General features: G+C 38.7%; 2 protein-coding genes and 2 long non-coding RNA genes across 9 annotated transcripts; 2 read left to right on the forward strand and 2 right to left on the reverse strand.

The window, feature by feature from the left end:
* The first annotated feature begins 8012 nt into the window (after positions 1 to 8012).
* ern2 (endoplasmic reticulum to nucleus signaling 2) lies at positions 8013 to 39871 on the forward strand. 5 transcript variants are annotated; one of them, XR_004339301.1, is made up of 25 exons: positions 8014 to 8324; positions 9546 to 9663; positions 9752 to 9785; positions 11245 to 11317; positions 11400 to 11472; positions 13397 to 13519; positions 13613 to 13714; positions 14094 to 14153; positions 14243 to 14459; positions 16845 to 16923; positions 17080 to 17230; positions 17554 to 17696; positions 25145 to 25333; positions 26797 to 26950; positions 27123 to 27227; positions 27371 to 27461; positions 28412 to 28601; positions 28676 to 28772; positions 29860 to 30059; positions 32537 to 32684; positions 34376 to 34503; positions 34604 to 34727; positions 35935 to 36002; positions 36098 to 39252; positions 39298 to 39871. XR_004339301.1 is itself a non-coding variant. In XM_032563017.1 (24 exons), the coding sequence occupies exons 1-24, from the start codon at positions 8235 to 8237 to the stop codon at positions 36278 to 36280; spliced, it is 2940 nt and encodes a 979-aa protein (XP_032418908.1). In that variant the 5' UTR covers positions 8014 to 8234; the 3' UTR covers positions 36281 to 39871. The 5 variants fall into 5 exon arrangements, 4 of the variants coding, with proteins under 4 accessions (XP_032418912.1, XP_032418908.1, XP_032418909.1 ...); XM_032563017.1 differs by having other exon boundaries at positions 36098 to 39871; XM_032563018.1 differs by having other exon boundaries at positions 27374 to 27461; positions 36098 to 39871.
* Positions 39872 to 43408: 3537 nt separating this feature from the next.
* LOC116720027 (uncharacterized) lies at positions 43409 to 44493 on the reverse strand. The gene is made up of 2 exons (XR_004339303.1): positions 43974 to 44493; positions 43409 to 43545 (listed from the first exon to the last, which is right to left on the reverse strand). It is a non-coding gene; the product is annotated as an uncharacterized LOC116720027 (long non-coding RNA).
* A 7-nt stretch (positions 44494 to 44500) lies between these two features.
* Positions 44501 to 45708, forward strand: LOC116720026 (uncharacterized). The gene is made up of 2 exons (XR_004339302.1): positions 44501 to 45144; positions 45364 to 45708. It is a non-coding gene; the product is annotated as an uncharacterized LOC116720026 (long non-coding RNA).
* An 11972-nt stretch (positions 45709 to 57680) lies between these two features.
* gna12a (guanine nucleotide binding protein (G protein) alpha 12a) lies at positions 57681 to 111641 on the reverse strand. 2 transcript variants are annotated; one of them, XM_032563443.1, is made up of 6 exons: positions 110862 to 111641; positions 85370 to 85588; positions 68623 to 68673; positions 68357 to 68557; positions 65773 to 65979; positions 57681 to 61137 (listed from the first exon to the last, which is right to left on the reverse strand). In XM_032563443.1, the coding sequence occupies exons 1-6, from the start codon at positions 111177 to 111179 to the stop codon at positions 60976 to 60978; spliced, it is 1158 nt and encodes a 385-aa protein (XP_032419334.1). In that variant the 5' UTR covers positions 111180 to 111641; the 3' UTR covers positions 57681 to 60975. The 2 variants fall into 2 exon arrangements, with proteins under 2 accessions (XP_032419334.1, XP_032419335.1); XM_032563444.1 differs by lacking the exon at positions 85370 to 85588.
* Positions 111642 to 143066: the final 31425 nt, after the last annotated feature.

A 143066-nucleotide genomic window follows, 5' to 3' on the forward strand; every position in this document is an offset into this window, starting at 1 on the left:
TAAAAAGTGAAGCTCTCAATTTACCTGTTGTTACAACCCCGCCCCAACACAATGAAGGATAAATTCAAGCACTCGGTGTAGCACAAAAACTATAATCACTAAGCACTTAATGTCAGTAGCTTCAGGGTATCCAAAGCCAAAATAACAAACAAACCACTCCCTTTTAACTGTAAAATAAAATATCACTTTCTAGAAGTGTGTGTGCAGATAAAAGACATAGAGGAAAGACACAGAATCCATAACAGTAGAGTCGGAATTTGGCGTCAACAACATGAAACCATGGATCCATCCTGCCTTGTTCAGGCTGGTGGTGGTGGTGCAGTGGTGTGGGGGATATTTTCCTGGCACACTTTGGGCCCATTAGTACCAACTGAGCCTCAGCTTACCTGAGTATTGTTGCTGACCATACTTTATGCCATAAACCGTGAATCATCTCAGACTGTTATTTTGAACACAACAACGAGTTCACTGTACTCGAATGGCTTCCACAGTCACCAGATTTCAATTCAATAGAACACCTTTGGGATCTCGTGGAACTGGAGATTCACATCATGAATGTGCAGCCGACAAATCTACAGTAACTGAGTGATGCTATCATGTTAGTATGGACCAGACTCTCTGAGGAATATTTCCAGTACCTATGCCACAAAGGATTAAGGCAGTTCTGAAGGCAAAAGGGAGTCCAACCCGGACTCCCTTTTACCAAGGTGTACCTAATAAAGAGGCCAGTGTGTGCTGGCAGTAATTCTTCCCAGCCAGCAGGTGCTGGTGTTTTCATGTTAAGTTTGTTATTGAACAGTAGAATGAGTTCAGAAACACATGTATAATGGCTGACAGAGGCAGTTTATCAGTCTTCATTTAATCATTCTTCATCCTGTTTTGTTGTTTAGAGAAAGCACTGCTTGTAAGTATTTTGTGTTATTTTATTACATCTGAGACAACATTGAGCTATATTTGTGGGTATTTATGTTGTAAAAGGATGATGTTTGTAAGGCTGATTGTGACATGTTATTTACACAGTATTAAGCATTTGTGCCCTTACTATTTGTATGAGTTGACTACTGTGGTATTCTAACTCATGTTTTTCATCTTTATTTGTAGTTTCACTCTTTTGGCATTGAAAGCAACGTCAATTAAAGTGACATACGCCTGTCAATTGTCTGAGAGTTTATCTGTTACAACTGTTACTTGGAAACACAGTGCGGGCAGAACAGTGAAAAAGCACAGATTTACACAACAAGCAGTGAATGTTTACGTCGAAGATCTACTATATAATATTAAGGAGGAAATTTATTAGGTTAGCTTAAATTTTGGAAAAAGCATGTCTCTCTTTTCCTCCTGTTAGCCCGGGTCCCGAGCGGATGTCGTCACGGCTGGCAAGAAGACGGCGAGGCACAATGACGTCACAGAGATACAGAGTTTAATTCATTCAAAGCAACGCATGAATCAGTTAACAAAGCTGCAGAGGTACAGAGATATACATTTTATCACAAAATAAGACACACAAGGGAAGACAAACGAACACAAAGACAGACAAAGGCGCCCACGTGGAGAAAAGATGGAAAAAACTCTCTCTCTCGGCGTGCTGACCTGGAATTTTTAAACTAAAGAGGTGTTTCCCTATTTAATATATGCAAAGAAGGCGTTCTGTTGTTCGACCACTCAGAGACCTGTTCGGCCCCCCAAAGAAACTTGGAAACTCCCCTCCTTACAGCTCAGCTTCGAAGGTGCTCTGTTCTCTATCAAGCCAAACCGGAGGGAAACCCCTTACTCCTGTGCGTACCACGCACGAATGTCCCCAGGACCGAAGTCCTGCTATAAATCTCGCCGACTCCCCTGGAGTTTCTTCCTCCCACATTCCAGCTGCCGTTTCCATGGAGATGCTAATTTTATGGCTTTTGTATGCTCTTAAACAGACAGTGGAAGGCGTCTGCTTGTCTCCTTCGGGCCTCTCTCGAAGGGTCACACAAAGCCTGTTTTTCAAATAAAAGTGCTTAATATAGTTTTACACATGTTGTAAGATTAAGTATATTTTTAGCACTAAAATAATCATTTTCCTTAACAATAAACTAAAGATGTCTCAAGAAGCTGGAAAGGCTCCGTCAACTCGCTCCAGCAAGACACACCTGTCAAATTCAAGTAAGTCGTCTGCAAGCATGGCTGCTGTAAATTCAAGGGCGAAAGCTGAAGCAGCTCGCACTAGAGCAGAATTTGCTAAAAAGGAAATTGCAATGAAAGTTAAGAAAGCAGAACTGGAAGCTGCTAAGGAAAATGCTTATTTTAGTGCTAAAAATACACTTAATTTTACGACATGTGTAAAGGGATAGCCAACACTTTATTTGGAACAGTTTTCTGTGGAGCATGGGGGAGCTCACAATAGCAAACATTCAAACAAAACAGGGCCCTTTTCCTCCCCCGCTGAAGACAGAGCAATAAATTTACATTCCGATAGGGGGAACAGACTTTTTGGCGCCTCTGCCCGTAACAGAAAGAGATGACCACGAAGTGGTCCGTCTTTTTACTTAGATAAAAACCAGACATCTGGGCTGTAGTGAGGGGGTTTCCGGGTTTCTTTGGGGGCCGGGCAGGTCTCTAATTGGTCAAAGAACGGAACGCCTTCGTTGCATATATTAAATAGGGAAACGCCTCTTACATTTAAAAATACAGGTCAGCAAGCCAGCAAGAGAGGTTTTTTCATCTTTTCCTCCACGTGGGCGCCTTTGTCTGTCTTATGTGTTTCGTGTTGTCTGTTTCGTGTTGTCTGTATAAAATGTATATCTCTGTACCTCTGCAGCTCTGTTAACGGATTCATGCGGTGCTTTGTATGAATTAAACTATGTGATCTGTGACGTCATTGTGCCTCGCCTTGTCTTGCAGCCGTGACGACATCCGCTCGAGACCCGGCTAACAGGAGGAAAGGAGAGCCATGCTTTTTCCAAAAGTTTAAGCTAACATAATAACTTTCTTCCTTAACAAAGCCACATTACTGGTTCTTCAACACCAGTGTGATGCAGAGGCAGCTCATGCTGAGGCAAACGTTTATGAGGCAGCTGCTAATGAAGAAGAACATATGTCTCGACCAGAGCAGCAAAATGATGATTCTTTAGAACGCACTGGCAATTATGTGAAAGAACAACTTGTCTTAAAAGGTAGTGTAACTCCATTTGATATTCTAGAGTACAATGAACTACCTGCAGCCATGACATTTTGTCAACCCAAACAAGAACCTGACCGTTCCATGACTATGTTCTTCCATCAAACATGTCAATCAATCATGAAGCTGTTCCTCAACTATCCCAGTGTAAACCTGTACTTAAAACGTCACCAAGCTTCAAATATGATGTCCAATCAAAAGACCAAGTTAACATGTCTGAACTAACGAGGTTCCTGGCTAGAAGTGAGCTACTCACTGGAGGACTAAGGAAGTTTAGTGACAAACCAGGAGACTACTGGTCTTGGAAATCCTCTTTCGAGAATGCAATCCGTAACTTACATTTGTTTGCCAGTGAAGAACTGGACTTATTGATCAAATTAATTTCCCTGCTGGGATGAATAAAGTACTTCTATTCTAAATGGCTTGGCCCAGAGTCTGTGAAGTACGCAGAGCGTCTAAGAGCAGTGCATGTCAATAATCCTGAACAAGGGTTGCTTAAAGTTTGGGACAGACTACAAGAATGTTATGGCTCTCCTGAAGCCTTAGAAAGGGCACTGTTAGATCGGATGCTACAGTTTCCTAAGATCTCAAACAAAGATCCACATCTCCTGAGAGAACTTGCAGACCTTCTACTGGAGATCGACTCAGCAAAGAGTGAAGGTTATATACCAGGTCTACTCTACCTCGACACAGCAAGGGGAATCCACCCTGTAGTCGATAAATTACCTTTTGGAGTACAAGAAAAGTGGATGAACCATGGGACTAAATACAAAGAAAAACATTCTATGTCATTTCCACCATTTTCTGTATTTGCCAACTTTGTTTCCAGTGAAGCAAAAATGCGCAATGATCCCAGTTTTAGACATTAAGTCCAGCAACCACCAGCACCTCTCAAGATGTTTAAATATCAGGAAAGACACAGCAGGAAAGAACCCATCTCAGTAAGTCAGACAGAAGTTGTAAACTCTCAACTAAAACCTATGGCTGAGACAAAGATTGTGGATGTAGATAAAGAATGTCCCATCCACAGAAAACCCCATGCACTAAAAAGATGTAGAGCATTCAGAGAAATGCCCTTTGAGGAACGAAAGATCTACCTTAAAAAGAACTCAATATGCTTCAGATGTTGCACCTCTACCAATCACCAGGCTAAGAATTGTAGTACAGAGATAAGCTGTGCAGAATGTGGCATCAACAGTCATGTTTCAGCCCTTCATCCTGGTCCAGCAGTTTGGGCAACAAAACCACCACTAGCTGTAAGGCAGCCAGTGGACGTTCACGGCTGGGAGCAAGATCAACCATCACCTACTGCTATCTCTACCTGTACACAAGTGTGTGGAAGTGAAATTGAAAGTCATTCTTGTGCCAAAATCTGTCCTGTGTTCATCTATCCAAAGGGGTCTCCTGAGAAGAAGCTGAAAACATATGCAATCTTAGATGACCAAAGTAACAGGTCCTTTGCTAGATCTTCAGTCTTTGATGCCTTCAGTATTACAAGGAAATCTTATCCTTACATGCTAAAGACTTGTGCAGGAACTGAAGAAGTAATGGGGAGAAGAGCTCACAACTTCATTGTGGAATCAGTGGATTGCCAGTCACATCTGTTGCTAGAGACGCTTATCGAGTGTGATATGCTTCCAGACAATCGGAATGAAATTCCAACGCCTGAAGCTGCTCAACACCATTCCCACCTACAGGACATAGCTACAGACATTCCCAAGCTGGATCCAGACGTTAGCATCTCGCTTCTCATAGGGAGAGATGTTGTCCAAGCACATAAGGTTATTGACCAATGTAATGAACCTCTAAATGCCCCATTCGCTCAGAAGCTGGCTCTTGGATGGGTCATAGATGTTTGTCTTGGCGGGGCACACAAACCTGACTATGCAAATGTCTTCAAAACCAATTTTCTGGATAATGGTCAGCCCAGTCACTTTCTACCGTGCAAGAATGCTATTCAGGTGGCAGAAGGCTTTGATTCCCCAGTTCCTCAAAAGGTCAGTTTCTGCACATCTACAAAGATAAAATGGTCCGACATCACATACATAGGAGAAACAATCTTTCAACAGACAAGTTCAGATGAGAAACCTGGCTTCTCACAAGAAGAAAGAGCTTTTCTCCAGATAATGAACAAGGCAGTCTTTCAAGATAGTTCAAATAGTTGGGTCGCTCCACTACCCTTTCATTCCCCTAGGCCGTGCCTTCCCAACAATAGGCAGCAGGCTACACAGCGCCTTACTTCTGTTCGCCATATTCTGAATAAACGTCCTAAAATGAAAGAACACTTCCTACAATTTATGCAAACTATACTCGATAACGGCCATGCAGAATTAGCACCCCCTCTCAAAGAACAGGAGGAGTGCTGGTATCTCCCTTTCTTTGGAGTTTATCACCCTCACAAGTTAGACCAAATTCGGATTGTGTTTGACTCCAGTGCACGTCATGATGGATTGTCACTCAATGACGTTCTTCTTACAGGCCCTAATCTTAACAACAGTCTATTAGGTGTTCTAATGCGTCTCAGAGAAGAACGAGTAGCAGTGGCTGCTGATATTAAGCAGATGTTCCATTGCTTTGTCGTCAGAGAGGACCATCGGAACTTCTTACGATTTCTTTGGCATGAAAACAATGACATGGAACAACTAATTGTGGAGTATCGCATGACTGTTCACGTTTTTGGCAACAGTCCGTCGCCTGCAGTTGCAACCTATGGGCTTCGTCGTGCATCAGAAGACCAGGAGAAACAAGACAACACAACAAGACATCTTGTAGAACGTCACTTCTACGTTGATGATGGCCTTGCCTCCTTTTCATCGAGTGATGAGGCAATCTCCGTTGTCAAAAATGCTCAACAAACTTTGGCTGCATCCAATTTAAAGTTGCACAAGATTGCATCTAATGACATTGACGTGATGAAAGCATTTCCCAAGGAGGACCTGGCAAAGGACCTTAAAGACCTCAACCTTGGAACAGACCCTCCACCAATGCAAAGCAGCCTTGGAATAAGTTGGGACATCAACACAGACGAGTTTACCTTTCAAGTCTCAAATGAAGAGAAACCTTATACACGTAGAGGAGTGCTGTCAACTGTAAACAGTTTGTACGATCCGCTTGGATTCGCAGCTCCAGTGAGTATTCAAGGTAGAGCCCTTCTAAGAGAGCTTTCAACTGAAACCATCAACTGGGATGACCCACTTCCAGAGAGGAAACTACAGGAATGGAGTGCATGGAGGAACTCTCTAAAACATCTTGAACAAGTGAGGATCCCTAGAGGTGTACTACACCTCCCTTTCATTTCATAATGCAACAAACAGAGAATTGTGCATGTTCTGTGATGCCTCTACTAAGGCAATTGCTGCCGTGGCTTATGTCAAGATTTCAGATGTGGAAGGCAAAAGTGAACTTGGTTTCATGTTTGGCAAAGCAAAACTTGCTCTACAAAAAGAAGTTACCATCCCGAGGTTATAACTTTGTGCTGCTGTCCTTGCCATTGAGATTGCTGACATGATATCTGAGGAGATTGATGTTCCCTTCCACTCAACAAAGTTCTTTACCGACAGCAAGGTAGTTCTCGGCTACATTCAGAATGAGTCCAGGAGATTCTACCTTTACGTCTGTAACCGGGTGCAAAGAATAAGGAAGTCATCTAATCCAGACCAATGGAACTATATTCCTACAGAGTTGAATCCAGCTGATATAGCTTCAAGATCCATCCCAGCTCAAACCTTGGAGAACAGCAAGTGGCTCACAGGACCAGATTTCCTACTGAGGCAAAACAGGCACACTGAACAAACTGAAACCTCATTCAACCTAGTTGACCCTGAATCCGACCCAGAGATTCATCCTACAGTGACCTGTTGTCTAACAGTACTAGCAGACTCTTTCGTAGACCCAAGTCATTTCGAGTCATTTTCATCATGGAAGTCACTGTTGAGGGCCATCGCTAGACTGGTTCACATAATCAGACTGTACAAGAAGGAGAATCAAACGAGCAAATGTCAAGGTTGGCATATGTGCAAGGGTCTGAGCCCAGCTGATTTTCTAACGGCAAAGCGTGTCATTTTGAGCAGCCTTCAACGCAAGAACTACCCTGAATTATTTGCATGTATTAGAGATCAGAAGGAGATCTCTAAACATAGTTATCTCAGGAAACTGTCACCCTACAAAAGAATTTCCTGTTTATTCCTTTCAAACAAACTGAATGAAAAGCTAAAATTGCTATTGTCAAACCATTTTCAACATGATAGTTGTGCATTTTCAAATATCTTTTTTTGTTTTTTCTTTTTGTATAACCCCTTTTGCAAAAAAATAAAAAATTAAATAAAATTAAAATGAAAAAATGTCTGTCATATTTCAACTGGAAAATGTAGTCTGGGCTTTGTCATTGTATTCAGATCTTGTATTCCATTATGGTTTTATGGAACACTGGAGTATTACCTAAACCTCAGGGTATGAAAAATAAGTGATTGGGAGAATAGGAAAAAACACTGTGACGAAATAAAATAAAAACTTATGACAGGTAGATGAAGAAGAAAATTTATACATTCTGAAATTAAATTTAAAAAAGTTTCATTAAAAGACCACACAACCCTTCATAATGCAGAAACCCTTCCTATCACTAGTGTGTGTGTGTGTGTGTGTGTGGATATATTGGATGTGAAGAAAAGAGAACAATTAATCCCTCCACCTCTTTCTATTGCACAAAAAGGCTTTCTTGTTGCGTTTACACTTGTCCTGTTTGTTTCCACGTGTTCCAGTTCTTTCCATAGCCCCGCCCATCATGTTCTCAACGCCGTTTCTGATTGGTCGAGCCACCCATCAGTTAATTTCAGGACAGCGGCTCCACCTACCTCTCCTTTCCTCCTGACGGTTTGCTCCTAACTCTACAAGGTCCGTCCCAACACGGAAATGTGGAAAAGTGCCGCTTTTATGGATGTAAAGCGACACTTTAATTGTCACCACCACATGTTGGACGTTCGCTACGCGGCAGACGGACACTGGAAATGAATATAGAGTTCGACCTCTGTCGCTAGTTTAGCAGCTTTAATTGAGTCCTCTTGTTTATTTGTGTCGGACCACAATGAAGTCGAGGGTTTTAGGGGTTATGGGGAGTCTGGAACACATTCTGCTGTCTCTTCTCCTGCTGTCCTGGGAGAACAAACTTCTTCAGGTAAACTTCACAGCTTTAAACTGTATGTTTCTGTTGCTCTCAATACGGTTCGTGTTCCGTCATTTATGTGCACAGAGGAGACTGGCGCAACTGGATTCTGCGGCTATTTCAGGCTCCAGTAAGGCTCCAGTTAGTAGCTGGTTGGCCAGGGGGGAGAAAACTCTATTAAGACAGTAATAAAGAGTATGTACGTGCGTTTTTACGGCTGTTCGCGCTCATGAGTCTCCCAATGCACGGTTTGGTTCTGAGTTTGCCGGGTTCTGTTGTTCACCTGGACACCGGCGCAGTTAAAAGGCTGTCTTCACTGGGTCAACATGGGAGCGGTATACACACACACACACGCACCGACGCACACACGGATACAGCGCTTGTCACCTGACAGGACATCCTTTGTCCCATTGTCTCATCTCAACAAAGTTTAATATAATTTACATAAAATTTAATCTTATTGTTGACATAAATCTAGCCTAATCCAAGCCCTTGCTTAAATATTTACGGTTTTTTTATTACTTTTTTTTATTTAGTGATTTGATTATTTATTTTACTGTTATTCAATAAAATAATAGAAAAATACACATAGACATACAAAACAGCTTTGATATGTTGTGTCACTTGAGGCATATGCAAAAGAAGTTGAATTTTGGGTGGTTATATACTATTTGATCAAATAACGATATAGAAAAAAATCAAGACAAATTGCTTTTAGGTGACAGTATATCTAAAGTAAGTTTTATTATGTTTTACTATAGAAAAGGTTCTGCTAGTTCCTTTAAATGGGAGTTGATCTTTGGTTTTTCAGACTTTCTGAATGTCTTTCAGTGTTTTTCTTTGGCTACATCTAAGCTCTTTTTCTTTAGTTCTTGTGCCTGCCAAAACATTGCAATTTTATGTTTATGTTTAAATATTCAGAGAGATGGAAAAGAAGACCTTAAGTGATGAAGGGACTTTCCCATACTATAAAAATAGTATGGCAAATGAAATTTTTCATCAGTGAAATTGCAACATGAAACACCCTTATGAAAACTCTCACCACTGTGTGTTTTGTTAGTGATGGGTGTAGGGAGAATCAGCATATGCTGCTAAATAAGGAACACAACACAGTTATTACAGCCCCTCCCATTCACACTCACCCATCAAGTACTCAAAGTTTGGTGAAATCTTTTGATATGACATCCTTCTCTGACAACTGACAAAGCTTTTCTTTCCTTTTTAATCCTTCAGGTTGGAGGAGTCAGATCAGTCACACTCCCAGAGTCCCTCCTGTTTGTCTCCACTCTGGACGGCAGTCTGCATGCCATCTCCAAGCAGACAGGACACATCAAGTGGACTTTAAGAGAAGGTTTACATGCATGTGTTAATGGTATTCATTCTGTCTCTCATTGTTAATGTGGGATTTTTTATAAAAATATTTTTTAAATATGTTTCAGACCCTGTTATTCAAGTACCTAACTACTTTGAGGAGTAAGTAACACTTCAGGACATACACATTTAGCTGGATTCTTTTCTACTGGAGATTTATGTGCATTAATAACCCAGTTTGCTGAACCAACTTCCTTCTGTTTGCATTTTATGTTTACTTGTTAGAATTCAGAGTTGCATGGTGATCACATATGTATCTAAGATTCTACTTATTCTTGCCATTAACATGTCTTGGATTATCCAGTCCCAAGTAGATACACTTGGATGTAACGTAGTCCCAGTATAAATCCAACAAAATCCACTTGAACTAATTGCCTTCATCATTTACTAGTTGCCTTCATAACTAGTAAATGTAGTAATTTATTCTCAGGACACATATAGCTGTTCTTCGAAGGCCTCTGATACTTGTTAGAGAACATTAGAAAACAAATGATGTGATGAAGGCCAGAGAACACAGCAGACGGGTCGAGCAGAAAACAATATCCTTAGCGTTGAAATCTCAACAAGCTCCTATTGATCCATCCTCTGAAAATGTAAACAACATGGCAAAACTGCAGCTTGGAGTAGAAGAACATTAACCAGATAATCAGCCAGGAGTGCCGTGGTATCACTGGAGTTGTTGCCGAGATCCACCCCCAGATCCATCCAAGTGGGAGAATCTGTAAAACAAAAGTATTAGTAATGCACTGCACACAACTGGTCTTGAGAAGCCCATACCCCAGGGAAATGATGTACGACATGGAAGAAGAAGCTAAAATGAACCAGCTTTTCTTTCATACAAAACACCAGTGGATGGCAACATTTAGCATTCTACATCCCTGCAGTTAAACAGAGTGTAGGCCAGCAGCACCATGCTTTTCTTCAGCAAGACAGAGGGAACTCGTCACCCCTGCAGGTCACTCCTGGAACAAAACCTGTTGGAGGATTCAGAAATCTTTCGGCTGGGCAAATATTTACCTCCTTGCAGGACAAACATCCAGCCAGAGCTGCAATGAAATGGTTTCATGTTAAAGTATTTTCATGTATTAGAACGGGCCGATCGAAGTTCAGAATTAAAGCCAATGGAGAGTCTGGGACCAGGCTTGAAAATGAACTTGAGCTTGAAATATTTTTCAAAGAACATTGGCAACAATTTCCATCTTTTGAAGGGCAAAGTCAGTTGAGCCATACATTAAAGGCACTACTATGTGTTGATTTATCGCATTATCACCTGATATACATGAATATATAAAGGTTTGTGGTTGTGACAAAATGGGAAAACCTTAAAGATGTCTGAATACTTTTGCATGGCACTGTGATTTTGTGCCATTGACAAGCTTTACCAACCTATTCCTTACATTATGTTTGACTGATCTTCTGTTTAAGTGCCATATTTGTATGGAACTTTTTTGTGATTTGTAATTGACTATCATTCACTGTAATTATTAATAAAGCAATAATGTTAGAAATTATAAAGATTTTTGACAGGTTTAACTGTTTTGTTTCTGTTTCTAAAATGTAGGCCTGGTTTTCTCCCAGATCCTAATGATGGCAGTTTGTACGTCCTTGGTGGAAAACATAAGGAGGGCTTGATGGTAAGATTGTTTATATTGTGTCACATTTTCTTTTGTGTTGTTTTTTTGACAAAACAAGCATGACGGTTTTCTGTTTCCACAGAAACTGCCTTTTACCATCCCAGAGCTGGTTCAATCCGCCCCCTGCAGAAGCTCTGATGGCATGCTCTTCACAGGTCTGATCTTAAACATGTCCTATCAATTTCTGATTTTTCTTTGATTGTAAATTGTCCTAAAAGAAGACAAATACTTTGCAAAAGTCTATGGTCATTCCTCATATCATTTTATACACTGCCTGGCCAAAAAAAAAGTCGCCACCTGGATTTAACTAAGCAAATAGGTACAAGCCTCCTATTGGATAAGTACTGCATAGGCGATTATTTTTCAGCTGGCAACAAGTTATTTAACCCCAGCTGATGCAATGAGTAACTCCTCATTTCTTAAACAACCATGGCAAAAGACACATCCTGTGGTCGTGGAAAAGACGTTAGTCTGTTTAAGAAGGGTCAAATCATTGGCATGCATCAAGCAGAGAAAACATCTAAGGAGATTGCAGAAACTACTAGAATTGGGTTAAGAACTGTCCAACGCGTCATTAAAAACTGGAAGGATGGTGGGGAACCATCGTCTTCCAGGAAGAAATGTGGTCGGAAAAAAATCCTGAATGATCGTGATCGGTGATTACTTAAACGTTTGGTCAAATCAAATCGAAGAAAAACAACAGTAGAACTCAGGAGTATGTTTAATTGTGAACGCAAAAGCATTTCCACACGCACAATGCGAAGGGAACTCAAGGGGTTGGGATTGAACAGCTGTGTAGCCGTAAGAAAACCTCTAATCAGTAAGGCTAACCAGAAAAAAAGGCTTCAGTTTGCTAGGGAGCATAAAGATTGGACTCTGGAGGAATGGAAGAGGGTCATGTGGTCTGATGAGTCCAGATTTACCCTGTTCCAGAGTGATGGGCGCATCAGGGTAAGAAGAGAGGCAGGTGAAGTGATGCACCCATCATGCCTAGTGCCTACTGTACAAGCCTGTGGGGGCAGTGCTATGATCTGGGGTTGCTGCAGTTGGTCAGGTCTAGGTTCAGCAACATTGTGGCCCAAAGAATGAGGTCAGCTGACTACCTGAATATACTGAATGACCAGGTTATTCCATCAATGGATTTTGTCTTCCCAAATGGAACGGGCATATTCCAAGATGACAATGCCAGGATTCATCGGGCTCACATTGTGAAAGAGTGGTTCAGGGAGCATGAGACATCTTTTTCACACATGGATTGGCCACCACAGAGTCCAGACCTTAACCCCATTGAGAATCTCTGGGATGTGCTGGAGAAGGCTTTGTGCAGTGGTCAGACTCTCCCATCATCAATACAAGATCTTGGTGAAAGATTAATGCAACACTGGATGGAAATAAATCTTGTGACACTGCAGAAGCTTATTGAAACAATGCCACAGCGAATGCGGGCTGTAATCAAAGCTAAAGGTGGTCCAACAAAATATTAGAGAGTGTGACCATTTTTTGGTGGCGACTTTTTTTTGGCCAGGCAGTGTATTTCTCCCATGGAGACTGATCATATTTGATCATGTTAGGTGATCTCGATGACCAAACTTTCTTAAGTTCTTAATAGTTTTTGCCTGGACGTTGGCTGTTTTTTTGCTCACTTTCTGCTAGGGCAACAAGTAACGATTATGTTATTAATCAATTATTCTTTAATCAGATAAAAAAATTGGCATATCCTACAGATTTTTCATTCAACCTCTTTAGCCTATTTTCTTCAATATTAGAATATATATTCTTTTTTAAAAATATTCTTTTTTAAAAATAAGAATATTCTTTTTTAAAAAAACAAACATGTTATTGCGTAACTGTAATAACAGCATTCCTTTATTGAATTTGGACCAGGTAGAGCTAAAACTGCCTCTTGATGAGAGAGTGACACAGAGAGAGTGTGTGTGATACAGTTAGAGAAAAGTCTGGCTCTTAGGAAGCAAACTAGAGTTTTACTTTTACAGTATAGAGCTGTATAAACACATAACTCACCTGTCTGCTGTTTGTAGATAACCTTCCTTCTTCATGTGTGTGTGTGTGTGTACACAGGGAAAAAACATGACGTGTGGTTCGTAGTGGATCCTGAAACTGGCGAAAAGCAAACAAGTTTAACCACCTCCTCCTCTGAGTCCATCTGTCCCAACACTCCTTTGCTCTACATTGGACGCACTGGTCTGTCGCACACACACCGCACCTCAGGAGCCAGGCTCATGTGAGCCTGGCTCAATTAGTCTGGAGTTAATGAGTGTTTCCCTTTGTTTCCAGAGTATATGGTTACCATGTTTGATAGTAAGATACAAGAGCTTCGATGGAACGCTACGTACAACGATTACTCTGCTCATCCTTATGATGAGAAGCAAAACTACAGTACGTCTCTGCGCACAGATTCACAAAGTTAAACAAGTAGTTTGTTCAACAACAACCTCAAAGACTTAAGCACTGTCTTAATATACATTTATCTGCAAAAAGTATTTATATCTGTTGAACATTTTTAAACTTTATCAAATTACAACCATGAAATTCAGTGTATGTTCTTAGGATTTTATGTTTTTGACCATCACAAAGGATATATTTAAACAATAAGTTTCTTGGTGCTGTTGCATAAAGGCCTGGTCTGTGGAATTTATAACTTTGTTGACTTCACAATATATTTGGTTGCAGTTGTTTCAAGGCATCATAATTAAGAGGGCAGTACACAATGTTATACTGCCAGTCCTAGAACTAACTTTAAGTAATTTTCCTCCAGAAATGGCTCATCTGGTGTCTAGTGGTGATGGTCTGGTGGTGACTGTTGACCGGGAATCAGGTAGGAGGACCTGTATGGATTATACATTTCCTGACTCTTATCTCAGCCGTCTAGCAGGGATTTGAAGTGTTTGTTATCTTGCTTTTCAGGCGATGTCCTGTGGACTCAAAACTACGGTTCACCTGTTGTGGGGGTATACCTCTACTATGAAGAGTCACTGAGACACGCCCCTCACCTCTCGCTAGCCATGGAGACGCTGCGCTTTCTCACCTTCTCCTCTGCTAAAGACCAGGCAGAAGCTCACTCTACGTTAAAATGGAGCTACCAGTTTGTGACGGAGCAAGCCAGAGCACAAACCCAACTAATGTAAGAACATTTCCATTGCTCCCATTAAAATGAAGATTGTGTCTGGTAGGAGCAAGTCTTCATGAAGATATGTGCAAATAGTTGGATCTGCAAAAAAGCTTTGTAGCAGGGCCAAACGTTAATGGCATAAAACTCAACTTCATGTTTGTTATGAAATCTATAAAGAAAGATTGTGAAGCTATCACTCTACACTAAAACATACAAGGGAAAAATTCTTTGTGGAAATCATAAACAAAAACATTAACAAAGCTCAAGCTTTATTTGCAACAGCTGACAGGCTCACAAACCCTCCTGTGATTGTACCACCTGAACTCCAATCAAACATGGCCTACAATAAATTTTCTAACTTCTATTAAGAGAAAATTAAAAAAATTAGAGGATCAATCTGCACATAAATCTAAATCTAGTTCCAATGCTATGTACAAACATAACAAAACATAAATAATGACTCAGTTTCAACTACTTAACTATAAAAATTTAGGATAAATTATAAATAAATAAAACTCCTCTTAATGATGTCTTGATAAAATGCCCATAACTTAAGAAAGTTCTGTCTGTCATTCCATCTGATCTGATTCAAACAGTAAACTCATCCTTCTCTCAAGTTTTCCCCCACGGTTTAAAATAGCAGTTATCAAACCACTGATACAAAAGTACAATTTGGATAAATCACTACTGCAGAATTACAGGCTGATCTCCAATCTTCCATTCATCAGCAAAATTACTGAAAAAATTGTTTTAATAGTTAAAAAGTTTCTTAACAATTACCAATCTCTTTGACGTCTTTCAGTCTGGTTTCCGTGCTCACCACAGCATTGCGACTGGCCTATTCAAAGTGTTCAATGACAGCAGGGTTTCCCACAGTGTATTATAAGCCTGGCGGCCCGCCATGCTTTACCACTTATAGTGGCGCTTTCAGAGGTACGCATTGAGAGAGTGGTAATAATGATTTATCTTTGTGAATAGAGAATTATGTGCGGCATTTACATCTCAACACGCTGCCCAGCGCCTGGCTCTGTTTTCCCTGTAAACTTTATGATCTCGTTTGGCCGGTGCGTTAGTAGTTAACGAACCAGCGCTAACCTCATCATGCAGGTTAATCCCAGTGAGGAGCTTTCGCGCTCGCCTCGTAGTCACGCCTCACACTGGTTTTATATTATTTTATTATTATTTTTAGTATTATTTTTCCGGTTACACGATGCTTCAAACCATACCAATTGCTTTGCCCACTTAGTCAGCCAGAATTAAGGCGCGCAGCTGTGCAGAGATTTGCGCGTGGCCACGCCTGAGCAGAATTGAGTTATTAAAACTCAACAGACACGAAATAGAAGAGCTACTAAAGCCACATTACCAGCATTAAATTAAATTTCCCATTAGTTGCGCATCTCTGTGTGCAGGGAAGTGGGTTTAACTCATCCACTGGGCCAGTCAAAGGCTGTATGAGGCCTTGGAACAGAATTTGACTTGCTGCTACAAACATCAGCACCTCTAACAGCTTCTGTGTTAGATTTAGTGAAATCTGGGAGATGGGGAGTAGTTTAATTGGTCAACCTAAAAAGCAATAAGTTATAATTGCAGTTTACTAATTTGTATTTTTGAACAAACAGAGCTCAAACCCAAAGATTAAACCCAGAGCATCAGATTGTAGCTGTGGTAACAAAACAATCTAACTATGAATATTGTTCTTTGAATTTTTACAAAGTAAACTTGCCAGCTCCTTAAAATCTTACATTTAAATGTTAAACGATTTAGAATTTGAATTTTTGTGTGATGAAACCATTAAATCAAATTCAGCAGGATTGATATTCTCAATAATGTTCTCAAATATTACATTTATGTTTAGATAGCATTTCACTGGCGATGTTTTCCTGTAACATAAACTATTCAGTAATATTTTTACGTATCCTGTCTACTTAACATCTTTAAATACAAAAACACAGTGGACCGCCGGTGGACCGCCTAGAGCTCTCCGACCAAAAGTGTTGTGTTATTTTATAACATAAACCTGCTTTAAATCTGTCCAGAATTACAGTATATTCCCGGGCTGTTTGCTGTTTTCCTTGTTTTTCAAGATACTAGTTGCTCTGAACAATGATTGAGTGCAAATGTGCCAATATTCTGGTTTTCATTTGTAAACCATTATTGAAAATCATGGATCTTAATCTCTACATGTCACAATTATATGAACTCCCAATGAAATATAATTAGGCTTGTGGTCATTGGGTTTAAAAAGTACAGGTATATGAATACTTTACAGGCATTTTGTGTCTGGTCTGATTTTCAACTTGTTGTTTAAGGAAAAGTAAAGAAGGCACAGAATGCAGTTTAGGCACTCAGATGGAATGGAATTGAGGACAAGTGAAAATGTTTTTTTCTTTTCTCCAGACCCACTCTCTATGTTGGAAAACTTGACTCCCACCTTTATGCTTCAGCTTCACTCGTCCATCGTGGAGTGTCATTAGTGGTGAGTGCAGCACATAATGCTACACTTTCTGCTAACAAAAGTCCCTACTAACACTATATTACGATTAAAGAGCAGATCAGATCAGGTACGAGACGGTGAGCAACTGATAAGGCTAGAGATAGGGCGATTATTTTATGCTTTCTGTTACCATGGCAGCCTCGGGGACTGACGCTGGCTCGGATCGAGGGTCCACTGACCGCGGAGGTCACGGTCAGTCAGAGAGGGGAATGTGAGATCACTCCTTCCACTAATGTCCAATATCCACCAGGGAGCACAAACAGCCAGAAAAACCACTGGCTGCTAATAGGTAAGGGCAGCTTATCAATCTTCACATTAGGTTAGGTTAGGTTAAACTTTATTAATCCCAAAGGGAAATTAAGGATATCTGTTGCTCACACATTAATTCGCATCCACACAACATTAAAATTGTACATCTGGAGACATCCATAAAAGATACAAGAATATAATAAATAAATACATTCCCATTAAGCTTACTATGTTGATGAAAGTGAATTATTTTGTATTTAAAACCTTTTTAATGCCTTTACTGCTTAAGCCTGAATCTTTAGATTAAAAATAACAGATCACTCAAGACTTTTGCACACGACTGTATGATCTTTAACACTACAGGCCACCATGAGGTTCCTCCATTAGCCCACACCACCATGCTGAGGGATTTTCCTGCCAATCTGCAGCATTCTGGTGAGCCAGTCATCCCACCTCAAACCTCTGCCTCTCCCTTCTCCTCTGCTTCCTTCTACCACCAGCACTATGTAAGTCCACACACAGTACAGCTACATCTGAAACCGCCTATTTACACACACTAAATAAAAATACACAAACACATTTTTTCCTCGCTGTCAGAAGTTAAAACAGACCAAGCTTTTTTTGTTTTAACTATGCCTCTTTTCCACTGGCTCTACTTAAGCAGCCCGGCTCGGCTCTACTTCAGAGTGAATGCGTTTCGGCTCTGTAGCAGGGTAACACATCCTGGCGGTGGGGGTATTGTTTGCCTCAGTTCTTCTCCATGAAGCTCTGCCATCTCAGTGCTAATAGCTGCTTCTTCTGAAGGAGATCCAGTTGCTATTCTGACGGTTCCTCTCATCGTTCACCATTGTGAACGCTATGTTCGTCTTCTTCTGTTTCCTGGGAAAAGTAATCAGATGTTATAGCTTATAGTAGATAAATGACACAGAGTTACTAATGTGAAAGTTTGTCATAGAAAAAAAATATTTCCAAGCACTGTTCAGGTGAAATCACTCAATCAGGTTTATTCATATATTGTGTACAATACAGAGAGCTTGTAGGACAATCAGTAATGAAGCAGGTCTGGATGAAAAGCTCTGCCAGGCAGAGACAACACATGAGTTTTATACAAAGGAATAAGGGATCCAAAGCATGGGAAACAGATTGGTTCCCATGCAGCTGTGAAAAGCAACGTCCAACCTTGTGCATATAACACAAATAGTTTTAACTTGGTGGGAACATACAGGAACTTAGAATAAACATATAGCAATACAACTAGCAGGTGTAACCTAATTATAATTTTTCCACATCATTTTCCCCCTTTTGATTATAAGTAAATATGTAATATTTAATATTAATCATCATTTTCCTCCTGAGTCAAAAGATATAACATAACACTATCCTGGAAGATGTAACAAAAAAACAACAAAAAAAACCATATATACGCAAGATACGAAAAACCTACCGGCATTCACTTATTCAACCTTGTAACAATACAGTATGACTGTGTTAGGTAGGAAAAGTTATCCTGCGACCCCTCCTTGCTAAGGAGACGGTTCTGTATATGTCTGTCCAGGAAAATTGTGGTATATATCACACCAATGATTGAAGACATGAAAAAAAAATCAAGAACAATAATAATAATAATAAAAAAAAATTAATACAAAAGCTAAAACCAAAAGTTAAGAAAAAAACAAGAAATAATCAAAGCAAGTAGTAGAAAAAAAACAAGTCAGTGTCGAACAAAAATTCAAGCTTAATAGAAAACACCCCCTCTAAGTAGCTAGAAAAACAATTTGTACTGAACTGCATTTTTCAATTTAAAACCAATGTCACAACAACAATTCTTAACAATGAAATACCCTACTCCAACTAAATTTAAAAAGGAAGAAAACCTAAAATGGAAAAAAAACGTAACACATTTCAAGATCAAATGAAAAATAAAATCAAAATATAAAATGCATATTTAGAACATGCAGAAAGGATAGGCATTTGTTTTTGTGAAACATAAACATTTCTATTTTAAGTAAAGCATGGTATTAGGAAAGTCATCCTAGTTACAATTATACAACAATGCATAAATTCATAAAGCTTTCATTGGTCATTTAATTTCTTCAAGTTGTAGTTCAGCATTAAAAGTTAGAAAATTGAGTTTTAACCTTTATGGAGTTTACTCAGGGTTCTTTTCAAATCAGATGTTTATGCTACTTTAGTAAAAATCTCAACATGCATTACATGCCTTAATGTGGTAACAGAGAACATAAATTTGTGTATTTCCGGTGCTTTACTTATAATTAACTAAGGCTAAACTTTTAAACTTATCAGCTAAATTTTAATTTTACACACATTTGAGTTATTTTAAGTTATGCCTAGAAGAATGAATGTCTAAATTCTTAACTCTTTTGAAGTGAAACAACTAAGAATCATCATAATTAATTTACTAAATTTCATGTGTTTCTAGGAAACCCCTCAAAAAAAAAAAATCAAATAAAAAAAAGAAAAGATTACATTAGTGCAGTGAAGGTGTCCGTTCAAAACCCAACAAGAAAGCGCAGATTTCCCATCTGGAAAGTAGGTAAAGTGTTGTAGAAAGCAGGGACACTGAGAGTGTATCTGCTCAGGAGGATTTATTGCCTCCTGTCAGAAAAGTGTTGGTACAAATCTTCACTCTCTGCTTCGACCACTCGCCAGTGGACCAGCAATAGTTCTTTGAGTGGAGAACCCTTCAGAAACTTTTAAACTAGCTGTTGCTCTGGACGTTGTCCTCTTTGGTGTCAGAAATTGAAGTACTTGATACTTGGTAGAATGAAGTTTTGCTACTCACTCTGTTATTGTTTCAGATTTAGAGTTGTGATCTAGATGGATATTACAAACAGGTAGTCCTTCACAGTGGTTGGTGTGGATTCAGGTTGTTCCTTCCTGGACTTTAGCAGGTGTGCTGGTAACGAGTTACACCTGGAATAGCCTCTGGAACGGCCTCTGCCAGCGTTTGGAGTTCCAGTCCTTCCTCTGAAAATCCTTCATCACGACCCGTCACCTGGTCTGATGGCTGCAGCAGCACTTTGGCAGGAAATGGCAGGAAGGTTTTCACTGTCTGTGAGGCTTGACAAAGCATAGTGGACAGGTTTTAGCAATAAGACAACAAAGGAATCTTTTATTACTTTTTTCATTTTCAAAATTTTTATTATTATTATTATTATTTTTTAAACTTTAGTTGGTGAGAGTTGAGCAAAATCCAATATTTAATGGTTAAAAGGGGTGTTAGGTGGAGAATGTTTTAAAGGATTGTACCATCTCAACGTCAGCAAGTGTGAAAGAAGGGGCAGGTTACTGCCGAAGGTGCATCGGCTCTTTCATTGCCAGTGGCAACAAAGTCATCATAAGTATCAGAACCATATGCTTGAATTCAATGGGTTGTTTCACGTGAGTTGAGAGGTGTAGGCCTCACTTTCACACAGAGATGGCAGTGGCTGACAAAACAACATCCAAAAAAAGGTCTAAAACCTAAAAGGAGTAAGGAATGGTCTCACCACCAATCCTGAGCAAAATGTCTTGGCTTTCACAGAACTTCAAAAGCACAAACAACTTGGAATCAGTGAGAATAATAGCACACAAACAACTAGTTTTCACGCTTCAGTTAGTGCTACTAGCGCAGATGTTTTAGCAGGAAAATGTTTGAACATAGAGCCAAAGATAGGTGTTTTACATAGGTGTTTTATGCAAAAAGCAAACAAGGTTAGAGCAATAGCATGGTCAATAGCATGGTTAAATAGTAATTATCAAATTTACTGAAGCTTCAAAATTTCCTCAATTGTCTTTTAACAACATATGTTAATGGGCGGAAACACTAATTCTACACTATTGAACAGGATCCTTTTTTAAGCTATGTGTACACATACAAAAGAGATTTCAATATAATTTAGGATTACAGCAACCAATTGATCATATTTCTGCTGAAGCGCTTCATTAATTAAAAAAAAATTATTAGAACTAGTAGTTCATTCTGAAAAGACCTTACAGAGGTCTTTTAACCTCTCTAAGTTCAACTTTATCACAGCTGTATTTTATAGGAATTTTCTTCTGTTCAATTGAAATGCAACCAAATATTATATGGTATACCCAAAATGTAATCTGCACTGCAGTATTAATGATATTTAATTCTTAACACTAAAAAAAATATTTTGTTTATTTTGTATTATTTATGTAACTCAGCGTAGATTTTCAAAAAGGGAGAGGGAAAAAAATCTTTAAAAATGTTTAGAGTCAAGGGACACCGGTATTTTATGTAGGACACTTAATAATTCCCATTGAGAACTTTATATTTACTGTCTGTGTCTACAATGGTTCAGCTTTTTAATTATTTATTTATTTTAAAACTTTTATTTCAAAACCATTTTTCCTTAGAATGTTCTCTACCTGTTTTACTTGTTAATGGCATAATTTGTTAGTTTATTGCAGAACTAAAGTGATTGCAGCTTCTCTTCACAGTGTCTATATCTATGGCTCATGGACCCTTAAAGGATCTTTAGTATTGGTCCTTCTGTTCAGGACTCAGAGTTAACAGTCATTCTTCTTTAAGTCATTCTTTTCTCGCTAAAGAATTTCTAAATGTGAACAGGGTTAGTAGCAGGCAGTCTTCGTTACAGTGGCTGTGTGTGTGTGTATAGCTTATCTTAAATGTCTCTTTTCACTCCTCTCCCCCTCCTCTTGCGGCGTCGCTGCAGCAAAATCCTCTCCCATCTCTCTCCTCTGATTCCTGTCAGTCCAACTGGTTCTGGCATTGGATCTTTGGTTGTCCAGATCGTCCCTCAGTCAATGTCCATGTTGTTCACAGATGAAACAATCGTCCAACAGTTCAGAGTCTTCTTCTCTCACAGCCCCGAAGCTTTGTTTAATTTTTCTTTCTCTACGCTGATACTGGACAGCAGACCTGCGGAGGTCAGCTCAGTCGCACACAGTTTTCAGTCTGAATGTCCAACAGGAGACCGGCAGTTGTCCCCTGGAGGTGATGGTGGTCGTCTTTATCTTCTTGATTCTCTGGATCTTCTCTGTCACTTTCATCGGCTGGTTTTGTAGGAGGGACAGCATCTGGTCCATGGGAGGACAGGTTTGAGGAGTTGAGGTCAGGGGTCAGATGCACTGCAGTGAGGCTCAGACAGAGGGAAAGAGAAGAAGCAAGTAGAAATCGATTAAGGAATGTTGTTTTCCTTGTTTTTTCTATACGTATGTAGGCCTGTCATGATAGCAAATTTTGCTGAGCGATTAATTGTCTCAAAAAATTATTGCGATAAACGATAATATTGTCTGAAGACCTTTTTACACTGATTTAATGGAAATGACGTAATAATGCATGCGATTTCCTGTCAAAGATAGATACACTTTATTTTCAAAAGAATATTTAACACTGGAGCTGATAAACTAAATAAACAAAACAACCAAAAACAAAATGGATTCTCAGTCTCCATTAACAAAAAATGTACTTGATAAAAACTAAACAACATAAAGCCAAAGTGGAAATAAATACTGCATTCAACCCAAAGAGTGCAGATTATGAAGTCTGTATACTATGTTGCCCTTCAGTAATAATTAGATTTAAATAGAGAAGATGGGCACATCGACTACCTGATGCAATAGTTCACACTACATGATTTTTTGCTCCTATTTTTCCCCATACAACAATCTTAGACCTTTGGTCTTTCTAAGATTGTGTGGTGTGTTACGGTAGATCCTCGTTGCCGCTCCGATCTAAATCAGGGGTTTTCCCCCGACTGGGATCTTAACGCAGCCTGTTGAAAGTGACAGGTAGCCAATCAGAAAGAGTGGATTCTCCTCCGTGTTTTCTGAGGGGAAATTACGTCGGGGAATCCCAAACAGCTGACACGGCGCAACCCGAAGTCCAGCCGACGTGGAAACAACATTAATGTTTATTCAACATGCAAAGAATATAGAAATGACAAGGGGAGGAGTTGGAGCGAAATTGCTACCGCAGTTGATAAACCCGGTAACTTTTCAGCTGTTCTTCGTTAACGTGACGTAAATATGTTCTAATGATTTTCATTCAGTCAGGACTTTACGCTGACACTAGCCACATGCATTGCAGGTAGATTGTAGTAAAGCATTGATTAATGCCTGGTTTTAAAATTAGTTCACTGGACTTGTAGCCATTATTTTGTGCCCATTGTTGGACACCACACGGCAGGAACGAACCCGATCGAACCGTTATATCTAGGATTTCTGTCGGCTCATGTGTGGTCTGTCAGGTTTTGAAAATGGGCCGACAATCGGCCGACAGCTCTAAGATCGTGTAGTGTGCGCTGGGCTTTACACTAAGGAAATGAGGAAGGGAGGATCAGTGGAGAGCATCGGAGTTGAGCCTTTTTTCATTCGGTGTCATCAACAGAAAGAGAAAAAGGTCGGGAGAGACGATAATGCCGATAATTGAAATGACGTCGATAGTTTTAATTTATCGTACGATTAATCGATTTATCGTTTATCGCGACAGGCCTATACGTATGTATTTATGAATCTTATTTTAACCTTTTGCATGATCATCAGTGAAACCTGAGGGCTAATTGTTTGTACAGCTCTTTGAGCTGCTTATAGTAAGAAAAGGTCTCTTATAAATAAAATTGATTGATTGATCCTTTTAAGGAATAAAATCATTTTGTTTTTTAAATACACAAAAAAACAAACAAAATTTTTTAAAACATATTAAGGCCTGTAATTTATCCACAAAAGATTTATGTTCAGCATTTTTATTCTTTCTTCGTTTCCCCTGCTTTTCTTTTCAATATTTCATTATCATAAAGTCAAACAATTCACCCTGAGGAGGAGATTGTGTTCTGGAACCACATAGACCCATTCTTTCTTGAATTGGGTGGGATATCCTCTTTAGACTGCAAACGTCAAAATTTATAATTTGTTAGGTGTAGCCTAACTAGCAGGCTAGTTATAATTATAATTTTTCCACATCAAAGTTACATACACAGAAGGAATTATTTAAAACACACATTTTACTTTAAACACTTTTTTTTACTATCCAGACATAAACAATTATAAAAAACTGGAATAGTTGTGTAAATTAAAGACAAAACATAATTACTTGCAAGTTTTAGACCTATGCAGACATACAGCCATGGATAAAATACCACTTGTTTTCTTCAGGTTTATTGATCATTTTTATGTCCTGTACAATTAATAGTTCATAACCGTTTAATTAGAGAACTGACATCCGTCCGTTTTACAATAATAGAATATCATATAACATGTTTTATTATCTCACAATGGGGGAAACTCTGGTGCAACAGCAAAATGAGAAACAATTGAAGCACGTAGATTCATTCAAAGTTGAAATATTACAAAAACAAATGAATGCTACACGCTTTACAATATTGACAGTTATAAACAGCGCACTCCGATCCCAAGGAATGTGCAATTGAGTATCTTCAGAAAATGTGCATGTTGTGTTTGAGCAGTAAAAATACAGCAGACTTTGTGTTTCAAATGTCTTCCATGACTGTATGTAGGCAACCTTAAATATAGTAAAAACCAGACAGATATATCTAGAAACTGCTCACCTGGCTGGAGAGCAGCAGCGGCGTTAGCATGCATTAGTTAGAGTTACCTTAGTGAGAACATCTTTTAGAGATTAAAAGATTTGACCGAAGTCAGACAGTTTGACTGACTTGATCAGTTACTGACCAAAGGTATCCAAACTTTTGAATTTGAGAAAAGTTACAAAGAAATTTCTAAAAAAAAAGAAAAGAAATAATTTAGGTAATTCTAACTAAATTAAAACAAGAAAGGTTTGGTCAGATTTAACTTCAGACAGTGAGGAAAAAAATATTTTTGTGTCTTTTATTTGGTGTATGTAAAAATCTGGTTTTATCTGCATATGTGCTTTGGAGAAGTCCTATTACTTTAAAAAAAGATTCAAATCTATTCTCATCATGTATCTGTTGTCTTTGTGTTTTAGTTTCAAGCTGTCTCTGGCAGCCACAGTGACCATAACACCAAGAAGGAAGGGGTCAGTGAGGAGACCACTGGGCAGACCCAGAGACCTGCCACTATGTTGCCCATCTACCTGACCCAGGACCGTCTGATGCTGGTAGTTCTGACCATTCTGGTTGGAGGATGGCTCTCCTTTGTGGTCACTTTTCCTCTTGTGAGTTCATCTGTGAAGGTCTGCATTTGTTTACAAGTCTTGAAAGATGCATGTTTGTTGGTTACATGCTACTCTGGTGAGAAATTAATGCAAAGAGAACAGTTTTCTGTGTTTTTCCATAAGAGACGAAATATTCTGCTTGCTTTTGTATATCTAGGGTTTTTAATCTAACATAACTTGATTAACTGAGTCCTGCTTTAAGAGGATCATTTAAAATTGCAGTTCCACTCAGAAGTTTAAGTACACTCATTATCGATTCCACTATTGTATTTGGGCTTTCATCAATCAAGCCAGTTTATTTTTATAGTACTTTTCAGCAATAAGGCAGTTCAGAGTGCTTTACGTCAATAATAATAAAATAAAATACAAAGTTATAGAACATAATTGTCAAGTGCCATTGTTAAACATCAGAATGTTGATTATAATGTTTCATTTATAATGATTCAAAAACATCTTGTTGGGTTTTAGTCTAGATTTAAAGGCACTCAGTGTTTCGGCTGTTTTTGCTTTTATTTAGCATCTTGGTTACTAAGATTCAGTGCAGGTATGAACATGAAGGCCTGTGCATATTCTGCAAGAACAGACATGGTTTTTTTCTCTATTTTTTTTTTTTTTACCCCAAAAGACAAAAACAGTGTTTCCTTTGGCCAGGAGAATTGATATTTCACAAGAAACTCAGATGTAGAACTGCTGGACAGGAGTCATAGGGCCCTCTCACTGCATCATATATTAGTTTAGTAACCAGGCTCTCGCCCACCTAGTATTTGTTGCACACCATACAAGAAAAAAATTTTGTCCAGATTTTGTGTAAAGGAAAAACTGAAAAAGTACAATCAAATCCATTTTTTTCTTACAATTCTGGGGGAGAGATTTTTATGTTTGCTCTTACTGAGTACATAGACATTTAAACACAAGAAAAGACCCTCCAACTGGCTCAATATATTATTTCCAAGTAGAGCCTGAATGCATGGCATATAAAATATAAAAGCCAGTCCAACACTGCATCCATGGCGTGCTTTGGAATAGCAAGTGCATTTTCCTCTCTAGTGCTGAGGGTTTTGATCACATCTTTTGCCAAGTTCCTCATACCCACAATGGATGAGCATAAACAGGATTACAATATGCAATCTTCTCAACACCAGCAAAGCTTCTTTCCATTGTTCATTGTAAACACCTAATCCTACGGCACAGAACAGTGAGCCAAAAAACAAACAATCCTCAAAACGAGGTACAGCCCAGCATGCGTCTCCAAGCCCTCTGCTTTATGTGCGTCAGTACCTGGTCTCCTGTACACTTCGTCAGCAGTTAACCATGAAACTTAACACAAACAGTGCAGTAACTCTTTGAACATTTCAGAATCATTCTCTGCAGCTAAAATATATAAATTGCTGTACAGAGGTACATGTTGGTGTCTGGGTTTGAATTCTGCTCTGACGTGAACGGTTTCCATGGCTGTTCTGCAGCGTAAAGCCCAACAGCTGAAAGCTCAAAGGCAGCTGGAGGAGGTCTTACAGTCTCGCCTTCAGGAAATGCAGACCAGCATGCAGACAAATCTTCAACTAGTCACTTTGGTTTCCGCAGATAGGGGTATGTCCACTGAGCCAACCATCACAAGTGGTAAGGCACTTTCAAGGTTTTCTGTGCTTGTCTTTACTAGTGATGTTTTTTTCTTTTATTTTAAAAATAAGAGCCAGCTCAATTCTGTAACAAAATGAGTGAACAGTATTTTGGAGTAATTTTTGTTTTCCTAAATTAATCTTATTTTGATATTTTTGATCTTCTCTGTTAGATTTTCTGGCTGCATCAAATGATAATTCATCTAATATTCAGCATCACAACAGAAGAACATCAGAGTCAGATAAAAATGACTCGGTTGATCAAAAACCTTCAACTGGTGAGGCATGAAACAGTCTCATTGTTTTCTTCATTATAACATACATAAATAAAACCTCTTTTAAGGGGAATCAATGCTTTAATGAGTGATAAATTATTGTTATTTGAATATCCAGTCATTTTTTTCTTCTGGACCTCTTTCAGCAGAAATTGATAATGAAGTGCTGGTAGGAAAAATCTCCTTTACACCAAGTGATGTACTTGGACATGGAACAGCTGGGACCTTTGTCTTCAGGTAAAATACATCAAGAATCCTTTCTGGTTATTGAACAAATCTTTGAACTTTAAGTGCTTACTATTACTAGAGAATATAGGACGACTTGTAAATATATTCATATTTCTTGATCTTCTCTCATTTGTCAGATTAGAGCTATAATCTTCAATATATTTAAGTGGGATTTTATGTGCTAGACCAGCACAAAGTAGAGCCTTGTGAAATCTGAAAAGTATGGCATGGTATTCAACCCTTTCAACCCCTTTTTTATTGTGATACCCTGAAACAAAGTCCACTGCCTTGTGCAGTCACACAATTAATAAATATGATAATTTAGTCTCAGTACACATGTAGCTCTTCTTTGAAGGTCATAAAGGTTTGTTAGAGAACATTAGAAAACAAAGAGCCTCATGAAGACCAATAAACAAAGCAGACAAGTCAGGGACGAAATGGGGGGGGAAAAGAGGACATAAAGTGTCACTAACGCATCAAGGACTGACACATCCATAAGTGGGTCTATTCCCTGCGCCAATGCTGCGCCCCTGTGATTTTCTTTAGCTGGGACAAAGTAGATGGTCAGAATTGATTGAAATATGGATGGATCAAAATAAACAGTAACTCTTTAAGAAAATATGTCAGAGGCCTGAAAAAAACTTGAGTGTGGAGTGGAGGTTCACCTGCCAGCAGGAAAATCACCAGAAACAGAATGATTAGAATGAGTAGACCTGGTCAAAGTTCAAAGGAAAATCCCATTGAGGATCTGTGGCAAAGCTTGTAATATGATATTCAGTCTTTGAAGTTTGTAATGTGATTCAATGTTGAGTCACATTACAAATGGGGAATGAATACTTTTCCAAGACACTATATAACTTTAGGATCAAATAACATAAAATGATAGATCTGAATCTTTATTCATATTGTGTGTTAATTTACTCTACATTGTTTCAGATAAATATTGTCTTGAATTTTAGGGGTAGGTTTGACGGACGTCACATTGCCGTGAAGAGAATTCTGCCTGAGTGTTTTGAGGTAGCCGAACGAGAAGTACAGCTTCTCCGAGAATCGGACACACACCCCAACGTCATCCGATACTTCTGCACAGAGAGAGACCGTCTCTTCACCTACATTGCCATCGAGCTATGTGCTGTGACTCTGCAGCAGGTCAGCACTGCCCAACAGAATGCTTCATGCATCCCTATACCAAGAATTCATGTATCTGACTGTGTTCTCTGCAGTATGTGGAGGATTCCTCTTGCTTTCCTGAGCTGGATAATATAACTCTTCTGGAGCAAACCATGTGTGGCCTTTCTCATCTGCATTCACTCAATATAGGTCTGAAATTGATTAATTTTGTGCTCATATTAGCATTTCATCAAAGTGTAATATTTCTAATCCACATCTTATAGCTGCAGTATATAACTTTTGTAAATATTTATTGAAACTGTCACCATGTGGTGACAGTATGGTATTAGACTGAACATGGGAGAAAAAAATATATATAGCTCCTCTGCCTTCTCCCAGTATTAATTAGAAACAATCAGAGCCAGGAGGCAGATCTTAGCACTGTCAATCACAATCTCATGTGGCACTGCTCCTGCCCCTTTTTGTCCCCCACTAGCTCTCTGCAGCTTCTTCCTGACAGCAGAAGAATGTTCACATAGTTAACATAGCCACCAATGACCATTTTCTTGTAGCAATAAGTTGTTTCTCCAGCATGAACACATTGAGCAATGTAAGGACATTTTGTGGGGACCCGGAAATTCAACCACTCTCAGGAGTACTCAAAGGAAAAAACAAGTTTAATTTTAGTTTCAAATTCTGGTTGCTCCTCAGGCCGAGGTAATTAAACACAGCTCTGAGAAGAGAGGGGAGAAAACTGGTGATACACAGTTAAAGGTGGGGTAGAGCTTGGGTCAGGGTGCAGAAATCCAAAACAGAAGGGATCCGTGAAGGGCTTGGCAAGGGGTAAATCCGTGGGCAGAAAAGGGTCTTAGAGACACTGAAGACTTGGAAGAAAACGCTTGATCTCTACTAGCTCGTGGCTGTCGATAATCTGGCAAGGAGGCAGAGGCTGAGAGGTGTTTGAGTAGGGCGGGACCCAGGTGGAACAAGTAAGCATTCAGGCGTGGCAGGTGAGCTGAACACAGTGACTAAACACAGCATGGACATGACATAGAACATGAATCATGACAGCAGTGCATTCACAAGGTTGATTAACAGTGCTAAGATGACAATAGTAGGTCAGGCAGGAGGTCAGTCTATTCACAGATGATCTACTGTACCTCATATACTGTCACAACATGGTAACAGCTTTTACAAATATTTAAAAAACATTTTTTATAAAAGTTACATACTGCAGCATTAAGAAATATTTTGTTGTTGTTGCAAATTAAAGTTCCTTCGTCTTTTCCTTATGAAGTCCATCGTGACCTCAAGCCCAGAAACATTCTCCTCTCTGGGCCAAATTCTCTGGGTCAAGTCCGAGCACTCATCTCAGACTTTGGACTGTGTAAGAAGATCCCAGATGGTCGGAGCAGCTTTTCACTGCGCTCTGGAATACCAGGAACTGAAGGCTGGATAGCTCCGGAAGTTCTGCGAGAGACTCCTGGAAACAAGCCTGTAGGAAAAACTGAACCTGAACTCGCTAAACTTATATTCCCTGTCTTTGTTGTTTTGGGTTTGTTTTAAGAACTTTAATTTGAATAATTTTTTACAGAGCAATTACACAGCCATACACCAGCAACAGTTAACAGGAGTGTTGACAGTGTCTAAGTTTTTTCGCAGCTTAGACATCTCAGCATAACATTTCAAAATTTCAGCATCACATTTGTGGTTTCAGCATCACCATACAGTCCTAAAATAAGGATGCACTTTTAATGGGACAGCTTGGCACCACACACCAAAAGCCAAATTTGTTGGACTTATTTACATAAATAAAGCTCCTGCTGCCCCCCCTCTTAGACTAAAAGTAGCTTTTTGAAGTCTTAATAAGTATACACTGAACCCTTGTTTTTTTTGGGGGGGGTGCGTTCCGAAAAGAACCCATGATAGGCGAAATCCGTAAAGTAGTTACCTTTATTTTTAACAGTTATTATACAGCATAATTAAATACTCTACATTGAAACCAAAGAACAAAACCTGTTTTCAGGCCTGAGCATTTTTTTTTAACAAATAGAACGCTTTCCTACAAATAACTACAGTAAAATAATCATTTTAATCATCAATACAAAGTATTCTTTTTTCTTCTGGGCAAAAATATTTGCCAAAATTTACCAAGCTGTATATGTATATTTAAATACCATAACGTTATTGGCACACAGATAGAGAAGAAGCGTGGAGACTGTTTAGCCAATCAGGATGCAGAACACAATGCATTTGAAAAAAAAATGCACAAAAAACTCTGCGAAGCAGCGAGGCCATGAAAGGTGAACCGTGCTAAAGCGAGGTTTCACTGTATTATCTTTTCCATTTGGTACAATTTCCTTACTTTTTGAACAAATAATAATAATAATAATAATTTTCCATTTATATTTTCACCATGCATTTGAGTTTGTAACTCGATGTTCCTCAGTCCAAACTCCTTCCTATGTTTCATCAGAAATGATTTTGGCCGTCTCTGCCTCCTATCTTTGTTTTGTCCAAGTGGGTTCGTTAAGGTTCATTGACAGAAACACCCTATAAACCTTTATCAGTTTCTTACCCGCTTCCCCTTTTTGGAAATTAATTAGAAAGTTCTCTATTGGTGTGGGATTTTGTACTCTTTCCCACAAGAGTGTGTAGACAAAAAATAACGCAACTGTAAATATCTAAAGAAATCACATCAGATGAAAATGCCCACTCAACTCCTCAAATGACATAAGGTTGTTCCTGTCGAATAACTGATGTAGAAATGTAAGTCCCTGTTCAGCCCATTTTGAAAAAGTTTTGTCTAAGAAATTGGGAGTGAACCTCTTGACAACTTAAAAGCAACTAGTACTTTGTTCCAAATGTTAATTGTGGTTCTAACGGCAGTTCCTTTATTGGAATATCTAAAAATGGCAATACCTTTAACGGTGCAGAGCAATAGCTCAATGCTCAGCCATCTTGTTTGAGAATCCTGTTGAATCCACAAAATTAAAGGTTTTAACTGTGCTGCCCAAAAATAGTATTTTAAAACAGGGAGATTGAGATCCCCTTCTGTCTTGCTTCTCTGTAGCGTTTTATATTTTATGTGAGGGCGCTTGCTCTGCCATATGAATTTTGATATAATTTTATTCAAATTAGTGAATGTGAATTTTGGTATTCCAAACGGTAACATCTGGAACAAATACAATAAAATCTGGGTAACAGATTCATGGGAATGGTTTCAATGTGACCGAGGAAGGACAAAGGCAACGTTGACCATCACCATAGGTCCTTACAGCGTTTTACTGTAGTTGGCGTGATACAAATCATTTAATGAAAGAGGAATACTGATGCCTAGGCATTTGACGCCCTCTTCAGGCCACATAAAACCGCTTTGTTGTTTAACCCCTAGTGGAATATTGCTATTGACATCTATTGTCTGTCTTATCAATATTTATTTTATAGCCAGAAAAATATGCATAAACAGAAATCATTCCTTTCAAGTGCGGCATTGATGTTGTAGGATCGGACAAATACAGAAGAACATCATCTGCGTAAAGAGATATTTTATGTTCCTCTGTGCCAATCAAAACCCCTTTAATTTCATCATTGTCCCTAATGAGTTGGGCCAATGGCTATCTAGATTTCACATTATGCAATTAAAATCTCCCACCATAATCAGTAGGCCAGAGCTGTACTCTGCAATCACATTGAAAACTCACTTAATAAACCCTGGTCATCCTCATTTGGAGCATATACATTTATAAATGACACTGCTGTTCCATCAATTATCCCGTTTACCAATATAAATCTACCCTTCCTGTGTTTATGTACCAACATTTCAGTAAATTTAATTTGCCCCTTTTCCTAGGCATGCGATGAATAGTAAACTTTAACAGCAAAAGACTTACTTAGTTTTGTATCTTTCACATCTGACAGGTGTGCTTTTTTTGTTTTTTGAGATTCACTTGATCCTCCTACCATTTTTCCAGACATCAGCGGTGGATGTGTTCTCAGCAGGCTGTGTGTTCTACTATGTAGTCAGCAGAGGGCAGCATCCTTTTGGCGAGGCTCTGAGACGACAGGTCAACATCCTTTCAGGAGAGTACTCACTCTCACACTTCATGGATGACATTCATGGTGAGGGCAGCTTTTCACTTGTATCCTTAAGTTATTTAAAATGAGATAAATACAACCTCACGTTCAATCTTTCGGCTCATTGTTTTTTTTTTCATTTACTATGATGTGGTTTATATCATAGTAAATGATATGTTGCATAACTAATGCTGAACAGTTTTTTACTTGATTTTCTTTTATTTATTTAGTAATGGAAGAACATCATGGTTGGCTTAAAAAATGTAAGATGCATAGTCATGGCTACAAAACAAGCCCATATTATCATCCCTTCACCACTGTGCTTGGCAGCTGCTTTCTCCAAATATGACCCACTCCAATAACATCACCTTCCTAAAATAATGGTCTAGACATTTTCTGCCGAAAGATGATTTAAGCAATAAAAGACTTGGCCATTGTTTTAGGGAGGTAACAATATAACAGATCATCTCCCCTTTTGTTTGGCCAGTCCAGGGAAAAAATGTGTAAGCAGAAAAAACTCAAAAAGTAAAAACACCGTGAAAAAAATCTGACTGTACTTAGAAACTCTGTTTTTTCTAAAAGTGATGAACAAAAATTCTCCACCCTGTGAATTGGTAGACGCCCCATCTCTGACATGTATGAAGGACTTCTTGGATCAGAAAAGCAACATGTTTTATTTTTGCTTTGTTAATAGAGTTGGACCAAGCAGAGTTTGGTCCAACAGTTGCAGTATCATGCAAAAGTCTTCATACACCTGGAATATTACCCATAAATGTCCATGTATTTTTTTGGGATTTGCTGACCTAATGTTTTGAATTGTCCTCAAACCAGGAGTGTCAGATGCTTCCCAGCTGTTACTCCTCTGCTGTGGAATCAGCTGTCTCTGTATATTAGGCAGACTGCATCTCTACTACTTCAATACACCAGTTGTATTTAGTACAGTTGTACCATGTTGAATGTGCTGAGTTTGCACTTTTAGCAGGATGTATTCCAGGAGTTACTCTTTCTCACGACTGTTAGCTTCACTGTGAGTTTAAACTTCGACTGAACTCAGTTCTTATTGCAGAGAAATTGCATGATTTAGTGTTTTTATTAGTAAGTACTTCCTAATTGTTTCAACGATTTCTGATGATTCATAAACTGTAACCTTTAAAATGTAGAATATGGCCTCTAATAATTGTATTCTTCATTCATGAAAAATCTGTGCTTGGATTCATTTTAAATTGTGGGAAATACAGATTTTTTACATTCCACAGCAATAATTACCTACTCTAAGATTGTTGTTAATATCTTTTTCCTCTAATTTAATAGCAACAACCTGTGATTTGACTGGTCCTCACAGAGGCTGATGATCAGCTAGTCAGGACTGTTGGATTTAAAACAACTCAATCTCCTTATTCCTGTGGCAGATGTCAGGATACGTTTCCTGTTTAACACACTGCTTTTACACTTTGGCTTACTTTTTGTAAAACAAGTTGTACTTAAATTAGCACAGTTAGGTAATGCTCAAGCAACTTGTATTATGTTCTCATACTGAAAATCTTGAGTTGACTTTATTTTTAACATGCATCTACTCTAAAAGCTAGAAGCTCAGGTGATTTCTTGGGCACAATTTCTTCCTGCATAACAATGATCAATGGTGACTTTAAAATCAGTCAGTCCCTCAGTTCTAGTGAACTCATATTTAACCAAAGATTTAAAAACCTGGATATCACCCTTGTGTCTCGCTCTCTTAGATGATGTCATAGCAAAGGACTTGATTGAGCAAATGATCAGCGCTGACGCAGAGTCCCGGCCCTCCACCGCCTGTGTGCTCAAACATCCATTCTTCTGGAGCCCTGAGAAGCAGCTGCTCTTTTTCCAGGTAATTTACAACTTTTCCATCAATCACAAAGCAGCTTTGTTATCAATAGAGGTGTCTGCTTCCTTTACGCTCAGGTTTGTCCTGTGTTTGCTGTTGAAAGGACGTCAGCGACCGCATAGAGAAGGAGCCAGCAGAGAGTCCGATTGTGGTCAGACTGGAGACTGCAGGCAGAGCAGTGGTCCGAACCAACTGGAGGATGCACATCTCTGTCCCTCTGCAGACAGGTGCAGTACCATACAAAAGTCTTCATACACCTGGAATATTACCCATAAACGTCCATGTATTTTTTGGGATTTGCTGATGCTTCCCAGCTCTCAGATGCTTCCCAGCTGTTACTCCTCAACTGTGGAATCAGCTGCTTCTGTATATTATTCAGACTGCATCTCTGCTACTTCAGTGCACCAGTTGTATTTAGTACAGTTGTACCACTAGAGAATGCACTCATTAAACCTAATTATATTTTATTGATATTGATTGATATTGATTGTACTCCATGCTTTCAGGATTTCTTTATTGTCCTCATGTGTTCACACATAAGATCTTTTTAGTAAACTCTGCATCTCAAGAGGCACATACAGTATGTGACAAATAAACAAACTATAAAACACCAAGGTTAATGTACTATACTAGTATGTGCAGGTGTGTAGCTTAAATATGTACAGAAAGTCATGGTGTGTGTGGCTGATGGGGGAATCCTTCTGTGTTTGGTATTAACAGCTCTGGGGAAGGAGCAGTCTAACTGTCTGGTGCTGTGTGTTTTTATGTCCCAGTACCACTGTCTAGGAGGAGGCAGTAGAAACGGTGGGAGGGTTGGAGGTCTGGTGGGGGGTGGGATCCACAGAGATACTTCTAGCCTACTTATACTGAAGTCCCTTGTGGGAGTGGAGTTCCCACAATCCCCTGTGCTGTTTTCAAAACCCAGGCCAGGTTCTTTCTGAAAATCATTTACAATTTTATGCTACTTTGTGTTTGTCTGTCACGTAAAATCCGTTGAAGCTTGTGGTTATAATCTAACAAAATTGGGGGAAAGTTTTTTAAAGTGGCAGTATTATGTAAAATTGATTTGTTTTTAGCTTTACGTAATGTTACAATGTTATTTCCTCATCAACATACCTGGAGTGTTGCCTTGATTCTTTTAGGCATGTTTAAGAAATCCTTTAATCTCCATGGCAGCCATTCAGCAGTGCAACAGGCCTGGTGGACGAAGTGCTACCTTCAAGGTGCAGCTGCTCTTCAGAAAAAGCAGGAGTTTTTAAAGAGACAGAGGTCCAATTTCAAGCCATTAAATTACAAAATCTAATTTATGTAAAGTCATATTTGATATATGTAGCATTTGTGAATATTCATGCAAAGCGCTGTGTGCTAAAATGAAAACTGCTCCCTTTAGCAGAAAAAAAGAGGTATGAGTTGTTGCTCTAATTTTTGCTCCAGATTTGAGGCGGTTCAGGACGTACAAAGGAAACTCGGTGAGAGATCTGCTCAGAGCCATGAGGAACAAGGTCTGCCTGGTCCCCACATGTTGCCTGTTTACAGAGGACAGTTACACATCCTCACTCTCATAGTAGGACCATGTTTTGTTTTCAAAATATCACAGAAGCATCACTACCATGAGCTGCCACCAGAGGTCCAGGACACCCTTGGGGAACTTCCAGAAGGCTTTGTCGGCTACTTCACCTCCCGGTTTCCACGGTTACTGATGCACACACATGCCGCCCTGCAAATCTGCACCCATGAGAGGCTCTTTCACCCTTACTATCTGCCACCCAAAGCCAAATAGCTTTCACATGACTCAGCCCTCCTTGTTTTATGCACAGAAAGAAAAAGAGCCTTTTACAGTTTCCTATTATTGCTTTTGTAAAGCCTACACTGTTTCAGGGGGAGGTTACAGTGCTGTGAAGAAGTTTTTATATGCCTTTGGAAATTTTATAAAGTATTTTTAATGGGTTTTATTAGACCTTTTCTTTACAAAGGCTTTAAATGATTTAATAAACACCTTTTAAATAGAGGAAAAGTGCTTCTGAGAACTAAAACACTAAACTAAATGAATAGGAATAACATTATTATCAAGCCCTGGTAATGGTGTGTAAAAAGCTCTAAAAGTCCACTATTATTCCAAATTCACTTTTTGCTTGTTTCTCTTCTATGGGGGATTTTTTCTGCCATAATCCAAGAGCACAAACGTTAAGTCTGAAAGAAGGATTTCATGTCTTTTGTTCTCAAAACTTTTAACATTTTTGCTTACATTTATATTTTGAAAGCATCTATCGATCTAGGTAAATAGGTAGATCCTCTATGTATGTTAATGTTATTTGTTTGAAATAAAGTAAAGAAAAGTATGTTTGACGGGGACAATGATGTATCAGAAACTCGCTAAATACTAAACAGATTTTGTCATGAGGGGCGGTGTGGATGAGTGGTGAGGCAGACGCGATGGAACCAGGTTAGATGAATAATGATGATTTAATGAAGAAAAAGCCAACATAAAGTGCAAAACCAGGCAGCACTGCAGAGCGGAGACCAGGGCTCAACACAGGTAGCACTAGCTATACGAATGGACATGAAGACAGAGACAGCACTCACAAACGACTAGGACCCGACAAGGACGCAGACACACAGGTGGCATTAAATCCACAGAGGGTAATCACAGAAACGAGACACACCTGGGAATGATCAAGAGGAGACAGGACAGCACAGAGACTCAGGGACACAGAAAACTCAAAATAAACACAGATAAAAACACATATCCTGACAGATTTTCAAGATTTTTTTACTGTAAACCTTATTCAAACAGCTTTCATAGCTACAGGAAATGTATTTTTTAAGTGTTTTTGAATTGGATTGATACATGGTTCAGCAAATTTAAATATTCTTATTGGGGTAAACATAATAGATTCGGAATAGAATATTTTGATATTGATGTATGATGAGCATTTTACATAGCACACTACCAGTCATATATTAGCCTTCATTGTGGGGGCTGAATTCCGGTATTACACCAAGCACTAGAGCCAATATTAGCTGGCATTTTGTTGATGGACATAAATACAGTATAGTAATATTCTATTCGTAAGATATAAATGGTAATATATCCATCTTACTTGTGAAACGTAAATTGTTGCATCACAATTTCTTACCTGGCAACCAAAGGCCAAGTCTAGCACCCTCACCTGGCATCACAAGTGGAGCTCCACCCACTTCATTACAAGATGTTACACATATGCTGCGTGTAACAAGCAGTGCACTAACCGGGTAACGGCGCTTCGGTTTTACCAAGTTACCGCTGCAGTGGCTACTGGAAAAGGAAAATGTTTTGCTGTCGACTGCAATACAGAGCATGCGTTCATGCATTTTCTCCCAGTCACATAGAACAAAGCTACATGGCTTCATTTTTATTTTTGCTTGCAATGTCTCTGTGATGTTGCGAAAGACAACAGTAATTTATACAGATCAGTTTAGTTAGGAATCCTTTGAAAACTATCAACAGAACATGACAGAATTGACCAAAGACTGGGAATGAAGGAGGGTTCTGCTCCTACTCTTAAACACAAACCTGCAAATGATGGCGATGTAAGTAAATAATGGTATCTTGTGTGTTTTGTAGTGTTGTTTGGTATCAACATCATTTGTCAGTTAGTACAATTCCAGTAAACTGGGATTGTAACTGAAAGTCTACCTTGAGAAGATGCAGTTTTTGTGTAAACATTTCAGATTCTTGGACATTACTGACATTGCATGAATAGTTTTTTACATCTTGGAAGAAATGCTTGTCCGCTAACCTTGCAAATATATATTTTAGCATTTGTCTGCTAATGCATTTGCGGACAAAAAAACGATCTTTGTGCTGAATTAGTGTGCATCAGCAAATGACATCAGTCATTTGCTCAACTTCACATCATAGCACATTGCCCCAAAGCACAGCAGAATCTTCAGAATTTGAATTAATGATGTAAATGTGCGTCAGATCCGCCATGTTTAATCCTTCAGTGGTTGTGGCTTGCTGGTTGTTCAGGATGCTTCACTTCTGCTTCTGGGTCTGACTCAGAGTCAAAAATGTATGGTCTGCTGTATGGTCCATTTTCGTATGTCTGCTAATGTAAACAGTGAGTTGAGAGAACTTGGCCAGCTTATTTGCATAAGCATGATGTAACCCTAAAACAGTGCATTCCTAAATGAGCTCAAAACAGTGAACTGATGGGGTGAAATTTTAATATCTGAGAATGATTTTGTATATTAAATGTAATGAACATGTTGTGTATAGTCCATAGACTTATCCTAGCCTGAATCTATCCAAGCATAATAGTGGACCTTTAAAATGAATAAATCTTTTACTAAATCTTTTTTAGGAAAATTACATTTTTTGTTTGTTTGACTGCAGATTCAATCACAATTTGTGTTTTCAAATATGCTCTTGTAGCAATTTTCAGACTTGTGAAGATTAACATACCTGCCTTACATGAATGACCAGGTTCTCTTGTCTTTGTCATTTTGAAGAGTGGATAATAAAAATAGGCCTCTGTTCAGCAGTTTCACTTTTGTATTAAACTCATTGTACGTCGCAAGAAAACCTGCTCAGGGTGTCCAAAAATTATTTTAAGAATATTTTTAGAGCCTAAAGTAGATTTGAATGAAATTCAGAAACTGTCACCAGACAAACTTTGTTTGAGCACTGTGGGTTCTTGAAAGTAACGGACTGTAAGTAACAGTCCGTTACTTACAGACACGGACTGTGGGTTTGTGTCAGTATGTAAGGTGAACTTACCTTAAGTTAGGTAAGTTCACCTTACCTAACTTAAGGTGAACTTACCTTAAGTTAGGTAAGTTCACCTTACCTAACTTACTGAAAACAACATAAAAAGGAAAATATTTGCATATCAGGAAACAGATACTTCTTTTGAGCAGGTAAACATTGCACTCTTGTTGCTGCTGAATGTCTCCGCTGTTGGTTGTTTTTTAGTTTGTGTTTGTGTGTCTGACTACACTTTTTGTTGATGGTAGCTACACTGACTCCCTTCCTAAAGCAGAACTTGGAGCATCACGGTTTCAGACTGCATCACGGATGTAATTCAGACGAGGATGAGAAGTTCTGGTCATTTAGCCTTTAATGACTGTAGAAACATAAAGCTACACGCCTGAGTGGATGGTTTTGGATCTGCTGTTTCAATGGATCACCACTTCTAAGTAAACATCTGCACTTAAACATGCCAGAAAAATGCTTTTTTGTTGTTTTGTTTTGTTCTTATAACTGCTGGAAGCAAGCTTGTTGTTTTTGTTTCTTTACCAGCACAAATGATGACAAATAAAACTTTTGTACTTTTTTTCAATTGAGCAAATTAAAGCAATGCTTTGGGTGTGCCAAAGGATAAATGAACAAGTTTCATTTTCATTATGTTTTCTGTTTTTAAATCAAGGAATATTAGAGAGAACAAATCATCAGACAGAAAATGACATACTATTCTGCGTAAAAGTTTTAGACCAATGCTAATTTTCCAGACAGACTGCCTTGTATTCTTGACCAACAACAGACTTTTTGGAGGTCTTTCAAAGCCTTTCTTTGGACTTCTTTCCCCTCATTTCTGCCCACTTGTTTCACCTTACGGTGACAGCATTCTGTGAAGCCTGCTTAACCAACACTGCAAGTACCAGAGAAAGGCCATTTTGTATTTCTACCTTTGGAGTCCAGAGATGGGCCAACTGACCTGAAGGATTTTATCTAGCAGGTGCTTTTGTTCTATAAATAAGGCCATTACCTTATAAGTACCCTGGTAATGGCCTCAACGCATGTCACAGTTGCACAATTGTTCCTTAGACTTAGACTTACACTGACTTTGTTGTCATTTTGCATGCACAGGGTGTATACAGAACAAAATTTCGTTGCATACGGCTCAGGACAATGTTTGAGGTTCCAATGTTGTGAGTAAAATAAAATACAGTATAAAATATGAATATAAATATAAATATAAAATATAAAGTGCAGGACTGACAGTAAAATAGAAGTTATTTAGCTATGTACATGTGCAAGGTATAAAGTGGAGACCAGTTTTTGAGTGCAGTGCAGTTAAGAGTTCAGCAGTCTGATGGCAAGTGGGAAAAAGCTGTTTCAGAACCTGGTGGACCTGCACCGGATGCTGCGGAACCTCTTTCCAGAGGGCAGCAGGGAGAACAGTCCATGGTGGGGGTGTGAGGGGTCACTGATGATGTTTCGGCCTCAGGACACGCATCCTGCATCGATGGTTGACCTGACACTTCGCCCTTTTGCCTGAGCTGGGTGTGGAAGGTTGTTGCCGAAGCAGTTTCTCCTTGTGTGCCTTCTTCTCACTCACATGAGAGTTACCCAACTCTTTTGCAAGCTCAACCAGGAAGTCCACCCGTCTCTCCTGCACCCCAATGCATGCCTGATAAAGCACATGTGCACTCAGTGCTGCCATGTCAATCATGTTTGCCAGGTTTGCTGACCAGCTGTCACATAGTGATGGAACCTTGGTCACCCCCCGCAAGATTATGACTGAAATAAATGCCATTAGTTCTTGTGAACTAAATAGGTGAAGCAGTCACCTATTTATCCTCCACAGCACAAAAGGCTGCATGCAAATTTGCATGTGCAAAGTCTCCCAGATTTCTTTTGCTTACACTTTTTGCATGATTTTTTTGAGGTGGATCAACACAATTAATTTGGTTAGTTTATTTCTAAACTGTCATTTTAAACCCACTTAGCTATATTTAAAAGAAAAACATTACTAATTTCTTTTAGAAAAACCTTTGCATATTTCTTGAAACAGATTGTATGTTTTGCAAACTCTATGTACATTTGGCAAAATGACCTGGATAATGCAGCACAACATCATGGATCAGCTGCAAAAGGTCACATCTCTCCAAAAAACACTTCATGTATGCTTCAAAACTAGACAGGAGATCTGATCTCCTGTTGGTATCATAGATACCCACCCCCAACATGGACTATTCACACTCCTACCTTCTGGCCTGACGGTCAACGGCCACATTTACAATTGAAGAAGGGATGCTAATTTGAGCCATCAGAGTCGTCAGTTTGGACTCAGGTCTTTTGGGACTCTTTCGGGACTTCAGGGGAGAGGTCGAAACCCTGGTACTCCCAGAAATTAACCAAAGAGAACATTAGACTAGTGGAGGACAAAAGAGATCAGATCTTATCTAAAAAGGACTTCTACAAAGACTTCTACAGCACCCCAGCCTAATGCAAGGCCAATACAGCCATGTGTTTTTTGACCAGTAAATAAAATCTAATGTACCTAAAACACAACACAGTAACTGAGAGATGCATCATTTTCAAGGTTCATGCATCAACCTAAAATCCAATATTTTGTCTTAAAACTTTTTGTGTTGTCATTGGGACTGGATAGAGCTGAAAAAAAGGCAGAACACTGTAACCCTGTCACAGACGGATCCCATTTAAAGGGGCAGTAATATGTAAAATTGACTTTTCTGCATTATGTTATATTATTCCCTCATCAAAAGCATACCTGAAGTGTTGCCTTGATTTTTTCATGCATTTTGAGAACTATTTTAATCTCCATGGCTATTCAGCTATTCACATCCCCCCCCACACACACACACACTCTCCCCTTCTCCTGCTTTTACTAAGTCTATTATGGAGATTCTTCGTGAGCAGCGGGGAAAAGTTTGTTGCACAAAGTCGGGTCTGACTTTTTTTTTCTAAACACAGGCTGATGCTGATGATCTCTGGATAGTTACTATAGGAGTCAAATTATCACACTGACTACATGGTGCTTTTGGAACATCACAAGCCAAACTTGTTATGAACGGATCCCGTTTGGTTACAGCTGAATTCAACGAAACCACCTGCTTCTCCTCCGCCCGATGCGCGGCAGGAAGCTCTGCTGACTCAGCAGATTGAACGATTTAAGATATTTTCTAGTCAACGTCAACATGATAAAAGTCGAGTCGATGTCGAGTTGACTAGTTGTTGTGACGTCATAGCAACGCAAGACGCAAAGCTTTGGAGTAACGTACAGGCTTTATTACCCGTTTTCACGGAAAAATGTCACGCCATTTTGTAGCCAGTGTTCTGTCAGATCTGCTGTCAGAGTGTCATACACTTCTGACAGCTGATCTGATGCAGTGTTGGGTAAGTTACTTTAAAAATGTAATCCGTTACAGTTACAAGTTACCTTGTTTAAAATGTAATTGTAGTGTAACTTTTTCGATTACTTTTAAAAAGTAATGTAACTAATTACTTTAGATTACTTTTGGATTACTTTGAGGTTTTAATGAGTATTGACCCATGTTCAACATTTAATTTTTGAGAACTGAGTGGGAACCTTAAAAGAGCACTAAGCTGAGAGGGAATTGCTGACAGGCAATCACAGGAGGTCCACAAGAAGAGATGCCAGCACCAGGCATGTAAGATTTTCTCAGACTCCTCTCATCGGGCCATACTCTTTTCTGCTCCTCCCCCAGGCTCTACCATTTACGCAGTTTGCAGACTAACACAAGCAGGTTCAGAAACCACGTCTTTCCTACAGCGGTCACCTTATTGAACTCTTCCCAAAGACCAGTCTTTCCTTCCCCTCTATCCATACCTTACTGTACCATCCCAACATTTGTACAGTGTTCCTCTTCAATTCGCACCTGTATAGCCCTATCTACAGTGGCTCTGCACATACATGCATTTCCCTAGGGGTAATTTATTTATTCTGCTGCACATATCTATCAACCATCTTTCCTTACCCTAGCTGTGAATAACTGCATTTTATCTCTAAATACTGCATGCTGTACAATCTGCACACGTTGCACTTGATTAGATGCCAAACTGCATTTCATTACTTCATACATGTGCAATGACAATGAAGTGCTCTAGTTTAGTAATAAATAAGCAAAGTAAGACTTTTACATCACATTTTATTTTTCGTGATTTTTTCTTTGCACACCCTTGCTTGTAAAATTAAACACGGCACACTACAGTGCATCAAGAATTAAGATGGACGATGGGTCCCGAGTATCAGATGGACTAAACGTGCCTTTCAGAAGAACGCCTGGATGCTTCCTCTGAAAAGAGAGAGAGAAAAAAAGATAGAAGAAAAATATACTATAATTAATAATTATATGTTCAAAGTAGCATTAATTGGGGCCTGCCCATAGCAATGCATAAGGAGAGTAGTGACTGACTGACTTGCGAAGCAAGTTATAAAATTCCACAAGCTAATGACTACTATTTAGCTAAGCTTAGCATTGATGCTAATTTTTAGCATCAGAACGCTGGGTCCAAACCGACGGGCACACTTTGGCAGGCCCCAGTTAAATTTCTTCAGGAATTTTCTAGTTTACTTTATGTTCATCATGAAAACCATAACACTGGCACATTGCATACAATGTCTCATGGGAAAGAATAGATTCCAACGTTTGTCATGCATCAACACCAAACAGTCAAATATTCGTAAAACAATACGCTTCGTCTATCAGTGAGTTGCACTTACCTCTAAATGTTTCCTCAGGTTTGACATAGATTGCTTCGACGTGGACAAGTTCTTGATAGCCGGCAAACACTTCTTGCACTGCACGGTTAAATTTGAGCCATTTTCACATATGTAAATGAAATGCTCCTTATATTTCCAGTGCTGGAAGGCTGTCATTTTTGATGCGCTGCTTGAGCTGAAATGGAACCGTCCGCTCGCTTGCTGTTCCTCCAGGAGGCTCCACCAGCACAGGACGGATCATCAGAGTGGCATTGCGGCTGGCAAATATGATAGAGACAAGGAGCCGTAGCGGGAAACGGCGATATAGGGCGCAAAGCAATAAAAATATCATTACATATTTCGCAAAGGTTTTAGTTCATATTTTTTTTTAAATGTAACTAAATTTGTAATTCTTAATATTTTCGGAAGTAACTGTAACTGAATTACATATTTTCTCATTGTAACTGTAACGAATTACAGTTACTCTTTTTTTGTAATTAAATTACGTAACGTCGTTACATGTAATCCGTTACTACCCAACACTGATCTGATGACACTTCTAAGCACGAAGTGTCATTCTTAGCACGAACTCACGGCTATATATATGTCAGACAAGTATACACTGTCATTACCAACTACAGGCTTTTATTTAATCAGCAGCTGTCATTACCACAGATCTTTATTTAATCAGCAACATAACATCATAATGTATTAGTTAGATCGTCGTGACAAAGACACTCGCGAGCCGGCTAAGTGACATCCTTAGCGGGAAGGGGGCGAGTTTTAGACGGCTCGTGTTTTGTAGTGGACTGCAGCTGCAACTCCATCTCCTTTTAAAAACACTGTAAAACCACAAATATGCATCCATCTACATATCATTTAAACTAATGTATTAACTTATTTTTCTTGTGTCTTGTGACGTATACTGTGCTGTCAGATCAGCACAGGCTGTCACCACCGGCAATCACATGACTGCGACTAGTCGACATGAAATGTAAAAACTCGGGAGACGTCCTAGAGTCGACTAGTCGACTAATTGGTTCAACCCCTAACAGGTAGGCTTCTGGTCTGTTCCCAAAGCGGTTTTCAGATATCTATTGTATATCCTTCAATCGTGTACCTCTGTTAACTTGCAGACGGGTGATTAATCAACCGAACGTTGTAAAGATCACGGTTGGTCAAGAGGGAACTGGTGAGTGTTTGCTCGGGAGCTAGCATGCTAGCACTAGTCTCCCCAGCCTGTTGTAATTATACACCGATCTAAAGCACATTCAAATTGAAATGCTTACCGAAACCATTGTTGCGTAAAAATACTGTTTTGCATAAGTTGCATTTAATTATTATGTAAACTCCTGCAATTATAAGAAAATACATGTACATGTAAATTGATTATTTAGGCCTGTTTACACAGGCCAGGTGTATTGCAGATCCCCCGCTCAAGGAGTGGCTGAAGGGTCTAGAATACAGCAAGGATTGTCTGGCTTCATGCTGACCAGACTGGCGAGCTAACCGTTTAAGCGGATCCGGAAATACAACACCTATTATCTGAGGAAACTCTTCCGAACTGGTTGGAGATTCAGCCCAACAAGTCTTCACTGAAGGAACTGGATTATTATTATTATTTTGTTTTTTCCCTTTCATCATCAACAAAGTCTGGTTGACTTCCTTGGTATAAGGAACTCTTTTGGACTTTAAATTGTGGACTAACTTGTATATATTGTAAATATTAATACAACTCACCAATTTTTGCACCATCTAGCTGTCTCTGTGTTTTTTACAAATTGCCACCTCCTCCAGCAGACGAACCTAGTTTTTAAGGGATCACTTGGATTGATTTTAATTTGGATTATTTCAAATCCTACTAATCCTAGAATGCAACACGGGTTACACAATGTAATCATTCAATTCACAATTGAAGTTTTATTATTGGGATTCTTCAAATTAAATATTTCATAGTATATTTCAATGATTCCTTTCATACAGTCTAAGCTCCCTGAAAAGGAGAAATTACCTTTCAGAGAAATATAATTTTGATTGGTTTGAGTATGATGATATTTTACTTAATCTGACTGATATGATCTTCTTTAATGCATAGTGATGCATTCACCTCTACTTTCTGAGGCGGCTGAGGTCATTCAACATCTCCCGGACTTTGCTCAGAATATTTTATGACTCTGTGGTTGCCAGTGCCATCCTGTATGCTGTAGTGTGCTGGGGCAGTAGGCTGAAGGTGGAGGACAACAACAGACTAAAGGCCAGTAGCGTCGTTGGAGTGAAGCTGGAATCTCTGACAGTGGTATCAGAAAGAAGGATCCTACCCAAGATGCAGGCCATCTTGGACAACGAGTCTCATCCACTTCATGACGTGCTGGCCGGATACAGGAGCACCTTCAGCCAGAGACTCATTTTGCCAAAGTAAACCACGGAGCGCCACAAAAAGTCATTTTTGCCTGTTGTCATCAAGCTTTACAATGCCCAAGTCTGTGCTAATTGATTCAATTTTTTTTGTGTTCATTTATAGGTTATTTGATTAATATATTGTATGTGATTGCTTGTTATTTATTTTTGTTTATATCTAGTCATTTTCAACTTATCACGCTTCGGCAGTGTTGTATAAAGTACTGAAATCTCAGAGTCAAGTAAAAGTATAGGTACCTCTCCAAAATACGACTTTGGTAAAAGTCCAAGTCACTGACTGAAATGTTACTTGAGTTAAAGTCTTAAAGTATCTGAAACTTCTTGTACTTAAGAATGGAAATTACTGTAAAAATGGATGTACTCAAGTAATGTAATGAAAAGTACAAGTAAAAAGTAAAACAAGGCAAATGCAGTTTGAATGACTTTTTTTATATTTTGGTAAACTTGTCAAATACACTTAAAATAATGTACACAACCAAGTGCAGGCAAAATTAAACCTGCTAATAAATTGTTCCAGTTTTAAAGAGTAGCACATGTTAATGGTTTGTGGTTTTGAACTTGCATGCCTTTCCTATATTCGTTAAATTTAGTCTAAATTGCTATCGCTATGGCTTCTGTCCCCCCTTGAACAGAGGAGTCTAGGTAGCCTGCTACAGTCAACATTAGGCCTAAGCTAAATACACCACGTGTGGAACTGAAACAATGCCAAACAAAGTTCATTTATACAGGTAACGTTATGCTCAAGATTTCACAATAGTGCCTAGTGACCAAGCTATAGTTACTGAAACAGGAGGATTATAACCATTTCATAAGAAGTTACCTCGATGTGTTTCTTCAAGTTGGACGGGGAGTTTTTGTAAGATAGAATTTCCACATCTTCGGGCAGGAATAACATACACTGCATGTGGTACGACGAATCTTTAACACCCACGAAAGAGTGTATTGTGTTTAAATAAGGCCATGGGCTCTCATCACCAGCTGGTGGTTCCCCTGGAGCCGTGTCCGACGTAGTTGCAGTCGTTGTGGTCTCCGTCTCCTCCTCCATGTGGCTGCTGCTGATTGCGAGACTTGCTTTGTGTTTAATGGGAGAAGCGAAACAGGTGTATCCTATTGGTGGTGATGAACAAGCCCAGGCAAGCAGGCTACCGACTTTGTTGCAGTCAATCAGTAGGTGGGGTCAAAACACTTGCGTTTCTCTATCTCGCTTTTTTGTAACGAGTAACTAAACCACACATTGAAAATGTATCGGAGTAAAAGTACGCAATTAAGTTCGGAAATATAGTGAAGTAAAAGTGAAAGTCATCAAAAATTTTCATACTCGAGGAAAGTATGAAGTACTCCAAAATATACTTAAGTAAAGTAGTGAAGTATTTTTACTTCGTTGCTATACAATACTGCGCTTCGGTATATATATTTGACAAACTTTGTATTTATTACCTAAGATGGAGTAGCTTTCAACAAATAAGCAATTTCCCCTTGGGGATCAATAAAGTATATTCTATTCTATTCTAAAATATGAGAAGTCATTTTATCAAGAAAAATCTTGGCTCAAGCTGACGAAACCACCTCAGTCCATATGGTTCTGACACATTCGTCAGTGGTTAAGAGGATGTACTCTGCCACCTCAATTGGCCAGGTAAGCATTGATGTAAGAATAAAAAATAGAGCTACTGATGTAAAATTTTCTATGTTAAAGAAAAGCAAAACACGTTAATGACAGGAGAGAGAAAATGTTGCGTTGTTAGCAACATTAGCTCAGCCGATGTCTCCCTCCAGGAAGCTACCATGGGGAAAATGACCTCCGGTCCAGCTCCAACTATAATGAAGATGAAAAAAAGAGAAATAACAGAAAGTTAAAATAACAAGAAATGAAACAAGTTTGATCATTTGGTTCTAATGTGTTCCAGATTCAAAAAAGCTCAGATTTAAGCCTGATTTCTTCTGTCACGATGTTGGTGATAATTTTAGAATTTTTATTACAATGTATGCATTAGTTTTAAAACCAATAAAGAACTGGAACAAAGAATTAGAACAGCAATTTTATTTCATAACATAAGACAGCAAAAGGCATATTACATATAATTCAAAATAAAACTCTTTACAAGGCACACACACCAATTAACACTAAAAAAAGACAGAAATTATGTGAATTTCCTACTTCGGCCTGTGATCTACCAGCTTGGTTTTTCATTTTGCATCTGGAATAAAATATATGTTTAAGAGTTACATCGCTTCCCCTCATCCACACCACTGATTATGTACTTGGTAAATAAATAATGTGTTGTTAATCATGTTAATCACCTGGCGAGGGGGGAGGGGGGATTAACGTGAACCTAATGACACACTGGTGCAGCGGTCAGGTGTGCTTTCCCACTTTAGCTCCATCCAGCTCCATCCACCCACCCACCCACCTCTTCCGCTTGTCTGGGGCCGGGTCGCGGGGGTAGCAGCCTAAGAAGGGAGCCCCAGACTTCCCTTTCCGCAGCCACTTGTTCCAGCTCCTCTGGGGGAATCCCAAGGCTTTCCCAGGCCAGCCAAGAAACATGGTCCTTTCAGCGTGTCCTGGGGCTTCCCCAGGGCCTCCTCCCGGTGGGACGTTCCCGGAACACCTCAGGGAGGCGTCCCGGAGGCATCCTAAACAGATGCACAAGCCACCTCAACTGGCTCCTCTCGACAGGAAGGATCAGCGACTCTTCTCTGAGTCCCTCCCGAACTTCTCACCCTATCTCTAAGGGAGAGCCCAGACACCCTGCAGAGTAAACCCATTTCAACCGCTTGTATCTGCGACTTCGTTCTTTGGGTCATGACTCAAAGCTCATGACCATCAATGAGGGTAGGAATGTAGATCGACCTGTAAATAGAGAACTTCGCTTTTTGACTCAGATCTCTCTTCACCACAACGGACCGGTACAGTGCCCTTTTTTACTATAGACGTCACGCCAATCCTTCTGTCGATTTACCCCTCCCTTCTACCCTCATTCTTGAACAAGATCCCAAGATACTTAAACTCCTCCACTTGGGACAGGATACCCCCTTTCCTGCCCCCCCCCCCCCCCCCCCCCCCCCCCCCCGATCCGGAGAAGGCACTCTACCTTTTTCCGGCTCAAGACGATGGCCTTGGATTTGGAGGCACTGATACTCATCCCGGCCGCTTCACACTCGGCTGCGAACAGCTCCAGCAAGAGCTGCAGATAATGACCTGATGAAGCCAACAGGACCACATCATCCATAAATAGCAGAGATGCGATTCTAAAGCCACCAAAACGGATCCCCTCAGCACCTTGGCTGCATCTAGAAATTCTGTCCATGAAAGTAATGAACAGAATTGGTGACAAAGGGAAGCCCTGGCAGAGTTCAACCCTCAAAAGAAACAAACCCGATTTACTGCCGGAAATGCGGACCAGGCTCCGGGTGAATCTCATCCACCCCCGACCCAGAGTCATCAGGTTCAGCTTCCTCAAAGGAAGGCATGTTGGGCAGAGTACTTTGAAGACCTCCTCAATCCCACCACCGGCCCACAACGTCCCGAGTCGAGGTCCGCATCCCACTATCCCCACTATAAACGGTGTTGGTGCTGAACTGCTTCCCCCTCCTGAGGCGCCTGATGGTGGACCAGAATTACCTTGAAGCCGTGCGGAAGTCTTTCTCCATGTCCTCTCCAAATTTCTTCCACGCCCAAGTTTTTGCCTCAGCAACCACCCGAGCTGGATGCCGCTTGGACTGCCGATACCCATCAGCTGCTTCCGGGATGCCACAGGCCAAAAAGGCCTGATAGGACTCCTTCTTCAGCCTGACAACATCCCTCCACCAACAGGCACAGACAACCTTGCGGCCACAGTTCCGATAAGCTCCAGGGTGGGGCCCCAGTGACCCATGTCTGGGTGAGGGAATACCAAAGCAAACGTTATTTCTCATCATAAGGGGTCTTCAGGCTGCGCTTTGTCTGGTTTCTCACCTAGAACCTGTCTGCCTTGGGTGACCCTACAAGGGGCATAAAGCCCCAGACAGCATAGATCCTAGGATCACTGGGTCACTCAAACCCCTCCACCACAATAAGGTGGCAGCTTTATCTCTCTCCATGGAGAGGCTGCCACCTCTCCAGGGGCTTTAGGTTCAATGCACCATCTAATACGCAGACTGAGGGAGGCATTACATAACAGCTTTTAACACATATTTCCTCTAGATACATTTGGTATTTTGCAACGCTTAATGCAACTCAATAAAAGTGTGCTGGTTAAAGAATTCAACATAAACACAAGCGAATATTACACAAGCCTAGTTCATACACTTTACCTAATGCTAACATTAGCTAGCACTAGAGATGCGACATCTGAATCCAGGCTTCGAGGCATGTATCGAGTAAAAAGGGGTCAGTCAGTCAGTAGCTGGGGTGACCACCATTTGCCTCATGCAGTGCAACACCTCTAGAGTTTATCAGATTGTCAATTGTGGCCTGTGGAATGTTGTCCACTCCTCTTCAATGGCTGTTCAAAGTTGCTGGATATTAGTGGGAACTGGTACACGCTTTCGTATACGCCGATCAAGCACATCCCAAACATGCTCCATGGGTGACATGTCCGGTGAGTATGCTGGCCATGCAAGAACTGGGACATTTTCAGCTTCCAAGAATTGTTTACAGATCCTTGCAACATGGGGCCGTGCATTATCTTGCTGAAACATGAGGTGATGTTCATGGATGTATGGCACAACAATGGGCCTCAGGATCTCATCACGGTATCTCTGTGCATTCAAAATGCCATCAATAAAATGCACCTGTGTTCTTCGTCCATAACAGATGCCTGCCCATACCATAACCCCACCACCACCATGGGCCACTCGATCCACAACACTGGCATCAGCAAAGCGCTCACCCACACGACGCCACACACGCTGTCTGCCATCTGCCCTGAACAATGTAAACCGAGATTCATCCGTGAAGAGAACACCTCTCCAACGTGCCAGACGCCATCGAATGTGAGCATTTGCCCACTCAAGTCTGTTACGGTGACGATCTGGAGTCAGGTTAAGACCCCGATGAGGACGACGAGCATGCAGTTGAGCTTCCCTGAGACGGTTTCTGAGAGTTTGTGCAGAAATTCTTTGGTTATGCAAACCAATTGTTTCAGCAGCTGTCTGAGTGGCTGGTCTCAGACGATCTTGGAGGTGAACCTGCAGGATGTGGAGGTCCTGGGCTGGTGTGGTTACACGTGGTCTGCGGTTGTGAGGCCGGTTGGATGTACTGCCATATTCTCTGATACGCCTTTGGAGACGGCTTATGGTGGAGAAATGAACATTCAATGCACAAGCAACAGATCTGGTTGACATTCCTGCTGTCAGCATGCCAATTGCACGCTCCCTCAATGCTTGCGACATCTGTGGCATTTTGCTGTGAGACAAAACTGCACATTTCAGAGTGGCCTTTTATTGTGGGCAGTATAAAGTACACCTGTGCACTAATCATGATGTCAGATCAGCATCTTGATGTGGCACACCTGTGAGGTGGGATGGATTATCTCAGCAAAGCAGAAGTGCTCACTATCAAACATTTAGACAGATATGTGGACAACATTTGAAAGAAATGGTAATATTGTTTATCTGGAATGAATTTTAGATCTTTGAGTCCATCTCATGAAAAATGGGAGCAAAAACAAAAGTGTTGCGTTTATATTTTTGTTGAGTGTATATATATATATATACAAATATATATATATGTGTAAATCCTGGGGGCAAGGGAGGGGGTCCGGACCCCATCAATCTTGGAAAAGTCTAGAATTCTTCCCCCACGCCCCCCAAGAAACAAAAATCATTGAAGAAACGTTTGCATTTCAATAATATCAATATGAAAAGGCAAAAGAAACAAAGAACAAACTAAACCTGCCATTTAGCTCAGAAAAAATAAGAATAAATTTTTAGGTCCCCCCTACCATTGTTAGAACAATGGTTCAATCCAACTTGAAGGAGGAGCAACAGCAGCACTGAACGTCACAGGCTCATGAGAGCCAGTGAGGAGCTAACTGTTAGCTGTGGCTCTGCAGCATAAACATAAAACTCTCCAGTAAGTAAATACTTAAACCAAAAGAAATGTAATACTTTTTATTTACTTTCACTGATCAATTGGAAGAAACACATTAACAATAAAAATCAGACTGCAGTTCGTTATTTCATTACTTTGGCTGTGTTAAACGCTGCTATACGTCTGGGGTTCGGAGTGAAAACTGTGATCGCAGAATGTGCACCGATTAGATATGCCCAGATGACCCCGAGCCAATAACGAAGCCAGGTGATGGTTTGACTCTTTAATCAGCCGGTGACAACTGGTTTACAGGCAGGATGTGCGTGGATTGAAGTTTGTAGGCATGTGTGTGTGTGTGGTCCATTCATATGGATGCACACAAGAACGAAATCACAAAACCACCTTCAAACACCACGTCCGCTGACCTGCACTGCTTCTCAAACAATGTTTTTGTATGAAAAAGAAATACTACTCACAAACGGCCGCACCACCTGGTGACGACGCTAGGAACTACAACATGGTCTTCAGCACATGCTGAAGCATGATAAGCTACCTTGTTATCAAAACTGCTACACTTAAGCTTTCTTGTCAAAGGTAGCAAACATCTCATTCATATTTAGCTCTTTAACTTTTAGTTAATTAGAAAAGTTTGAAATGGGAAGGAGGGGCTGAGCAAGTGGACCCAGCTCTGTGTGTGGGAGCCGAGAATAGAAGAGAGAACAGATAGAAGAAAAAGAAAGCTTTGCCTTTATTTCTCACCGTCTTCAACATAGTGCCTTTACAACCACAAAATAAAATCTGAAGATTTTTCTATAAAAACCCTGGTGCTTTAAATGTTACATGATACCCCCAGATATTCATTTCTATCTACCTGTTGGTTCTCCATCACCCAGGACATGGCAAAACTAACATGGCAAAACTAACAAAACTAACAAAGTTCTGTTAAACTAAAAATAAAGCAACTTAAGTTATAATTTAAATAGCCCATAACTGGTATTGGGAGCCATTACAAGAAATCAATGTTTATGAGGAATTTTATTAAGAGGAGTTACTCATTAAAGCTTTTTTATTTAGAACCTTAAATTTTTTGTAAAGGTGAAGCAGAGATTAGATCAGTGAGACTGAACAAAACTTGTATCTAAGCAATATCTGAATTTTACTTCTCAACAGTTTACTTACTTAGAAAAACACGTTTGATGTGCATTACTAGTCATTTTTGGTCCTGCAACTTGAATATAATTTCAAAACTTTTTAAACCACATTTTACGTTACATTTCACTGTAACTTTGCTGAGCCCCCCAAAATTGGTCTTAAGAAATTTTCCTGTTTATGGTCCCCCCCCAATAATGAGATAGGATTTATATATATATATATATATATATATATATATATATATATATAGTTCTTCTTAAATTAAAATATAAAAATAAAATCTTTACTTGCGTATTTCTTTGTTTTCCTTCATTCACTTTTCTGCAATATGCAGTATGTCCCTCAAAACATCCTGTAGAGTATGTTTGCTTGGTTTAATTTTGTAAAACCATATCCAAGATATCTTGGATATCCTGACAGAGTTTGTTTCACTGTCAGGCTGAACTTAAACAAAAGTGGCTTAATGATGCCGCAGACCAGGGAGCAGCGATGTGTCAGGGCCAAATCACCATCTAATGAGCCACTAGTTGTTGATAGTTTGCTAGATGATTCAGTGGTTTGGCCTGTCCCTGTGTGTGTCACTGGTGTGCTCTGCTCATTATTAAATATCAGAGTTCAGCTGTAGGTCCAATCAAATCAGCCTCAGGGAAACATCAGCCTAACCAGAGTCATAAGACCAAACAGCAGTACACTCACACACATGCACACACGCAGGCAGGAAAGAAAAACCAATGAACTGGCAAATCTGTCCATGTCAAACTGTTTAACAGATTTTCCTAAAATGTTAAATGTCAATGCAATAATGTAAATAATACAGAACACAAACAGTAGATGAAAAACCCTATTTTACTGTGCCGTAAGCAGTTTTTCTTGGAATTCAAACTGAAAGGTATCAAAATAAAAACAATGTTTATTTTTTTAGTTTTACAAACCCTGTGCCTGGGTCAGCAAAAACATGGTACCTATGTGCATCTATTGTTGTGCAGCACTGTGTTCTCCATGCAAGCTGGTGGAGTATCTAAGAGGGAAAAACGACACCAAACTAAAACCAGAAGGCAATAGTCTGCTAATTACATTAGCTGATTTTCAGGAAGATTGTCAGTTTATCCTGTAGCAGCGTTAAAATCACATTGGTCATTAAGTTTCCTGGGTTCTTCACCTAAAACGGTGATGTCCAAAATCAGTCTTCCAGGCCCAGAAACCCTGCGCATTTTACTTGCTTCTTTATTCATTGGCAGGCCTCTGCAGAATTGGAAGACATGCAGAGGAGGTAGTTGGACCAGCTGTGATGGAGTAGAGAAACATGTAGAACCGTCTAGAGACGATTGGAGTTTGACATATCTAGTGCAGAGGTGCCCAGGCCCCAGTCTAGAGCTACTGTCCTACAACTTTTAGATGTGTCCTCTCTTGAGAACATTTGAACCAATTGAAGGAATTTATCAGCCCTGCAGATATCTGGTATCAAGCCATTTATTATTTTGCTATCTGGAGGCAGGGATTATTCAAAATACTGCATGATAGTAGCTATTGAGGACTGGAGTTAGGCACTGAAGGTCAAGTGCCTTCAGACTGGTTGGTCCTGAAGGCTGTCACTAACGGCTAGTCTGAGAGAATAAAGCAGACTGCCATCTAAAAACAACTAAAATCTCTGAAACATCATGGCAGTTTGCACAAACTCTAATGTCTGAATATTTAAACTATCATCATGTTTGCACTAAAGCTGATGAATCTTCACAGCAAACTTAGAGTGGAGTCATTCCTTACATTTCTATGCCATTTTTTTGCAAATTGAGCATATACTGGGTTCAATAGATTCACCAGCTGAAGGATGTCCAAATAGTCATGAGTAATGTATGAATCTTAGTGATCTTTGGTTGAGCTATTACAGGTGGTTGTCAAGGTATCTTGGGAAGATAGTCTAATGATCCAAGGTTGTTTAGTTTTTGTTTAGTTCTGCTCTACAGGTGCCCTAGTGTTTCAGCAGGACATAGTTGATGCTAGGCAATGGCACATTTTACAATTAAAGTTGGTTTCTATGGGATTCCCTGGTCTGAGGGCCATGGAACAACTAGTTGCAGTGGTTTTTATTATTATTTTTTTGCACTTGTTAGTTCCTTCCTTTCTCCCACTGCGTTAAAAGTCTAGCTCCATATTTCAATCCACCCAGAATTGTCTGTGTAGCAAAGGGACTATAATCATGTTATATTGATAATATGCTTATATTACATTATAAGAGAGACAAGAGGATTGTCTCTCTTTACAGACAATCCTATTCTTGTAGAATGAAGACAATTTAAAAATTGTCATGTCATGTCAAAGAAATACATGATTTTCGTCAGAGTCCACTGAAGAAAAATCATGTAGTTCTTTTCTTAAATCTTTCAAACTCTAGAAAACCAAAGCAGTTCTGAGCTGTAATAAATATAGATGTACAGTTCTTGATACGTTAACACATAGCCCATCATGAAGTGGGAGGACAATAGGTGGTTGCTTTCAACATCAACCTGTATTTAACTCTGCCCATTTTCCTATCAACACAGATTAGATTCCTTGTCCCTGCTTAAGAGGGACAGCATGATGTGACCACCACAGTGAAAAAGGTGTGTTCAAGGTCCTGGTTAGAATTGGGTTTTTTTTGTCCAATTCTGAGCAGAATCCTTTTCCCCATGTGTGCAGTGTCTCCTTTCATGGCTTGTGAAGAATCTAAGAGTCGTCACAGCTCTTGAGCTTCTGCAGGTCTCTTGTCTGATTAACATTCTTGTTCCCTCCATTCAGTAATGTCCACTAGGCCTCTGGAGAACAGGAACAGTAAGGTGGACTCTAACTGAGAGACTACTGAGAGCAGTTGGAATTCTGTCTTTTTCAGGGGTATCAGAATAATGGGGGTACAAAAACATATACACACACACACCACACTTTTTAAATTTATATTTATAAAAGGTTCTTAAAACTATATGCCATTTTGTTTCCCACTGACAATCTTTCACCACTTTGTGCTGGCCTAACATAAACTCTGGAGGAGCTGCAACCAACTTCTGCTCTACCGCATGAATTTTCAGTAAAACAAAAAAGGTTTTTGAGTTTGCAATATTTTAAAAGTGAAAATCTGAAAAAGTTCAAGCAGTATGAGTTCTATTGCCAGGTATGATATTTAGCAAAAAGTTGGTGTTAGTTTGGGATGAACATGTTGGATCCATTTCTGTACAGGTGTTTAGATGTTAACCGCAGACTTAAACATGAGGACAAAATGTCCTGCAATCAACTTCTTTAAACTAAAGCTTCCTTGTAATTCAGTCTGCTGAGGATGTTTTCTGCCCGTTTTTCCCTCTGTAGGATCTCACAAGAGGCTTCTTCAAGTTTCTTTGATGTGTGTGCGGGCATGCAGGGGTGGGTGTGTGTGTGTGTGGTTGGGAGGAGAAACAGGCCCAGAGATGTTGCTCTTACAGTTGCACCATTTTGGGATTGAGACAGGAAGTGGGCTCAGAGGAAACATAACGTCCCCCCTCCCTCCTTTTACTTTTTCTTGTGTTCCCTATTCCTCCCTTTGTCCATCCCTCCCCCAGTCTGTGCCATTTATTGGGTTCTGATTTTTCTTTTCCTTTCTTTCTGGTGCCAGAGATCTCACAGTTTCTCATGAGTTTATCCGATGTGCATGTATTTTATTGACCTTCATTTACATTCGGCTCACTTCCTGTGTAAATAAATCCAAGCTGATGGGTGATTTCTAAAACAACAGAGAAAAAGTTGTGGTCTGGCTGTTTCTGAACCCCCTCCCTGTCTCCTGAGACTGGGGCCTGTAATGCAGCAAACCAGTCTGATTAACAGCTAAAGCAAAGGTCAGACTGCTGGGTAACTCAGATATTGCCAGACTCCAGTTCTGCTATTCTGCCCAGTGGCCTGATAGCTGTGGCTGATGAGCATTGTATTACATTATGTAGAATGAGGCCTACAGTCGGTTTGACATTACTTATCAGGAGCTTTTTTTATTTGCATGAAAGCTCCCTGTGTTCATATAGATGCTGATTCGATCCACCCCTGGAAATGAGAAAAGCATCGACGAAGGAAAGTTTTTTTTCCCCATTCTAGTCATCAGTTTTCCGACTCCAGGGTCATGACCTCTACACTGACGAAATAAAGAAACAGAGTGTCAGCTAAAGGCAGTTTATTTCACCACAGAGCACAAAGGACAGGCATCAGAAAAAAACTAAATATAGAAACATAAACATTGAAGGAATCTCCTGATTTTTCCTCTTTCTGCTTGCCTTTTTAAAACTGTGTTTTACTTCACTTTGACATTTTCCTCCCGAACATCCAGTGCAACGACACTCACTCAGGAAAAATCAGAACAAGTGTGCGAGAAGGAGGGTTAGTTAACTTTATACCAGTTACAGTCATGCCTGAAAATCAAAAATCCCAGCAACCCACAAGATGGATCATCTTTCAGCTAAATGTCCACTGTACGCCAGGTCTTCGTCAAACACCTCTGTAGTACTGTTGGTACTAAAAGCATATTATTTTTCCATCAAGTTTTTTTTTTTTTTTGCATATTTTCAACAGAAAAAATTTGATAAATGCCTAAAAAATCATTTTAAATGGGTTTGTTGCTACTTTCAATTTGAAAAATTTTTCTGTCTGCGTTTTTCTGTCTCAGACTTAAGAGGCTGAACCAATAATCGCTCCTCTGAAAGTGCCTAAGATCTGAACTGAGAAGGATGCTGGAGCTGTTATACATAGCATGGTACTGGCCCCTTGGAAGGAAAATGTAAAGAAATGGGAGATCATTGGAGACTTTTGCATGGTAATACTTATATACACACAGTGTCAGTCAGAAATTTACAGTGTTCAGTGTATAAAAGGAAAAAAACATGCTCACTTTGCAAACCAACTAACACAGTATTATAATTAAGGAGTGTGTGGTGCAGTGAGTGACATGTTTTTCCACCTCTTGGTCAAGCAGAGGAAACACTGGGAGTGAGAAAGGCAGCCGGCCGGTGTCCTTATTGCTGCCGTACCAAAATACGACTCAGTCATGTCAAAAAATTTCTCCACTTTAATTAGCAAATTTACAAAGGTATACAGTAGTTGACTGTCTCTGGCGAACCTGACAAACAGTAACACATTTATTTATTTAGATTTATTTACATTTTGGTCTTGAGTGCATTCTTCGCAACCTGAAAACAAATTTTTTGCACTCTCATGTCACCCTCATGATTGATGCAACTAAAGGTGCACAAGATTAAATGTCCTTGTTGGAGAATAATTTATTTGAATTACTGCTGACGCATTATTAGAGCATCAAGCTTTCCGTTGTTCAAAGCATTTTGGGTGAGAACTTTTTTCCATCCCTTCAAATTTGACAAGAGTTAACCAGGGATGTTTATTTACATTTGCAGGCTGTATTGTACTGCTGGAAATGACTTTGTTACGTTTAGATTCTCCATTTCCATCAACATTGACTTCTGAAGCTGGTAAAGTCTCTGTTGCATGAACCAGCTTGCTGGAATTTGAATGTTTTTCTTCAATAAAGCAGACATAAAACAGTGATGAAAGCAACATTCAATTAGTTTAATCAGACTGATTTAGTGCAGCACCTGTCTCCTCTGTTCCATCCTAAAATATATTAATGCACAGTGCTTTAAAATGTTGCAAAGCAAGGGCCTCTAATATTTAAATAGCTAAAATAATTTATTTATAAAATAGTAGCAATCAGTTTAGATTTTTGGAACTTTTTTACTAGGAATTTATGCTGTTTTTTTGTTTGATTTTCTATGAATGACCTCATTAGTAAAATGTCAGTATTTAAAATTGCCATCTAATTTCCTTGAGCTAATGGTCTGTGCCATTTTGAGAATTAGGATAATAAAATATTCAGAAAAATAAATACAGTGACCTCTACTTTTATTGCTACCATTGGTAAAGATGTATAAAATGCATGAAAAGAGATGAATCATGTTGAAGTTGCATCATTTATTTATAAATCTTCCTCATACATTTGAGTTAGCTGTAGAGTACCACAGGGTGTGGTGTTTGAGCCAGTTCTCTTGTCTGTAAAGATATGCCTCTTCTTGGTAAAATTATTGGACATCATGGGATCCAATTCAATCGTTTTGCTGACGTATTCAATCAAGAAAGTCTCCTGAAGACAAAAAAGTCTGGTTGATCTAGTTTTCTGCTTTTGAATAGAGTCATTCCAAAAAAACAAAAAAACACTACACCTTTTGTGATGGTGATCTTTCTTTCTGATTTTTTTCAAAAAAAAAATTAAGATTTCCCTTCAGAAAATTGTAATTTTTAATAAAAGCAAATAATTAAAATTTTTTATTGTGCTTACTTTTTAGTGGGAGATTATACCACTGTGAAAAAAGATTTGTTTATGTGTTCTATCACATCTATATCATTAGCATCAATAAATGTAGAAGGGGTATTAAATGTATAAAATAATCTGTATTGCCAAACGTGTAAACAGTGATTTTCTTAGGTCTAGCAATTGCTCAGGTTCCTAAATACTGTTTAAGTCTGTTTATGTCTTTCAAACCGCAACACAAGTCGGAAATCTCAAGCAGTAGTATGGGAAATAGGACAGTTATACTTCAGCATAGATATTTACCACTGTTCCCTTCATATTTACCGAAAAAACAGAAAAAGTTAAACAATAAAGAAAAAAACCCATAATATGTCCAGTAAATACTTCAAACCAGCCCCGAATGAAGTCTGGGGTGTTTGTGGTGTATTTAAAGAAGACAAAGACAAATCATAAGAGGAGTAATAACTCAGGAGTTGTGTATTTCTTTCATCAAAGATGACTTTCTAATTAGCCTGTCTACAATTTGTGTTTGTAAGGGACGAGACAAGCAGTCTGTCCATTGTACTAATGAAGACAGGAGATGAGAGAGGAGATTAGAAGAATAAGACTTCTTCTCTGCAGCGATGGGAGAAAAATACAGAGAGATATGGAGCACAAGAGGGTCTCTCGCTTCTTCTCTCTGCTAAAGTTCACTGACAGGAACACTTGTGCAACTTTATCACATAACGCAGCATATGACCAGTCAGGGGCCAGACCCTCCACTCTGGTCACATGTACTGGAGGTGGAGATGGCCTTTTCCATCTGGCTCATGCTGCTTCCAGGAGGCAGTGCTCCAACTCGGTTTAGTGACAATGCTGTCATCAGTCTTATGTATATGAGGGGAAGGAAACTCTCAGTGCTAACCCAGGTGTAGTTGGTGTTTCCCACCTTTCAGCTCAGTTGCACATTTACAGAGGTTCAAAGCAGTTGTCAACATACATGTACAACTGCTGGGATGCACAGGTTCAAATATCAGTTAGATCCACTGTGCTTCCACATGTCAGTGCCTATATAGGTTCATCAGAGTGTCAGAGCAAAATCCTTCATGCCTGGAATGGTGGCAGGTTTCACAGTTGCAGTCACAGAAGCATGAAAGTCATTGCAGCATGATGTCTTTGAGGTTCTCCTGCAGAATTGTGTCCTTGACGGCGTGAAAGACGAAGCGGATGTTTTCTGTGTCCACTGCAGTGGTGAAGTGGTGGAACAGTGGCTTCCCCCGGTTTCTCCTCTTCCGACTGAACGACTGAACCAGGAACTCCTGGAGGAAGCAGGGCAGGAACAGGAAGTGTGAGTCAGTGTGGCACGTTCCTAATTAAAGTATTCCTACACCTTCAACTGTTTTACAGTTACAATCATAAACTAAAAATGATCCACCAAAACTATGTAATGCATACTTCATTTACAAATTGTTTAGATATGCTATCTAAACATATAAAGTTTCTGTTTCTGCTGCTGACAGTCCTGGAGGGCTGAGCTGATCTGAGACTGTAGCTGCAAAACAGACCAGAGGAGAGAAGGTCGCTGGTTATGAAGTTATGAAATAAGCTAATTTGCTGCCATTTTACTAAATAAGCCCTAATAATATCTGACGGTTTAACCTCTATAACTTGGCTGCAGACTGCTTTGTAGATCAAAAAAGCTCAATTTTTTTATGTTAGCACCTCTGAGATCTAGAATTGTAAGACTGAGATACCAAGGCAAAGAAAACTCAATAGCTACTGGTAGGGGCCTCCAGATATTCAGGGGCCTCCAGACATTCAGGGACCCCTAGAAATGGTTTAATTGTAACATAGACCATAGATCTAAACTTGTAGCATTAACTTATAGAGAATGACAATGTTATTAAATTTTATGTAATGCATTCAGCAGAGAAAAAAAAGTACATTTGCGATTTAATTACGAAGTTTACTTTGTAAAAGTTTAAAGAATCATTTTCGTAGTTTGATTGTTGTGTTACCATGGCTACAATATGGTGTAATCTTTGTGTTTGAGTTGGGTTTGTTCACAAATACGTCCGAGCAAATAAATAATAATGATTGATTTTAAACTTGGCCAACAAACCTGATCTCCCTCTCACAGACTTCACCTTATCTATATTTAGACACTGTTAGTGATACTGAGGTTCTTAGTAGGACGGGTTCTGGGGGGTGGGGTGTTCTGTCTAAGACCCCATATTATCTCGGGCCGGCCCTGCATGAACAGCCGCTGCGATGCGCATCTCTGGAATCTACCTGGGATCTACCTGGAATCCCCCGGTAGACCCTATGGCAGTCCGCCGATGGTTTGGGGATATTTTGATTCATTTAATTGTGGCATGTTTGGCTTTATGCTGCGGTTATTGCTATAGTATTTTCGCTGATTTTTATTTTGTGAACTCCAAATGTTATGGACCGAATCTTTCTTTAACACTAGCCTGGCTGCCCTAAATCTAATATTCTGCAATAGCTTCTATTTACAGCCGCTCACCTCCAGCGGCTTTAACACGCCTGGTAGTTAAGGAGAAGCAGAGCAAAGAGAGAGCAGGTGGTACCGGGTGGTACCGGGGCTTTGAGCTGCGTCGCGACTCGCGGTGACAGTTGCAGTACAGTGTCTTATATCAGGATGTCTGATATAAAGACAGATATTCTTTCTATCTGTCGGTGGACCGACTCAAGCTGCCTGTAGCGAACCGGGCATTTAGCAGAATGATGAAGTTTAAGTCAGAAGTTTTCTCTGCAGCCGAAGCATTTCTGTGGTTAGTGGTGAGGAGGGTTTTTTCCCCGCTATTGCGAGGACAATTACGAAAATATAAATAGAAATAATTTTTCTAACGTCAATATCAGACCTACGTTTTTATTCCCAAAACACGGTAAATAAATAAATAAATTCTTGCCCATAATTTGATAGAGGGCACAGATCCGCCCCCCTCCTCTTCACCATGGACCCGATGTCTGAACAACATGGAGGCAGAGAAACTGAGTCATTATTAGACTGAAGGCAGCCAGACTAGCTTATTTTGCTAAATTATTATATTTAGCTAAATATTATTGCTGAGGGACACAAGCAGGTCACATACAGATTTTAAAAAATGAAAAATTTGAAAAGAAAAAACCAAAAAACTCAAAAAGGGCACTAGGGACATCAAGGAAAAAAGGGGATTGAAAATCTGTCGTAAGTCTCAAAAATTGTCAATGTCAATGTCAAATGTATTTATATAGCATTTTAAAAACAGGTGTAAAACTACACCAAAGTGCTGTACAAAAACGATAAGAAAGTAGATTGATGAAAAGAAAAAGAGAAATAATACCAGAAAAAAAATCTGTATATATTGTTAAAATAATAAGAGTAATAATAAGTAAAAAAAACAACAACAAAAAAACAGAAGAGCTACAGTATCAGGCCTCAATTGAATACCAAAGAATAAAAATGAGTTTTAAGAACCGATTTAAAATGATCCAGGCTGTGGGCAGATCTAATCTGGAAACGCAGATTATTCCAGAGAATAGGAGCAGCAACAGAGAAAGCCCAATCTCCTTTTCTCTTGAGTCGAGTGAGAGGGACTTTCAGTAGCCTCTGGGAGGCGTTACAGAAGCCTACGGACCAGAACCACCAGGCACCGGAACAGCTTCTTTCCCACAGCTGTCACGCTTTTGAACGCCTCCTGACATAAAACATAAACTATAAGGACTGTACTCCCCTATCCTCTCATACCACAATAACACATGGACTATCCTCACACACACACATCACGGACTGTTTTCTTCACACACACATACAACCTGTAAATTTCATCTGCCATTATTTATCTATAATCCATTCCCTAACATTCTTGTATATTCTGTATAATCTGTATAATCTGTGCATATAGCTCCCATATTTATATTTATACACAATATCTATATCTCTTGCTATAACCCCTTATAGTCCATACATACATAGTCTTGTACATCTGTAAATAAATATTTATATCTCGTAGAGCACTTCTGGATAGATGCAAACTACATCTCGTTGCTTGTACTTGTGACAGTGCAATGACAATAAAGTTGAATTCTATTCTATTCTATTCTATTATTTGATCTTAAAGTTCTTGACACAGAATGAAATTTCAAAAGATCCTGAAGATAAGGAGGAGCTAACCCATTAAAAAATTCATAAGTTGTTAAAAGAATCTTAAAATCTCTTCAGTTTGAAACAGGCAGCTAGTGTAAGGAGGCCAGTATGGGCCTTATATGGTCATGCTTCCGGGTACCTGTAAGAAGCTGAGCTGCTGCATTCTGGATCACTTGAAGACGCTGTATCTGGGATTTATCCATACCTTTATATAATGAATTACAATAATTCAATTGAGATGTAATGAAGGCATAGATAATTCCTTCAAAATCCTTGGAACAAAAATAAGATTTCACCTTTCCTAAAATCCGTAAGTGATAAAAGCTGGATTTAACAACAGAACTAACTTTGTCAAATTTTAAACAGCTAAGATAAAACCAAGATTCCTGGCTGAAGTCTGACAAAACTGAGCTAAAGCACCAAGTCTGAATTTTTTGTGTGAAGGTTTTGACCAAATAATGTGACTTGAGTTTTACTGATTTACTAAAAATTGTCGTTCAGAGATGTTTTCCATCCAATCAACTGAGTATAAATTATTTATAAAAGAACAAATTGCAACATTTTCAGTTCCTCAACGTGCCGAGACACCAAAACACCTGCTGCTATGTATTGATGAGTGTTGAATCAAGGAGCATCAAGCTCCTTGATTCAACACTCATCAATGCGATGTGGCATACATCAGAAGATGTGGCATACATCAGAAGATGTATGCCACATCTTTTGAATCTATATCTGTAAAATGTAAAGTAAAATTGAAAACCATGTATCTCTTTCCTTCCAGTAAGCAGTTAGGGTTGATAAAGATAAAGAGACATCCCCCTTTTTTATCACTGTTTGAAGTTAAATCAGACCAAACTTCTCTTCCTTTGGGTTAGCTGGAATCACCAAAATGATTTTTATTTGCTAAATGAAACAACAATGAGAGAAATAATATGCCAGAGATTTATTTGTTAATGTCTACAGAATGATAAATATCTCTTGAAACAATGAGGTAGAGCCCAGATGATCATGTGTTGGCTTTGGCAACTTCTGACAGGTTAACAGACACATTTGAGTTAATTAGAGGCTAACCTGTGGATGTAGTTTAAAACATGTCTGTGTCATTTTATCTGGTGTGCGTAAACTTCTGCTTTTAGCTGTATGTGGGTCTTTTACTGGCAACTTTCTGGTCTGGTCGTAACATGAAAAGACGTTTTAAGCTCTACTAAAAAGTAGAGCTTAAAAAAGAGGTACTGTACTTTGAAGCAAGAATAATGCCTAAAAAAGTAACATCAGGTTTAGTCATGAACTTTTACCGTTATTGCTTAAAAACTATGATAAATTGTTAAAAAACCTAAAATAAATGGTCTATTTGAGTTTACTCTCCATCTGTTAAGAAGTAAATCTGGTCTGGTGGAGACACAATGCACAACACACTTATGTGAAATCATCACATAAAATGATCAGAATTCTACTCCAGAATTATTCTCTAGTTGTGTTACTGTAAAATGAGATTGGTGGTCATAATGTGACAAATATTGAAAGATTTTAGAGGTATGAGCTACAACGGCTCAAAAACAACCAGAACAAACATTTCTTAAAGAAGCTGTTAACACAACCAAGTCATAGTTTATCTTCGTAGGTTTCTCTTCTCTTCTCTTCTTTTTTCTACTCTTCTCTTGCTTCCTTTTCTTCTGTTTTCTTTTCCTTTCTTACAGTCAAAACAAATCATGAAGGAATATTGGCAGAGGCAAAGCTTGAAACAAAGCATGACCATGAACATTAACAAACTGTAGCAGACAAAAGCCTGTTTCTGATCAATCACCTGTACGTCATCCAGCAGGCGGGGGTCTCCTCTGAACTCAGGGAAGTTCTTGCGGATGTCCACAGTGCGGATCTTCTCCACCAGCAGGTCCGTTTTGTTGAGGAACAGGATGATGGAGACATTGAGGAAAAGCTTGTTGTTGACGATGGTCTCAAAGATGTTCATGCTCTCCACGAGGCGGTTTGTCCTGCGGTCCTCCATCAATACCTGCACACAAACACACTCTACATTATTCTTTGTTTGGGTTTAGTTCCAAGCCTTATCAGAGGAACAATTAATGATTCAGCCATAATCATATGACCCCTGATTTGAACTGGAGCCATATCTGTGAGAACAAGCAGGGCTCCTCAGTGCGCCACAAAGGCAGCCTTGTATCAATCTCAGATGTTGAGATTCTTGTCCATTTTATAAGTCCAAAAGTCAAGAGCCTGCATGAAAAACATTTTTACAGTATCAGCATTACATAATAATAATAGTCTATCCTGTGATGTTCTCTCCACATAATGCACTGTATTTAGATCACTAATTATTTTAAGTGGCTCTCATGCAGCCTCTCCGCCTACATAATGGTGCTGTTGTTAAAAGTCTTTTATTGCTTTAGTGCTGCAGCATTAGTTCAAATGTGTTAAACCAGTCCTGCTTTAACCACCAAGGTTTCTGCACCATTATGATGTTTGTACTAACTAACCCTCCAGGGATATTTTAGATGGTTTACCTACAATTCTCATTTGTAATTTAGATTTTATGTTTATACAAAATATAAATCACCATTTTTAACTGTCCATCATTTATACTCCCTGGTGCCCATCTCCAGAGGTTATTGGACAAGATGTGGGACATGTCACCAGTCCATCACAGAGACACAGGACAAACATTCATGCACACAACCATAAGCAGAGAGAACATTTGCATGGATGGACAACATGCAGAAAGACTCCAGGCTGGGATTTAAAACAAGGTCCTCCTTACTATGCAGCCATTTTTAACCAGTATTTTCCAACCTTCAGTACATGCATGTCATTTATATCGAAGAAACTGCTCATATTTACCAAACATAAATGAAATACAACAGTTTCAGCCAGAACACTTAGCTAGGATTTAATTCTCATGCTCGTTGTTTTACTTTAATATTTACAGTAGCTTTACAGTCTGAGCACTGACTTTATTTAAAGCAAATAACAGTTTCTATCAGACTTCCCTCCAAATGCTTTACTAACAGTTCTTTTATGTTTTTCATATTGGAGTCTCATCTGACATGATAAGGCTATCCAGTATGTCCTGTCCATATGTATGCTAATCAATCATGTTAGGCTCAGGCAGCCTAAAGAAATTTTTAATCACAATTGAACATTATTATATATTAAAGACTTTTTGTCTCTCAGGTTTCAAACACATTTACACATATGGCTGGGTAATGTCATTTTTTCTGTGTTTTACACTAAAGAAAAATAGTTTTGGTGCCATCTATACTATTTGTTTAACAAATATTGAAGTGAGTTAATCTGTTATCGAAGTAGCATATTGATCCCATTCCCTAGACTATGGAGTGAAAATAGTCTCATAATATCTGTGCGTGTGTAAAAGTATCTGTGCGTGTGTAAAAATATCTGTGCATGTGTAAAAGTATCGGTGCGTGTGTAGGGGTGGATTTGTAACACGTGTAAGCATCTTTGTGTGTAACTTTGGATAGTTGTGTCTGTGAAACATGATTTGTAAACCGTAAAAAGAAAATAAACCTTCTCCTACGCCTACAAAAGTTGACAAAGTACACACAAGTCGCCAGATACACACACACAAAACTGCATTTACGCAGACCCGGTTATGAGTGCACAATTATTTTTGAGACTCATTTCACGCTGAGAAAGTGCTGAGATATACCGTTTTCCACCGAACTAACGTATTTTCCACTTCGGCACAAGCACAGTGAGAAACGTTTAGAGGACAAAAACACTAGACTCAGAGCAAAACTCAGATGACCCAGCTTTCTACTAGCATGTAAACGCACCATTTACACACAAATCTGGGAGCTCCGGAACGTGAAATGAGTCTCAAAAATAGTTGTGCACTCGTAACCGGATCTGTGTGTAAATGCAGTTTTGTGTGTGTGTATCTGGCGACTCATGCGTACCTTTTCAACATTTGTAGACGTATGAGAAGGTTTATTTTCTTCTTACGGTTTGCAAATCATGTTTCACAGACACAACTATCCAAAGTTACATACAAAGATGCTTACACGAGTTACAAATCCAGTATTACACATACACAGATATTTTGACACATGCACAGATGATTTTACACACGCACAGATACGTTTACACACACACAGATATTTTGAGACTATTTTCACTCCATACTAGACTTCAACCTTACAGACAACCTGCTTGGTTAGCTGGAATGAGAGAACATAAGTGAGGAACCAGTACTGTGTGAGGAGGAATGGTCGAACATCTCCTTTCTGTAAAATGATTTCTGTGTACTTTTAAGTTCTTAAATTTGTGTGCATTTAAAATAAATATTTAGAGACATTCTAAGCCTGACCTTTAAAGATTCTAATGCATGCATGTGAGCTTAAGAATGCACTTACCTGGTCATATTCTGAAGAAGACACCATGAAGAGAATTGATGTGATCCCATCGAAACACTGAAACCACTTCTGTCGCTGTGACCTCTGACCCCCAACATCCACCATTTTGAAAGGAATCTTTTTGATGACAAAGTCGTGCTCAACAATCCCTTTGGTCGCTTTTCTTGCAAACAAAATATCTTGCTTGCTTGGAATATAGCTCTGAAAACAGGAGAGAGTCATTGTCTTGTATGAAGAAATAGAGAGCTTATTTGAGTGAGACTCACCAGCTGTCCAATACGGTCCAAGTTATCCAGGAAGTATTTGACTGATTCGCTCTGCAGGCAAGAAGGGAAGAAAAGAGCTTTGACTCAACTGTCATCTTATTATCTTATAGAGCACTGAAAGAACATAAATGGTTCAAAAAAATACAATTACAGCATCTAATATGATTATTAGAACAATTTCATTTCTTTTCCTTAAATGATTCTTGTTCCAGAGAAGAGGCTTCTGATTAAATAACACATACAGTAAATCAATGCAAACACAGAGACCAGATGATCTCCTGTAATCATATCAGGCCTATTATGTTTCTGTTAAATATGCTGCTACTGCGTTTATGAACAGACTGGACCAGATGAGCAGAATATTTCATGCATATTTGAATCAGTAGCTGGAGCAGAAATGTCCAGCACTGGATCAGAACCCCACTGACAAAATGATAAGTAATACATATTTTTTAATCCAAAGTTTGAATTTGGGATTTGACAAGATGGCTGCAAGTGCAGCAGTGCGTACTGGAGGTTCTCAAACAAATCTGAGATTTTTGTATATAAAACAGCAGATGATAGAGTGGTCATAGAGGATGAACCTTTATACTTTATTGTAATCAAAATGAGGCATCTGTCACAAGATGAAATTGTATTGTTGGTGTCAAGCAATTTCTCATCTGAATGGATTGAAGAGTCCAAGCGCTTGCTGTTTGAATTGTGTATGCTTCAGTATGCTGCATCAGGCATAAAGGCCCCCAACAGGATACTAACAACATTAAGACTGCCTAAAGGTGTTCAATAAATGTGGAGAGAACATTCCCAGGTTTGTGTCACACTACCTGGATGAGCTACCACCTGTCGGATTTGGCAGCATGGATGTGTAAGCTCTGCTTAGCTGAATGGAGCAGCTGAGCAGAGACGTATCGAGCCTGAGGGAGGCAACGGAGACCCAAGCAAGTACAAATAAAAACCTTGGAGCAAGTACAGTAAATGAGCATTAATATTGTGTCATACAATGTGCGTGGTTAGTGCGTACAATGTGAGTGTAGGACATACATCACATCGCCTTGTGATGGATAAATGTCTGGAAACGTGTGATGTATTATGCAACCAAGAAGACACTTTTTTATCCAAGCAGGACCTAGAAAGACTCAAATCCCTGAATGAAAATTTTTATGGTGCAGGTGAATCTACCACTGGCTATAACACCACGTTAGTGCAGGGCATAATTTCTGCCGGTGTTCAATCAATCAATCAATCAAATTTTATTTGTATAGCACATTTCAGCAGCAAGACATTTCAAAGTGCTTTACATCATTACAAACACAGAAACACAATGCAATATAGAATCAACAGCTGCAACAGCAATATAGGTGTTGCAGTGTTGTGGCGTAAAAGTTACGGTCAGCTGATTAAAATGATCAAACTGGAGGTTGATTGGGCTATAGGACTCGAGTTCAGTTTAGGAAATAAAAAGTTTATCATCATATTGAATATATATACACCTTATGAAAGCCCTAAGAATGAAGAAGTATATCTTAATAGGCTGGCATATCTTGTGTCATATATCCAGGACAATCCATCCACTTCTTTTTTAACTCTGTTCAAAGCTAAGTGAGGTTCTTCTCTAGTTTGTGGAATCACTGGTGGATTAGTTAATATGGCAGTGGATGATTATTTTATTTTTATTGTTTTTGTTGTTCTGTTTCTTTTTTTTATGGACCATAATTGGGTCTGATTAAATAGGATTCATTGCTTGCTTGCTTGCTTGATTAATTGATTGGGAGTCTCGACTTTGCATAAATTAAGTTTTTTTAATGGCCTGAAATTATAAACCAGTGCCTGCATGCTCACTCAATTATGACATTTTTTAAAAGTATACATATTTTACTAAGACTTTATTTCATATATGGGTTAGTACAAAATAAGGCAAAATAAGTAGTGAATATATCAACATTTTTCTTATTATCTTATTTTTATTGGTAATATGTAAAATTATAATTTTCTATAAAAAAAGAAAAACAAAACAGAACAAGAACAGAAGTAGCAGTTTTTATGCGAAAAGGTCAAGGTTACAGAAGGTTGCTGCTGACATCCTGTAAAATAATTCCCACAAGTTCCATTTTGCACAGAAAACAGGAAGGAAATGGTTTAAATCTGCACATTGAATTAAAGAATGTGATCAGTGTGACTTTGTAACAGGAATCCGAAAAATGCTGAGCTTAATCTGAAGCCCAGCTTTTTGCAAAGCTTGAAATTGATTTTCTAACAATGGTTAATGACTGATTTCCTCTCTTCCTTTTTCTTTCTTTTAAATACCCTTCCATTCAACAGGAAACAGCTGTGCATGTGGCAACACATTCTCACTCCCAACTCGTCATATATTGAGGAGTTAGGACAATTTCTGACCATGCGTCACATATTGACGCGAAGGGGGTACCCTTCGCGTCAAAAGTTGACGACTTGGGCAGGGTCCTTCAGCATCACATGTTGACGATTTGGGCAGGTCACATGTTTTACGTGGATTTTTCACGCGAAGGGTTCTCGTAACCGCTGCCGAACCTTCAAAACCCAACGATTTGGTTAGGTTTAGGGCAAAAATTACGGTAAGGCATAGTGTAAAACACCTCGCGTCACATATTGACGCGAAAGGGGTACCCTGCGCGTCAACATGTGACGAGGACGGACCGTCCCATGCGTCAATATATGACGAGTTGGGAGTGAGAATGGGCTGCAAACAGCAGAGAACATGGACGAGGGAGGGACAGCACAAACCTGTTCAGCAATTTCAGTGCAGAAACACAAACTTGTACAGATAGCAGCTTTTTGCAAAAGTCCCTTCTTCTCTCTGATCAGCCATGACACAGAGGCCCCTCCGTGTCTGGCCCCATATACAGGAAATGTGACCATAGTGACCCTGCTGGTGACCCCGCCAGTGACCTACAGTGTCGCACCAATAGGAAGCACAAAGCAAGAGATTTTGACTGGCAGGGCGTGAGCAGCAGTGGCAGAAGGTTGGGGGTATGGGAGGTGGGGGATCAGAGGAATAGTGAGGGATTCCCAGACATGAAGGGATTCATAACAGACACAAGCCAGTATAGAGGATCAAAAGGAACAAATTCCAATAAATAGATACATCAGTACTGCGACAGACTAGCGACCTGTCCAGGGTGACCCCGTCTCTTGCCCGAAATGTTCGCTGGAGATAGGCACCAGCACCCCTCCTGACCTCACTAGGGACAAGAGTGTACAGAAAATGGATGGATTGTTAAATCAACTTCATGAACTTTAATTTCTGAGTTAAAACCAATACAATTTTCTTGTTGACTTAAATAGCATTTTCAAGGCAGCAGGGGGACTTTCATTTTCAAGTTTAAGCACCTTCAAATGTTTTACAGTGAATGAAAGTAACATCTTGGTAGGTGTGCTAAACAGGAAAAGTTATTCTGTTTTATGAGCTTTGCACTTCACTAGAATTCATAATTCATAAAATTTTATGAAATTAAGAAAACCTAGAATTCATAATTCATAAAATTTTATGAAATTAAGAAAACCTAGATTCATTTCAACAAAAATGTTCACAAAATAAAAATCTGGTTTTAAGCCACACAGGTCAACAAATGAACAATAGGCAGTGAATTAAAAATGACTTTGTGCAACAGTTTTAAAGCTTTAAGTGAAGAATCATGGTTGTCATCATCTTGGTCTTTTGAAACCCAGCAAGGTAAAAAGATAACATGACTGTGATCTGCAGAAGCATCATATCAACATCAGATAAGTAAATTATGCTCTAAAGCAAACTGTATTATTTCATACTTCACTATCAGTTTTTCCCTGAGAACTTAGCAAACTGACATTTTGCTTACTGATGAGGACAAAAACATACATCTTTCTAGAATAATCTGTAAATTGTGTTGTAAATTAGAGGTGAGAATTATATAGGAAAAAACTGCAAGTTTGTCACTTCTGTAGACAGATTTGTTTTAATCCTTATTTAGCAATAGATTAACCTCAGATGTTGATATTGATGACATATTGTACATGTTGATCTAACTCGCTCTTCTGTGCTTTTGTGTTGCAAAATTGTACCGTCAAATTCCAACGTTGAAACTATCTTTTAACCCAGTTTTAATATGAGTGAACCATCCTGGAAAATTAGAGTTATAGAAACCCCACTGCTGCTGATAGAGGCCTGCTGACACACAGCTCCTCTCTGCAGCTTTTGTATCCTGGGCAAATGGAAATCTCATTTATTTATGAGTCTATGCTGTAGCGTGGTTGTGCAGTCTTGTCTTGGTTGGGCGCAGAAGGTTCATGTGTTTATGTCTTATATCTAACAGAGTGTTATCTGGGTGTGGTAGGAACAGAAAAACCAACAAGTAAACAAAATCCTTGCCTGCGCTCACTTGTTTTTCCTCCCTCAGTCTCCACTTCCCTGCCCCTTCTTTTCTTCCTCTCCTTGGACTTTCCTCAATTCCTTCCTTCCTCTCTTTTTTTCCTCTCTCTCTTTCCCTCCCTCCCTTGCCCCGCCTGCCGGAAACACAGCTCCAGCTGTGCCTGGGAAAAACTGACTTTGGTGTCCCCGGAAAACCTCTCTGAGCAAAGAAAAGGAGAAGTGGAGAGAATCTACGTCAGCACATTTACTTCACAGCAGAGATTTAGTTGGTTTTTATTAAACCAAAGGGCTGACAAAACTCATCTTACTTATTTCCAGTTGTTTTTATGCAGTGTCTACTTTCTCTATTCGCTTTTTAATGAGGTTTAAATTCAGTTTAAAGCACTGACTTAATGTTTTTACACAGATTGGTTGCTTTTTCAATCATTCCTGTCCAGTTCATGACAGCATTAGATGTGAATCTCCAGGAAATACTTTTTAAAATTATTGAAAAGCTAATAAAATTCAGCAATTCAATTCAAAAGGTGATTCATAAAGCTGTGTAGCCACAGATTTATTTCAGGCATTGTGATTATTTTCATGATTATGACAAATATAGCCTAATAAAAACCAGCCTCTTGTTCTACACTGTCTTTCATACAGAAGGTTTGGGCTCTTTGCTTTTGAGAAATGATTGCTTCCTGGAGGCGTTTTAAATTTTAGCCAATCGCTAACATACAAATGCGTGATGCGTTAAAAGTTTATCGGAAATTGCCTGCGCTCTAAACAACCATCCTCCACAGAGAAGAGAGAAGAGCCCAGCTGAACTAGGCAGTGTCACCAACACAGACTGAACGTCTTCATTCACTTCCTCCTCTGCCATTGCTAAAACTACAGTCAGACTACAATTCTAAAACAATGTCATCATTCTCAATTTCTTCTTCTGTTCACTGATTGGCCCAGTATTGTACCGGAGACAATCCAAGTGAAGGGAATAAAGCCCAGACTGTGCTGGAAGCAAGAGTTTTTTTTAATGGAATTGCAAAGGAAGGCAATGGCCAGGCTAGCTTAAAACTAATAAAGACACAAAATTCTGGCTCTCAAAAAGTTACGTTTTAAACAAAAAATATTTTCAATGCAAAGTCAGAACATTTAAAGACCGACTGAAAAGAATATCCATGCCAGGTCCGGGCTCCTGGTCCTTAATTTATTTAATCAATGCAGTATGGTTGCTGTTTATGGTGTCCTTCAACTCTTGTGTATTGTTGGGTCTGGTGTCTGTCTCTTAAAAACAATCCATGAATTCTATGTCCAGGCCAGTTTAGTGCACAGTAACACCATGGTGGTTAAACCAAGTAATGATTCTTTTGACAGTGTTGGCGGTGCAACGTAAATCTGCACCCCCTTCAAGCCTTCTGAAATAGGGTGTGTTATTTTGGACTTGATAAAAGACAGTGACCAGACACTAGCAGATTAAGACTTCAAAACCTTGATTTCTAAGTGAAAAACAAAAATTCTTTTCATATTTAGAAAAAACTTAGGACAACTGAGCAAAAATCCATGTAAAAGAGGTAGAAGACTTGTGACATGATCTCTGCTTCAGGACTGTGGAATGTGACAGACGATGTCCATGCCATGGATATGGATATGTACCTGTGTACAGTGGCTGTAGTGAACCTCTCTCATTACCTCTGCTACTTGTGCATCTTTTTTCACCCCACCTTTCCTTCCACCCAACTTTCCATTAATATGAAAAGCCAGTGTTTTCAGCAAAGGCCTTCAGTGGCTCAACCATTTTTATATTCTGGATTTTGGGTTTTCTTAAGTAGTAACCAAAAGCATCAATAGCAACAGAAATAAATGACTGAAATGTGTCATTTTGTGGATACCTATAATATATAATTAAAACTTTTTGAATTACTGAAATAAATGATATAATGTACTGAGATCCAGCTGTATTTTACATATGTTGTAACTTTTTGATATAAAGGAATCTCAAAGAGTTTGATAGACTGACCATTAGTTTAAAAAGTCCTTCTTAGTTGCATGGCCTGATTTTAGCAATATATTCATTCATTTGTTTCAGAAACAGTTTTAGCCTAACATGGTCAGGAAGAAGGATTGGTCTAAAATTGAGTGGAAAGGGGGGGAAAGCATTTTGAGTTTCAGGGCATTCTAAGGGTCCATTCACACCATCCCTGTTTGGTCTGTTTTAATCAGACTAAGGTTGCGTTCACACTGTGGTGTGAACTCAGCTGTGGCCTGAAGTGACCCAATTCCTATTTTTTGTCAAATCTGATTTTTTTGCCGTGGACATTCACACTTCCAAATATATGTGACCTGAATGTGTTCTCTAGTGTGAACGGGCAAATGATCTGAAAGTGTCCCGCATGCGCAGTAGGGGGCGCAAAAAAGTCAGCGTTCTAAGTGCTTTGCCAACCGCCATAAAAAAAAGAAGTGCTCAGTGTTTGAAAAAGTGAACATGGATGCTAATGGCGGAACATAGCTTACAATTTTGAAGTTGTGGTCCGACTGTAGGCCAACATTAGGCCTGTCACGATAACAAATTTTGCTGAGCGATTAATTATTCCAAAAATTATTGCGATAAACGATAATATTGTTTGAAGACCTTTTTACACTGATTTAACGGAAACGACGTAATAATGAATGCGATTTTCTGCCAAAGATAGATACACTTTATTTTCAAAAGAACACTTAACACTGGAACTGATAAACAAAATAAACAAAATAACCAAAAACAAAAATAAAATGGATTCTCAGTCTCTATTAACAAAAAATTTACTTGAATAAAAACTAAACAACATAAAGCCAAAGTGGAAATAAATACTGCATTCAACCAAAAGAGTGCAGATTATTGCCCTTCAGTAATCATTAGATTTAAATAGAGAAAATGGGCACATCCGACTAACTGATGCAATAGTTCACACTACACGATTTTTTGCCAATTTTCCCCTTACGACAATCTTAGAGCCTTGGCTGTTCTAAGATTGTCACTTGCAATTTCGTAACCGATCATCCTGTAGTGTGTGGTGTGTTATGGTAGATCGTCGTGGCCGCGCCAATCTAAATCAGGGGTTTTCCCCTTCTGGGAGCATGGACCTTACCAAGCTGCGCCCACAACCGACCCACGTGACCGCAAGTCTCAGAAGCAAAGCCTTGCAACGCGTTATTTCTATGTAAACATGACTCGATTAGTGCATCATTTCTACCGGATTTTCACAATATATCAGCTACTACAATGGACAGAGGAACTGGCAAGTTCATGTCATCATCTGGGAGGGAGGAGGTTACTGGTTTCTCAGTCACAAGCAGGTTGCAAACCTGAGGCCAGCAGGTGTCAGTCAGTCAGTTATGGTAGATCTGAAATTTGGTTTGATGACCTCAATATGAGAAGGTACAGACTGATAGGAGGAACCAAAGAGCTCTGTAAATCTTCTGAAGTTGGGATATAATTAATTTAATTTCACATAATTACCACGGTAGAAGCCATTTGTTTGTTAAAATTTTATGAAATATATTTGTTCTATTTGATGTTTGTTGTGAATGACGTATACTCACAAACGAACGAGGTAATTAGTCCAACGTTTAGAAACTACAGCGGCTGTAACGCGCCACAGCAAAGGTAAACAAAGGTAAAATAACCCAAACAGGTGATCAACTCAAAACCACTCGTACCTTTTTACTCTCTCTCTCTCTCTTTGTAGTTTAAGCACACCTGTTACCGTGGCAACCGCCTGCTCCCCGCAAGACGAGCAAAGATTATGTTAAAAACATAACATTCAGTCAGTTACGATATCAAGTTTCCAGGCTTGATATTTATTTCTCGATTATTAATCAGCGCTTCCCTGAACACAGCGATGGTTGATTGACTAGCTGTACTTGGTGCTAGTGTGGCTAACACGAGTAACAGTTTAGTCCAAAGCCTTTTCTGCTAAAATAAAATCTTTAGTGTATGTCAGATACAGTACACATTGCATATTGATCTGTTTAGCTAACGTAAGTCTGTGTAGCAGACAGGCTTCAAGGGTAGAAGTTGTATCAGTACTGCCATTATGCTGTACTTAGCTAACGGGAAGCGTCTGTTTGTGAGACGGCCACGCACCTGACCACGTACAATGGGCATCAGCCAATGAAAAGCGGCCCCTCTGGTAAAGTCCATTAACACAGTCTCTTGAATGTGACAGGTAGCCAATCAGAAAGCGCGGATTCCCCTCTGTGCTTTCTGAGGGGAAATTATGGAGGGGAATCCCAAACAGCTGACACAGCGCAACCGAAGTCCAGCGGAGATGATGTGTGGAAACAACATCAATGTTTATTCAACATTTTGTGTAAGAATATAGAAATGACAAGGGGAGGAGTTGGAGCGAAATTGCTACCGTAGTTGATAAACCCGGTAACATTCTTCGTTAACGTGGCATAAATAGATTATAATGATTTTCATTCAGTTAGGACTGACACTAGCCACATTTATTGCAGGTAGATTGTAGTAAAACATTGATTGATGCCTGGTTTTAAAATTAGTTAACTGGACTTGTAGCCATTATTTTGTGCCCATTGTTGGACAGCACGATTGAACCCGATCGAATCATTATACCTAGGACTTCTGTCAGCTAATGTGTGGTCTCTCAGGTTTTGAAAATGGGCCGACAATCGGCCGACAACTCTAAAATCGTGTAATGTGCGCTGGGCATTACACTAAGGAAATGAAGAAGGGAGAGGTCAGTGGAGAGCACCGGAGTTTAGCCTTTTTTCATACAGTGTCATCAAAAAAGGCCAGAAGAAACGATAAAGCCTATAATTAAAATGAGGTTGATAGTTTTAATTTATCATGCGATTAATTGATTTATTGTTTATTGCGACAGGCCTAGCCAGCATACCAACAACTTAATCCTCATTATCATCAGTCGTTATTTTTCTTCCAGCCTGGGAGTATCAGGGCACAGAATAGAAACATTTGTCAAGTATCAGTGACGTACAGGTCGGATGAATGCGACCTGGACGTTAGGACACATTTGAATTGTGATGTATCGGATACCCAAGTGGCCTGGGTCGCATTCGAAAAGAATCCGACCTGTGTTGTTCAGACTGTCATAAAAAGATCACATACAGGTCACATTATTTAAAAAAAAAAATCATAATTGTGGTCATTCGTTTGTCTAGAAAGTCTGATTCGTTTGGGAAGTGTGAATGCAAATTTGAATTCCAAAACAGACTACAAAAGTTAACTCTGATCCGCCTAAAAACCTAGGTCTACAGAGGTTGGAAGGCAATGTGAATGCAACTGGACTGGAAACCGTTCCAAAAGCAGGAAGCTAACTAGAGTGCAGGGCATTCTGGTCAAACTCTCTGCTCTCTTCCGTTAATCACACATCTGCAGGTTAACAGAAATGCTTGATTTGAATGTTGCCATGGCAACCGACACAACATTGTCTGTGTGCCTTCACAGCGTTTGATTGAATATATAAAAGTCATCAAATAGGTTTACATATTGTATGAGTCATACTGTATGACTCATACAGTATATGATTCATGGTTTGTTACATTTTGACAAACTAATTTTAACAGAGGCCATTATATAATATTTAACTACTGACCAAAGTAAAAGAGAAATTTGTTTAGTCCTCTATTGCATGCTGACAGAAACCAAACTGTGCATTGATTTATATTCAAAGAGAATGCATATTTTACATATCAAAACATCAGCAATTTCCTTAGTTTTAATTTAAGCCATATCCATAGAAATCAGGTAAAAAATAATGGCACTACGATCATTTCTGTGACAAATTCCTGCTCATCCTGCATTGAAACAGTCTGGTTTTGTGAACATGACTGGGTAGTAATGGCACCTGCAGGAGCATTGCTAGCAAACCAGTATTGTACAGTATATCAATGGAGAAATCCTACAACCAGTGCAGTGTGAATACGAACCACAGCAGATGAAAATATAAGAAATATTGCAATTTTGGTCCCCAATTGGACCCAGTCTACTGAAATATCAGATGTGAAAACACCCTAAATGTTTCACAATTAGTGTTTGCTGTGTTTTGTTAGTGACTGACCATTCCTCATCTGCCCCATAACTCACCAGTTCTCCTCAGCATAAATTCTTCATGCTTTCCTAAGTCTCACACAGACTGAGATCCTCGCTCAGTCACACCAGCCTAGTTTGTTCATTTCCAGATTTCAGTTACTGTTCAAACCAGTTCCCAAACTTCTTATCATGCACTTCCCATTCTCATCTCTGAGTCAGGGTTCAGAAAGGCTAGGGCACCATTGATCAAGGCCCTGTCAAAAGTTTGTCTTTAAAGCAAAGAAAGAGGAACATAATGTTAACAGAACTACAGAATTAAGCTGTTGTTGGCCTTCTGACTGGGCCAGCTGTTGCAGCAGCAGCACAGGCTGCAACAATTGGTATCAAAACTCAAACTGGAGGTCAGAAGTCAATCATACACTGCAAGTAAATACCTACAAAATCCACTATGAACCCACACAGACATAATTAGATATGATACAAATTCCCTAATAAAGTATTAAGGAATTTATTATTGGTGCAGTTGAGTAATCAAAAAGCCAAATTTACTAAACCAAATACATTTCTTTCACTTAAAAACCTCAATCTTTTTGTTTCTGACTTGTTAAAACCACACTGCTGTGCCATTATTGCATAGCCATTATTCAGATAGATTGACAGAACTAAATCATAAGTACTATCAATTTTCTGTCAAAGTTCTTTCTTTAAACAGTAAAGTATATACTCTTATATACTCAATATATAAGAGTATATTGGAACCCAAATCTATAATTAATTATTTGGTAAAGTTATTTGGAAAAGTTGTGATTAGTTTGGTAAGTCTTAGATCCACCCATTAATTAAGAAATTAAAAGCAACCACCTGTGGCCACCTAGTATTTTTGTTTTTGGAGCTAAAAAGGCTGAGACAGACACACAGTTATGTTCTACAACCGTAAGCCATTAACATGGCTCTTACACATTTGTCTTTCCAAATTTCTTAGTCAGTATGAATGTACATGGTATTAAAAAAGACAAAGATGTGAGCAACTAATGGGTTGATTAGACACAGAAAACACAGAACTGTGGTAACAAAACTTAAAACCAAAAGCAGAGCTTAAAAACATGTCACACAACTGAAAAAGAGTTTACTCAGTTGTGTGTTTAACATAAATGTCAAAAAGAGTGCATAAGGTATTTAAGAAGTTGAGGAAGTTCATACAGGGGTTCACCTTTCTATAAAACTTTTCCAATGAATGACTAAGCTTTCTTTATGAAGCAGTTGAAAGACAGAGACAAGTCAGCTTCACAGCAAGTTCAGATAAGAGAATGTAGTCTGACCTGAATTTGTGTATCTCCTCTACTACACCCACGCACAGCACGTTAAGTGAGAGGAAGTGACATCTGCCTGACTCCACATTGCTCTGTCACTGATGAATGCAAAACAAGGTAAAAGGTCAAATTTACAGCCCCAAGGAAAATGCGATGCCACTGTGTCACTTTCAATAAAGTACAAATAAAACCCGGCTGCAGGTGAATCATTCAGAACGTGCCAACAACGGGAGCAGCTGGTGGGGGTGGAGGAGCATTTTCCACATTCACAATATGGTTAGTGGTCATTCATAACAGTCCGTTGAGCCATTAAGAGCTTGTCTGGCCCCCCTCACAGGAGATTTGTTGGTGCTTGTTGAGTTATTGATTTCTCTGGTGGTTCTGTTTGTCAGTAAACTGAAGTATGTGTACTTTAAATGACTCTCAGTTTGTTTGGGTCCCAGAAGGACGGAGGGAGGCTGCTTTAAAGCAACAACATGTGTTAAGAAGTTGCCACATGTTCCCCAAAATGTTACCCAAATCTGTTTAATATTCAAAATACTTCATGGAAGGGGTTTAGAAAATACTTTGTGGTGCTTTCAGCAATAATGGCAAAGAAAAATCCACTTATTTTCATGATCGTCTTCTGTGGCCAGCAGTAGGATTAAAAAAAAGCTTCTGTGCTCTGTGCAATACACTGTTTATCAGTGTTTATTAAATACATCAGGAAAATGCATTGCACTACCGTCAAAGAAACATTTCAGATTGGATCTGCTGCATGGGACATGTGAGATGTAGCTCCATGGGGCTCCACTTCACCAGTTTCATTTCCACTCAAAAGAACAATAATTGCATCTTTAGAAAGTCTGCCAATAAAAAAGAAGTTATGCTGAAAATGAATAAGTTCTTCCTCTGGCTTCCCTCTCTGCAATTCTGAGCAGATCACAGTAACTTCTAGTTTCTAGTTGTCAGCTCTAAGCATTTCTTATGACCCTGTTGCTTTCAGTGGAGGACTGATATTGTCCTGGGTCATTATTATATAAGGTTGAATGGTATGTCAGACATAATGTAGATCCAGGGCTGTGAAAAAAAATGTCAAATCACTAAACTCTCTGAGATTAACAACAAATCTAGTCACATATTTGCTTTAGTTGAAGACATTAATTACTGTTTCTGTTAACTTTTTCCCCTACTTGTCATCAAAGCTGCACCTGTTGCTCTCTAATCTCATTTGGTTCCATGATCTACTTTTACGTTTCTTATCCTTCTCAGCTGCATTTCCCTTCATAGTAGCAACTTGGTTTAAATTAATTCTTCAACAGGTAAGACTAGTGCTTGACAACCATGTCTAAAATCCACTGAACTTCTGAGTGTGTGTCCAATTACTGAACTTAGTTCAGTGCTTGTACAACAGCACACACTGTTTCAGCAACACCATGGGATTACAACTGTGACATTTCTGGGGTCTTTTTGTGGCTCTTGGTAGCAGCTTTGTGTTTCTCACACTGCATAAGGCTCCCTGCAGTTTTTACAGTCATTGTGCCAAGCTTTTTTGCACAGAATGGATGTAGCATCTTATGGATTTGCTACAGAAGTGAGCCAGTGGCAAAGACAAAGGCTTGTCAGACCAACTGGCAATAAATTTACATTTACCCATGACAGACACAAAAAAGCTAGCTAACTAGCAGAGGTATTTTAGCATCAAACTACCGGCAGCTTCATTGCCTCAAGTCATAGAATGCAATGAATATCTATGTGCACTACTTGAATCTTTGGCTCTCAGAAAAGCCCAGTAAAATGAAAAAAGAACAACATATTTTGAATACACAAAATTAAATAAATAGACCTGTCATTAATGTATTTAAGACTAATTTACCTTTTTAGATACATGAATTTAAGGCTTTTTAAGGAAACACACTGATGTATGGAGAGAGTGGCATACTATCAATCAGGAAATCCCTTCAGCTATGGTATGGACCATTGGAGATATGAGTTGTAAGAATTTGTGTACAAGTCAGAATAAATATTGTGAAGTAGGACATGATTTGCGAATACCACACCTTAGTTCAAATTTAGGGGTGGAGCCATTTCTCATTTTCATACAACTATTACCAGTTCTGACAGCTTTACAAATAAATTCTCCAAAGATAAAGAATGGAAAGTATGTTGATGTTCCATTGTGTCAAATTTCTTATAGAAATCCAGGAACAGAATACAGCCATCATCTGGTAAGAGTAATCAAGTAGATCTAAAATTAGGCTGATGTTTTTTTATAAAGCCTAACTGTATCTCACCAATAACTGTGTCCAAAAACTCTTGAATTCCATTAGAAAGTATTAAAGCCATAATCTTATAATTACTGTTGAGTAGACATATACATCTCAAATAATCAATAAAAGTACTGTAGATTATTGTTTGGTTTCAGAATGAGTGTTATGAGACCTTGAGTAAAGGTAGGAGGGAGAGTGTTATTATCTAAGCCTAACCCTTTTATTAATTGATTTTAGTTGCCTCTACGATGAACTCTTTGCATAAAGTCATGTGTGCACAGGTGCACCAGTCAAAGGTGTTAATTATAACCTGTCAAATGACCGACGGGCTTAAAATTTTCCTGTCGTTTAAAAAAGATAACCGGTCAAATACGGAAAATATTCCATTAACGCGACCTCTGGTATGTATATAAAACATATCCACAACAGCAACGAGATGGAAATAAAATCAGGTCTTCTGTTCTGAGCTTAACAATAGGAGCTCAGATGCATGTAATGGAACAAGGTTTGACAGACTTATTGAAGGTGATTTTTTGACTATTTTCTACTACTGTATGTGATTGCTGCTACTGCTAGTCTGATGGAGAGGTGTGAGTGAGGGAGCTCGGCTGGGGACTGCAGCTCAAAGATGGAGCTTAGTGTAAATGTATTAGTGTATTGCATGAGGAAGCATTGAAGCGCCATCAAATGGTTACCATGGAGATCCAAGAATGTTTCAAACATGTTTTGATGAGGAAATAACTCATCATGAACATGGAAAGATAACACGATTTAAAGCTCAAACCTAAGCAATTGATGGTGATATACACACACCAAATAAAGGCTGTTCACTTTTTAAATAATCCTCTTGTTTTTGAAATTTTTGGTCATTTTTTCTGTTGTTGGACAATGGTACAAGACCAGACTTTTTCTACATTGCATCTTGTGTCATCTATCCTGAATGAGTGGTCAAAACGTAAAAAGTTGTAAAGAGAACCATGTTTCTCCCAAAAGGGAGGATGGAAGAATGAAAGAAAATTCCCTGAAACAACAGGTCTTCATTTGATGTTTGTGTTTTTTGTCTGGTTACAGAGAGTATCACACCTGTCGACAAATTCAAAAGTTTGAGAACTTCTGAATTTTCAGTCAGAAATGACCACACCGCCTGGTTGAAATACCAGTCTCCATGTGTGTTTCATGTGTGCAAGTCAACAAAGGTGAAACAAACATTTAAGTGAATGTTGAGTTTGCATGATGTTCATGCAGTGCATCATTCTAACTTTTGCTTTGTTTCTGTTTTCTAACTGCAGAGAGGATCTAAACACATGATTGACAACATATAAGCCTCAAACTCAACCTTTGACTTGGAAGACCATATCTGTGTTGCACACCCTCCTGAACAAAGTCTAGACTCAATGACTTGTTACTCTTGATCAACCCAGAGCAAGAGTCCTTTTATGACGTGTATTTCTTCCGCCATGGGAATCCCTTATATGGACACATGCTGGAGCTTTTTCAGATCTCAGGAATACTGTGAGGAAACTGGACATTAAATAGAATCAGTTCTTTTTTTTAACTGAATGTTTAAATAGAAATTGTTTCTTTAAGTAGATTAATCATAGTCTGTATTTTTGCTTAACTTAGACTTATTTTCTTTAACTTTCCATATTGAAATGCTGACAAACCACATTCCTTTGTGTGTTGTACTGTAATTTTTATGGTAAGATTCAGCTACCAGTAATTTAACATAATGTTGATTTTTACAATAAAATGTCATAATGTTTTATACAGTCCTGCTGTGTTTTTCACTTATGTAGACGGTATATGTGTTTTTTATAGTAAGTTGCCATAAAGTTTACAGTTCTGAACTGTTAAAGTGACAGATGCCAAAATATTATACTGTAATGCCTCACACAGTATGAGCGTATTTACTATGGTAAAACCACATTTTAGGATAAAATCCTGGCAACCACAGCTGCCGGTATTTTACCGTATTTTACTAAAAAGAGCAAAACACTGTCAGCTGTGGTTGCCAGAATGTTACTGTATTTCAATGAATATGGTAAAATACTGGCAGTTTTGGTTGCCAGACTTTTAGTATTTTACCGTAAATTAGAGCCTTTTTTTTATTTTTTTTTTACAGTGTACTCCTAGAGTTAACTGAGCCGTGCCGGATCAGCTAATGGAAAATGAATCCAGCTGGAGTGGATCAGAACCGAACTGGTCAGAGGTGGGCTAGTGGAAAAGCACCTCGTGAAGCCTATGAATTACTTAACAGTGACCATAATTATTATTATTATTACACATATTTATTATCTGTTTCACAACAGATGAGTATATTGGGACCTTCAGGAGATTTTTCCTTAGCTGTTATGATCGATTTCAGCCAGGAAACAATTTAAAATGCCTTGTCTTAACTATTTTGAGGAGTAGCTAAGAAAACATAAAGTATGAAAAAATACAAGTATGAATAAAACATGCTTCAAATATATTTATATTATTGAAATTCACAGCAGAGCCACAAAAAAGAGTGCAGATCTGCTGCTGAAGTCAAAGGTTAATATATTCTGAGGTTTTTTCGCTCATCACTATATGTGTAATAGGGCACCAAATCTCGCTGCTCATGTGTTGAAACTTGGAATCTTGCATAATAAAACAAGACTCCGCTTTCATGTAATGAATAGTTGTACGCAAACTACCAATTAATATCTCAGTGCAAAGGAACTCTACAGGGAGTGGTAGTAGTAAGAGGCTGCATGAACACAACAACCTGGAAAGCTGTCTTTAATCTACTCACCAGCTGGAACTCAGAGCGGCGTGTGTATGCCTCCTGTATGCCGGCATCCATCCAGAGCGTGCTCAGTGCCATCACGTAGAGCTGGAACTCACCGGGCTCCACCCCTGAGGCACCCACACGCCCCTCCCATGACATCACCAGCATGCCCTGCTTCTCATTCTCACAGCTCTGCCAGGTAATGCCCAGTTTGTCTCGAGCATCCACCAGCACTCGCATACCCTACAGACAACGAAACATTACCAAACTTCAGAATGGCAAAGAATCAGCTGCTTTTCTCACAGCCACCATTGCTGTAAAAATATGAGATCAGACATTACAAAAAGTCAGGTGCACCCAAATGTTCAACTGCAATGCATTATTTAACATCACAGTTTTACAATAATTTTTTTTTTAATTATCCGTCAAATTGAGGTTAGATTGACCTCTAAATCGTTAACAATCTAGTAAACAAAGTTATATAAAATTTTAAGCAGAATTACTGAAATATGTTTAAAGAGCTTGTAAGAACTGAAATTTAAACATCTCAAAATAAATCAAATAAAAGAAAACATAGAAAACATTTTAATGCATGTAAATATTTAGAGCAAAGAGGGTTCATCTGATTGAACAAATACATTATTTTCAAGTTCTGAGTAAATAACATGGTTCTATGACATAGTCATGTTCACATTTATTATTTTTTCTTGTTTTTATATATATTTTATATTCTATATTTGTGTGAGCCTATTTGCTGTTATTGCCCATCATTTTGCTGATGGTACACAAAAATTTCTCAGTTGTGGGACAATAAAGGATACTTCTTTTCTATTCTTCTATTCTATTCTACTGTCTGAAGTTACCAACATAGATTTCAGTGGATCTAGTGGGACTTTATGCCATAGAACATATATGTGAAATGGAAGGAAACGATTGTTTACAACATTTTGTCAAAAGAAAACTGTGATAAACATGTGTGTTCACCCTCCTGAGACAATGTTTTGACAAACTACATTTTGCTGCAATTACAGCTGCAAGTCTGTGAAAGGTATGTCTGTATCAGGTTAAACCATCTACAGATTGGAAGAAGAGAGCATGTGAATATACAGTACATTTCAAAGCTTTACTCTGAATCTCAGCTGGATTTAGTTCCGCACTTTGACTGAGATTAAAACCATTGCATTGCAGCTCTACCTGTTACAAACTGCAAATGTTTCACATTGGATGCTGTGCAGTGTGCATTTTTTCAAGCACAGTGGATTTTGAATGTAGTCCACAAAGTTTCATTTTATTGTCGTCTCAGCTAATCAGCTTATTTCACTGGTTTGTTGGGTTCCCTACATGGGTTTTAGCAACATTTTAAAAGGGCCCTTTTACACAGTTATTGCAAGATCACTGCTAACTAATCCAAGAGATCACTAAAGAACCTACAACATTTATGATTCATCAATAAGACAGAGACTGGACATCCTGTCATGAAGTGCGATGTGAAAGGCGGTGAGGCAAACGCTGTAGACCCAGGTTCAAATGAAAATGAAGGTTTATTGTTGAGAATAGTCCACAAAAACAACCAGGCAGCACGGCAGAGCAGAAAGCCAGGGCTCAGCACCGGTAGCAACTGGGGGCAACGAATGGACAAACAACACTGACTAGATGCATTGACAAGGACCCGACGATCAACAAGGAACACAGGTGGGGTTAAATACACAGAGGGTAATCAAGGAAATGAGACACACCAGGGAGCAATCAAGGGGTAGACAGGACAGCACAGGGACTCAGAACATAGAGAACTCAAAATAAACACACAAAAACTCAAATCCCAACACATCCTTGTGTTCCAAGGTCAAAAACAACACAGGGGTCCACCTTATATTTATTAGAATGATTCTTGATGAGTCCCAAGACTCCTGGGTTAATATTATGTGGAATGGTGAGCCATAAGTTCAACTTATTGGGAAACAAGTGTCTACTTACATCTGGTGTAAACCTAGCAGAAATTCAACAGGAAATGGTTATGCAGGACACCAGCAAGTCCACCTCTGAATGACTCCAAAACAACTTCTCAGCTCTATGAACACAGCTTCAAGCACTCCAGATGAGACCATAGCAGCTACAGCTCTCAATGTTACAAAGGTTGGTCAGTCAAACAGCACATCAATGATTGTTCCTGTATCCACAGTTCAAAACCCATCTAAAGAGCAACTAGTGTATGCACTATTAGACACACAAAGCGACAGCACATTTGTCAGGAAAGGAGTAAGCAAACGGCTCCAAGCAGATGTTCAACCTGTAAAGCTAACTCTAACTACCATGCTTGGTGTCCACTCTACTGTTGAAACTAACCGAGTATCAGAACTGTGTGTAAGAGGTTATAACTCAGATATTCGCATCAACCTCCCCTCCTCATACATTAAAGACTTCATACCAGTAAATTATGACAATAACCCACCAGTGAGACCGCAAAAAATTGGCCCCATTTGACAGAAATTGCTGATAAGATCTCACCTCTCCTGAGCTGTGATGTGGGACTCCTTATCGAATTCAACTGTCCCGGAACTTTAGCACCAAAAACAAGTTGTACTAGGAGAAGACTACGAGCCATATGCAGTTTGCACAGACTTAGGGTGGACCATTGTTGGAGGCTTGACATCATCACTCGATGTAACAGAGTCAAGTTTGTGTCACAGAGTCACAGTAAAGGAATTAACCCCGGTGACTCCCTTGAATGTGATTAAGGTGCCAAAGTCAGATTTCAAGGACAAGGAAGGAAGTGACAATATGATCTCAAAGGAGGATCTCATGTTTTTGGACACACTCAAGGAAGGAAAAAGGAAAAATTCACAAGGAGATGCCTCTACCATTCAAACAAAGGCCACACTTACTTGACAACAGAAAGCTTGCTGAAATCAGACTCGAACACTTGAAAAGAAAGGTTCAACAAAGAGGAAAGCTACAAAAGAGACTACATAGCTTACATGAATGACATCATCAAAAGGGATAATATTGAAGAAGTACAAAATGAAACAATGGCATATTCCTCAACATGGGATTTATTACCTCATAAAGCTCACTAAGCTATGTGCTGTGTTCAATGCCTTTTCACTCCGTTCTACATGGAAAATAAAGAGGAGCTGACAAATCCTGACTCGTGTGAAAGGAGTTTGGCTGATGGTTAGCGTTGGTTCAAGACACCATAGCGAGACCATTACAGGATTTATTACCTCATAAAGCTCACTAAGCTATGTGCTGTGTTCAATTGTGCTGCAAAATACAATGACACAAATCTAAATGATCATCTTCTTCAAGGGACAGCCCAAGGTTTCAACTGGAACAACCCCCTGCCAAAATCACCGAAAGCAAGGTGCCAGAGCTGGCAACATGGTTTTACCAACCCAGACAAGGAGGAAGACCAAATAAGGTTTGCAGTGATCTATTTCCAGAAACTAATCAGAGGACGAAATAGTAAATATAAAGACAAAGAATATCATCTGGATCTCATCAGTGAGCTAAGGAAAGTTCATGGGCTGCAGAGTAATGTTGTGTTGGACATTGATTAACTTTTGACCAGACATGAATGTAGACTTGCCAGAGTACTAGAGACTGTTACTGTCATAAGGTGTGGTGTAGAGGTGGTGAGGTAGAATGCTGTAGACCCAGGATGTGGTAAATGAATGATTTTAATGATGAATGTCCATAATAACACAGTCCAACATGGGCCAAAACAACGGGCAGCACGGCCGAGCGGAAACCAGGGCTCGACGCCAGTAGCAACCGTTACACAAATGGACGAGACGACGGACTGGAAGTCAAATGAGACGAGGACCCGACAAAGACACAGACACACAGGTGACACTAAATACACAGGAGGTAATCAGGGAACGAGAAACACAAGGGAGTAATCGAGGGGAGACAGGACAACGAAGAGACTCGAGGACACAGAAAACTCAGAAATCAACACAGAAAAACACAGATCACAACAGTTACTGGCAATGATGGACTCATAAGAAGAGTAAAAATCTTAATTGGAGTTAAGAAACTGAACGATAAAGGTCAACGCTCTTGCAAGCATTCTGTTGTGGAGCATTCCGTACAAAAGCTAATTCTGATACTAGAATGTTCATAATCTAATAACTACAAATGGTTACTGCCTTTAGAAAATTATTAGTTCTTGTTTTGACTTGAACATAATTTTGGTGGGAGTATAAATAACCCCTGGTTAAGCTCCTTATTTGTTGTATTCCCTTTTTGTCGCTTGTTGCCTTTATTTCATCTTATTTTGTGTAGTATATGGTTGACTTCCGGTCTTTGATTTGATGCTTTTATTTTGATGAGAGAGCTTCTGCTGTTCATGTTGTGCAGCGGCAACTTGGCAACAGAAGGAACGGAAGATAAGTTGCAACAGTGTTATAAAAATGTATTTTGTTATTAGCGCCCCTTGATAGAGGTATAAGGTATGTTTATTTTGTAAATAGGATATTTCTAATGTTGATCAGTTGGAATTGTGAATTTGCTTTATTATAATCAAATACGGTATAGTTTTTGAATCAGTTGATATTGTTAGTAGTGAACGTTATTTTCAGTTTTAAAAACGTTACGGTTGTTTTGTAGCTTACTGTCTTTTTGTGTTTGTACATACAGCTCTTACGGTGAAACTCAGGGTTTGCTTCAATAAACCTCACTGTTCATCAGTAAAGCCAAAATCTTTCATTTGGGGGGTGAGGGGTCAATACAAAAGTATTTGTGTCAAACATTAGTTTGACACAAATACTGTGTGTCCCATTCTGCTGTGGGACACACGCTGGCCCACAGCAGAATGGTATTGGTAATAAAAATAAAATCACTGTTTCTGCACAGAAAGGTGACCACATTTTCAGGCTGTGGTCACATATTCTGTTAGCCCTCATGGCCTTTATTGAGTCACTAATCTGAACAAACTCTTGCATAAACCCTCATATTGATGTTTGCCTCTCTTCCTGTATGCCTGCATGTTTAAATAGCTTTTCCGTTTTCCTGTTTGTGAGCCTTCTGGAAGAAGTCAGTTAGTGTTGCTCAATTTTACACCAAACAGCACAGCAAGGAAAAATTAAACAAATTCTCTCAATTTCATTTGTCAGTCATGCAGCCTTTTTTTTTGCTCAAATAATTAGGTGAATCTACTCAGCAAGTAAAGTTAAGAAAATCACATGAGAACATAATCTTTAGTAGGCACATCATTAGCACTGAGATAGCCATGAGTTACTACAGGAGCAGAAGAAAAAGCCCAATATCAACAAAAAAAGTCTGCTTTATTTGTTGATTATCATCTGAATGCACTACTAATTGTGCTCAGAAACAGATGGATTTACATTTAGTCATTTTGAGTAAACATATATAACATAAAAAAACAATGAACATGCAGTAGATTCTGATTGCCAACCTATGCAACTTTGCATGCTTTTTTAACATATTTGAAGCTGTGAATATTTAATATTCATTTAATTAATGAGTATTAAATATTCATTAATATTCATAAAATATTCATAAAAGGAAATCAAATAATTTCAAATTGTACGTCTTTTAAAAGTTTATGCAAAATGTAATCTAACAAATGCCATTTCTCGTGACAAATGCATTAGAGCACCGCATAATAATACCTGTCCTGTTGAAACCTCAACAGTTCTGTCTTCTCTAACTATAACCAATTTTTGGAGAAAGTACATTTTGTGTTGATCAGCAGTACGACATACTGTATTTGTGGTTAACAGAAATATAGAACATACCTGAAATATACAGTATATTACTAGATGTAATAAATACATTTATAAGTTTTAATTTTTCAAATAATTTTTCAAATCATCTACATTTTTCAAATTTAGATGCTGGAGCCCAGCATCTAAAGCCTGAACTGCTGCCTTGTCACGATTGGCACGGTCAGCAGCATTAGGATCACCTCTCTGTAGCAGATGGCCAGGACTGCCTTAGGTCTCTTTCATTTATCAGAGTTGGGCAATTATGAGACAACCCTTTTCCTGCCTCAATGCTGCTGATTATGCAATGTGCGTGTTTTAATTCCACATGAGGAACAAGGCTGAGTAGCACCAAGACCACCACCAACACGTATGGATACACGATCATATCAAAAAATGAAGACACTAAATTACATATTAAGTCGATTATGAAGAATATTAATAATATATTAATATAATATTAATAATATTATCCGGTCTGCACACTTCCACCTCCATAATATTAACCGACTTCGTCCATCCCTCTCCTTGCACTCTGCTTCCATTCTGGTCCACAGTCTGGTCATTTCTCGAATTGATTACTCCCTCCTGGTTGGTCTGCCTCATAAATCTATCCACAAACCTAAACGGCCTCATTTGACCACATCACTCCAATTTTACAGCAACTTCACTAGCTTCCTGTTTCTTTCAGAATTCAATTTAGAATCCTGTTTACACTCAAGACAGTTCACAACCTTGCCCCTCCTTATCTGTCTGATCTACTAGTGTGCATATTACCACCCACTCACGTTCCCTTTGTTCTTCCTCTTCCATCCACCTCAGTGTGCCTCTTGTCCGTCTCAGCACCGTGGGGAAAAGAGCCATCTCTTACTCTGCTCCTCAACTATGAAATGCTCTTCCCCTGATATCAGTAATATTGACTCTCTTCTGATCTTCAAAGCACAATTCAAAACTCATTTGTCCAAGCTAACCTTCTCACTTTAATTGTGTAGTTATTTTGTGGTTTTGTGTCTTGTAGACATTTCTTTACTGTTTAATTTGTGATTTTAATGTTGTAAAGTGTCCTTGGGTGTTTTGAAAGGTGTTGTCAAATAAAATGCATTATTATTAATTATTATTATTATCATTATCACCATTAAGAAATGTTCTTATATATCTGCTAAATCCATTTTTTTCTCTGGAAAGTGACTTAACTATTAATAAAAAGTATTCATGCCCTTGAATGTTTTATTATTTTTGTTGCTTTTTACAAATCAATTTTCCAATAACATTTGACTTGTTGACAAAATTTAAAAAAACAAAAAAAACTTTTATGTCAAAGTGAAAACTGCAAAATAATGACAAATAAATAAATATTTAACAGGTCCAGTGAAGTGGTGCCAATAGTATCACAATGAATTGAATGCTGATCACCTGAGTGAAGTAACTGTGTCTGAACGTGCTTTGGTCTAATGAGAATAACATAGAGCAGGCCTGGAAGGCTTATAAAAGTAGAAGGTAAAATGTATTCAATTAAATATCAGAAAATCCTGGAGGAATAAAATATACCCGAGAACTACGGCTTTAGAGAACATTTATTTTCTCGCTAGACTGTGCCTCCAAGTATCCAGCTAAAGCTATACAGAAATGATTTGAAGACAACAAGGTGTATCTTCTGGAGTGGCACAATCAAAGTCCAGACCTAAATTCAGGGTGAGCTTGCTTTAATGGCCAGGGGCCTCATGTATAAAGTGTGCATACAAAAAAAAAATGTGCGTCGTTATATTTCATGCACAAATCAGCATGTATAAAAATGAACGTGGCATGAAGTTAGCGTAAATATACGCAAACTTTTTACTAGAGATGCATTGAAGCGATATTAATATCTGTATCGGTCCCGATATTGAAAAAAATTCTAGATCGGGTATCAGTAACAATGAGCCCAATCCATAAGGGCGGATCTATTCATTCTAATTCTATGTGCGGGCGGCGCACCATGACAAAATAAAAGCCCCACACTTTCAGAATTAAGTTTTCCTGTTGTTCTTTTTTATGTTAAAACAATGTAAAGCATATAAGTTATATATATATATATATATATATACCATATATTTGTGAGCATACTAACCATAATCAGAGTCTGAAATGAATTTAAATATCATGAAACATTAAATTTTACTTTTTTTAAAATTAACACCCGGCATACCACCAACTCCTGCCTATCTAGCTGTCAGTTTCAACAGTTGCGGAGGGAAAACCTAGAGTTGATTATTATGCCAGGCTTTATTGGCTGTTTACACACTTTTATTTTGGCTTTGGACAATAAGTTTCAAGTTTTAAGTAAGCACATGGCTCATTAACATCTCCAACACATCAAACATGCTTTTTTCTTTCAAAAAACATGTTTGAAAGAAAACACCAGGACTACTTATATAGGAGGAATTTGTGTATAAAGGAATAAGATTCTCGGGGTGAGTTGCATAACTTTTATTGTTTGCAAAACCCTATTATTTAGAGATGCTATCCTATCAGAATTTTTGCAGCCAATTCTGATACCATGAGGGCCAATCACTGCTGATCACCGATCATTGCCGATCATCTGGATTGGCTGTTAATTTTTTGCTTTAGGTATAAATGCTACTATTTGATCTGGCAAAATGGAAAAATTATATGGCAATAAATTCACAAGATTTAGACAAAAAAAAACATGCAAGAATACTTCCAGGCACAATGCAGCAGCTTTTAGTCAAAGGGACAATTAAAAACTTGTAATCAGCAAAACAATATTTAAGTACAGTTGAGTAAGTAAGGTTCTCAACAGCCTAAATTATACATAAGTGAAATAAATCTCACAACACTGCCTATATCAAATAATCTCAAGAAAATAAAAGAAAGCATTAATTCAAAGTCAAATGCAGGTTGCATTAAAATAAACAATCCTAAGTTACTACATCAAAACTGCCTGAGAGCATGGCTAATTGTTTTGTGCTGGTTCTGATCTGTTGTTTCTGACCTAGCTGAGTGATTCTGCAGAACACAGGGAGGAGCTCAATTTTTTTTCAGAGCTTATGTTAGGACACCGAAAGTTCACGTGGAAGAGATCCAACAGCGAGAGCAGACCCAGCATCTTCCACCACCAGTCCGGTGATTTTAATTATTTTTTTGAGTTATTTACTTAGTTTTTGACTGTCGTGCTCATCTGGGTGAGTGTTGGTAGCTTTACCTCCTATCTGATCGCTCAAGATGTCTTTTTTTTTCCTGCAGTGAGCCTCAATAACTCACCAAACTCCATCAAGTGTTTGTTTTTTTAAATGTCCTATTAAATTTGCTGTCTTGATGCATTTTGATGTGCTTCACCTCCGAGGTATTTTGGTATTTTTCTGAGGTACAAACCTCACCATTCACTCTTAGAGCGTTAAAGTTCAGCACAATATCGATTTGTGCCTGTGCAATGTGAAGAAAAGGGGGAGATGTGATATGCATGGGGCCTCTGCAGGCTGCAAAGTATGAGATGCAGATGATTGATTTTTGTGATCGGCAATCACTGATCACACACTTTTTCATGGAAATTGGCCGATTGTGATCAGTGGCCAATTGATCAGCACACCTCTACTATTATCTATACCACTACACCAGCATGCAGCTCTAGTCTGTGACGGTTGCGAGCAGTGAGTAGCTCTGCTCCCCGCTGACAAACTACATCTGTAACATCTAAAATAAAGGAAACCCGACATAAATAATTATTTTGAGTTGAAGTAAAACATCGTCTTACATATTATATGCATTATTTTTTTCCACTTTATTTGAGGAAATCCCAAGTCGTTCCCTGACCAGCTGAGAAGCCCTTTAGTGCAACCAAGATCTACTTTTTCTCTCACCAGAGAGAGAAATGTGGTGGTATGTGTATGTGGTAGAATATGTGGTGTTATTCTACCACATAACACGAAGTTATAAAAATTGTAAATGGAACTTTACTGACTTATTTTATATGTGAATTAAAGTGATAGAAAATCTAATGCAGTGACTTCCTCATGAGATTTCTGACACAGGGAGGAGGTGTCAAGAAGTTATGGTTTTATAATCTAAATGTGAGGATAAAAGGAGGAACCAAAGAGCACCGTTTTAAATTAAAAGCACATCTTATGAAGTTGGGATATTTTTCCTCCAACAACAAGTTCCAGAGGGGTCACCGCAAACCAGATGTTGGACTGGATTTTATTTCAATGTCATTTATGAAGGTAAACTCCTTATTTTCAACAGCAAAGCTATGAAGGTTGAAAAAGGTTGTCATTTTGGAGAAAGTCTCATCAACATCAATATTTCCAATAAATAAGAGACAAAAATAATTAATTATATGTTTGATAGCACATCTGGACTGCAGTAATTTTTAGGTATCTCTCACCACACTGAGCTATCCTTGATAGCTCTGATCTTCTTCAGCATTCTGTCTCTCTTCACCTCTTCCAGTGGAGCCAGCTTGATCCTGTGATGGAAAAATTACTCAACGAACTCAAAACCACTGTTATCAGGTGGGATACTCACTCAGGCTAATAAATTAATTTTACAAATTCTAAATTATGAAATCTAAAATAGTAAAGGATCCGATAAACCTTTCACCCTGGGGAATAGAGATTGACGGTGTAAAAGTTGGGTTAAAGTCCCACAGGAAAATAATAAAAAATGAAAAATGAAATTAAAAAAATATAAAATAAACAAAGAAAATCTTAAAAACATAAGTGGGGGGTGAATCTCCCCCCGACAGCCGGTTTTTAGGCCGAGGGAAATAAAGAAATAAAGGGAACCACGGGTTTCTAGGCTGAGGGTCCTAGTGAAAGACCTTATCGGTGAATAAGGCAGGTATTTTCTTGAGTTTTGTTTTTCTAAATTAAGGGAACTAAACCTTTGGAGAATCCTAAAGACCTTTATCGGAAATAAAGGCCCCTCTTAAAAGGATCAAGAGGCAGAGCGACCATAAAGCTGATTTGTTGGATTCTGCGAAGACGTTTGCAGTCTAAAGAGGATATCCCACCCAATTCAAGAAGAATGGGTCTACGTGGTTCCAGAACGCAATCTCCTCCTCAGGATGAAATGTTTGACTATTTGATAATGAAATATTGAAATGAAAAGGCAGGGGAACGAATAAAGAATAAAAATGCTGAATATAAAATCTTTTTTACTAAATTACAGGCCTTAATATGTTAAAACAAAATGTGTCTTGTTTTTTTTCTCTTTGAATAAACAAAATTATTATTATTATTTTTTTTTACCCCTCCAAGGGGGTCTTTTTGTGGGCTCTGGTGTCCCTTATATGATAGTAGGCTGACAGGAAACGGGGAAGGAGAGGGGGGAAGACACGCGGCAAACGTCGCCGGGTCCGGGAGTCGAACCCGCGACGGCCGCGTCGAGGACTCGAGGCCTCCAAATACGGGTCGCGCTAACCGCTACGCCACCACGGCACGCCCCAAAATTATTTTATTTTAAATTATAATTATTATTTTATTTCTTACAAAGGATCAATCAATCAATTTTATTTATAAGAGACCTTTTCTTACTACAAGCAGCTCAAAGAGCTGTACAAACAATTTCTCTCAGGTTTCTCTGATGATCATGCAAAAGGTTAAAATAATATTCATAAATACATATGTATAGAAAAAAGCAAGGAAAACTACAAAAACAAGCCCTAATCGATTTCTACTTGTTTCTTCTCTTTCCCGCTGTCTGAGCCTCACTACAGTGCATCTGACCTCTGACCTCAACTCCTCAAACCTGTCCTCCCATGGACCGGATGCTGTCCCTCCTACAAAACCAGCTCATGAAAGTGACCGAGGAGAATCAAGAAAATCAAGAAGACAAAGAAGACCTCTATCACCTCCAGGCACTGAAGTGTCTGTTGATCCTAATTTTGTTTTTGACACTAGACAACTGATGGAACATTTACATTCAGGGGACGACTGTTGGTCTCCTGTTGGACATTTGGACTGAAACTGTGTGCAACGGAACTTTTAAAACCTCCGCTGTCCTGAATCAGCTTGGAGAAGGAAAAGATAAACATGCTTCAGAGCTTTGAGAGAAGAAGACTCTGAACTGTTGATTCTTGTTTTATCTGTGGACAACATGGACATTGACTGAGGGACGATCTGGACAACCCAAAGATCCAACGCCAGGACCAGTTGGACTGACAGGAAGCCGGAGGAGAGAGACGGTGGAGGATTTTGCTGCAGTGACGCCGACAAGAGGCAAGAGGAGGGGGAGAGGAGAGCGAAAGAAAAGAGACGTTCAAGATAAGTGCCACACACACACACTGCCACTGCAACGAAGACTGCTTGCTACTAACCCTGTACACATTTAGAATTTTTTTAGCGAGAAAAGAATGACTTCAATAGAGTTTTGTGTTCCTGTTATCTCTACATTTATTACAGTTTCCGTAATAACAGAAAGCCCTGAACAGAAGAACCAATATTAAAGGTCCTTTAGGGGTCCATGAGCCATAGATTGAGAAACTGTGAAGGGAAACTACAATAACTGTAGTTCTGTAGCAAAATTATGCCATTGAAATATAACAAATAAGATGATGGAGAACACTTTAAGCAAAATTATGGTTCTGAAAGAAAAGTTGAAATAAATAAATAATTTAAAGCTGAACCGTTGAAGACACAGACAGTAAATACAATGTTATCAATGAGAATCACAAAGTGGTCCTATATAAAATACCAGTGTCCCTTGACTCTAAACATTTTAAAGATTTTGTTTTCTTCCTTTTGAAAATCTATGATGAGTTACATAAAATAATACAAAATAAATTTAATTATTTTTTAATTGTTAAGAATTACAGACCTTGCTACTGCAGTGTTTATAATATTTTGGTATACCATATAATATTTGGTTGTGTTTAAATTGAACAAAGGAAAGTTCCTATAAAATACAGCTGTGATAAATTTGAACTTAGAGGTTAAAATACTTTTTGTTGTCCTGGAACTACTAGTTATGAAAAAATTAAAATAATTAATGAAGCGCTTCAGCAAAAACTTGATCACTTTGTTGGTGCAATCCTAAATTATATTGAGATCTCTTTTGTATGTGTACACATAGCTTAAAACTTTAAACAGGATCTTGTACATTAGAGTTGAATTCAAACAGTAAAATATGTTACAAAAATTGAGGAAATTTTGAAGCTTCAGTAAATTTGATAATTCAATTTAAGAAAATATACACAAAATGAGGACTGACTAAAAGTTTGATTGATGGAGTTTTGACTGACTCCAAATTCTGACCAACGTTTGTTTGTGTGTTTCAATGTTGGAGTGAATGTTTATTTGCATGTTTTGTGTTTGATGAATGTTGTTTGCTAGACTAAAAAATTATAAAAGGTTTTGTATACCCTGATCTTCACTAACTGAAATCTTCTGACTGAACCAATCTTGATGCAGTTTATTAATGGCTCTGCATCATGTGACCATGCTATTGATCTAACCTTGTTTGATTTTTGCATAAATCACCTATCTTTGGCTCTATGTTCAAACATGTTCTTGCTAAAACGTCTGCACTAGTAGCACTAACTGCAGCATGTAAACTAGTTGCTTGTGTGCTATTATTCTTACTGAAATCCAAGATTCTTATTATGTTGTCTTATTGCTAAAACCTGTCCACTATGCTTTGTCGAGCCTCACAGACTGTGAAAACCTTCCTGCCATTTCCTGCCAAAGTGCTGCTGCAGCCATCAGACCAGCTGACGGGTCGTGATGAGGGATTTCCAGAGGAAGGACTGGAACTCCAAACGCTGGCAGAGGCCGTTCCAGAGGCTATTCCAAGTGTAACTCATGACCAACACACCTGCTAAAGTCCAGGAAGGAGCAACCTAAATCCACACTGTGAAGGACTACCTGTCTGTAATACCCATCTAGATCACAACTCTAAATCTGAAACAACAGAGTGAGTAGCAAAAATTCACTCTACCAAGTATCCAGTTCAACAACCTCTGACACCGCAGACAGCCATGTTTAATTTTCTGGATCACTGAAAAACCTTCATTACAATTGGTGTTAAGTGCTGGTAACCTCTGACACCCAACCTTCAGGAAGAGGAAGGAACGCAACGAAAGGAATACGGAAGAGACGGAAAATAACAACAAACATTGGTTGCTTTTGTACATCAAAAAGGCTCCCCAACCAAAGAACTATTGCTGGTCCACTGGCGAGTGGTCGAAGTGGGGAGTGAAGATTGAAATATATATATTTAAAAAGTTCCAGAGAGAGAAAGAAGAAAAAACAAGGACGTTCATTATGACAGCGATCACGTCTTCATCTTGTTTCAATTACAGACATTTGTGTTGGTTGTTTCTGATTTTTTATTGTTTGTGTCACTCAGGTGGTGGGCTTTCTTTCCCTCTGCTACTGTAGAAACGTTTCCGCTACATGAACTGCGGGATATTAATTGGCAGTGATATTGAAAATAATGCGTAATGTTTGTTTTTGTTTTTTGTCTTTAAGTAGTGTTAATCATTGATATTTTCAGGCTAGTATCCGAGCTTAGCTTTCCTATACTGCTTTGCAATTCACAGAAATGTCTATGTTTCACAAAAACAAATGCCTATCCTTTCTGCATGTTGTACATATGCATTTATGATTTGATTTAACATTTTGTTTCATCTGGAAATATGCTACTTTTTTTCTCTTATTTTCATGATTATGGATTGTTGTTGTGATGTGGTTTAGATTGAGTTATGCGATTAGATATAAGTTTTCTGTTAAGCTTGGGTTTTGTTTTTTTGTTTTGATGCTGATTTTTTGTTTGTTTTTCTTTTTAAATGTTTTTTTATTGTTAAATTTTTCTCCTCCTTGATTAGCTTTTGTGTTACATTTTTATTTTCTTTTTTATTGTTTCTTGGTTTTTTCTGTCTTCAATCACTGGTATGATACCTCCACAATTTTCCTGGATGGAACATATAGAGGACCGTCTCCCTGGCAAGGAGGGGTTGCAAAATAACTTTTCCTACCAAACACAGTGATATTATTGCAGGGTAGACAAGGGAAATGCCGGTAGGTTTTTCGTATCTTGCGTATATGTTCCTTTTGTTACGTCTTCCAGGATAGTGTTGTGTCTTGTCTTTTGAGTGAGGAGGGAAATGTGTGCTGATTAATATTAAGTATTATCATATTTAATTATAATCAAAAGGGGGAAATGTGATGGAAAAATTACATTAAGGTCACATCTGCAAGTCATGTTATATGAATGCTTATGAACTCTCACCAAAAGAACTATTTGGGTTACATGTAGAAGGTTGGAAGTTGTTTTCTACAGCTGCATCAGAACCAGACTGTCTCACCCCTTGTTGTGAATTCTTTATCTTTGGTATAAAACTCATGTGTTGTCTCTGCCTGACAGAGCTTTTCATCCAGACTTGCTTTCATTACTGATTGTCCTACAAGCTCTCTGTATTGTGCACAATATATGAATAAACCTGATTGAGTGATTTCACCTGAACAGTGCTTGGAAATAGTATTTTTTCCATGACAATTCCCCTAACTGACTCAGCCTTTCTTATCAGTTTGTTAAGTCTGTTTTAGTCTTTCACCTTCATTGCAGCAACCCAGTCCACCACTGCATAGAAGATGGAACTGGCCACTGGTGACTGAGAACATGAGGTTTCCTACTGCAGATTCAATTCAATTCAAAATTTAAAAATGCTTTATTAATCCCAAAGGAAAATTAAATATTGTGACTCATTAATTTAGATTCTTCAAAGAGTTACTGAAGATCATGATGGCTATTGGCAGGAAAGATCTTCTGCAGCGGTCTGTACTGCACTGACTCTGAAGAAACCTTTGACTGAAGATGCTCTGCTTTCCCAAGACAGTCTCATGAAGAGGATACCTGTCAAGTCTCCTGTCAAATCTCCTGTTTCGGTCGGAAACTATCATCTTTTACCCCCCTCTCACCCTGTGCTTCCGTATTATTATATTTCCATAATATCCCGCATTGTGCCCCGCGACCCCTGATCTCACGGTAGTTGCGTCACCCCTCCACTTTTAAGTTGGGGTGGGGTAACTTGACAGGTATGGTGAAGAACAGGATGGTCAGAGTTGTCCATAATTTTCTTGATCCTATGAAGAATCATTCTTTGCATAATATTCTCCAGAGGTTCCACAGTCGTCCCCAGAGCAGAACCAGCCTTCTTTATCAGGCTGTTGAGCCTTTTTAGGTCCCTGACTGATGCTAATCGATGAAAAGATGCCGCTCTCAACAACAGACTTATAGAAGATCTGCAGCATCTTGCTGCAAAACTTGAAGGATCTTTGTGGTGAGGTTCTATTATGACTTGGACAAACAAGAATCACTGACCAAGGCCAAAGAACACTTTAGTGAAATTTATTACGCTTTTCTTCAGGTGAACACAGAGGAGAGGTACAGAATATATACAAAGGACGTCCAAGGCAGGTTAAAACAAACAGCAGTACCATCAGTGCAAGAGTCCATCACCTTCAGTGTGACTTGTCAGGAGTCTAACCACATAGTCCCTGTGGTGCAGAGCCCTGCCTTTCCAAGCCACAGGCTTTAAAAGCTGCCTATGGCTGCCAGCTTGGTCTGCTTTTAAAGCCGTAGGAAAAAAAAAAACGAAATTACTTTTAATTCAAGTAAACTCTTAAAGTATACAAAGTAATAATAATAAATTACAATACTAAGGAAAAAGAAAAAATATAAATAAATAAACTTGTGATCAGAAATACAATAATCAATTTAATAGAAAACACTCAATACGTTCTGATGATATCACTACGTCATCATGTGACTCCCTCCCGGCGCACCACAATCTGGAAACAGCGCTGCTTGAAAATAGAACCAGGAAAACGTTTGAAGGTGAAAACAGGTTAGGATGGAAATGATAACTGAAGCAGGAACACCGCGTGTGCACCCACAATGAACCACGTCAGTTTAAGCTGCAGCAAAAAGTAAGTTAGTGGTTGTGCATACGTTTGTGTTTATGTGTGTGGGGGCGTGCTGTGTGTCCGTGTCACATGCTGACACGGACTGAATAACCAAGTCTCAGCTCATGACCGCTGCTCTGTCACAATCTTAGCTTCCTCAAGAAGTCCAGTCTGCTCTGTCCCTTCTTATTAGATGCTTCACTGTTGATTCTCCAGTCCAGTATGTTTTCCAGATGAACACAAAGATATTTATATTCCTCAACCACCTCCACTTCTTCTTCCATGATGGAAATAGAGTTTGAGTTTTATCTGTTTTTTCTGAAATCTACAATCATCTCCTTTGTTTTGTTTACAATTAAGATAAGATTATTGTTCCCGCACCAATTTTCTGAGTATTTCTGTAGATGAAGTCTGAAGTGTACAGAGAGAAAAAAAATGGTGAAAGTACAGTGCCCTGTGGTGCTTCTGTGTTACTGACCACCTGGTTAGACACAGTCCTTCAGTCTCACAAACTGTGGTCTGTTTGTGAGGTAGTCATAGATCCAGGAGATTGTTGAGGCCTCCACCTGTGTTTTTTTGGAGTTTCTCACAGAGCAGATCAGGCTGAATTTTGTTAAATGCACAAAAGAAGTCAAAAACATGATCCTCACAGTGCTGCCTGCTTTGTCCAGATGACAATGGGTTTGTTGAAGTAGGTGTTTAATGACATCATCAACTCCAACTCCACGGCGATAAGCATGCTGGTAAGGATCCTGATATGCGATTGTCTGCTTATTGAGGTGGGCCAACAAGAGTCTCTCCAGGACCTTCATGATGTTAGATTGTCAGAGCATCAGGATTACTGATCTGTGAGTTTTCTTATGTACTGGAACCAGGCAGAATCTCTTCCACAATGGTGGAACCTTCTCTTGGGTCAGGCTAATGTTGAAGAGATGTTGCAGAATCCTACCGAGCTGCTCTGCATAGGCCTTTAGGAGTCTGGGGCTGACACCATCCAGACCTGCAGCCTTGTTCTGGTTCAGTCTCTCTAACTGCCTCTTCACCTGACTTCTAGATACAGAGAAGTGGGCAAAGGGAATAGCAGCATCTCCTGATTTGGTTGAAGACAAATTTGTGCAAGCAGAAGAGTTCATGACTGATGTGGAAAATGAAACATCTGAGATTCAACAGGAAAGAAGTGGGTCAGAGGAAGGTGGGATGTCTGTATGGCTGGGGACAGGGAAGGATGATGATGATGATGAGCTTGTTCCTGAGCTGAATCTGTTGAATATGTTCAGCTCATTTGCTCTGTCTAGGCTTCCATCTATCTGATCCTCCTTTTGCTTGTAGCCTGTAATCTTCTTCATCCCTGACCACACATCCGTGATATTGTTCCTCTGCAGTTTGTTCTCCAGCTTCTTCCTGTACTTCTCCTTTCTGTCTCTAATCTTGACTTTGAGCTGCTTCTGTATACGCCTCAATAACTCCCTGTCTCGTTCCCTAAAGACTCTTTTTTTTCCTTGTTTAACAGTTTCTTTAGGTCACTGGTGATCCAGGGTTTGTTATTCGGGAAGCATCTCTCTGTTCTGGTAGGGATGATGGTGTCCACACACACAGCATGACAAGAGGGAATTTTGGCAGTTCCTGACAAGTAGAGCTGCCATCCGCTTTGAAATTGAGGGCTATTAGCAGTTTTTTGTCTGGGAAACTGTAGGGATCTGCCAATAACTGACGCATACTTTGTGTCTCGATGTTGCCTAGGAGAGGCTTTCATATTTAAAAGAAGTTGGTGGGAGCCATACAAATGCAAATCAAGTACTCAACACTGGTCTTCCTGACCTCCATTATCTTATGGAGATGTAAATACATGTTGGTGTTGTAATGCAATGGGCCAAACAGTTTAACAAATTTTGAGAAATTTGTAGGCATCATTCTGCAATAGAAGTATTTCATGAAGAAGTATGATTGGAGAAAGAATACTCAAATAGTGATCTATCTTATCAGGTAACCTATATCTTACATGTGTTTTAGGAGCACTGAAAAACTTAATTGACAATATAAAAGCATAATGTTCAGGATTGCGTACAATAGACTTTTGTTGAACATAATTTTACTTTGACATTCCACCCATCTGTAGATTTATCATTGCATAACTTAATGAAAAATAAGAAAAAAAACATGTTCCAGAGTTGTTTCTTTGTTCAAAAAATATTTTTAACGATTTTGAAACTAAATGTTACTGTTAGTCCTGTGATCTTTCTCATCCCAGTTCAAACCACTTTAGCATTGTTATTTTTTACTTTTTCTTCCAGCTTTTTCTTATACATAGTTCTGTCTTCACACAATTTAAGTTTAAGCTATTTTTGTATGCTTTTGCGTTCTGACCGATCACCAAACTTAAAGGCTCTCTTCTTGTTATTAAGTAGAGATTTCAACCCTCTTGTAACCCATAGTTTGTTGTCGGGTAGCATTTGACCTTTTTTGTGGTGATAGAATTGTCCACACATAAACCAATCTAGTCAGAAATGAACTGCTAAGCTGTCAATGTCCTCTCCATGTGCTTTATCAAATATTGTCAACGAGGGCCACGGATGAATTGTAGAGGTGCGGGATAAAAACCACTCCAGGAGGGGATAATGTTATTCTTCCTTCAATGAAGAAAAACGAACATGAGTACAGCTGGCTGGTTTGTGTGCTCTAACGCCGATGCAGACTTTACACATCCACACCAGAGTCAGTGAGCAACATCAACTAACACAAAAACATTTCCCCCCGGAACACACAACTGCTGCATGCAGAGTTCCATTAACAAGGTAAATGCACAGTAACACACTTAAAACTCAGATTGGTCTATCTAGTATGGGAAATAATGGATGTATAATACAAGTATTACAATATTTCCCAGTATGGTCTCTAAATGCATGCTCGCTCGAAATCCTTCAATTAACAATGTTCTCATTCAGAGCCAAAACATTCCATAATTACGTAGCATACCTTTGCACAGCTAACATATACATGCGTGACAATCTACACATCTTGATCACCTTAAAAATAATCAAACAGGACCCATTTGGAGTTAATCTGCTGATCCAACCCCATTTTCTTTTTCAGTGAGAATGAAATCACCCAGCGGATAACGTGCATTTCATGTACTTTGGCGTTCAGACCAATGTGTTTCATCTTCATGTGACAAAAACTTGGGAAATTTACTATTTATATTAAAGTGAGGTTTAAACATTCTTTTTTTTACATTTTATTTATTTTGCATGTGTTATGTCAGTGTCTGAGAATAAATGTCATTCAGGTTCATTGTTTAAGTTTAAACAATAAAAGAGTAAAATCATGAAAAAACATTGGGTTCGATGCTTGTTGGCCTAAATAACTAAATGGAGTCAGATTTCAGTGTATTTGGGTGAGTTTTGTCGTTTTGTCATTTATTATTGTAAACAAAAAAAGTTTTGTGTGTCTGACGCACATTTTCACGGCACGTAAAAAGTTTGTGTACGTTTACCCAAACTTACACACCTCATTCATCTTTATACATGCCGACTTGTATGTAAACTATGGCATATACGCATGCTTTATACATGAGGCCCCTGGGCTTTCCCTCATTGACTAAAGAGACAGTTATGCTGTGGGGGGACTACGGATTTTGAAGAAATTATTAAATAATTGGAGAAGGCGTTCGACCGTGTCCCTCAGGGAGCCCTGGGGGGGTTCTCCTGAAGTATGGAGTACCGGGCCCTTTGATACGGGCTGTCAGGTCTGACCGGTGTCAGAGTCTGGTCCGCATTGCCTACAGTAGGTCAGGCTTGTTTCCGGTGAAAGTTGGACTCTGCCAGGGCTGCCCTTTGTCATCGATTTTGTTCATTACTTTCATGGACAGAATTTCTAGGTGCAGCCAAGGTGTTGAGGGGATCTGTTTTGGTGGCCTTAGGATAGCATCTCTGCTTTTTGCGGATTATGTGGTCCTATTGGCTTCATCAGGTTGTGATCTGCAGCTCTCGCTGGAGCGGTTCGCAGCCGAGTGTGAAACGGCCGGGATGAGGATCAGTGCCTCCAAATCCGAGGCCAAGGTCTTGAGCGGGAAAAGGGTAGAGTGTCTTCTCCGGGTCGGGGAGAGGTGTCCTGCCCCAAGTGGAGGAGTTTAAGTATCTTGGGATCTTGTTCACAAATGAGGGAAGAAGGGACGGGAGATCGACAGACAGATTGGCGAAGGCTGCTGTGAAGTGGGCGCTGTACCGGTCTGTCGTGGTGAAGAGAGAGCTGAGCCAAAAAGCGAAGCTCTCGATTTGCCAGTTGATCTACGTTCCCACCCTCATCTATGGTCATGAGCTTTGGGTCATGACCGAAAGAACAAGATCGCGGATACAAGCGGCCAAAATGGGTTTTCTCCGTAGGGTGTTTGGGCTCTCCCTTAGAGATAGGGTGAGAAGCTCAGTCATCTGGGAGGGACTCAGAGTAGAACCGCTGCTCCTTCACATCGAGAGGAGCCAGTTGAGGTGGCTCGGGCAAATGGTCAGGATGCCTCCTGGATGCCTCCCTGGTGAGGTGTTCCGGGCACGTCCCAAGGGAGGAGGCCCCGGGGAAGACCCAGGACACGCTGGAGGGACTATGTCTCTTGGCTGGCCTGGGAACGCCTTGGGATTCCCCCGGAAGAGCTGGAACAAGTGGCTGAGGAGAGGGAAGTCTGGGCCTCCCTTCTGAAGCTGCTACCCCCGCGACCCGACCCCGGATAAAGCGGAAGAAAATGGATGAATGGATGGGTATTTAATAAATCTCTGACATATTATTTTTCTCATTATTGTCACATTAGCAAATACATATAATTTTCATTAATTCTAACTGATCTAAAACAAGAGAAGTTTGTTCTGATTTACCTTATCAGAATCAGAATAAAATGTGCCTTAAGCACTACAGTTACACCTATTCATTTTTGACAGATGGATGAAAGAGATTTCAAAATGCTCAGTATCCAAAAGTGAAAAAGGATCAGCCATGTTTTGATGGAAGTACTTATCTTCCACTCTGGCAAACAGACGTAGGATGTTGGTCTAAGGAAGACTAAGGAATCCAGCATAATTGATATTTGCAGCTCCACTTATACCAGCAGGATTTCTTTTGCTTAACCTCATTGTGTGAGAAACAAATGGTTCCAGGTTGGCAAGGATTATAGCAGAGATTTAACACCACACAGGATGCATAATTACAGAGACTCACAGAACAAAACCACATCTACATGCTCTTTTTAATATCCAGCACCTGTGTGTTCTCTCCCAGTTTTATCCCACCTTCTTTCCCAGCTTAATTCCTTTCCTCTGTCATCAAGTTCCTATGAAAGGTGAGGATGTTCTACACCTGCCAGGTGTCACTGATCCACCACCGGAAAACCAAACCACACGACTAAAGATTAGCAATATGTTCTTCATGTAATTATGCTCTGGAAATATATTTCAGACAGATGGATAGAAGAAAGCCTGAAAAGTACAGTACAGACCAAAAGTTTGGACACACCTTCTAATTCAATGGGTTTTCTTTATTTTCATGACTATTTATAAGGCAAGAAATCCCACTTATTAACCTGACAGGGCACACCTATGAAGTGAAAACCATTTCAGGTGACTACCTCTTGAAGCTCATCAAGAAAATGCAGAGTGTGTGCAAAGCAGTAATCACAGCAAAAGGTTGCTACTTTGAAGAAACTACAATAAAAGGGCTATTTTCAGTTGTTTTACACTTTTTTGTTTAGTGCATATTTCCACATGTGTTATTCATAGTTTTGATGCCTTCAGTGTGAATCTACAATGTCAATAGTCATGAAAATAAAGGAAATTCATTGAATTAAAAGGTGTGTCCAAACTTTTGGTCTGTACTGTAAATTTACTGTGCTGAGCATATTTCAAGATTTTTGGTTGTTTTATACTTTAAACATGCCAATTATCTAAGGGAATATTGAGTAGACCAATTACTAATTGAGATATAGATGCTTTATCCTTTTTATAGCAACTTAGAGTACTGTGTACACATTTTAAACCACATCTGATTTCTATTCTTATTATTTTAAGGTGGTCTTGAGGAATAGTTCTCTAGGTTCTGAAGGTGTTTCAAATTTTCTCTGTGCACATTCTCTGCTTTTATCTTTGTATTCTATCTATGCATTGTTCTTGGCCAAGGCTACATATTATATATGGCATGCCCCTCACTAGACTAAGGCTTGCTTGTTTTTATGTAATAAATAAATAAATAAATAAATAAATAAATAAATAAATAAATAAATAAAAATGTTTTAAAATAGTTTTATCCAGACCTGCCAATTCAGATTTTGGCCGCCAATTTCTTTTTTGTCAGAAATGTCGGCAAATATAACAAGAAAGTTGCTGGGTTAACAACAGTGGGGTGACTATTGTTAACTGCAAACATGAAGACATGAAATGGTGGGCCGACCTGTCGGTCAGCCATCAGCTGGTTTTTAGGTTGATAAAATCAGGGGATAAGATTGGTTTCATATGTAGGTATCGGCAATCTCCCAAAATTAATTAAATTGGCACAGATAAATAGCCTCGTCAACAAATCAGTGCACCCCTACTTCAATACTCATTCCAAACTTTGTCTGACCTCCTGTCAAGCAGAGTTGCTGTGCGCAGCCACGCTAAGATCAGAAAAGGGTGTTCCTTAAAATAAAGCAACAAAAAATTATTTGTGGAACTTAAAACTTAAAAACTCAACAGTCACAAAATGGAAAACTTAGTCTCTAGTGTCTCATAAATTAAATCTCCCCATTTGTCCCCATGGATCCAGCAGACAAATCCAGTGCAGCAGATTTAGCACATCATGAAGGGCTGGTCCAATGTTGTCGGGCCTTGAGCAAAATTTAATTTGTGCACCCTCTTCCTCATAGAAACCTGTGAGAGGGAGGGGCAGTTTGTTGGCCACGCTTGAAAGCAATCAGTGATAATTGTAATTTGCTGAGATAACAAAAATACATTCACAAACAAAGCTCAAACTCAAAGATTAAATTTATAGCATCAGATTGTAGCTATGGTAACAAAACAATCTAACTATGAAGATTATGAAACTATGAAGATTGTTCCTTGCACTTTTACAAAGTAAAATTGAAGGCTCCTTAACATCCTAAATTTAAATGTTAATTTAAAATCTTGTAATTTATCTATGAGGAGAGTTAAACAGTTAAATCTAGTTAAAACGTTTGTCACAAAGAGTAGAAATGAAGCAAACGTTGTTGCTTCATGTCCTCCTCTGGAATCTCAGAAAAAACACCTGAGCCTGGGAATCAGTGTCCTCCTCCTCATCATATGGGTAGGCTTTGCTTTCCTGTCTTTATTATTTAGTATAATTTGTTTCAAAAAATGTAAAAGCTATGTAGGCATATAAGTTTATGTGTGTGTTGCATTATGCACGACAGTTGGGCCATGAGGGGATCAGATCCGAATTTCTGTGTGCCATGCGCATTGTGTTTGTGGGGCCTATCAGTGTGGGTTAGGTTTGTGTGGTTCGTGCATGTTGAGGTTGTGGCTGTGTTCGTGTGGATCAGGTGCAATGATCCACACCTGATCCACATGGAGGGTTTTATGCGTACCCTCTGATAACATCCTGCCGGTGCCGCTGTCCGAACTAATACAGATATACAGTAAGTATCAGATCTGTGCATCTCGAGATCTAATATGTAAGCTTCTGAGCAACATACAGTCATGAACAGGTTCATATTTTCCTGGGAAAGACTTGCTTAGTTTAGCAAGAAAGCTGTAGAACCTTATCAGCACTTTGAGTGTAACTTCCAACATCCTCTATTTGCAACTAACTTTTATCTCTACACATCTGTTCATTCTGTTACAAGCTAATTCTGTTGAAATGAGCAGATAATGTGTGTAGCTTACATTAAGCAGTGATTAAGTTTGAGTATGTTTGAGCTTAGAATGTGGCTGTATGCCTGCATTTGTGGGAGGCTTGTAAACGCTATTTTGTCTGAGCTGGAGTCCAGGATTTTATCTGACTTGCCTAGGCTGTGTGGCACTCGGGGCGGATGTGCTCATCCCTCAGGAATAGTCTGGTATTGTTAGCTGGTGAAGGAGGCCCAGCCATGACAGCAAACAAAGGAACATCACACACAGACTTCAGGATAAAAATATGCACAATGTCAACAGAGCTCTGGGTGCATGTTGGTGAGAATTTCTCGAGCTCATTTACATAAAATTAATTTTTATGATGATTCAGTCTGCCAGTGATGAAGTCCATACTATTATTTATGGTTATCTGAAAGCTAATGGTTTCAGTTTAATGAGTAAAAAGAAAAAAAAAACCCAACAATCTGTACATCTACGGAGCTTGCATCAAATTTGCTTACTTTCTGACTGATTCATGTTAAAATGTTAGTCCTTTCCAGACACAAATTTGGAGATCTCAAGATTTTGGAACAAACATTTTAATATGTAGCCTGCTAAAAAAAAAAGAAAAAAAAAGTGTAAGATGGACGGATGCATAAAAGGACAGACAAATGTTTGGATAGATGAATGGATGATTAGTTTGTCCTTTGGTCACTCTGGCCAAAGGACAGATTAGATTACGTGTATGTTAAACAATAGATTCTCTAAAAGATGGATGGATACTACTTTTAGACAATGGGAAGAGGAATTAAGTTTATTAATATTATTCTATCATGGTTTGGTTTTCAATACTTTTTCAGACTGTTTACAGTTAATGATCAACTGCAACTGGCAGAGCTCACTGATCAGCTATTTGCCATGTTATGTGTAAAGTTTTCTAATATTGTCTCAGCTGAATAATCACAAAAGAATCCCTTTTGGCTGTGATAAATAATCAAAATGTCCATTTAGTTAGACAACTCTTGCAAGTTTAAATATCCGTCATGAAAGAGCAGTGAATGATCCTTACCTTTAATATATTCTCATATATAGTGCCCCGGAAATCTAGCAGTGCTTTCTTATCAAACTCCTGCCCGTTAATGATGCGCATCTGTTTCAGGAATGTGGACTTTCCGCTTTCTCCGGCCCCGAGAAGGAGGATCTTCACCAGCCGCCGAACGGCTCTCCTCTCCCGTGCGAGCATGGCATCTATCTCCCGGCTCCGGCGCCTCGCCTCTCGCTCTTGCACTGCGTCCCTTTCTCGGCTGCCCTGCTTGCTCGCGCCCGGCTCTCGGGTGGCCTCGGCTGGGAGCAGGCAGCGGCTTAGGGTGCGGACCACTCCCGACATTGCGAGTCCGTGGGAAAAATAATTAGAAAAAGTTTACTGAAACTCCAGTGCGAAAATATTCATTATATGACTGCCACCTCCGGAAAGGGACTGACCCAGTTCGACAACATCCACTATGTCAGACAAACCGTCTCCACCGGGTAAATCAGAAAAGTCTACATCTAGTGGAAGAAGTCCTTACTTATCATCCGACCGGCAGACAAGCCGTGTCCATCTTGGTTGGGCGCATCCAAGATAAATTTCATGGAGAAACAAAGCCTATAAAACTACTTGAACATCCACTTAAATAGCCAAAATAAAGCCCAGAAAATAGACCTCAAGTCGGCGTGTCTATCCGAAGCACAAGACTTCTAGCTGTGGAATCTCCCGCAAAGGGACAGCCTGATCCAAACTACCCAAATAGACAGCTAGTGGTCGGTGAACTTGAGAGAGCAGCCCCTGCGGGCGGCGGGGGGACGGTCACACTGATAAGGAGCACCGCTGAAGTACCGTGGCCTTACCACAGGGTGCGCCCTCGGACACAATGGAGCAAAAAATCCCTTACAATCACACTAATGAGAAGAATATTTCATTCTAAATATTTATCTGAATTCTTATCGAAAGAAAGATACAGTGTGAAACAATAATACAAAAATAATGAAAATAATATTTCATTGTTTTTAGAGATAACAGTGTTTGTCATTACAAAGGATGTAAGCTCCACTCCCTCAGCTCTTATTATTGCTGCTACTAGGGACCTCCTGGCATTTCACTGATTTAGAACTTCTAATTGGGCTACGAGTATGTTACTTGTTTCTAATTATCAAGTTAAAAAAAGAAAGTACATCAAAGGAAAACAACTGCATCTAATCTAAAAACACACAGGCTCCCTTATAGAAAGAAACCCGTTTTATGATGAACTTTTATGACTTATTATTTTTGATTAGTTACTTGGTGGTTTTTATAAAGTTTTTAAGATGCAAAAGAAAGTATTATAGTCATTTTTAGATATTTAATGAAGTAATAATTGCCACATGGGGTATAACCATTTCCCCTCTCCTGGTTACTGTGCAAAATTGGTTAAGAAAGAAGGGTCCTCATTCAGTCTTACAAGCGATTAAAGGAAATGCCCCTCCATCTTTGTTTGTACTTACAGTACACTTTTGGTTAACAGGATGTGACTTGCACCTTACTAATTTGAGATTTGTATTAACCCAAATCAACTTTAAAAATCAAACTAAATGTTTGATTCATTTTAACAAATGCCAAACTTCCCATTAAAATATGCACTTATATAATGATTTGACTTCTTTAATATTTGGAACCAAAGAACAAACGAAGCCTAGGAGTAAATTCAAACTGGAAGACTCTTCATCTCACCCGCCCAACCAATCACTTCATCAAGCTCCTCCTTCGCAGTCTTCTCCTCATCTCATCCGATCATCAGGCGTGGCTTCTTTCATAAAGAGTAAAAAGTAATTTTACTAACTAGAAAATTTCGGAAGAAATTTAGCCGGGGCCTGCCAAGGCGTGCCCGTCGGTTTGGGCCCGGCGTTGTCACGCTACAAATTGGCATCGATGCTAAAGAACGCTGCAACGTAATCAATAGCATGTGGAGAATCACAAGAACGTTAAGTAAGGTGGACGTGCACCATTCAATATGATGTAAAATTTGTCAAGGCTTTTATTTTGGAATTTTTGTGAAACTTCATTTCAAAGGGCCAAACTAATCTCATGCGTAATAGTCATTGGGTTAAAATAGTTATATAATGCTCAAAACACAAGTAGTTGATGTAAAAATATTAAAGGCTTTTATTTTGAAATGTTTGTTAAACTTCATTTCAAAGGGCCAAACTAATCCCATGCGTAATAGTCATTGGGTTAAAATAGTTATATAATGCTCAAAAAACAAGTAGTTGGTGTAAAAATATTAAAGGCTTTTATTTTGAAATGTTTGTTAAGCTTCATTTCAAAGCGCCAAACTAATCCTATGTTTATCAGTGCTTTGGATGAAAAAGTCAAATAAAGCCAAAAAGAGCAATTACATGATGTAAAAATATTCAAGGCTTTTATTTTGAAATTTTTGTTAAGCTTCATTTCAAAGGGCCAAACTAATACCATGTGTAACAGTGCTTTGGATGAAAAAGTCAAATAAAGCCAAAAAGAGCAATTACGTCATGTAAAAATATTCAAGGCTTTTATTTTGAAATTTTCAGTATGCTTCATTTCAAAGGGCCAAACTAATACCATGTGTAACAGTGCTTTGGATGAAAAAGTCAAATAAAGCCAAAAAGAGCAATTACGTCATGTAAAAATATTCAAGGCTTTTATTTTGAAATTTTCAGTATGCTTCATTTTAAAGTTCCGAAGTAATACCATGTGTAACAGTGCTTTGGATGAAAAAGTCAAATAAAGCCAAAAAGAGCAATTACATGATGTAAAAATATTCAAGGCTTTTATTTTGGAATTTTTGTTAAGCTTCATTTCAAAGGGCCAAACTAATACCATGTGTAACAGTGCTTTGGATGAAAAAGACAAATAAAGGCAAAAAGAGCAATTACGTCATGTAAAAATATTCAAGACTTTTATTTTGAAATTTTCAGTATGCTTCATTTTAAAGTTCCAAACTAATACCATGTGTAACAGTGCTTTGGATGAAAAAGTCAAATAAAGCCAAAAAGAGCAATTGCATGATGTAAAAATATTCAAGGCTTTTATTTTGGAATTTTTGTTTAACTTCATTTCAAAGGGCCAAACTAATCCCATGTATAACAGTCATTGGGTTAAATCAGTTATATAATGCTGAAAACGCAAGTAGTTGATGTAAAAATATTCAAGGCTTTTATTTTGGAATTTTTGTTAAACTTCATTTCAAAGGGCCAAACTAATCCCATGTATAACAGTCATTGGGTTAAATCAGTTATATATTGCCCAACAGAGCAAATATCTGATTTAAAAATATTCAAGGCTTTTATTTTGAAATTATTATTATGCTTAATTTTAAAGTTCCAAACTAATCCCATGTGTAACAGTTACTGAGTTAAATCAGTTATATACAGCCCATAGCAGCAAATAGTTCTAAAGGCCAGTTCAGTCCTGATCTGTTTCAACTGAGCGTTCCACTATAGTTAGAACTACAGTGATGCGTATTTGTAGTCCTAACCACCAGCTAATAGCCTCTTGAGTTCCGTTGCTATGTTAAATAAGTTTCTCACCAAGGTGTGAACTGTTAGTGACAGAGCCTCAGACAGCCTAGAAAATCCTGTCGCATGACTTTGCTCTGAAGCACCGTGACAGAAAACCGTACGGTCTAGATAAATTTCGAAAACATTTTACCGGAGCAGACATGCGTATCAATGTCAGGACCGATTTTGATACCAATCGTGCGATATTTGTGGGCGTGATGGCGATTTGAAAATTATCTTGGGCTCAAAAAATCTCTTCATTTCTCACTCTAGCCGAGATCTAAAGGCCCTGGCTCTCACTCTAATTTTCGGAAAAATGAGAAACTTTGGGTCGCTTAGAGACAAATTGTGGACAAACCTTAACTGGTATCGACGAGCCGTCTTCGCTTTCGAAGAGATCACAGACGTATCTACAAAATGAAATTTGAATGGCATTTCTACGTGAATTCGTGACGACACAGAAAATTCTCAAAAATAGGGTATTTCTAGGATTTTTCCCATTGATTTATAATGGGGTTTTTTTTCGTAGTTTTTTGCGAATTATGTCGCCACGTTAAGCCCAAATCCCACCAAAAGTAATAGCTCCAATGGCGTGAATTTTCTGCACGTTTTGATACCTCATTTGTAGGTGTGCACCCAGCGGTACGAGCCGCATTAACGGTTACGGAAGAAAAATAAAGATTAAAGAGACGCTTCTCTCCGACAATAGTAATAGGTTCCTGCCATTGCTTTGCATGGCAGGCCCCAATTACTAATAACTAATTTAGTAATATAAAAGTATATTTAATTTCAGTATATTTTGTAAGGTACAAAGCAGCATGTAAATGTTTATATGCAGCATAAACCTATTAAACTGAATAAAGTAATTTTGAGGTAGAAGTACTGTTGTCTTACAGGGACCCATGATTAGTTGTAACAATATACTTTATTTGAGAAATATTTATTTTAGATGTAAAACCAATGCAGTAATAATACTGCAGTTTTTATAAACTTTATTGTCACACAAACGTCGCCATGTTGTTCACTCTTCAATGCGTTCTGGGTAAATGACGCCTAATATGTCTGACCGCGCTAGTTCTGTTCAGCCAAAACAGTGATGACTAATGTCATTAAGCATTTTCAAATTGAACCAGAGTCCTTTGAAATCTTTAATCTAATATCTTTAGAACTAAAGAGAAATGATCTAGTCAGCACACATTTTTAGTTATTAAAGTTGGAAACTAGAGATCAGACCCAAAATCTGGGAGTAGTGATGGACTCACACCAGAACCTTGAGAGCCACATAAAGATAGTTACAAAGTTGGCCTTCTACCGCCTGAAGAATGTTTCCAAGAGTAAAGGACTAATGTCTCAGCAAGATCTAGAAAAACTCATCCATGCATTTAACTTTAGTCACATTGATCACTGCAAAAGTATCTGCACAGGTCTACCTAAACAATCAACCCTCAGCTTCAGCTGCTCCAGAACGCTGCTGCTGATGTTCTCACTAAAACCAGAAAGATAGATCCCATCAACCCAGTTATAAAGTCCTTCCACTGGCTCCATATATTGGATACATTAAAGATCTGCTGTTTTTATTTCAACCTTTCAGGCCTCTCAGGTCTTCCGGTTTTGTTCTGCTCTGCATCCCCAGAACCGGAACCAAACATGAGAAGCAGCATTCAGCTTCTATGCACCACAAATTTGGAACAAACTGCCAGAAAAATGGAAAACACCTAAAACATTGAGTTCTTTTAAATCTAGACTAAAAATCCATCCATTTAGAGTTGCTTTTGAAACCTAATTGTTACTGGTTTCTCAATTGTTGACTGTATGTTGTTTTTATGGCTCCTTATTCAAGAGTCAGCACACAGTTTCAGTTATTACAGCTAGAAACTAGAGATCAGACTCAAAATCTGGGAGTAGTGATGGACTCACACCAGAACCTTGAGAGCCAAAGTGCTTTATGATGTAAAGCACTTTGAACTGCATAGTTGATGAAATGTGCTAAACATATAAACTTGATTAATTTATTGCCTGGTTGATATCGTATAGTACAATTAATTGAAACAAGATATTGAGATGAGGATGTTCAAGTGATAAAAAAACATTATTATAGTTCATAGGTCACTCTTTAATCATTTGAAATGATTGAAGTTAATAAGCAGAGAACTTCACAAGAGACCTGCATGTTGTTGAAGAAGGTTAAACATAACACCAAAAAACTTGCTCTCAAAATCCACAATGCAGGAAAACGCTAGCCGTTGTAAATGTCAAAACTGATTGCAGGAGAGAAAGTGAATTATTGACTACAAGAACATGCAATTCCTGCTTTGTTCTGACCTTAGTTAAGGACACCCCGACTTGGGTTAAAAAACTTAAGCTTGCATGTATGTTGTCTTTATGTTGTCTTCTGGTGCTCAAAGAATCCCATTTTGAAATAGGTGCAATTTAATTTCTCATCAAATATTTCTTATGCTTTTTAAAAAAAAAAAATTCTATCAATTATGTTTTACACTGAAAACAGATTTAGCAAATAGCTCATATGTCTCATCTCTGTTAGCTGTATTGATTTTTTCCCCAATAGCACAACTATTTGTATACTTCTTCAGTCATCAATTTGTCTTCTTTGCGCTTTCTATGAAAATCAGTTGTTGCTCTTTCTTCACCACACTGTAAAACATATGAAGGTGGTTTAGCTTGAAAATGAAAGCCTGCTGCCTTCAAAATGTCATTTAAGTCAACAAGAAAATTGTATTGGTTTTAACTCAGAAATTAAAGTTCACAAAGTTGATTTAACAAAAGACAAGTTGTCTACACATTGTTTTTCCAGGTAGTAAGTACATTAATTTTGAATTGGCAGATTTAACTTAAAGCTGGAACTTAGACCAAATAATTATGATACGCAAGAAAAAAATGCCATTAACCAAAGAGCACACATTTCTATACTATTTTCACTCACAATGGCAAGTGAAAATAACTACTTATTTTACTTTAAAATAATTTAAATTCTTGTTTCAAATTGTATGAACAAAATTCCTGATTTTATAATGAATTTTATTAAATATCATAATGAACTCTGGATTCTAAGTTTATTCTAATTCCTGAAGTATATAAACTAAATGCTCCCGTTCTGGACATATGACATAACATGACATTACTAATTGCTTGCTTTGTGGTGTTGATATCCAGCTCAGACCACAGACGCCGTCAAGTTAGGTGAAGTCAGTTATCGCCTGAAAGAAAATTATGTACCTCATACAACAGCATAAATCCCATCTCATTATTGGGGGGCCACAAACAGGAAAATTTCTTACGAGCAATTTTGGGGGTGTCGGTGAAGTTATAATAAAATAAAACCTAAGATATGGTTTAAAAAGTTTTTAAACCACATTCAAGCTGCAGGACCAAAAATGACTAGTAATGCATTTCAACAAACTATTGAGAAATACAACTAAAATTCAAATGTTGCTTCTATGCAAGTTTTGTTCAATCTGACTGATCTAATCTCTGCTACACCTTTACAAAATTTAAGGTTCTAAATAAAAAAGCTTTAATGAGTAACTGTTCTTAATAAAATTCCTCATAGACATTGATTTATTGAAATGGCTCCCAATACAAGTTATGGGCTATTTAAATTATAACTTGTTAAGTTGCTTTATTTTTAAGCATTTTTTAGTTTTGCCATGTCCTGGGTGACAAAGAACCAACAAGTAGACAGAAATGAATATCTGGGGGGCATTATAACTTAAACATAACACCTAAAGCACCAGGGTTTATATAGAAAAACATTCAGATTTAATTTTGCAGTTTCAAAGGCTCTACGTTGAAGACGGTGAGAAATAAAGGCATAGCTTTCTGTTTTTTTCTACCTGTTCTCTCTTCTGTTCTTGGCTCCCAAACACAGAGTTGTCTGCCACTCCTCAGCCCCTCCCTCCCGTTTCAAACTCTTCTAATTAACTAAAAGTTAAAGAGCTAAATGTGAATGAGATGTTTGCTACCTTTGACAAGAAAGCTTAAGTCTATGAAAGCAGTGTAGCAGTTTTGCTAATAAGGCAGCTTATCATAATTCAGCCAAAGTAATGAAACAACAAACTGCAGTCTGATTTTTATTGTTAATGTGTTTCTTCTTATTGAGCAGTGAAACTAAACAAAAGGTTTACATGTCTTTTGCTTTAAGTATTTACTTACTGGAGCGCTTTATGTTTGTGCTGCAGAGCTACAGCTAACAGCTTGCTCCTCACTAGCTCTCATGAGCCTGTGCCGTTCAGCGCTGCTGTTGCTCTTCCTACACTGAACCATTGTCTTTTATTTCGTTCTTTGTTTCTTTTGCCTTTTCATATTGATATTATTGAAATGCAAATGTTTCTTCAATGATTTTTGGGGGTGGGAGGTGGTATCTAAGAATCATTTTTAATATCTCAGAAACCAAAGCAGCACAAACTAAAATTTTAACGGCACAAACTTGCACTAACAGAGCACTAACCAATTTTTCACGTGGGTGGAGTATCAGGTTCACTCGGCGAAATTTCAAAAGTCAATGTGGCCCCTGAGCCAGAAAGTTTGTCCATCCCTGGTTTAGATCCTTTGATAAATGAAATTATCATTTTGCTCCAATCAACTTGGTCTGATATTTAGATGAGCTGATGTTACATTTGAAACATTTAGGTGTCACAGTGGGTCAGGAGCAAGGATTAATCCCTTGCTCCTGAGGGGTTGCTGGTTCAAACTCTCAGTAGCTGTTTTGTCCTTCTTGGGCAAGACGCTTCACCCACATTTCTGCTGGCGGTGGAATGAGGCCCCAGTGGTGCTGATTATGTGGCAGCTCCTTTTTACTCTGCCCCAGGGCAACCGCAGCTGAAATGCAATATACCATCATCAGTGTGTGAATGTGTGTATGAATGGTTAAATGTAGTGTAAAGTGTATTCAAATGCTTAGACTTATACAAATGCAGGACATTTTATCATGCAAGTTTGACAAAAAAAAAGAGAAATCTGCATGGAGAGAAATATTTTTTGACAGCAGTGTTTAAACTGTACTACAAGAAATTATCAACTACAATACTATACTATACAATACTATAAATCACTGTTTCACCATCACATCTACGTATATGGCAGTATTTGATAAGTGACTTTATAGATTTGGAATGACAGAGTAACTTGGCTCTGTTTTTGTATAATTTATCTTAACAGGCGGACACAACATTTGTTGGTCTTGTTAGTAATTTGGTTCCAGACCAGCAAAATATAAAAAATTGGAACAAGATTTACCAATCTTCTCTGAAGCTGTTACAGTCAAAAACAACAGCCATACTCTAGCAATCCATGTTTGTCTAAGTAAAAACGACCTTCCACAGCTGAGGAATTATTTCTGGAGGCGTAAGCAAAAAATCAGAGCAAGTGTTATTTTGAGTGGAAATGAATAGAACAAATATTCCAGCTTTAATTTAAACGATGACCCCTTTCTTTTCAACGCATTTTCCCTAAGTCTTGTTTTGTGGGACACAACAAGCCCCACAGGCTTGGGACAAGCCTACTCTCCTTCTTCTCTATTAAGCAAGGCACAGCATGCACGGCTGGTAAAACTGGACTGAGCCATCAGGACACCCTCTGCTGCACAGACACCCTGCCAGTGAAACCAGCTGCAGACAGAGAAAATCTGCTTCATTCACGCCAATTGGGTGTGCAGAACTCAGTGCTCCAGAAGACTGTCCTCTTCCTACCAACTGCTGTTCCCAAGATAAAAACTGAATCAAAGGAAGTGGACCCAGTAGAAATGAGCCAGCTGGATGAGGCAGCAGCCATGGAGGTCCATCAGAGAGAATCCATTTGGGCAAGCAGAAAATTAATCACTTTTTCAATCAGTGATCCAAACTGCCCCAGCCCTATGCCAAAAAAACAGATTTAACCAACACAAGACATGTTGTATAAAGATGTAAATATCTATCCATAAAAATTAAATATTAACTGAATTATGTTATATGGTAATGAAGTTTTACTCTAATTTTAAATTCCTACCCATTTTACTATTGTCAGTAGATCAATATTTAGTTATGACTTATTGCTATTTTGTGTTTTCTATGACTGAGGATAGATTTGCTTACAGCAGGCACTTCAGTTGTAATTGATCTAAAAGTACCCATATAGCAAAATATGAGTGAATCAACATTGAATCCATGTTGAAGCCTGACTTTGAAACAAAATTGAAAGTGGTCGGTGACTTACATGTTGAATCAACGTATAAGTCCCCTAACTCAGGTTTCAACCCAGTTAGGATTTCAACCATAATTGATACTATATCTATGTTGATTCAACCATCATCTGAATGTGGATCTACATGCACAGTGTTGATTGTAAATAAAACTTAAGTAATCAATATTGATCCATGTGCATTTTTTGGTTTGATAGATCTACATCAAGTTTCTTCACCGGTGATAAACAATTTTGACAGACAATGGGTATTGTGTCATTCAAAGTTATCTTACATTACCATATTTCCAAAAATGTGTGTATGCAAACTTAAAAATGACAACATGGCATTAATAATACATTTTATTTAAGAAAACAGGCGTAGATATGTAAACATATCTGACTCCTTTTTGACTGTCAGAACAACAGTCTATTGTCCATGAAAGAACAGGGTCCATGAGGTTAAGCCTTGTACTGTATGAACCAGGGAAACTGTAGGCAGGGGTGCCGTATAGGGGGAAAAGTTATTGCAATTCCAAGGCCCCCTGACCGACAGGGGGCCCTCCACAATTTATTTACTTATTTTTTTCACAGAGATAAAAATAAAATGGGGCCCTGTCAATAACAAAATGAATCATTTCTAAAATTGCTTTTAGTAGTAAAAATTAAATGTTACTCCTCCAAGACCAAAAAGCACACATCTATATTTGTACGTTTGTTCCTGCTTAGCGCACTTGACGTTGACGGTGTTCAGCAGCAGTCAATGGACCTTACCACAGGGGCCGATATTCATTGGCTGATGCCCATAATACGTGGTAGTGGGGCTACCACGTGTGTGGCAGTCTCACAAACACACGCTTCCCGTTAGCTAAGTACAGCATAATGGCAGTACTGATACAACTTCTACACCTTGTAGCCTGTCTGCTATACAGCTAAACAGATCAATATGCAATGTGTACTGTATCTGACATACACTAAAGATTTTTATTTTAGCAGAAAAGGCTTTGGACTAAACTGTTACTCGTATTAGCCACTCTAGCACCAAGTACAGTGTATCAGGCCTAGGCACACTCAAACATTTGCCAACAAACCACAGGAATCACCCACTGATTTCAAAAGTAACCTAAAAAACAACAAATGCCCGACTTACCCAGCCTTGCAAGAACAAAAGGCATCAGTGATCTTGTCCACAGCTATATTGATGTAGAGGGTGTGTGGATTTGCCGTTTTCCTCATCGAGCGAAAGCTTTTTGCTGTGATGTGCACAATGTTGGAGGCATCGCGCGGCTCAAACACCTTGATCTCATCCAAAAAGATGACATGAACTTCTTAGTTCCTCTGTCCATTGTGGTAGCTGAAAATCCGGTAGAAATGATGCACTAATCGAGTCAGAAATACACTGCAGAGAATCAGTCAAAGTGGAAGACGCCATGTTTACATAGAAACAACGCACTGCGAGGCTTTGTTTGTGAGACTTGCGGCCACGTGGGATTTTCTAGGTCGGTTGTGGGCGGAGCTTGGTAAGGTCCATAGGAGACAAGAATGACTGTGGCAGCTACTATGCTACTAAAAAATGAGATAAAACCAGGTTTTCAAAAAAAAAATAGAGAGATGGAGAGAGGAAAAGGTAAAAGTGTCAATTTGTAACCCAGTTCTCCGGTGAGTGGACTGTGTGAGATTATCAACCATTCAGCATAATTAGCTTAGCTACAGACTACTGTTTGCCTCCATTTCACTACCATTTAACAATAGAACTACCAAAGATTCCCAAAATGGGAATCTTCGTCCAGGTACCAGAGAGGGGCCAGTTTGGCCCTCCAAGAGAGGGTGTGAAGAGGCGCCTTTGTTATGTAAATAAGGCCATTACTATCCTGTTCCAAGGACAATCAGCGTGAAAGTTGATGTAGTGAGTTTGGCTCTCCTCCCCCCTGCTCATCTACAGGGATGCTAATTAGACCATTCAGAGTAGTCAGTTTGGCCACATTTGGATGCTAATAACCCAGTTTGGCCCTCTCTCGGTAGCTCTAGGAAGATACCCAATCTGGCCCCTCTTGGTAGAGATAGGAATTTCTCAAAATCCTGGTAGTCCTAGTGTTAATGAATTAAGGAAAGAAATTACCAACATATTCATATATTTAACTTGTCCCTGTACCTTTTACCACACTTAACAACAGATGAGTCAGTCAGCAGCAGCTCTAACCCACGCCCCTCCTGACCTGTCCTCTCCTGAGTGAAATTAAAGCTGCAGTATGTAACCTTTATATATATATTTTTTTACATATTTGTTAAAATTGTCATTATGTTGTGACAGTATGGCCTGAGAGATAATCTGTGAAAAATCTATTTACACTGCCTTCTCCCAGTGCTCTCTAGAAACAACCAACCAGTGGAAGGAGTTTTAGCGCTGTCAAGCTACAATGTGGCTTCTCATCCTCCCTCCCTTGCTCTATGCTATGCTGTAGCTAGTGCAGCCTGTTGTTAATGCTCAGTCTAGTTAGCATAGCTACAAATGACAGCAGATAAACATTTTTTTTTCTGTAATGATAAGTTGTTTCTCCATAATTAGCACATTTAGTAGTGATTGAATGAGGTACCGTATTTTCCGCACTATAAGGCGCACCTAAAAACCTTCAATTTTGTCAAAAGCCGAGAGTGCGCCTTATAATCCGGTGCGCCTTATATATGGGCCAATATTGAGCCACAACAGGTCTCGCAACTACGGTAAGCAGCCGCCGACTTCATTTTCCCCCGTAGAAGAAGAAGCGCGCGGTGCACGCTGGGTTTTGTGTAAAGACCCCAAAATGGCTCCCATTAAGAGACACGCTTACGACGCAGAGTTTAAGCTCAAGGCGATCAGTCACGCAGTAGAACACGGGAATAGAGCAGCAGCGAGAGAATTTAACATGAACGAATCAATGGTGTGGAAGTGGATATATATTGTGATTGCACTAACGTTTCTTTTACCGTAACAGTATCAGACTGTTTTTGACGTGTTTATTGAATCGAGGAAAAGTTCCCCTCCACTATATGTTATACCTTGCTGTTGTTAAAAGATAAACTGTGTCACGAAAATACCACGTCACTTACTTTACCTCGGGGAAAATAATAAAACAGCTGTTTATTCATTTTGGGAATGAACGGAGTTGTCAGAACGCTGGTTTGTAATCTATTAATAAAGTTTGACTGACCTATCTGACTATTCTGTTGACATTCCCTTTAGCGCAGTTCCATCTAATGGATGCATAACGTAACCCCAGCCTCTACTGTAGCGTCTATTCTATGCGCCTTATAATGCAGTGCGCCTTATAGTGCGGAAAATACGGTAGATTGACAGCGCTAAGACCCTCCTCCTGGTTCTGATTGGTTGCTTTACATTAGCTAGCAATCGTAGTTCAGGGAGGAGGTGGAGGAGATTAATTGTTTTCACAGATTATCTGTCTCATAAACTGTCACGACATGGTGACAGCTTCAACAAATATGGAAAAAACATATTTTTTATTATAGTTATATATTGAACAAAATGCAACTACATAGCATTTTTGAGAAGTCTGGATTGCTTTATGTATATTTTGCACGTTGCCTATGACTGTTGCTAGTGAGAGAGGCTTTTCAGTAATCTAAAAATAACAGAAAAAATTTAAGCAAATTACTATGTGGAGTGTTGCATGTAAAATTCATGAGCAGTAAATATTGTGCTAGTATCAGTATTGGACCAAGGACAGCAAAGCAATTTCAAGCCTTTAAAATTGTGACGCTTTTGATGGGTCAGATAGACTCAAGAAATTGTAACAGCTGTGGGGGGCAGGAGGCAATCTAATTTTTTGTGTCGTGGGGCCCAAGATTCCTGACAGCGCCCCTGATTGTAGGTGTTAGGGTAACTCAAGTTTGACTCTGGTTGGTGTCACTTTGGTTCCTTGATGCCTTCCTCCCACTCTGGTACATAATGACCACCTCTCTACAGTTTTGCTGTAGTCTTTGTCAGTCAACCTTGGATCAAACTGCTGAGCAGCAGCTGAAAAACACAAAAATAAGAGGAAGGAAGGCACTGGTTTGAGCTAGATAGAAAGGCAATAAAAAATATTTGAAAAGTTTTGAAACACATTGAAAAATTGTATTGGTTGTAGTTCTGAGAACAAACACACAAACCGTACAGTTCCCCTTGTACACTCAAATGAATAAGGACACACTAATGAATATTCATGAGCATGTATCTTAATGTTACTTAACATATATAATTATATTTACCTATGTGATTAAGTAAATCATATAGGTAAATGAAGCACAGTGTAACATGAGCAGGTTTAGATAAGTGTTTCTCAGATCTGGTCCTCACCCCATCTGCCTTGCATGCTTGAGGAGGTTCCCCTTCTGCCACACACCTGGATTGAATCTGTGGGTGATTATCAGCCTTCTGCAGTACTTGATGGCTGCATAAGAGGTCATGCAATCATTTGAATCAGCTGTTCTGGGATAGAGGAACATCTAAGCATATTAGTAAGCACATCATAATAAGAAAATGAAAAACAAGTGATTTTAAATTATTTAACGCCCATCATCTTTTAATCTAATTGAGTTAATAGCTCTATCTGTTTCCATTTTTTTGATTCTCTATGCAAGAAGCTTGCCCGCATTGTCACCTTGGTTGTAGGATTGTTTCCACCAAAGACGTTTTGCTGCAATTTTGTTAGTGGAAAGGTCTCTGTACCTAGTTCGCAACACCAAAAACTCTTTATGTTTCTCTTGGCTGTCAACTTGATATAAATATAAAATGTTTTTTACATTTTTAATGTAATTTTAATAAGCATATCCACTTGATAACATACTAAAATGTATTTCAGAAAAATACAGCACATTTAAAACATAATTAAATGTTATTTTTTCACCAGGGTTGCTACACCAATTCTGGTGTGAATTGCATGTCCACAATCCTGTTAGCAATACATAAGAAAAACTATGTCCAATGTGTTTTCCTGCTATCTATTTCACAACACTGGAATATAAAGCTTCTCATTAACAAACATATCTAAATCCACTAAGCTAAAGAAAAAAAAAAAGATAAAGGAAAAGCAATTTCTACACAGCATCCTGTAGTCAGAGGAACTAAACAAAGAGCAAATAAATTGTGCAGATGAATATGTTGTTGGACTTTTCCAGAAAATCAGATATTTTTATGTATCTCTTAAATGTCACAATGCTTCTGTTTATGGATAGTGACCCTTTGTATGATGCTCTTCACTTTATTTCCCACATTTGTTTGCCTCATTTTGAATAAATTATCTTTCTTGAAAAGAGTGATATAAGATTAAATCTCCTTGACAATCCACTCTCCTATGACAACCATACTTCATAATTATTTTATGCTGTCTTTCGTTTATGTTTTTTATTTCCAGGTTTGCTCTTTACATTTCTGACTTGATTCTTTTCTCTCTTTTTGGTTTCTTCTTTCACACTCTCTTTATTCCTTGCTTTATAATCTTTCTCAGGGAAGATGACTGTTATTATGCAATGGTCTACCTGTCTACCTTATTACAAATGTTGACAGTTAATCCTGTGGTGTAGAGACCTAAGTTTATGTAAGTGATACTTTCTTGAGAATCAATAAAGATAAAAATTTTTAAAAAAACAGAAAAGAGTGATATAACCTACTTTTTGTAAATCTAAAGTAATTTGCTTTTGAGTGAAGAGAACTACATTTTATTTTTAAAACGTAAAATGTAGGGCAGTCTTTATTATCTCAGTTGCAGTTCTAGCTTTCCAAGGATAGAGGGCGCTTTTCGATTATATTTGAAAAGAAAAAAACGTACTGTTTGTAACAGCTTCCTCTTCTTTAATCCTTCCCTTTCACTCAACAGTATTGTAACAGAGAAGAAATAGAGGGAACTGAATAACGTCCTTTATCAGCAGGAAAGCATGGTGAGACTGCATAGGCCACTCCTTGAACATCTTGTTTTTTTATTGGCTCAATCATAAAGTTCAGGGTTGTAGAAGAAGTGACAGCAATACACACACTAAGATCATACATCAGAACAAGTTATTCCATTTGGGAAAAAAAATCCAACTCCAGCGATTTGTGCTCTGTGGGTCCGGATGGATTTGCATGCCTGAGAGGAAGAGTGACACAGATGGTAGCATGAAATAAAAGTTCACATGAACAGAAATCGGGCCGCCTGCAGGATATTATCGGAGGGTATACACAAAATTATCATTGTATCTATCATTGAATAGTGAGAGACAGTGTTCACCCTGGACAGGTCACCAGTCCATCACAGAACCCTGAAAGCTAGCAATGAATAAAATGTATGAAAGAGAAATTAATAAGGGGAATAAATTTTGTCCAATTATTTTTAGATCAAATCATGTTTATTAAACACTTAGTGTTGGAAACACACCAGTTTTTGTTGTTAAAAATGTAGCCAGCTACTCAGTGTAAAAAAAAAAGGCCTTACACCATAAAGACGATGTGGAGGTTCATCCTCAGAACTGGTTGGTGGTCTGGTGGAGCCAGAGCCAATTCTGAGACAGAAAAGTCTTTAGATTTTCTACTTTCTAATCCCTAGCCTTCTCTTTCATCTTAATTTGCTTATACTGCAAAAATATGTTGAAGATAAAAACAATGATGAGAGAGTTATAACAACAGCCTCACAATTTCAAAGTCTCTTTGGCATACTGAGCTTAATTAAAACCAGGTTAAGTTTATGAAGAACACTGACAGAACACTGTTTCGTTGGTACACTTGAGCAAATACATATTCACTTAAAGTATGCTTTTATTTAATATATTTCTTAAAAGTGTATTTTGGTACAATTATATTTAAGTGAGTTTAAAGTTATAATGTCAAAATTGGTACAAGCATGCTTTTAGTATACTTCATATACAGTACAGACCAAAGGTGTGTGTCCAAACCTTTGGTCTGTACTGTATATTTATAGGTAGTACACTTAATACTTAGTATACTTAAAATGTACTTTCACAAATGTAAGTATATTTGAAATATACTAAAGTATACTGTATATTTTCACTAGGGCGTAAATCTAAATTGTGTGACGGAGAGTAAACACAATAAAAACATGCTTTATCTGTGGGATTGTTCATTAAAATGGCACATTATTGATGTATTAAAATTAAATACGATAGGTACTCTTAATAACATTGTGTTAGAGATTAGGTTATACGTTGCGCAACTACTTTTATTTTAAATACTTAATTATTTTTAAAAGCCAGTACTTTTTTTTACTTTTACTTAAGTAAAACTGTTAATGTGGTACTTTTACTAGAGTACATTTTTGTCTGTTTACTTATACCGTACTGAAGTTTCTCCACCACTGCACTACTAATATATAAAATATGTAATGCTTATATACTTAGAAGACATTCTAAATATATTTTAAATGTATTTCAATCACAAAGATAGTACACTTAAGATATACTAATAAAGCATGTTTATATTTCAATCTGGAGAGACTCAGACGGAGATAAGACGACAATTAGAAGAGTTTATTGACAAACAGAATTTAAAGTCTTTGGCGCTCGGGCCCCGGCTGGGGATAACGGTTATCGCAGTGTTGGCGATAGGCTTCAGATGAGCATTCCCGATGCTGTTAGGAACGTCATCCCCCAGGGCCCGGCACTGGTGGTGGAGGTTGAAGAAGGGTGCGGGCCTCAGGACCGGGCGAATGGAGAAGAAGGGGTGGTGGTGGGTTGAGCTCAGCTGGAGAGCGAAGGACACCATGAATGAATGTCCTTATCAGCTGGGACTTGGTCGATGATTGGACGTGACGTGGCTTGGTCCAGCGTTGATAGGTCGACAATTGTGGGCAGGTCGCTTCAATTAACGGGTCCCGGTGGGGATAAAAGAGTCTTCCAGTTTGAATTTGCGCCTAGGCTTCATTACATAAAAAGCTGTATACTTAAAGTATACAAAGTATAACTTTAGTTGTTCCAAAAAAGCATGTGATAGTACACTTGGTACACTTTAAATTGTGATTTTCTACTATTTAATTACTATTAAAATACACCAAGTACAAAATTAGATGTTCCAAAATAACACACTTCAAGTATACTGATGATTAGTCTGGCTTCAAGTGTGTTAAAATTTAACATACTTAGAATATTTTTTTTTACTAGGGTTGTTAGTAGCAAATGGGAAAATAGTGATAAAATATGATAGTACAATAACTATCATATTTTTTTACCCTGAGGAAAACCTCAAGGTATCCACAGTTCATACTGCTGTACAGCTGCAGGCGCCCCTGAACAGAAATATACTTTGCTCATGTAATTAACCTAAAATCCTCTATATGAGGTTTGGTGAAACTCTGCCTCTCTCTCTCTGACATTACAAGAGCCTGCTTATCATCACTAACATTCCACATTTTCCCCTTAACAACACTGGAAAAGGCACCTGGAAAAGGTGATGGCACTGTTGCCTTATTGTGCTTGTATGAGTTATTTATATGCTAATGAATCTGGGAGAGCACGTTGAGTAAAGGAGAAGAAGACTGGAGTCTTCGTGTCAGCTGAAGTGCAGGTGGTGGAGGGGAACCTTGAAGATACATCAATGCCTGTGCGCGTGTGTGTGCGTTGGCTTTTTAACCATAGCTTTATCTTGAACTGTGTTTATATCTCTCATCCTCTTTTTGCTTATTCCCACTTTACTGTGATAAAATATTGTTATTCAGATGCACTGTGTGGATGCCTGTCTGACTTATAGTTCTTTGGTACCAAGCACACCTTCCTATCTTACTGAAATGCCAATGCAGCTGCAGGCATTGATTGACAGAGCCACACTTCCGTAAGAGCAGCAGGCATCTCTTCTTCAGTCTCTGATGCCGGAGCTACACTTGGTGCTCTGAAACATGAAGCCCAGTGGGCTGAGTCGCAGTCAGCAAACTGAATTTGGAACTTTTGGTTTATTTAAATATGTCTGCTTTTGCAAATTCAAGAAGTGTTTTGATGATACAGAGTGCTCAGAAAGATTTGTAATTTCTTTATGCTTTCTCTACAAGCATTTTCTACTTCTTCTGGATAGATTAATTGTTCTTTAGGCTTTCTGAAGATCAAAGATTTTCTATGTTTTATGGTTGACATAAACAAGTGCTGTATATCTATAACACAACTCTGTGTAGTGGTATAGAAATATGCATATTTCTACTCAAATAGTTTCCAGGTTCAAAGATCCAGTTGGGCAAAGTGGGCATGGTATAAAAGAAGCATTCAATCGAACACATGTCCTCCTCGTGCTCCCACTGTGTGACTCGCTTCCTATGGGTTCTGGCTGTAAACGGCGACAGATCGCAAAGTGTGGTTCATGCTGCTTTAATTTCCTGGTGGTAGGTGTCCTCTCTCGCTGCACTATAGCTGATCATTGTTAGAAAATCTAAATTTTAGTGTGATCATAGGTAAACGCCACTGCACTGCTCTCCTCTTCTTCCTTGTCCTGTGAGTGTGTGTGCGCGTTTGCGTGGATCGGCAGGAAAGCAAAATGCTCTATGTGAGCTCCAGTTTATTGCAGTTGTTTTGAAATGGTGACTAACTGAATTTTATAGGTCTCCCCCATATCTGGACCGCTGCTGCTCTTTTTGTCTCCTTAATTTCTGCACGTTCACCTGTTTTTGGATTCAGATGTGGTGGTCACCCGCCTCCATTGAAGTGGTGAAAAAAGGTGAGAGCTAGAAAAAGCTAGAAAAAGCCTGTGGCGAAGAAGGTGAGAGTGTGGCCTGAGGGAGCTATGTCTGCACTGCAGGACTGTTTTGAGTGCACAGACTGGAGCATGTTCAGAGAGGCCGCTAAGCACAACCAACACACGGACGTGGAGGAGTATGCAGCATCTGTATCAAACCACATCCAATGGTGTATGGAGAAGGTTACAGCAACAAAGTCAATAATCACACGGGCCAACCAGAAACCTTGGATGACTAAGGAGGTGTATTCTAGACTGAGGGAGCGTAATGCTGCTTTCAAATCTGGTGACATGGATGCACTTAGATCAGCAAGGGCCAGCCTAAAACGTACCATCAAGGCAGCAAAAAATACCTACAGTCAAAAGATCCAAGATTTCTTTCATGATTTCCAGCAACACCAGACAACTGTGGCAGGGCATCCAGTCCGTGACTGACTATAAAACCACATCTCCATCCTGCCAAGAAGACATTAGCTTCCTTAATGAGCTCAACAGCTTCTTTGGAAGATTTGAAGCCTTAAATAAAACTCCTGCAAGGAAAGCTACCCCTCACCCTGATGAACAGGCCCTCAGGCTCGAAACATCTGCTGTGCAAAAATCCTTGGGGAAGCTGCAGGTCCTGACAACATTCCAGCAAGGCTGATCAAAGAATGTGCAGACCAGCTAGCCCATGTGCTCATGGACATCTTCAATGCTTCTCTGCACCAGTTCATTGTCCCCTCTTGTTTCAAGTCAGCTAATATTATTCTAGTGCCCAAGAAACCAACCCATCACATGTCTGAATGACTTGCGACCTGTTGCATTAGCACCTATCATCATGAAGTGTTTCGAGATCACATGAATGTTAAGGATCACATAATGTCTATACTGCCTCCATCATTTGACCCATTCCAGATGCCATCTCCACTGCTCTTCATCTGAGCCTGTTAAATCTGGAGAAACGAAACACCCATGTACGGATGCTGTTTTTGGACTTTAGCTCAGCATTTAATATGATCATCCCCCAGGATTTGGTATGCAAACTGGTCTCCCTGGGCTTCAACACTCTACTCTGCAACTGGCTGCTGGACTTCCTCACCGACAGAACTCAGTCTGTCTGTGTGGGTAATAACACATTTCTTTAAACACTGGTTCCCCCCAGGGCTGTGTCTTGAGCCCCCTGCTGTTTACCCTGATGACTCACGACTGTCGTCCCAGGTTTAACACAAAGCACATCATGAAATATGCAGATGACACAACAATTGTGGAATTAATTCAGGACAACAATGAAGTGAACTACAGAAAAGAGGTACAACATTTGTGGACTGGTGCAGAATAAACAACCTGCTCCTGAACGTCGACAAGACAAAAGAAATCATTGTTGACTTCAGAAGGTCTCGACCGAACCACACACCGCTCCTCATTAACGACAAAGCAGTGGAGATCATTAGCAGCATTAAGTTCCTGGGGGTTCACATTACAGACAACCTCAGCTGGACAACTCACATCACTTTACTGGTGAAAAAGGCACAGCAGTGCCTGCACTTTCTGAGACAAATGAAAAGGGCTTCCTTCCCACCTCCCATCCTCACCACCTTCTACAGAGGAACCATTGAGAGCCTGCTGACCAGCAGTATCTCCATTTGTTCTGGGAGCTGCAAGGCCTCAGATTGGAAGTCTCTGGAAAGAGTGGTGAAGACAGTGGAGAGGATCATTGGGACTCCTCTCCTCCCTATCCAAAGCATTGCAAAGCCCTGCAGCGCATTGTGAAAACAGCCTCCAAGATCATTGGTGCCCCACTCCCCGCCCTGCAAGACCTGTACACCACCCGACTCACCCAGAAAGCGGTCACGATTGTGGGAGATGTAAATCATCCTGCCCACAAACTGTTCAGTGTCCTGCCCTCCGGGAAAAGATATAGAAGCCTCTGCTCCCGCACCACCAGACTCTCCAACAGTTTCATCCATCAGGCTGTGAGGATGCTGAATTCCCTCCCCTCAGCATCAAAGCGGCCAAGAAGATGAAGAAGAAGAAACCCAGAACCTTGCACAACTGCCCTTCCTCCTAACATAGAGGGCAAATTCGGCACTTAAACTCCTCAGTTCTGCCACTTTTTTTTATCTGTATATCTCTATATACTTATATATATACATATACATTCTCAGTTGTAAAACTTTTTACGCTATATGTCTAGTTATTGTACATCTATTTATTAATTGTTTAGGATAATTTTAGTTAGACTGTGTCTTTTATTGTTACTCAATGTTAGTAACGCCCTGTCTTGTATCACTGTGGGATAGTGAGAAACGTCATTTCGATTCCCTTGTATGTCTGGACATGTAGGAGGAATTGACAATAAAGCTGATTGATTGATTGATTGATTGATTGCACACAGACACTGCTTAGCCAGAGCAATCCAGATCCTCTCTGATTCCACCCATCCTCTCCATGGTCTGTTCATCCGGTTGGCATCTGGCAGGAGAGTCCGTAGCATCCGCTGCAGAACAGCCAGACTCAGAAATAGCTGTCTCCCACTGGCCATCAGATTGCTCAACAATCCCATCATTAAAACTGTCTGCGACTGCTTGAAAATACTAAGTTATATATATTTAGTAATACATTATTATTTGTTTATTATGTAATTATAGGCACACTTGTGTTTCTGTGTGTGCTCCGGTGGCCAAGCGATGACATTTCATTGCCAATTTTACTTGGGTTTCTTTGAGCAATGACAATAAAATAAGTCTAAAAATAAGTCTAAGTTTGGGGTGCGGCATCGGCGCGCAAAGTTCGCCTCCTGCTGTGACGTAGAGAGAGGGCCACATCTAGTCTTGATATTTTAACTTGTATTTTCTATGTTCTTTAAGTAATTTTTTTTACTTATTTTGTATACAGCCCTTTTGCTGTAATGGTTCATTTATTTGGGCTGACATTGTTTTTTTTGTATTAGGGTCAGGGTTGTCACATTTATTAACTGTGTTTTCTGTTTGCAGTTGCTAAGGTCCGGTGGCAGTGTTGATGTGGTGACGGTGTCTTCCTCTTCTGTGTGCCATGATTCCTGAGTTTGGGTTGTCTCACTGCATCTGGTTTTTTTGTTGTTTGTTTGCTGGGTTTGGTGGATGCCGTTGTAGTGGAAAAATTAAAGTAAGGTCACACCTGCTGGTTGTATTGCTATATGTTTATTCTAAGTTCCAGTATTTTAACACTAATAAACAGGATCTTGTACATTAGAGTTGAATTCAAACATTAAAATATGTTGTTGAAAAAAAAAAAATTGAGGAAATTTTGAAGCTTCAGTAAATTTGATAATTGCAATTTAAGAAAATATACAACATGAGAACTGACTGTAAAAGTTTGATTGATGGAGTTTTGACTGACTCCAAATTCTGATAGCAACATTTGTTTGTGTGTTTCAATGTTGGAGTGAATGTTTGTTTGTATGTTTTGTGTTTGATGAATGTGGTTTGCTTGACTAAAAAATTATACAAGGTTTTGTATACCCTGATCTTCACTAACTGAAATTTTCTGACTGAACCAATCTTGATGCAGTTTATTAATGGCTCTGCATCATGTGACCATGCTATTGATCTAACCTTGTTTGCTTTTTGCATAAATCACCTATCTTTGGCTCTATGTTCAAACATTTACTTGCTAAAACGTCTGCACTAGTAGCACTAACTGCAGCATGTAAACTAGTTGCTTGTGTGCTATTATTCTTACTGAAATCCAAGATTCTTATTATGTTGTCTTATTGCTAAAACCTGTCCACTATGCTTTGTCGAGCCTCACAGACTGTGAAAACCTTCCTGCCATTTCCTGCCAAAGTGCTGCTGCAGCCATCAGACCAGCTGACGGGTCTTGATGAGGGATTTCCAGAGGAAGGACTGGAACTCCAACCACTGGCAGAGGCTGTTCCAGAGGCTATTCCAGGTGTAACTCGTGACCAACACACCTGCTAAAGTCCAGGAAGGAGCAACCTAAATCCACACTGTGAAGGACTACCTGTCTGTAATACCCATCTAGATCACAACTCTAAATTTGAAACAACAGAGTGAGTAGCAAAAATTCACTCTACCAAGTATTCAGTTCAACAACTTCTGACACCTAGGAGGACAACATCCAGAGCAACAGCTAGTTTAAAAGTATCTGAAAGGTTCTCCACTCAAAGAACTATTGCTGGTCCACTGGCGAGTGGTCGAAGCAGAGAGTGAAGATTTGTACCAACACTTTTCTGACGGGATGTAACAAATCCTTCTGAGCAGATCAACTATCAGTGTTCCTGTTTCTACAGCACTTTCCCTACTTTCCAGATGGGAAAATCTACGTTTTCTTGTTGGGGGTTTTATTTATTACTTTACTTTACTTTATTTTTTTTAGGGGTTTTCCTAGAAACACATGACATTTACTGACTTAATTATGATCATTCTTAGTTCTTTCACTTCAAAGGAGTTTAAGAATTTAGAAATTCATTCTTCTAGGCATAAGTGAAGTCAACTTAACATAACTCAAATGTGTGTAAAATTAAAGTTTAGCTGATAAGTTTAAAGGTATAGACTTAGTTAATTGTAAGTTAAGCACCGGAAATATACAAATTTATGTTCTCTGTACCACATTAAAAATAAGAACTTAAGATTTAGGTTAAACAAATAAACTACATGTCTTAATATTCAAAGTCAGGCTGTAACACTAAAAAAAGAGAAAATCGACTTCGGACATTACTTGTTTTTCACATGTCTACTTTTAACCAAAGGGGATGAAATCAGATATTGGATTTTCATAGGAGGATGACTTACCATTACATAAACTTTAAATTTACATTTAGGATTAAAATTAGTGTAAAACCTACATTTTCATTAACATAAGCAACATAAAATGAAATAATTCATAAAGATCATGTGTTAGGGAAGTTTAATGATTGAAATGCATGCACTTATTTTGCAGAGAAGAATTTGGGATTAAAATAATTACTTATTAAAGCAATTAGAAATATTACTTAGAAAATGAGTTGGTATTCCTCTGGTGCTTTATTTCCAAATACATTATTTCAAATTTTTCCTTTTGAAGTTTCCTTAAAGATGACAAAACATATAGAGGACTGCCTCTCTGGCAAGGAGGGGTTGCAGGATAACTTTTCCTACCAAACACAATCATATGGTTACAGGTTATGAATGGATGACTGCCGGTAGGTTTTTCGTATCTTGCGTATATGTTTTTGTTTCATCGTACAGAATAATGTTTCAATATCTAAATGAATATGTAATGTCTTAAAATGTATGGGATAATCTTTACTTCTCACCATAAAAATTGTAGAAATTTCCTTTTATATAATCAGTGGGATGGAATAAATTCGACGTATGATTAATATTAAATATTACATGTTTACTTATAATCAAAAGGGGGGAAATGTAGTGGTAAGGTCACACCTGCTAGTTGTATTGCTATATGTTTATTCTAAGTTTCAGTATATTCCCACCAAGTTAAACTATTTTGGTTACATGTACAAGGTTGGACGTTGCTTTTCAAAGCTGCATGGGAACCAGTCTGTTTCCCATGCTTAGGATCCCTTATCCCTTTGTATAAAACTCATGTGTTGTCTCTGTCTGGCAGAGCTTTTCATCCAGACCTGCTTCATTACGGATTGTCCTACAAGCTCTCTGGATTGTGCACAATATATGAATAAACCTGATTGAGTGATTTCACCTGAACAATGCTCGGAAATAGTTTTTTTTCCACGACACCGTCCATATAGTGGCCCCTTCTGCCGGTATCCTCAGCTACTGTGGTTTTTCTTTTCTCTTATAGGAAACTGTTTTAACACATGATCTTTTGTTTTAAAGAATCACAGTCTTGTCTAAGATGTCATAACTATCTGCATAGTGTCGTGAAAACTGGCATAGGGTTGTGAGATCTTTCCAGGTACACGCAGAAAACAGAGCATAAAGGCCTGAGAGAAATAAAGTAATCTTGCAGTTTGATTTAATTATAATTAAGGATAAATATGTATGTGCACATTTAAACACTGAATGATTTTCGGAAATGTATTTTTGTATCTTAATTTGTAATGAATATAAAAACATGATGATTATGGTTGATACTTAATAATAGATTACAGAACTGTGTTGATTTACAATCATGTTTGATAATTAATAATGGATTACAGAACTGTGTTGGTTTAAAATCATACTCAAAGTTATGAAGAATGTAAATGATAAGATGATTGTGTTAATGATTTATAATGAATTAACAAAAATGTGATGATTTAAAAAGATAGAATGAAATGATGAGCTTTGGAAAAATATGTGAATTTTCAGCACTACACCAAAAAAGCGTTTTCTCGGCGAGAGAAGTGAAAAAGTGACAATATGTGACTTTTCAGCACTACACTCAATTTTCAGTCTTATCAGCTTTGGAACAGCATAAAAATGCTGAGATGCAGTAGTTCTGGTGGTTTGAAGCTGGAACCAAGTCTAAATCTTGAGATTCATGAGTTTTGAATGTTAGAGACCAAAAAAGCGTTATCTCGGCGAGAGAAGTGAAAAAGTGACAATATGTGAATTTTCAGCACTACACTGAATTTTCAGCCTTATTAGCTTTGGAACAGCATGGCAATGCTGAGATGCAGTAGTTCTGGTGGTTTGAAGCTGGAACCAAGTCTAAATTTTGAGTTTCATGAGTTTTGAATGTTAGAGACCAAAAAAGCGTTTTCTTGGCGAGAGAAGTGAAAAAGTGACAATATGTGAATTTTCAGCATTACACTCAATTTTCAGTCTTATCAGGTTTAGAACAGCATAAAAATGCTGAGATGCAGTAGTTCTGGTGGTTTGAAACTGGAACCAAGTCTAAATTTTGAGTTTCATGAGTTTTGAATGTTAGAGACCAAAAAAGCGTTTTCTCGGCGAGAGAAGTCAAAAAGTGACAATATGTGAATTTTCAGCGCTACACTCAATTTTCTGTCTTATCAGCTTTGGAAAAACATGGAAATGCTGAGATGCAGTAGTTCTGGTGGTTTGAAGCTGGAACCAAGTCTAAATTTTGAGTTTCATGAGTTTTGAATGTTAGAGACCAAAAAAGCGTTTTCTCAGCGAGAGAAGTGAAAAAGTGACAATATGTGAATTTTCAGCACTGCGTTCCAATTCAGCCTTATTGGCTTTGGAACAGCATAGAAATGCTGAGATGCAGTAGTTCTGGTGGTTTGAAGCTGGAACCAAGTCTAAAATTTGAGTTTCATGAGTTTTGAATGTTAGAGACCAAAAAAGCGTTTTCTCAGCGAGAGAAGTTAAAAAGTAACAATATGTGAATTTTCAGCACTGCGTTCCAATTCAGCCTTATTGGCTTTGGAACAGCATAGAAATGCTGAGATGCAGTAGTTCTGGTGGTTTGAAGCTGGAACCAAGTCTAAATTTTGAGTTTCATGAGTATTGAATGTAAAAGACCAAAAACGCTTTATCTCAGCGAGAGAAGTGAAAAAGTGACAATATGTGAATTTTCAGCACTGCGCTCTATTTTCAGCCTTATTAGCTTTGGAACAGCAGAGAAATGCTGAGATGCAGTAGTTCTGGTGGTTTGAAGCTGGAACCAAGTCTAAATTTGAGTTTCATGAGTTTTGAATGTTAGAGACCAAAAAAGCGTTTTCTCAGCGAGAGAAGTTAAAAAGTGACAATATGTGAATTTTCAGCACTGCGTTCAATTTTCAGCCTTATTAGCTTTGGAACAGCAGAGAAATGCTGAGATGCAGTAGTTCTGGTGGTTTGAAGCTGGAACCAAGTCTAAAATTTGAGTTTCATGAGTTTTGAATGTTAGAGACCAAAAAAGCTTTTTCTCAGCGAGAGAAGTGAAAAAGTGACAATATGTGAATTTTCAGCGCTGTGTTCAATTTTCAGCCTTATTAGCTTTGGAACAGCAGACAAATGCTGACATGCAGTAGTTCTGGTGGTTTGAAGCTGGAACCAAGTCTAAAATTTGAGTTTCATGAGTTTTGAATGTTAGAGACCAAAAAAGCGTTTTCTCAGCGAGAGAAGTGAAAAGGTGACAATATGTGAATTTTCAGCACTGCGTTCAATTTTCTGCCTTATTAGCGTTGGAACAGCATAGAAATGCTGAGATGCAGTAGCTCTGGTGGTTTGAAGCTGGAACCAAGTCTAAATTTTGAGCTTCATGAGTTTTGAATGTAAAAGACTAAAAACGCTTTATCTCAGCGAGAGAAGTGAAAAAGTGACAATATGTGAATTTTCAGCACTGCGTTCAATTTTCAGCCTTATTAGCTTTGGAACAGCAGAGAAATGCTGAGATGCAGTAGTTCTGGTGGTTTGAAGCTGGAACCAAGTCTAAATTTTGAGTTTCATGAGTTTTGAATGTTAGAGACCAAAAAAGCGTTTTCTCAGCGAGAGAAGTGAAAAAGTGACAATATGTGAATTTTCAGCACTGCGCTCTATTTTCAGCCTTATTGGCTTGGGAACAGCAGAGAAATGCTGAGATGCAGTAGTTCTGGTGGTTTGAAGCTGGAACCAAGTCTAAAATTTGAGTTTCATGAGTTTTGAATGTTAGAGACCAAAAAAGCGTTTTCTCAGCGAGAGAAGTGAAAAAGTGACAATATGTGAATTTTCAGCACTGCGTTCAATTTTCAGCCTTATTAGCTTTGGAACAGCATAGAAATGCTGAGATGCAGTAGTTCTGGTGGTTTGAAGCTGGAACCAAGTCTAAATTTTGAGTTTCATGAGTTTTGAATGTAAAAGACCAAAAACGCTTTATCTCAGCGAGAGAAGTGAAAAAGTGACAATATGTGAATTTTCAGCACTGCGCTCTATTTTCAGCCTTATTAGCTTTGGAACAGCAGAGAAATGCTGAGATGCAGTAGTTCTGGTGGTTTGAAGCTGGAACCAAGTCTAAATTTTGAGTTTCATGAGTTTTGAATGTAAAAGACCAAAAACGCTTTATCTCAGCGAGAGAAGTGAAAAAGTGACAATATGTGAATTTTCAGCACTGTGTTCAATTTTCAGCCTTATTAGCTTTGGAACAGCAGAGAAATGCTGAGATGCAGTAGTTCTGGTGGTTTGAAGCTGGAACCAAGTCTAAATTTTGAGTTTCATGAGTTTTGAATGTAAAAGACCAAAAACGCTTTATCTCAGCGAGAGAAGTGAAAAAGTGACAATATGTGAATTTTCAGCACTGCGCTCTATTTTCAGCCTTATTAGCTTTGGAACAGCAGAGAAATGCTGAGATGCAGTAGTTCTGGTGGTTTGAAGCTGGAACCAAGTCTAAAATTTGAGTTTCATGAGTTTTGAATGTTAGAGACCAAAAAAGCGTTTTCTCAGCGAGAGAAGTTAAAAAGTGACAATATGTGAATTTTCAGCACTGTGTTCAATTTTCAGCCTTATTAGCTTTGGAACAGCAGAGAAATGCTGAGATGCAGTAGTTCTGGTGGTTTGAAGCTGGAACCAAGTCTAAATTTGAGTTTCATGAGTTTTGAATGTTAGAGACCAAAAAAGCTTTTCTCAGCGAGAGAAGTGAAAAAGTGACAATATGTGAATTTTCAGCACTGTGTTCAATTTTCAGCCTTATTAGCTTTGGAACAGCAGAGAAATGCTGAGATGCAGTAGTTCTGGTGGTTTGAAGCTGGAACCAAGTCTAAAATTTGAGTTTCATGAGTTTTGAATGTTAGAGACCAAAAAAGCGTTTTCTCAGCGAGAGAAGTGAAAAAGTGACAATATGTGAATTTTCAGCACTGCGTTCAATTTTCAGCCTTATTAGCTTTGGAACAGCATAGAAATGCTGAGATGCAGTAGTTCTGGTGGTTTGAAGCTGGAACCAAGTCTAAATTTTGAGTTTCATGAGTTTTGAATGTAAAAGACCAAAAACGCTTTATCTCAGCGAGAGAAGTGAAAAAGTGACAATATGTGAATTTTCAGCACTGCGTTCAATTTTCAGCCTTATTAGCTTTGGAACAGCAGAGAAATGCTGAGATGCAGTAGTTCTGGTGGTTTGAAGCTGGAACCAAGTCTAAATTTTGAGTTTCATGAGTTTTGAATGTTAGAGACCAAAAAAGCGTTTTCTCAGCGAGAGAAGTGAAAAAGTGACAATATGTGAATTTTCAGCACTGCGCTTCAATTTTCAGCCTTATTAGCTTTGGAACAGCATAGAAATGCTGAGATGCAGTAGTTCTGGTGGTTTGAAGCTGGAACCAAGTCTAAATTTGAGTTTCATGAGTTTTGAATGTTAGAGACCAAAAAAGCGTTTTCTCAGCGAGAGAAGTGAAAAAGTGACAATATGTGAATTTTCAGCACTGCCTTCAATTTTCAGCCTTATTAGCTTTGGAACAGCATAGAAATGCTGAGATGCAGTAGTTCTGGTGGTTTGAAGCTGGAACCAAGTCTAAATTTTGAGTTTCATGAGTTTTGAATGTAAAAGACCAAAAACGCTTTATCTCAGCGAGAGAAGTGAAAAAGTGACAATATGTGAATTTTCAGCACTGCGCTCAATTTTCAGCCTTATTAGCTTTGGAACAGCATAGAAATGCTGAGATGCAGTAGTTCTGGTGGTTTGAAGCTGGAACCAAGTCTAAATTTTGAGTTTCATGAGTTTTGAATGTAAAAGACCAAAAACGCTTTATCTCAGCGAGAGAAGTGAAAAAGTGACAATATGTGAATTTTCAGCACTGTGTTCAATTTTCAGCCTTATTAGCTTTGGAACAGCAGAGAAATGCTGAGATGCAGTAGTTCTGGTGGTTTGAAGCTGGAACCAAGTCTAAATTTTGAGTTTCATGAGTTTTGAATGTTAAAGACCAAAAAAGCGTTTTCTCGGCGAGAGAAGTTAAAAAGTGTCATTATGTGAATTTTCAGCACTGCGCTCTATTTTCAGCCTTATTGGCTTGGGAACAGCAGAGATATGCTGAGATGCAGTAGTTCTGGTGGTTTGAAGCTGGAACCAAGTCTAAAATTTGAGTTTCATGAGTTTTGAATGTTAGAGACCAAAAAAGCGTTTTCTCAGCGAGAGAAGTGAAAAAGTGACAATATGTGAATTTTCAGCACTGCGCTCTATTTTCAGCCTTATTGGCTTTGGAACAGCAGAGAAATGCTGAGATGCAGTAGTTCTGGTGGTTTGAAGCTGGAACCAAGTCTAAAATTTGAGTTTCATGAGTTTTGAATGTTAGAGACCAAAAAAGCGTTTTCTCAGCGAGAGAAGTGAAAAAGTGACAATATGTGAATTTTCAGCACTACGCTCAATTTTCAGCATTATTAGCTTTGGAACAGCATAGAAATGCTGAGATGCAGTAGTTCTGGTGGTTTGAAGCTGGAACCAAGTCTAAAATTTGAGTTTCATGAGTTTTGAATGTTAGAGACAAAAAAAGTGTTTTCTCAGCGAGAGAAGTGAAAAAGTGACAATATGTGAATTTTCAGCACTGCGCTCTATTTTCAGCCTTATTAGCTTTGGAACAGCAGACAAATGCTGAGATGCAGTAGTTCTGGTGGTTTGAAGCTGGAACCAAGTCTAAATTTTGAGTTTCATGAGTTTTGAATGTAAAAGACCAAAAACGCTTTATCTCAGCGAGAGAAGTGAAAAAGTGACAATATGTGAATTTTCAGCGCTGTGTTCAATTTTCAGCCTTATTAGCTTTGGAACAGCAGAGAAATGCTGAGATGCAGTAGTTCTGGTGGTTTGAAGCTGGAACCAAGTCTAAAATTTGAGTTTCATGAGTTTTGAATGTTAGAGACCAAAAAAGCGTTTTCTCAGCGAGAGAAGTGAAAAGGTGACAATATGTGAATTTTCAGCACTGCGTTCAATTTTCTGCCTTATTAGCGTTGGAACAGCATAGAAATGCTGAGATGCAGTAGCTCTGGTGGTTTGAAGCTGGAACCAAGTCTAAATTTTGAGCTTCATGAGTTTTGAATGTAAAAGACTAAAAACGCTTTATCTCAGCGAGAGAAGTGAAAAAGTGACAATATGTGAATTTTCAGCACTGCGTTCAATTTTCAGCCTTATTAGCTTTGGAACAGCAGAGAAATGCTGAGATGCAGTAGTTCTGGTAATGTGATGCTGGAACCAAGTCTAAATTTTGAGTTTCATGAGTTTTGAATGTTAGAGAGCAAAAAAGCGTTTTCTCCGCGAGAGAAGTGAAAAAGTGACAATATGTGAATTTTCAGCACTGCGCTCTACTTTCAGCCTTATTGGCTTAGGAACAGTAGAGTAATGCTGAGATGCAGTAGTTCTGGTGGTTTGAAGCTGGAACCAAGTCTAAAATTTGAGTTTCATGAGTTTTGAATGTTAGAGACCAAAAAAGCGTTTTCTCAGCGAGAGAAGTGAAAAAGTGACAATATGTGAATTTTCAGCACTGCGTTCAATTTTCTGCCTTATTAGCGTTGGAACAGCATAGAAATGCTGAGATGCAGTAGTTCTGGTGGTTTGAAGCTGGAACCAAGTCTAAATTTTGAGTTTCATGAGTTTTGAATGTAAAAGACCAAAAACGCTTTATCTCAGCGAGAGAAGTGAAAAAGTGACAATATGTGAATTTTCAGCACTGCGCTCTATTTTCAGCCTTATTGGCTTTGGAACAGCATAGAAATGCTGAGATGCAGTAGCTCTGGTGGTTTGAAGCTGGAACCAAGTCTAAATTTTGAGTTTCATGACTTTTGAATGTAAAAGACCAAAAACGCTTTATCTCAGCGAGAGAAGTGAAAAAGTGACAATATGTGAATTTTCAGCACTGTCTTCAATTTTCAGCCTTATTAGCTTTGGAACAGCAGAGAAATGCTGAGATGCAGTAGTTCTGGTAATGTGATGCTGGAACCAAGTCTAAATTTTGAGTTTCATGAGTTTTGAATGTTAGAGAGCAAAAAAGCGTTTTCTCCGCGATAGAAGTGAAAAAGTGACAATATGTGAATTTTCAGCACTGCGCTCTAA

Source organism: Xiphophorus hellerii, chromosome 5 (assembly GCF_003331165.1).
Source record: "Xiphophorus hellerii strain 12219 chromosome 5, Xiphophorus_hellerii-4.1, whole genome shotgun sequence".
Taxonomy (NCBI): Eukaryota; Metazoa; Chordata; class Actinopteri; order Cyprinodontiformes; family Poeciliidae; genus Xiphophorus; species Xiphophorus hellerii.

Bases quoted from the DNA above. Each gene is read 5' to 3' on its own strand.
- ern2 (XM_032563017.1), top strand. From the start codon at position 8,235: ATGAAGTCGAGGGTTTTAGGGGTTATGGGGAGTCTGGAACACATTCTG. The intron at 14,154-14,242 runs GTAGGAGGACCT...CTTGCTTTTCAG, and splicing joins GACTGTTGACCGGGAATCAG to GCGATGTCCTGTGGACTCAA. The intron at 34,728-35,934 runs GTGCAGTACCAT...TTTTTGCTCCAG, and splicing joins CTCTGTCCCTCTGCAGACAG to ATTTGAGGCGGTTCAGGACG.
- gna12a (XM_032563443.1), bottom strand. From the start codon at position 111,179: ATGTCGGGAGTGGTCCGCACCCTAAGCCGCTGCCTGCTCCCAGCCGAG. The intron at 65,980-68,356 runs GTAAGTGCATTC...GTTTGTGTGCAG, and splicing joins CTTCTTCAGAATATGACCAG to GTATTGATGGAGGACCGCAG. The intron at 61,138-65,772 runs GTGATTGATCAG...TGCTTCCTCCAG, and splicing joins GCCTGCTGGATGACGTACAG to GAGTTCCTGGTTCAGTCGTT.